The 144,179-nt window shown below is 43.5% G+C and overlaps 1 protein-coding gene across 1 annotated transcript; it reads left to right on the plus strand.

Moving 5' to 3' along the window:
* Positions 1 to 45,974: 45,974 nt before the first annotated feature.
* On the plus strand, positions 45,975 to 98,547 carry LOC126282333 (serine/arginine repetitive matrix protein 1-like; the record flags this gene model as incomplete). The annotated part of the gene is made up of 6 exons (XM_049981990.1): positions 45,975 to 46,286; positions 58,522 to 58,841; positions 75,971 to 76,094; positions 83,892 to 83,972; positions 84,045 to 84,215; positions 98,095 to 98,547. Coding segments are annotated over 6 exons (1,461 nt in total), but the record flags the coding sequence as incomplete, so codon positions are not given.
* Between the last annotated feature and the right edge of the window lie 45,632 nt (positions 98,548 to 144,179).

Here is a 144,179-nt window from a genome sequence, read left to right on the forward strand (position 1 = left end):
TTCCGTATCTCCAGTCGTTCAGTGGAACATTCTGTACTTTCTCTTACATGTTTGCACGGTCTTACGAAAACACCATGTATCTATTCTTCTTTGAAAATGGTCGTTACTTTTGCCTCAAAGTGGGGACAGCAATAAACCCCGTTGTCAGTAGGTAGGATATTTGCCCAGCGATCTCGTGTTACTGCAAAATCCTTAGAACTTTCGTGTAAGAAATCTTCGTCTCGCAAGGTGTCATCCGCAGTGAAAGAGACAGATCCAGCGGCCTGCATTTAATAACGCTCAAAACCATAAGCTCTCTTTGCGTCTGGAGAATTATTGTTGCCACAGAGACGCGAAGAGGAGAGAAAACTCGGCGGAAACTCTGAGATGGATCGTCTCCAGAGACGGCAGCGAGGAAAATTAAAAAGGACCGCACCGATTCGAGGCGCAGAACGGACGCGCTCCAGCGTCGGCTTTACGACCGCGGCAGCGGGCGCGCAGCCCTTAAGCGTCGGCCGAAAATAATAATTCCCGGCCCGTCTGCAATTAATAAGAGGAAGAGCCGCGGGGAGGCGACGCCGACGCACCTGGCGCGAGGCGCGCCTGCGGTCACCGGGCGGCGACGGCGGCGGCGTCGCGACGCTAATGGCAGAATAATCGCCCCGCACCGCGGCGCGGCGCCTAACGAGCGGCGCCGCGCTGCAGCCGCGGCGGATACCGTTTCGCTGTCGTCAGGGACACGCCGCGCCGCGCCGCGACGCCGCTGGCGGCTCTTTGATGCTCTGACGGGGAAGAGGCGTGGGCCCCAGGGCGCCGATACCCGGGCGCCGGCGTGTCGCCTCGCGAGGCACTGGCGCCTGCACCGGCTGGAGCTGCAGGGTCTCCTTCGAAAGCCGCAGACAGCGTTCCACCGCACACACACACACACACATAAGTGCACAGTCACATGTACATTGATCAACCAGAACAATATGAACACTCTCATCTTACACCCAGTTTAATCAAACTGTACCACAATAACATTCCATGAGAGCTACCGACAGCCTTGGGAGAGCCAGTCCTGACAAAACTCTACCATCTGGTGAACAAGATGTATGAGACAGGCGAAATACCCTCAGACTTGAAGAAGAATATAATAATTCTAATCCCAAAGAAAGCAGGTGTTAACAGAAGTGAAAATTACCGAACTTTCAGTTTAATAAGTCACGGCTGCAAAATACTAACGCGAATTCTTTACAGACGAATGGAAAAACTAGTACAAGCCGACCTCGGGGAAGATCAGTTTCGATTCCGTAGGCAATACTGACCCTACGACTTATCTTGGAAGCTAGATTAAGGAAAGGCAAACCTACGTTTCTAGCATTTGAAGACTTAGAGGAAGCTTTTGACAATGTTGACTGGAATCCTCTCTTTCAAATTCTGAAGGTGGCAGGGGTAAAATACAGGGAGAGAAATGCTACTTACAATGTCAGTGATAAGAGTCGAGGGACATGAAAGGTAAGCAATGGTTGGGAAGGAAGTGAGACAGGGTTGTAGCCTCTCCCCGATGTTATTCAATCTGTATATTGAGCAAGCAGTAAAGGAAACATAAGAAAAATTCGGAGTAGGTATTAAAATCCTTGGAGAAGAAATAAAAACCTTGAGGTTCGCCGATGACATTGTAATTCTGTCAGAGACAGCAAAGGACTTGGAAGAACAGTTGAACGGAATGGACAGTGTCTTGAAGGGAGGATATAAGATGAACATCAACAAAAGCAAAACGAGGAAAATCGAATATAATCGAATTAAGTCGGGAGATGCTGAGGGCATTAGATTAGGAATTGAGACAGTTAACGTAGTAAAGGAGTTTTGCTATTTGTGGAGCAAAATAACTGATGATGGTCGAAGTAGAGAGGATATAAAATGTAGACTGGCAATGGCAAGGAAAGCGTTTCTGAAGAAGAGAAATTTGTTAACATGGAGTATAGATTTAGGTGTCAGGAAGTCGTTTCTGAAAGTATTTGTGTGGAGGGTAACATTGTATGGAAGTGAAACATGGACAATAAATAGTTTGGAGAAGAAGAAAATAGAAGCTTTCGAAATGTGGTGCTACAGAAGAATGCTGAAGATTAGATGGGTAGATCACGTAACTAATGAGGAGGTGTTAAATAGGATTGGGGAGAAGAGAAGTATGTAGCACAACGTGACTAGAAGAAGGGATCGGTTGGTGGGACTTGTCCTGAGGCATCAAGGAATCACAAATTTAGTACTGGAGGGCAGCATGGAGAGTAAAAATCGTAGAGGGACACCAAGAGATGAATACACTAAGCAGATTCAGAAGGATGTAGGTTGCAGTAGGTGCTGGGAGATGAAAGAGCTTGCACAAGATAGATTAGCATGGAGAGGTGCATCAAACCAGCCTCAGGACTGAAAACCACCACAACAACAACAACAACAGTGTGTTGACATTGCTAAACCTTAGTTTCGAGGCGGTTTCTGTGAGCTGTGCAATGTTTTACACCTTTCGAGGTCCTGAAACATGTGTTTCGTGAACATTTGTCCAGACTGTATATATATAGCACTGAATAGTACGTCTTATCTGCAGTAAACTGCTGTGTCAGTAGCCAATGTTCACTAAATAGTGTTCATGTAGGCGTAACATAACCTGACAGAATGGTAGGGGGCAAGACGGGATAGGGCAAGATGGGGAGCTTCCCCGTCTCGCCCCTACTATTTGTCCAACCATTACGTTCTTATCGCCTCAGGTGTTTACCTCGCTGCGGGTTTTGAACACATACATTATACGTTGAATACAATTGTAAATAGTATGGTATTCGTTATTCCAACGTTTCCTAATTAATTACAAAGTATGCCTTAGGCCAAGGCTTCCCAATCTTTTCAGCTGGTGGATCCCTTCTTCAGTCGAAAATCCATGGCGGACCACCAGTCTGTTCCCAATGACCTCCCCCCCCCCCCCCCCCCCCTCCACCGAGTATCAATAGTCTTTGGTTTAGAGATGAATGAAAATAACTTGAAGGTCAAAAATCGACTTATGAAATAGGTAGTGCACTGACAAACCAAGTTTAACATTTAATGATGCCTGGGGCCGCATACGTGCCAGCAATTGGTGCCAGCGATTGGTGCCAGTGATTGGTCGACAAAGCTCGCGCCGCGCATGCGTAAAAGGTTTCAGCGCATCTAGCGTCGTGAGCCGTACTGTTGCGAAACAGTCGATCACAGAAGCCGCATTCTCCGGCACTAAATTGTGCATGCGATCTCACTAAGGAAACGCAAAGGCTGCTTGGGAATACGACCTAAAGTAAAAGTACACATTTTTCACACGAAAAAAATGATGAATTTGATTTTCACATTTTTATTCAATAATTTTTCTCACTATTTTACACGATTTGGCGGAAGTTGGCGGCGGACCCCCTAGAAAGAGCCGGTGGACTCCTAAGGGGTCCGTGGACCACACGTTGGGAAGCCCTGCCTTAGGCTATATGGTGAATAAAAATACACAAAACGTGCAGAGTCAGTATTCTTGCTATGCTTTAACGACTGACTATTGGAAATATTGTATTTACTGTAAAATATAGATTACCAGGAATGATCTGACTCAATAGTACGTTCCACATGTTTTATATCAGATGGTTCGCAAGTATAGGCGACAAACGTCTAGGGAAGATTGGCCATTGGAGTCAATGGAAGGAACTGTAAATGCTGTTATGGAAGGTCATGTGGGTTCTTTCAGGGCTGCTCGACAGCTCAACGTGCCACAGAAATTTGTGTTTCAGCGTCGGGGTGCCCATGACACCTGTGCAGGGACAGAAAGTGATGATGACGAGGCTGTACACACTTGTGTACTATGTGAAAGTAAGAGGCCTAAATAAAACGTAATACCTGATTCTACAGTTCGTAGAACCATGTTTCGAAACCTTACCGTCACATGATTTCGTTATTCCAGTCCTTATTTAAGCTTTAGAGATGAATTCATGCTAGTTCCCCATTTTACCCCGCATATGGGGCAAGACGGGGAATTGGTAGTTTATGTTTCAAATCGAGATATTTCTAACAAGATGTAACAAGTTTGCAGGTTTGTTTGCGTGCTATTGTAATTCAGTGGTTAAATAAACAAATGATAATCAAACCTACATGAATTTGTTTATTTTTGTCCCTTTTGTATGGGTTTGAAGTTAGCTTCCCCATCTTGTCCCGCCTTCCCCTACTTTGATCAACCAGAACATTATGAACACTTTCATCTTGCACCCAATTTAATCAAACTATATCGCAATAGTATTTTAACATCGATAGTAAGATACGGATCAGGGGTCTGGACACACAGACTCACGAGGGTCATACCTGCTAGGACCCTAAGAAGAGTGCAGCGTAGCTTGCTCCTACGTCCAGCAGGGCCATACAGGACAACACCTGGAAGGGCGCTTCTTGTGCTAATGGGGATCTGTCCACTGGACATTAAAATCCGTGAGCAAGCCGCCTGGTACTGGGCGAAGAAGGAGAATAGGGATAAGATTAGGGAGATACTTTGAGTTTACGCTGGAACTATGGCAGGAACAGTGGAACGAGGATACGGGACGCAGAACCTATGAGCTGTTACCGGATATACAGGAAAGAGCAAAACTTACGTAGTTCGTGCCTACGAGAGGAATGCTGCACTTTCTTACTGGACGTGGACCCTACCCGACATATCTATGTCGGTTTCGGAAGCAGGCTACACCCGCGTGTGACTGTGGTGCAGTGCAAGGCACCCCAGGACATGTGGTGTGTGAGTGCCACCTCTTCGATGACGTAGCCAACGACCTACGACAACAACTTCCGAATAACGACACGTACCACCTACTAAGGCATGACAACACCTTCAATGTCTTGAACAAGCTGGCAAACGAAATCTCGAAAAAAGTCCTCAATAACTTTCTAAGGGACAACAATTAATAAAAAAAAATTACACCAACTCAGACTCGGTGCACCTTTCCTGTTCCGCCGGGCCGGGACTTGGCCAGAGCACGCACCAATTATGACACTAGATGTAAATTTAGGTTAGACGTAGAAGATAGGATAGGCTTTTAGGATAGACTGCAGTGAAACCAAGTTACTGGCCAGCCCAGTGCCAGAGTCATGCCCACTGGGCTTAGCTCAGTGGGTCAGGCCAACATCTATCAGGTTTATAGAGCACTGGCACCTGTAACGCTGAAGGTGGCATAAGTCTCTTCCTAGATTAAGTAGAATAAGAAACCACATAGCGGTAAGAACACAATTAAGATTACCTGTGGTGTAGAATAGAGAGCTGCATTTTTCTGTATGATAATAGGTCCCACCAATGTAGTTAGGTAGTGGGTTAATATGTATAATGTAATCTACTGAATAAAGATTTTTTAATTAAAAAAATGAACAACGACCTACTATGGATATAAACATATTCAGGCGATAGCAACGTCACCAGCAAGTATCCGTAAGCATGCTGTCCGTGTGTAGAATGGGGAGGGCGCGCAATCCACTTCTGTTAAATTTTTCTCAATCTCGTAAATATCTACACGGATTTTTCAAATTCGTTGCATGAAAAGAATAGGGATGACAGTTCACTTTATGGGGAATATGTTTTGTTAGAGACTCAGTTCCGCTTAGGTTTAACGCCGATGCTAGGCGTCTTTTGTTATCATTACGCCCTGAAAGGTGCCTGTACACAGGTACTCACAGCTGTGTGCATGCAGTTTATGTTGCCTTTAGTCCAGTCATCCGGCCCACGTAAAAGCAGGGTGGGCCGAGTTACTGATTCGCTTCAGAAATATCTTTCTTCGCTCGAAGACACTCATTAAGATTTTCTTATGGAAAAATATTCAGTCGGTAACGCAGTAAGATGATGCAGCACACTTGGTAAGTTCAAATAGTTCAAATGGCTCTGAGCACTATGGGACTTAACATCTGAGGTCACCAGTCTCCTAGAACTTAGAACTACTTAAACCTAACGAACCTAAGGACATCACACACATCCAAGCCCGAGGCAGGATTCGAACCTGCGACCGTAGCAGTCGCGCGGTTCCGGACTGAAGCGCCTAGTACCGCTCGGCCAGAGCTCTTGGTAAGTACGCCCTGCTAGTTATGTGAAATAAAATCGTCCCAGGGCTAGCAAAAAGTTAAAAAAAGTTGCTGAGAAACGTCAGCGAACATTTTGTTTCTAACAAAATTTGTTTCCCATGACGTAATCTGTCATCTTCTAGATGTCTGATGTAGTGACTATAAAATATCCCGCATATTTAGGATCTGAAAACGAAGCTGTCCCGCAAAATATGTATAGTAAGACTCGAGCATAGTTCTCTGATGTTCGAACTCTTTACAGCTTGTTACGGTTTTTGCCGGCAAGAGTGCCCGTGCGGTTCTAGGCGCTACAGTCTGGAAACGCTAGACCGCTACGGTCTCAGGTTCGAATCCTGCCTCAGGCATGGGTGCGTGTGATGTCCTTAGGTTAGTTAGGTTTAAGTAGTTCTAAGTTCTAGGGGACTGATGACCTCTGAAGTTGAGTCCCATAGTGCTCAAAGCCATTTGAACCTTTTTTTTTGTTACGGTTTTTATTCACTATTGCCAAAATACTTCGTATTTGACTCTTGCGTAATCAGCTCGGCATATGTTTTCCACTAATTCTGTTTGGCATGTCACTCGATGATGAACAGTCGCTGTCTAGTTTACTTACTCTTGCAGTGACATAATCACTAAACTTGTGTGCTCCTCTCACTCAGTCAGTCGCAGTGCCATAGCGGAGTACTCGCGACACTTCACCTGGGGGATACGTATGGGAAGACATGTGACAACTAGCAATTGGAACAACGAAATCACGACTTCCAGTATTTTCTGTTGCGGGCTGTTCTACTGTTCACATATAAGGGTTAATTCGGCGTCAGTTTAATAAATATTTTATGAGCCAGTTCTATTTTGTCCGCCCTGAGTGTGTATGTAGATTAAATGTCACTCTTCTCTTGCCGATCTTTTTCTGGCTGAAAGGAATAAGGACTATTCAGTAGCGACGTTCGGTGCTTAGTTTCAGACTCATGGCCACAGACATGTCGAAATTTTCGGTGAGGAAGGTGGGATGAGGGTTAGGCAGCTGGTTGCCCACGTTTCTGTGAGAATCTTTTAAAGAAGAACATATTCATCTTTCCTGTGCTCCGATAGGAGACTTTTTCCGCTGGGTGTTAAATGGCTAAAACGATCACCGCGCACCCAGGCCAGCTGAAGGTTGCCTATCTGTTGGTTTTAAGAGGCTACAAAAAAACAAAAATGTCGCTGATGCCTCTCAGTAACTTTTATTTTATTTTTGCTAGACCTGGGACGACGGTATTTCACATAACAGGGTGTACTTACCAAGCTTGCTGCATCCACATACTGCGTTACCAGTAATCTGACTGAATGTTTTTCCGTAAGAATATGTTAAGAATGAGTGTATCTGAGCGAAGAAAGATATCTTAGATTTTCAGTTTTTGTGTGACTCTTGACCGTATTTAAAAATTAAACGTCTATTCATTAAGAGATACAATCTTATGTTAAAGGTTTAACACAATAATACCGGTATTACAGTTAGAAACCTCCTGACTCATCGACCGGAAAATGCTCACACTTCATTCATTCCTTATTTGGGTATAAGAGCACTTGGCGACTTCCAACAGGCTTCACACGTAATTTCAAACGCCTAAGAAACTTTTTCTCGCTGACACTTCCACAAAATTGTTAAATGAAAAAGCTATAGCGCTCATCACATTTTCGCTTTTCATGCAATAAAACTTCAAGCATGATATTTTAATTTATTACTTCTTTTTTACTAACTCTATTCGCAACATAATTTGCAGGCAGTGTCCACATAACAGTGAATGTACGTGTAAAATTGTATGACTGTACGACACATAGTTCAGGAGATATGACTTTATAAACTTTGAGGTACGTGGTAAACTAACATGTTTGTAAAACGGAGGGAAAATTCTCAAGACTATATTCGTCTAGTGTTTGGCACTGAGAGCAATTAGCAACTTCCAACAAATTTTAAACATAATGTCACTCCTTTTCCAAACTTCTTCTCGCTTACATCTCTAACATCTCTAACACCATAACTTATCTGCAAAGTAATTAGACCATTGTTGTTGTTTTATTCACGGTAGTTAGCTTCTTCAAAGACTTTCGAGTTTGCTGGTACTGTATAGAATCTCATAGGGTTTCCATTTGGTTCTGGAGCTTCGTTCAATTTTAGCGATTTCATCCATTTCTCAACGTCACTGACACATACCTGTCTCAGGCATTTTTGCAATGATGCTTTAATTCGACTGGGGAAATGTTATACTATTTTATTTTGTAAGAGAACCTTTCTAGTTTTGGTCTACTACTTTCAATTTCAGTTCCTCTGCCATCCATGAGTCTTGACTAATGGCCTTAATTGGATGTTATCAGAGGCTTTTCAGTAACATTCTGCTAACGTAGTCATTGAAATACCCAATAAAGTGAGGAACACTTCAAGCTGCACTTCAATAGCATTTATTTTCATGAATGATGTGCACGCATACAGCCCATAATGAGAGTCAACTGATACAGAGAATAAATAATGGCAGTAGCGTCTAGTACGACAAGCAATTGTGGCCGCTTAGCGTCTCACAGTAACAACATGTACGGAACAAAGTCTGTGAACTGCAGAGGTAAAACAGAGAGTGGGCCCTTTCGTGGTCATGTACCCATGGTTGTGTACGGGGTTGTAATCAGATTTTAAATGTGTTTTCTAGATCCACAGTATTAGGAACCAGAATAAAGGTACAACCCGGCAGACATATATACAGTGCGTAATGGGTGTAAGTGCAGATGTTTCTATTGGTTACTGAGAACGGTGTACTCAACAACATTAGTAAGTATTTACGTCATCTGCAGACTAATAATTATATCTGTCATGTTTATAGTTGACTGGTACTTCCATACATGTGAGGCAGGAGCGAGCCATTACTCCATCAATGCTTGTTTTTCTCTTTGCGTCAGGTCAGGTATGTAAGTATGGACGTTAGGTTAGGCTATACTGACAGGCGTAGTCCACTTACAAGGGAAACTTCCCAAAACATTCCCTCAGATTTAGTGGTAAAATGACCCAGTGGATAACCGCTCAAAAATGTACACCGATAAAGCATGAAAACTGGAAGAAGCTGTACTGAACTGTGAAAAAAGAAGCAGATTATAAACGCTGAACGTTCCAAGCCAAAGGTGCGCAACATCGAGCGAAATGCCATAACCACGCCATCGTGGTTGTGTGGTCATGATGTTGCATAAAAAAGCGCGAATCCATGTTCAGATCTTCCTCATGCTCATTTTTTTTCACAAAGTTATGAACATTCCATTCGGTCACTGGAGTGACTGTTCCACTTCTGTAGTCTTGGCATTTGTCGTACTGTAACTGGTTACAGAATGTGGGTCACGTGGTAAGAATATATTACCGTCGCAAGTAAATGTGATGAATAGTTATAGCAGGTGAAATACCGCATACACCATTCACACAAATGAAAACGACAAACAAAAGTGTGTGAACTATGTTACAACAAAGGAGTACAAGGATCAAAACTTTTACAACTTAACTCAAGAGTCATAATATGTGGTACTTGTGTAGAACAAATAGGAGTTGCATACGTCTGGAGGTCCCTCCATTTAGACATAGCTGTTGCAAACGGGCTGAGCAGTTCTAGGCGCTTCAGTCCGGGACCGCGCGACTGCTACGGTCGTAGGTTCGAATCCTGCCTCGGGCATGGATGTGTGTGATGTCCTGAGGTTAGTTAGTCTTACGTAGTTCGACGTTCTAGGGGACTGATGACCTTAGATGTTAAGTTCCATAGTTCTGAGAGCCATTTTTTGTTGCAAACGGTCGTTGCAACACGACACAGACACAAATTTGAATACAGCGAACAGACTCGTCGATGACAGGACGGAATCTCAATACTATGTGAAAAAAAAATTGGGCACAAGGGAAATCTCAGCACGGATCTCCAGCATCATGACCACATGATCACGACGGCATTGCTATTTCAGTTCGCTCGATGTTGCATGTCTTGTGTTTGAACCGTTCAGTGTTTCTATTTTGCTTCTTTTTTCACAGATTAGTACAGATTCTTCTTGTTTTTATCCTTGATCTGCCTTCAGTCTTTGACGGACTATCCACTGGACCATGTTACCACTAAGCTGAGGGGGTGCGATGGGGATCTTCCCTTGCTATTGGTGCAGTTACGACAGTGCAGAAATCATCAGCTCCTAAAGTTTGTGATTTGTTTGTGAGAAGGCAGTTCGCCGCAGAGAAAACTCAAATGGTTCAAATGTCTTTGAGCACTATGGGACTTAACATCTGAGGTCATCAGTCCCCTAGAACTTAGAACTACTTAAACCTAACTAACCTAAGGACGTCACATACATCCATGCCCGAGGCAGGAGTCGAACCTGCGACCGTAGCAGTCGCGCGGTTCCAGATTGAAGTGCCTAGAACCGCTCGGCAACTCTGGCCTGAGAAGTGTATCTCAAAGTCTGAGGCAGGGCCGACCACGTGTAACATCAGGAAGAGAAAGGAACGTCTAGAGAGGAACCGTCAAAATGCCACCTGTATGGTCGAACTTTTCACAGATGCGTCCCGGTTTGGTCTGCACAGTGATTCTCGACGGAATCGTGTATGGAGAGAACGTGGAACACGATTTCGAGACCCAACCGTTGTGGAAAGAGACTGATATCGAGGGTGACCTCTTACCGTGTGGGCGGGGATTATATTGACTACTCGAACACTTCTTCGTGAAATTGTACGGCTAAATAGGCGTGGTTTAACTGCTGTTAGGCAACGTGGCGAGATCTTTGGACCTCTTGTGCGATTGTTGCGAGTTTCTGCTCCTTCTCCCGGTTTGTATTCCATGGAGTATGTCTGGGATGCACTAGGGAGCTGGTTCGCAACACGTCACCGTCCACTAACCATTCTCCAAGAGTTGCGAGCAGCTCTGCAGGAAGAATGCCCGTTATTGCCTCGACATGAAATTGATGACACAGCATTCCCAGACGTGGTCAGGCCTATATTGCTGCCAGTGGTGATAAATTGCCATACTGAGCAGTTGTCGAAATGTGTGTGCAAATCTGTTAAGATTGAAAAAAAAGAATAACAATTTGGTCTACCGTTATGAATGTTGCAGTTGTTTATGTTCTGTATTTTTTACACTGTTTCTACGAGGGTCGGTCAAAAAGTAATGCCTCCCATTTTTTTTCTACTTAAAAAAATTAAGTTAAGTGAAAAATTTGAATTTGGCGCCATTCCTCAAACCTTCTTCTGCAATCCACTGCAGTAGTAACTTTCTGTGTCAACAGGTGGCAGCACAGCAGAAGTTTGTAAGATGGCCGACATCGATGTTCGTTTGAGACAGCGCTGTGTGATTGAATTCTTGAATGCAGAAGGTGAAACGCCCATACGCATTCATGAAAGACTGAAGAAGGTGTATGGTATTGTGACAGTGGATGTCAGCACTGTTAGACGATGGGTTCGTCGTTGTAAGGAAGCTGAAGGGCAAACACCCTTGACTGACGAAAAGCGGAGCGGCAGGCCGGTGAGTGCAGTGACTCCACACAACATTCAGCAAGTTGATGACATCATTCGTGGTGACCGTCGGGTGACTGCAGATGAAGTGTGTCGCATTATTTCTCTTAGTAAAGGCAGTGTGATCACGATTATTAAACAATTGGGGTACTCAAAAGTTTGTGCACGGTGGGTTCCAAGAATGTTAACCGATCAGAATAAAGAGGCAAGGAAAACAATAGCCTCCCAACACTTGCAGCGCTTCCGTTTGGAGGGAGATGAGTTTCTGAAAAAAATTGTGACCGGGGACGAAACATGGGTGCATTTTTTTGAACCCGAATCAAAGAGGCAGTCAATGGAGTGGCGTCACACAAGCTCGCCGAGGAAGAAAAAATTCAAAACTGTGCGATCGGCAGGGAAAGTTATGGCAACAGTTTTCTGGGATACAGAGAGTGTGATTCTGGTTGATTTTTTGGAGCAGGGATGCACAATAAATTCTGTTCAATACGTCACAACCCTCAAAAAACTTAAAGCACGTCTTCAGCGAGTTCGCCCAACAAAATCAATGGCAGATGTTCTTCTTTTGCATGACAATGCAAGACCACACACCAGTTGTCACACCTCTGACGAGATTGTCAAAATTGGATGGGAAGTTTTGCCTCATCCCCCATACAGCCCTGACCTGGCACCATCAGACTTCCATCTGTTCGGGCCACTAAAAGAAGCTCATCGTGGGATTCATTTTGAAGATGAGGAGGCCGTCAAAACATCCGTGCGTCAATGGCTTAGGGAGCAGAGCTGTGATTTTTACCGTGCTGGGATACATGCCCTTGTTCAAAGATGGACCAAAACTGTAGAGATGGGCGGAGATTACATTGAAAAATGACAAAATGATCCTCAATGTTGTGGTTTTCAACCTATGTAATTGCATTTAAATTTCCTGACAATTAAACGTAGAAAAAAAATAGGAGGCATTACTTTTTGACTGACCCTCGTACTTTCACCTGCATATACTGTCTCCTGGCAAAATAAGCGCAACATAGCAAAATTTTCGTTAATTCCTGACACCAGTGTAGCTGAGAACGTAGGGCGAAAGGTAAAGGGATTGGCACAAGAGAGAAATTCTTGTTGGGCCGGATCAAAGTATCCGCTGCATGCTACGCTCCACAACACGCTGGACTGTTGCCATCTCCTTCGAGTAGATTCACTGTAGAATGTCGATCGGAGTCGTTGCAGCCAAAGGGCTGCTCGGAGACAAGTCGCAGCGCGTGCGGCTGCCTCGGCGGAGCAGGGTCGTTATCTCGGCTGTCGGCCAATGAGGTCAGTGGCCTCCTGTCCCGTCGTGTCCTATAAAATAATGAACCCGCCCTCCCCAGTGCACTCGTCCGCGACTGCAGAACGCCACGCGCTGCCGCGCGCCACTACACCGCCTCTCGCGACTCGTCCCGTCCTCGCAAATAAATATTCGATCCGACCTGAATGGAAATTCTAGGGCTCCCCGGAGCCTCTCTCTCTCTGCTCAACGACACTCGTCAGACAATCGACTGCGCTGCGGTAATGTCCGTCGCCCCTTGCAGCGAAGCCAGCAGAATGTGAACGTGATACGACACGGTATGAACTAGCGTCGTATGACCCATTTAAAGCAAGCACGCTTCCAATCATACGGAGGCATTCTATAGGGACCAATTTTCATTGAACTAGACTGATGATATCATAGTACAAAACATGTCAAAAAAAGTGATGTTTTTGATTTAACTCACGTGTAACGAGAATTCACTATTGAGCACAATGATCGCACCATGAGAACAGGAAAGCGCTCAATCTACATCTACATCTACATTCATACTTCGCAAGCCACCTGACGGTGTGTGGCGGAGGGTACCTTGAGTACCTATATCGGTTCTCCGTTCTATTCCAGTCTCGTACTGTTAGTGGAAAGAAAGATTGTTGGTATGCCTCTGTGTGGGCTCTAATCTCTCTGATTTTATCCTCATGGTCTCTTCGCGAGATATATGTGGGAGGGAGCAATATACTGCTTGACTCCTCGGTGAAGGTATCTTCTCGAAACTTCAGCAAGAGCCCGTACCGAGCTACTGAGCGTCTTTTCTGCAGAGTCTTCCACTGGAGTTTATCTATCATCTCCGTAACGCTTTCGCCTTCACTAAATGATCCTGTAAAGAAGCAAGCTGCTCTCCGTTGGATCTTCTCTATCTCTTCTACAAACCCTATCTGGTACGGATCTCACACTGGTGAGTAATATTCAAGCAGTGGGCGAACAAGTGAACTGTAACCTACTTTCTTTGTTTTCGGATTGCAATTTCTTAGTATTCTTCCAGTGAATCTCAGTCTGGCATCTACTTTACCGACGATCAACTTTATATGATCGTTCCATTTTAAATCACTCCTAATGCCTACTCCTAGATAATTTATGGAATTAACTGCTTCCAGTTGCTGACGTGCTATGTTGTAGCTAAATACACTCCTGGAAATGGAAAAAAGAACACATTGACACTGGTGTGTCAGAACTACCATACTTGCTCCGGACACTGCGAGAGGGCTGTACCAGCAATGATCACACGCACGGCACAGCGGACACACCAGGAACCGCAGTGTTGGCCGTCGAATGGCGCTAGCTGCGCAACATTTGTGCACCGCCGCCGTCAGTGTCAGCCAGTTTGCCGTGGCATACGGAGCTCCATCGCAGTCTTTAACACTGGTAGCATGCCGCGACAGCGTGGACGTAACCCGTAAGTGCAGTTGACGGACTTTGAGCGAGGGCGTATAGTGGGCATGCGGGAGGCCGGGTGGACGTACCGCCGAATTGCTCAACACGTGGGGCGTGAGGTCTCCACAGTACATCGATATTGTCGCCAGTGGTCGGCGGAATGTGCACGTGCCCGTCGACCTGGGACCGGACCGTAGCGATGCACGGATGCACGCCAAGACCGTAGGATCCTACGCAGTGCCGTAGGGGACCGCACCGCCACTTCCCAGCAAATTAGGGACACTGTTGCTCCTGGGGTATCGGCGAGGACCATTCGCAACCGTCTCCTCTGAAGCTGGGCTACGGTCCCGCACACCGTTAGGCCGTCTTCCGCTCACGCCCCAACATCGTGCAGCCCGCCTCCAGTTGTGTCGCGACAGGCGTGAATGGAGGGACGAATGGAGACGTGTCGTCTTCAGCGATGAGAGTCGCTTCTGCCTTGGTGCCAATGATGGTCGTATGCGTGTTTGGCGCAATACAGGTGAGCGCCACAATCAGGACTGCATACGACCGAGGCACACAGAGCCAACACCCGACATTATGGTGTGGGGAGCGATCTCCTACACTGGCCGTACACCTCTGGTGATCGTCGAGGGGACACTGAATAGTGCACGGTACATCCAAACCGTCATCGAACCCATCTTTCTACCATTCCTAGACCGGCAATGGAACTTGCTGTTCCAACAGGACAATGCACGTCCGCATGTATCCCGTGCCACCCAACGTGCTCTAGAAGGTGTAAGTCAACTACCCTGGCCAGCAAGATCTCCGGATCTGTCCCCCATTGAGCATGTTTGGGACTGGATGAAACGTCGTCTCACGCGGTCTGCACGTCCAGCACGAACGCTGGTCCAACTGAGGCGGCAGGTGGAAATGGCATGGCAAGCCGTTCCACAGGACTACATCCAGCATCTCTACGATCGTCTCCATGGGAGAATAGCAGCCTGCATTGCTGCGAAAGTTGGATATACCCTGTACTAGTGCCGACATTGTGCATGCTCTGTTGCCTGTGTCTATGTGCCTGTGGTTCTGTCAGTGTGATCATGTGATGTATCTGACCCCAGGAATGTGTCAATAAGGTGTCCCCTTCCTGGGACAATGAATTCACGGTGTTCTTATTTCAATTTCCAGGAGTGTAATAAAGGATCTTTATTTCTATGTATTCGCAGCACATTACACTTGTCTACATTGAGATTCAATTGCTTCACCTCGTCGTACTCCCACGGATTTATGAACGTCCCTGCAGAATTCATGGTGTTAGTTCCCTCCAGCACTACTTCATAAATTAGTCCGCCATTCCACGTCGTGTTGCGGCACTTCTGCGTGCTGACAGGGGCCCGTACAAGATAACAGGCAGGTGTTCCAGTTTCTTTGGCTCCCCATTGTATGTCACTGGCTGTATGGTTTGTGGTTTAAAGAAGTGTGTGCTGAAAGTAGGTTCGTGCTAGTCAGATTCAGATGTTCTTTAAATGTTGTTTTTAAATTTCGTTCAGTTTTTTCTATATTAATTTTCTTACAGTTACTGTATTTTAACTTCTAAACACCTGGACGTGTCGCCGGCCGCGGTGGTCTCGCGGTTCTAGGCGCGCAGTCCGGAACCGTGTGACTGCTACGGTCGCAGGTTCGAATCCTGCCTCGGGCATGGATGTGTGTGATGTCCTTAGGTTAGTTAGGTTTAAGTAGTTCTAAGTTCTAGGGGACTGATAACCACAGCAGTTGAGTCCCATAGTGCTCAGAGCCATTTGAACCATTTTTTGAACCTGGACGTGTAAATATTTGCAGGATTACTGTGTGTTACCACAAATTTCTGATAGCAGTGCGTTGTGTGTTTTGAAACCAGTTTTTATATTGGTTTTCTTTAGAGCAACTGATATGTTTCTTTAGTATGGTATGGTGCTGGATTGTGTACTTTTGCTAAAATGTTTCCTTCTTAAAGTAATGGTGTCTTTTATTTTTGTTTCATTTATATGTATAAATTTTGTCACTATTCTTCTCAAAATTATACTTACACTTCAGAAAACCAACCAAAAAACTGCCTCCAGAACACGCAACACGGTGCGATCACACTTATCGTAACGTAGAACAACACTTTAAATGTACATATTCAGGAGTTTTGTAAGTAACTATGAGAAAATAGGACAAGCTGGACGAAATTTCAAAACAAAATTTAAAGTTATGACACTAACTGGCAGAAACCTATCTTCATTTAGTACACAGTTAGAAGAAGAAAATCGCATAGCCAATGACATAACACAACGCCCATCACTCCTCCATACCGCCAAAACAAGAAAGCTCTTAGTTGTAGTTCCTTCATTGTAAAAACATTGCCAATAAGTGGATAAAATTCTGTTTCGTTGCCGTTTCAGGTTTAAAGCAGTAACACCACCGTCACGCTACCAGCACCGATTCCTTAAAGAATCGAACTGCCACGTACAAACAGCTTTAAACGTCTGACTACTTTAATAACAAGTTAACGTGTTAAATATTTTACGTTTAGGATGTAAAACCTTTATGTTTGAAGAGCAAACCTTTTTTATTAATTTCGGTTTTTCACCTATTGGCTGCCTGAAATATCCTCCAATAACGTTTCATGGATTGTTTATGATGTAACACCTCCTGAGTCAGTCAGAGTCTTTCAGCAGTTATTTCTCAGTTCACGAACACGTTTTTTTCTGTATTTTAGCATCGAGATATCGCTCAATGCGGGTAAGTTTTGTATCATAGAAGCCCTTGAAAGTTTACCGTCTAACCTCCTTGCCCTAGGGACGCCAGATGAAATTTGATGTCGTCAAGCCCTGAATGAAAAATTGCGCAACGGATAACTGGGGAGGGGAGCTTGAGAGCGCTACCTAGAGAGCGTGCCCTTTCGGTACGATACTAGGCAAGGGGCTGGAGGGCTCACACGCTGATGTGTGGGTCCCTGCATTCTATATCTTTTATTTTAAATGAATTCCTTTAACTTGACTTCTTTGTGATTTTTAAAGTATATTAAAAATTGGTGGCAATAGATTACCTATTTATTTTAAACATTATCACTCGATTTTACAGCGATTGCAGCAATTGTTCCAGTTTACATATATTACAATTTTACAACTTATATCTCGGGTATATTATATACTAATCTGCACGCACATTTCTACGGGCAAGACGGAATTGCGTTGGCCAAATGTATACCACCAAAGTCTCCCAATATTTTACATAGGACATCCACTATGTGAGGAGGATAACGGGCAAACTGGGGACCAGATACATTAACACAGGGGGTCAAATTTCCTAAATTAATGAGATCATTCATTTCCTTACACAATCCGAAGCTGGAAATAAAAGAATTAGTACAAATATTCAAATACCTCTCTTCCATGCGTGAACATTGAGACAGACGCACTGAGGGCATGTCTGCTCACTTAACCGTCTTCTATAACACCTCTAGAATATGGCGGGCACCCGGAGGTCTTCCGGGGCCCCGGTGGAGGGGGTGGTCGAACCACTTGGCCGTGACCAACCTCTCCACCCCAAATCTTGTGACACTGGAAAGTCTTTGACTTTTACCTGCCTGTGCTGTCTCTCTGATCCCCTACCCAGGAGTAAGGCTGGCACTACTGTACTACAGTACTACTTCCCGACAAAGATTTGGCCACGCTTTACGGAAAGGTGTGAGGAGGATTAGGAAAGTTCATGTGCAGATTCACATTCACGTCCAAGAAATGCATAATACACGACACATATAAATACGAATTAGGAAGCCTGACGCATTTCTTTCCACCCGTCCACGTGGGTTCTGTTGCACCTGCGGCCGGCAGCGTCGTGTAATAAAATTGGCTGCGGAGCCACCTCTGTTTCTATTTCCCGGTGCGAGCGAGCATCGAAACCTGCTGCTTATAGAGCGGAAACTACTGTAACGTTTCACCCTTACTGTGGGAGTTTTGATATGCTGCTGAACATCAGCGTACTCAACTATTTATTTTTTCAGCTGAATCGGTGTGGCAATATTTCTAAATGATAATCTTCTTGAATTAAATCATTGAGACAGATCACTTATAACATGCAACAGTCTTTAGTTCCTCATCCAAAGAATTTCACATATCATTTGTTTTCCTTTCGTGTTAATGGAGAATGCAGCAAATTTCATCTGCTCGCGGTGGATAGCATAACTAAATGTACGGTCTCTGCACATATTGTCTTTTCAGTCTTTAGGATGTGGCAGATAGCCACTTGGCCGATCTACTTCGAGAAGTTATTTTTTCTATCTTTCCTCTGTTGCCCTCGTAATATAATTGAAGTGAGACGAGTTCGGAAAAAATTCCGAGACGTCGTGACCGTACTTTGCCGATTTTTAAGAACCAGGCTTTCTCTGTCTTAGTCGTAGCACTGAGAAGGCATCAGTCCAAGGATTTATCGTCTTGCAAAAGAGGAAGTTTTGTGAGTTAGCGGGAAAATCCGCAGAAAGAAGCCTCCAGTGGTTTCCGATTAGGGCAGTTATCAGGCATAAGCTTCACAGAGCATTTCTCCCTGTTAATTAGTGGTTCGTTCACTCATTTGGCAGCTTGACAAGCTAAAACTCGGGGATTCCGAATCTCAAAGGATCCCCGACTTTGATGTACTTTATCGGCCGAAGAAGTACGAGATTTATCGCTTTGTCTTCGCATTCACGCTCAAATCAGCGGTAATGGAGGGAGGCCGCCGAAACTTACAGGATTCGACTCGAGAGCTGATTAACGAAGTCCACAAATTAACAATAAATCTTCGACGGCTCAAGAGGCAGAGACAAGAGTACTTTCACAAATCGTACGAGTTTGCGGAAGAAGACCGCTTTTAAAATAACGTATTAACAGCTTTTAGGGCAATATACGAAATGTGCATTTCATTAAATGTGCATTTTAAGGTAACTGTTTTAGTGACAGCTACGAATATCTAGGGATGTTTCAGCGCTTTTGTTTTGACTGTTCTTTAGCTTTGCTAGCATTTGTGTATTCATCGCAGTTTTATTTTCGGATCCACTGCAACCAAACATGAGAGCAATTCATAAGAACCGCTCTTGAGAACATCAGATCTAAGGACTACACGATAAGGGAGAGCAAGTCGCTAATGAGAAGGTCAATGTCAGATACCGAAACGCAGTAAAGGTAGATATTAAGGAATGCAATCGAACATTGCCTCGACACCCTGGCCCCACATAGTTAAACAAGATATTTGTGAGCTTCATAAACTGCAAAGAATTCAATCAGGGTTTATTTCTTAGTCACTACCATCTAATTCAGGCTTTAAACGATTCTTATTGTAACACTTCTTTTCACATGCAGCCTGAATGTAAACTAGCAAACGGAATTCTTAATAACGTATTCAGGTATCAGCTTGATTCATCTTCTAATGTGGCAATATTCTTTCATAAATGTGATACATTTATTTTTTCAATTTCGAGCATACACCCCCCCCCCCCTCACCACCACCACACACACACATACACTGAATCAGTAAGAGATGGTTGTACGACCTAAAGATCAAAAGCCAGTTATGAAAAAAAAATCCCGAAATGGGTGTACATGCTGCACTTACTCGTACGTGTTTTTGTAATATGGGACCTTAATAACACTATATTTCCGTATTTCCGTCAGTGGATTTGTTCGATGGTCCGGTTGTTAAAGATAATAGTCAGCTTTTGCTACAACGAAAATGCACTTTTACAAAGGGCTCCATTTAGGTTCAGTGTTCGGGGAGTGATGGGACGAGTCGCGGTAGTCATGTCATGATAACAGGTTGCCACAATCAGGTGGTTACAGATAATCCTACAGAAACGAGAACACGATATCTTCCTTAGGTCCCATGATGCCCGGGTGTTGTGTGATGTCCTTAGGTTAGTTAGGTTTAAGTAGTTCTAAGTTCTAGGGGACTGATGACCATAGATGTTAAGTCCCATAGTGCTCAGAGCCATTTGAACGTCCGGTCCAGCTTCAAGCAAAAGTAGCGCTGACATGGCTAAGGCACTGTTTCGTCGAAGTGGCACCATGTCACTTCACGGTAGGCCAACATATGAATTGAATGGTTTGTCTCTTACAGCCTGCTGTGTTGGCAGACACAACCACACTTACCCACAAGATGGCTCCACAGAGTCTGAATTTCCTATCGCGCATCGGTCAGTAAAGTATTCCTTATTCCCTGCTTAGTTTTTTTCACGATTTTACCGACTCATTTCGCATAGGTTGGCCTGCAAGAATGATTAACCGTCAACTTTCCTTTTTAACGCTGAAGACGTTTGTAATCTCTTATCGTCACAGCGAAAAGTGGTGACGAGGAACTCATGACCAGCACTTTTCTTAATCTAATTAACTGTCGATATAAACATAATAATTATACCTGTTTTTCGAATAAAACTATACTCCTTATTTGGGTTGTTAACAGAAGTTGTCCTTAACACAGAACATTATGAAGTAAATTTGCATTCAAACTTGAGACTCTCTCTCTCTCTCTCTCTTTCTCTCTCTCTCTCTCTCTCTCTCTCTCTCTCTCTCTCTCTCTCTTTACGACTTGACGTGAGAGAAGCAAGAATGAAAACAGCTGTCGTTACCAGAAGCTGGAAAAGAACAGCAGTGTGTATGTATCGTTCGGAGCTCATGGAGAGGAGACCGTTTTGTTAGACAAAGTAAGTTCACTACTCTGGACAAGTTGCTTCAGCTCTGACTGATGCCGGCCGCGGTGATCTCGCGGTTCTAGGCGCACAGTCCGGAGCCGTGCGACTGCTACGGTCGCAGGTTCGAATCCTGCCTCGGGCATGGATGTGTGTGATGTTCTTAGGTTAGTTAGGTTAAAGTAGTTCTAAGTTCTAGGGGACTGATGACAACAGCAGTTGAGTCCCATAGTGCTCAGAGCCATTTGAACCATTTAAACCCTGACTGATGCTTCACGAGTGTTTCTGTGGTTCTTTCATTGTGTGAGCTCTAAAGGCTGATTGTCTTCATGCTTAGTACTGTTAATTTATTTTACTGTCTTTTCCTCGGGCGCCGTTATCGTTTTATGTAATTCGGGATTGTTATAAATTCGAGACCATAGATCCATAGATTGTTCACCTGGACGGTTAAAAGCTTCCTCACGCAATTTCAGACTGCTAAAATTAGAGTCCACTCACTGTTTCCTTTGACACTGAAATAAAAGGAAAATTTATAACTTTGTTAAAGTTAGAAATGGTTATTGTCATTCATTTTCAGTTCTGAGTTCGAAATGGAAGTATGTTCGTTTCAATATGAATGATGTTTTAAATTATCCGGAGTCGAGTCCTTCCGCTCAACAACATTAGCTGATACCGACTTAGGTGCAATTACCAGGCTCATTCACAATGCAACAAGCAGTTCAAGTGAGATCCAATAGAATGTCCAATCACGTATGCACAGCGTCACGGAGGTACACTCTAGAGCACAACACGATTAGAAGCGAGTTTATGTTGGCATCGCGGCCGCTTTAATTTGCTGCACGACGTCAGAGATTGCTCGCGAGCGACTCATATCTGTCTCTTTGTTCAAATGGCTCTGAGCACTATGGGACTCAACTGCTGAGGTCATCAGTCCTCTAGAACTTAGAATTACTTAAACCTAACTAACCTAAGGACATCACACATATCCATGCCCGAGGCAGATGCAAGAGATAGCCCAAAAGAAAGCGGAAAATCACGATAGTAGTGGTAAAATACGAGCTTCATGCTTATCATTTAAACACATCTCGCGTCTGCCGGTGCCTTGACTGGTGTGATGGGTGTTTACAGGGTCAGCAACACTGTTCGAAGAGAATACCTGTGTCTATAAAAAGTATCATAAATATGCCGGCCGCGTTGGCCGAGCGGTTCTAGGCGCTGCAGTCCGGAACCGCGCGACTGTTACGGTCGCAGGTTCGAATCCTCCCTCGGGCATGGATGTGTGTGACGTAGCATCATCATTTGACTCAGGGAATTTCGAGAGACTTGATCAAAATTTCTCCTTGGTGTAATGAATGTCAGCTGCATTTAAGTGCAAGTAATTGCACAGATGCAAGAGAAAGCCCAAAACAAAGCGGAAAATCACGATAGTAGTGGTAAAATACGAGCTTCCTGCTTATCATTTAAACACATCTCGCGTCCGTCGGACGTCGTAATTTAATATACTATTATTATTATTATTATTATTATTATTAGATTGTTGCCGACTTCAGTGGGGGGCCTTAAAAATGATATTTCATTCAATTTTGATTTACGATTAAATGCTTTCCTGAAGTTCTCCTGTTTAACAATATTAATCTTAAATTATTTGTTAAGTTAATGAATGTTAGACTCCTTGAATCTTAAAACCTGAGCATATAAGTTGACCACGTTAATTTCCTTGGCTAGTCAGTTCACTTTAAAGCAAAAAATCTTTAGTTATTAATTACAATTGCGGCCCACACACGCGCGAGAGTATTTTTTCTTACCCCCGTTAACCATTGTATTGTAGTCAGAGGCCTGGCTCGGGCCATCGGCTAAGGTACTGAAATTAAGAATCTTAAGGCTACGTATTTCTGTAACTTCGTGCGGCTGTGGAGAAAAATGAATATTATCTTAATAGCGGGCGAGTTTTTCGCTTCCGCTAATTTTTTATAAGTTAATATCGCCACGTAATGGCGTCGTTGGCTGCATCGGCCGCTGCGATTGTTGAACTGTAAATTACTTGAATGCGTGTTAATTCACGGAAGGCGGACATGAAATCGGGGATCACCTCTTACAAATGAAAAGTGCACAATATCAAATGAATATATTATCTGCTTAATTCATACAAATATGCTTACATTTGTCAGCACTTGCAAGATGTCCGTCTACAGGCATCCAAGACAAGAGAAGTGAATATGAGTAAAAAATTAACAAATGAGCGTATCTTGTCGTCTCTTTAGATCATTTTGTTATATTTCTTTGCGCTCGAAACTTACAAAGAGAAATTATTATTTTATGGGTACATATATGTTATTCAATTTTTTTGTGTCTCTTATTTATAAATACTGTTTTTTTAAGTGTTTTCTTATTACCTCACTGCGGATGCTATACACACAAAACAGTGAAGCACCCAGAAGACATGGTCGAAGGCCAACGTAGCTTCGAACATGCACACACAATCGGCGGATACTTAAACGACTAGTGTTGTAGCTCTCTTTGATAGGTAAAGCGGCAACCAGACAGCGTTTGTGTTGTTCGTGTTTACCGTTGTTATCGTCCGCCCCGATAGCTGAGTGGTCAGCGTGACGGATTGCCGTCCTACGGGCCCGGGTTCGATTCCCGGCTGGGTCGGGGATTTACTCCGCTCAGGGACTGGGTGTTGTCTTCATCATCTTTTCATTCCTATCGGGCGCGCAGGTCGCCCAATGTGGCGTCGAATGTAATAAGACCTGCAGCAAGGCGGCCCGACCTGCGCCGTAAAAGCCGTCGGCACACGGATCGTGCTGTCGGGCGTTAACGTTGAGCGTGCCAAGTTCAACGTGCTGCTGAACGCTCAGGAACGATGCGTCTTGTGCATACGGTACGTGGACCCGAACGTGGTATACGCGATCGAAACGCACTCCAGCGGCAGTTTGAGGGATGTTTCTAGTTCGTAAATCACACTGTTTACGCAACGGGCGCGCGTAAATTTCTCGTCAGCTATTAAAACGCACATTTCTTCCATCTTCCACGAAAAGGGAAGTACCATGTCCAATCAATAAGGACACAGGCTTATAAAAGTTCCATTACAAACAGTGCGTTACAAATTTGGAATACTTCTTCGCATATGATAAACATTATTTCATTATTTCCACATTTTAGTAAAACCCCAAGGCCAGTCTTACTTGATCACTGTTCCTATCCAGTAGCAGAATCTTTACAACATGTGAATTACGAAGCGTAAAAGAAAAAGGAGCAAAATATCTTTATACAAGTAGCGCAAGCTGTCCTGTAGATTAAGTCAATCGAACAAAGTCACCCCTCAATAAAGGGTCAACTTATACTTACATAAAATCAAATATTATTGCATATAATTATATTAAACTAATAATAAAGTATCAGAACCTAATAAAAACGTGAATGTAAGAAAAAAATTTGGAAGTGTTAAGACGCGAAGCACCGCCCCAACAAAAACTCATAGCCGCACCAGGACGCCAACCATTACACTAAACCAACACCACACGCCACGTACTTATTGGGATTATCTTATCCCTTGCCAAAAACGCTAATCGTAGATAGTTATGTTACTAATTGAAATTTAATTATAACAAATTGTACCAAGAACAATGCGTTTTGGGTGGATCTTCAGTGTGCCGCTGCCTTCAAATACGCAAGTTACAATAATTCTTTTGCCACGAATATGATGTTTCTCATTATTTTATTGGAACGAATCACACAACTCAATTTGATGGTACTCAGTCAGAAATGGCATATCTAAAAATTGGTCTTAAAATGAGTGCCAATAGAGCGCCTCACAAGCCTGTACTGAAGGGAGACGGCGTGCGTGTGACGTAGGTGGCGTTGTGCCATGTCATTGGTCAACGCTGAGACACGCGCTCAGCATATCTGACATGCGAGATATCGCTCTGCACGTTCGGAAAGACTCCCGAACGTGCTGTTCCACGCTATGACGGCAGAAACTCGGCACGCTCAACGCTCAACGTTCGGATGCACGGTCCGTGTGTCGACGGCTTAAGGCGCCTCCCGGTCAATGACGCCAAACGCCCATTTCCATGACCGTTGTTACCAAGCTAGGTAGGGCGTATATACGGGGGCAAGAACAGCGTCAGATGTTGAGTGATCACTGTGGAGGACTCGGGGATACCGCGTACTCTCGAGAGACGGTCAGCACGTGGTAGTGTGTGAAAGGGGCTTCGATGTGGGTCTCCATTTGGCTGACTGCTCGAATCGTGCGGTATCCAGATTTGAGAGGCATTTTACATTTGGCAGTTGCTCGTCGTCAAGACTCCGATCGATGACAAGGCAGGATCTAAGGCAGGATCCAAGGAAGGATCCAAGGCAGGATCCAAGGCAGGATCACTGTACTGTGACACCATCTGCGCCTGCCATCCGAGAGCAAGTAATGGGCTCACCGCAACTTCTTTGTTACATCTCACCATTGGTCGGAGACTGGCAGCAGCCATAATAGGGAATTGTTTGATTTATTTATTGCTTATTAAGCCTGGAGAGATTTACCTACCGAGTGAGGTGGCGCAGTGGTTAGCACACTGTACGCGCAGTCGGGAGGACGACGGTTCAAACCAAAGACCGGCCATCCTGGTGTAGCTTTTCCGTGATTTTCCTATATCGCTTCAGGCAAATGGCGGGATGGTTCCTTTGAAAGGGCACGGCCCCTTCCCCAAATCAATCAACCAACCAGAGATATACAGTCCCAAGCGAAAGCTGCCGTTAACACCACAACGGACACGGCTGCTTTTGGGATGGTACCGTGACCGGAAACCGTGGACTGCCAGTGGATGGCTTCGCACTGTGTTCAGTGATGAATGGTAGTTCTGAACCGTCCCAGATGACCACACTCAGCGGGTTTTTGGATGATTTGGTGTAATGCTTTATAAGTTTTCGAGAGCCACAGAGGTGTTACTCCTGGCGCCTTGGTATGGGGAGTCACGGCATTCTGACGGCACAACGTATGTTACGGACATGCTGCATCCTCATGCGACAGTATCGTGGTGCCACTTTTCAACAGAAAAATGGTGGCCCACACACGACGGATGTCTCTATGAATTGTCTGCGTGATGTTGAGGTACTCCCATGGCCATTAACGTTCCCATACCTCTCCCCAGTAGAACATGTCTGGGGTCAAAATGGTTCAAATGGCTCTGAGCACTATGGGCCTTAACTTCATTGGTCATCAGTCCCCTAGAACTTAGAACTACTGAAACCTAACTAACCTAATGACATCACACACATCCATGCCCGAGGCAGGATTCGAACCTGCGACCGTAGCTTTCTAGGATCAGCTCGAACGTCAGCTCCGTCAGAAAACCAAGGACCTGTTACAACAGTTGCTCGCCATCTTCTGTTAGGGAAGGATACAGCTGCTGTATGACACCCTCACTACCGAACCAACGTATGGAGTCACACGAGAGGTTGGTACGTCATACTGACGAGTAGGCTCATCCTGCAAGTTCTTTCTAAAGATTACTCGATTTTTTAATCACTGTAAGACCATCACATGCTCTCTCAACCCGCGAAGATTCGTTTCGTTTGCTCCTCCACTTCACTTTGTTTTGTCAGGTAGGATATCTACGGGTAATACGGGGAGGTGTTATGAAAAATGATGAAAGTGTAAAATATGCAATAATGTGAATGGAATGTTAAATTTGTTGGTAGAATTTGGCACTGTACCTATGAAGGGTTCTCTACCTCGGTCGGTAGAAACGGAACGCTTGTAGGATCGCTTTCTTATATGTCTTACTGTTAACAACCCTTTTTGTCAGGAACGGCTAGAAGTGTCATGTTGAAATATAAGTCACATACTAAGCTCTACAGTCGCTTCGTGCTGTCGTGTGTCGAAAACTACGGCCATTCATCTAATATATTTTGGTACTTGCAAAGCCACTCGTCGAAACCTTTAGGGTATTGTATTGTATTGTATGGAACTGGGGACCCAGACACGACGGAGAGACTTCGTACTCGACGTAGCAATGAGTGGTTCACAACCCCACAACAGGCTACAGCAGTCCACTCACCTTACCGCCGCCCCACACCGGAACCAAGATTATTGTGCGGTTTGACCCCTAGTGGACCCCCTCCCAGGAACGTCTCACACCAGACAAGTGTAACCCCAATGTTTGCGTGTTAGAGTAGCTTTGGTGTACGCGGACGTGGAGAAAGTGTTTGCGCGGCAATCGCTGACATAGCGTAACTAAGGCGGAATAAGGGAAACCAGCCCGCATTCGCCGAGGCAGATAGAAAACCGCCTTAAAAACCATCCACAGACTGGCCGACACCGGGCCTTATCCACAGGGCGGATTCGTGCTGCGGACCGGCACGCCTTCTCGTCCGGAAAATAGTACGCTAGACCGCGCGGCTAACCGGGTGAGCCACCAATAGGGTACTTTCCCTTCACCTAGAATCATTAAATTTGGTAAGAAGCAAGGATTGATAGCACAAGTAAAAGCAAAAATCGAAAAAGAGTTAACTTTTAATTATATCACCCACAAAAAAAATGTTTATGTTGTGATTTATTGTACGACTGTCTATCAGTCCGTGTGTTGATACCACTTTTTCTCAGGTACGGGTTGAGGCATCGCGATTAAGTTTATGTGACATACTAAGATCTATGATTCCTTGGCATTGCAAACGATTTAAGCTTCTAAGTCAGCGGAATCAAAAGATACCACCGATTACGTTCCATATTTTGGTACTGGCAAAAGCACTCTTCAAAATCTATAGGATACTTCCATATAATCTAGAATCATGAAATTTGGCAAGAGCAAGGTTTCACTGTACAAGTGAAGGAAAAATTTCTAAAATTATTATTTTGTAATTATATCTCGAAAATATTGGAATTCCCGTGCTCGGTATCTTTCCTGTAAGAGGCAAAAGTGGTCGATAGAGTCGATTCCAAGGGTGCGTGAAGAAATATCTATGTCCACAATTATGTTTTTACGGAACACTCGGTGCGTGAGTCCTACTCGTATTTATCCGAATTTTTCGTTTACCATCAATCTTGTGAGTGATTTGATGGGACTCATCAGAAGTCCCTCCCTTGTTTTAATTTCATTCAGACTAGCGCGCACAGCCAAAGTTCTCAATTATTTGTTCTGTATATTCTAGTTGCCCACCTCTACGATATCCACATTCGTTTTTAGACCACTTGATTTTCATCATCGTTCTGTAACACCATGACTCAAACGTTTCATCTTTTCCGGTTTTAAACGCCATAGAAGACGCTATTCTCATTAATTGCACAGAACTCTACAATTGTTTGCACCTCTTGGGAAGTGGATATGACATTAGAGATTAAACGCTTTCAGGGACGCGCTGCTCTGACAGATATAGCCCAGATGAAAGTCTAACAATGGTTTACGGAGAACTTAAATGTGAACACCTGGGATAGCGGCGACGTTATATTAGAAAAGCAGCATTGAAATAAGACTGTTGCGATTCTTCTGACGTCAACATCATCCTGTCTTAGTGGTGATAGGAATAGGCAAGAGAGATTACGTAACGTGCAGGGGTTTATAGACTAACTGTTTCGTTGGTCAGTGCGGGACTGAAATGGAACATGAAATCGTTAATACTGCTATGAACTGGCTTGCAGAAAATGTAGGTATTTGTTCAAGATACTGAAACGAAGTTTCCTTAATTTTGTTCCACTTTTAATTCCCTTGCTCTTGTATGAACTGAAATATTGAAACAGGTGTGCTTTCTTTTAAATTGGACTGCATATCTTTTTCATGGTGTTTGGAAGCTGTTGAAAATAAAACAAATTTGATTTAAGCGGCGTTGAAACTTCTTGTTAAAATATCTGAGAAACAAGAAGATAGTACAAGCTCCACGCAAGTGGGTTACCCCGAGCGGTTCTAGGCGCTTCAGTCTGGAACCGCGCTGCAGCTACAGTCGCACGTTTGAATGCTGCCTCGGGCATCGATGTGTGTGATGCCCTTAGGTTAGTTAGGTTTAAGTAGTTCTAAGTCTACGGGACTGATGACCTCAGATGTTAAGTCCCATAGTGCTTAGAGCTATTTGAACCAATTGGCCTACCAAAATGGTGTAAGCCAAAGCAAGAGTGCGGCAGTCCTTGATGCCACGTGTGAACGCGTGCATTGCACCCTATGGAGACCACTTTCAACACCTGTTGTGACGTGAACGCTATGCGGCTCTGTACTATGTTCCAGGACGATTTGTTGTCATTGCACGCACACCTTCCATTTCCGGACATAGTTCACGAGGTCTTGTTTCCTCAGGTTTTTGTCAATTACAACTGCAAGTAACACACGTGTTAGCTAGACGACTTGCGCCATTGCTGCAGCCTGATGTTGGTAGGACGGACAGTCATATTAAAAATTCAGCTCATTTCATTAACAAGTTAAAGGAAACGAGCGTGGGCCCGGATGATATCCTCGTCAGTTTTGACATTGTGTCGTTATTTACCATGACTCCGGTAAACGAAGCTATCTTATGCATAGCGGATATTTTTCCTACCGATGTTGTGGCATTATTCCGACACTACCTTACCACAGTCCACAACCTACTTTCAATACAATAATGACTTTCATGAACAGATTGAAGGGGTGGGTATGGGCAGTCCACTCAGTTCTGCTGTGGCTAATTTATTTATGGAGACTTTTGAACAACGGGGACTGCCAGTAAGAGACCAGCCAGATCGTATCGCTATGTCGATGACACGTTCGCAGTATGGACACACGGAGCAGAGGAGTTGGATGCCTTTCTGTCACATTTAAACAGCATTAATCCGGAAATCCAATTCACTATGGAGACGGAAAGGAATGGGCAATTGAATTTCCTGGATGTGTCTGTGATGAAACGACGGGACGGAACGTTGGGCCAGACGGTGTATAGAAAGCCCACACTTACTGATCGATATCTACATAAAGACTCAAACCACCACCCTAGAAAAAAAAGAGGTGTAATGAAAACTTTGGTAGACAGTGCTTACAAACTTTGTGAACCTGTTTACTTAACAGATGAGATTCAACATCTACGGTCAACTTTCGTGAAGAATGGCTATTGTAGCAAGGATATAGATCGAGCACTTCGCTCTAGGCAGAGAATCAGGAGTAACGACGAACAACAGTGGCCCAAGGGCAAAGTTTTTCTTCTGTTCATTAGTAAGGTCACAGATCGCATTGGGAATGTTTTAGGCAAGTATGGGGTGGAAACTATTTTCAGTCCCACTAGGAAAATAAAAATTTCTTAAGCTCGGCAAAAGACGCACGACACCCTTTGGCTACACCGGGGGTATATAAAATTCCTTGTAGTTGTAGGCAGGTTTACATCGGTACCACAAAGAGAAGTGTGAACACCCGTCTTGTTGAACATAAGAGGAATTGCCGCCTGGGTCACACGGATAAATCGGCCGTAGCGGAACATGTTTACCAGGAAGGTGATCATGAAATAAAATTGAACGAGACAAGTGTCATATCAAAAATCTCACATTATTATGCACGCTTGTATAGAGAGGCTATCGAGATTGATGAACATCGTAATAATTTTGACAGGAAAGACGAAGGTGTTAAACTGGATAAAATTTGAATGTCAGCGTTGCACCGTAAATGTGACGATCGATTACTTTCAATCCAGAATGTTGGCATTACCAGAGACAATGTCATAGCCGACGCCACGTGATCGACTGTGGCGCCCTCTGTACCGCCTATATAATCAGCGCTTCCTCGAATTCTCTTCGCAGTTCGCCGCGTTATCTCCGAGGATTTTTCACGCAGTCGGAGACAAAACGTCAGGAGAGAGTTTTGTACTTCGACCACGGCCTATCAGCCCGGAAGTTTTAAGTGAAGACAATACCGGCCTTGAACGGTTACATTGTATGATGCAAGTAACACAGTTTTCCATTGTAGACGGATATTCAGAACTGATGAGAGCGAGATCTATTCGTGAAGGATTGCGAGTTAAGGGCGCGGTTCGCAGCGGTGGAGAAAACGGGGGTATCGGAGTCCCGCGGGAGGCGAGCGAGAAGGGTGTCTGGCTTAGAGTAGAGAAGAGCAGGGCCCCAGCCCAGTCGAGACCAGAGCAGCCCAGCCCCCGGAGGCCGGCCGCGCCAGCGACGAGACCAATTCACGCATTTTAAAGACAAGTATTCAAACTGGAAAATCAATACGCACCTTTTACCGAAGCGCAGCGGGGACGCGGCTCGGCAGAGCACCAATTGAGCGCTCCGGGGAGGTGTGACTGCCGCCCGCAGGGGCAGCAGGGGGTTGCGGGTGGGGGTGGGAGAGGGGCCGCTGTTTTCAGGCTGAGTGGGCGGAAACCTCTCGAGGCGCGGCCGCCGTGACTCATCTCGGTGATAGCTCGGCCGCGGCACTCAGCCGGCAGCGTGAATGCGAGAGAGCTGGGCGAAGGGGTGGCCACCGCTGGGACAGCGGGGTGGGAGGGGGGGAGCAGGAGGAGGAGGAGAGCGACCACTGGCAGCCACTGGCGTCTCCCCAGTGATCCAGGACTGCTCTCTCAATCCACCAATAAACAATGGCTCGAACCACGCGTTTTGACTTTAGAGAGGATGAACATCTCCAACAGAACCAAGTACTGGTAACACAATATACAGGGTGTTACAAAAAGGTACGGCCAAACTTTCAGGAAACATTCCTCACACACAAAGAAAGAAAATATGTTATGTGGAAATGTGTCCGGCAACGCTTACTTTCCATTTTAGAGCTCATTTTATTACTTCTCTTCAAATCAAATTAATCACGGAATGGAAACGCACAGCAACAGAACGTACCAGCGTGACTTCAAACACTTTGTTACAGGAAATGTTCAAAATGTCCTCCGTTAGTGAGGATAAATGCATCCACCCTCCGTCGCATGGCATCCCTGATGCAGCCCTGGAGAATGGCGCATTGTATCACAGCCGTCCACAATACGAGCACGAAGAGTCTCTACATTTGGTACCGGGGTTGCGTAGACAAGAGCTTTCAAATGCCCCCATAAATGAAAGTCAAGATGGTTGAGATCAGGAGAGCGTGGAGGCCATGGAATTGGTCCGCTTCTACCAATCCATCGGTCACCGAATCTGTTGTTGAGAAGCGTACGAACGCTTCGACAGAAATGTGCAGGAGCTCCATCGTGCATGTACCACATGTTGTGTCGTACTTGTAAAGGCACATGTTCTAGCAGCACAGGTAGAGTATCCCGTATGAAATCTTGATAACGTGCTCCATTGAGCGTAGGTGGAAGAACATGAGGCTCAATCAAGACATTGCCAACAATTCCTGCCCAAACGTTCACAGAAAATCTGTGTTGATGACGTGATTGCACAACTGCGTGCGGATTCTCGTCAGCCCACACATGTTGATCGTGGAAATTTACAATTTGATCACGTTGGAATGAAGCCTCATCCGTAAAGAGAACATTTGCACTGAAATGAGGATTGACACATTGTTGGATGAACCATTCGCAGAAGTGTACCCGTGGAGGCCAATCAGCTGCTGTTAGTGCCTGCACACGCTGTATATGGTACGGAAACAACTGGTTCTCCCGTAGCACTCTCCATACAGTGACGTGGTCAACGTTACCTTGTCCAGCAGCAACTTCTCTGACGCTAACATTAGGGTTATCGTCAACTGCACGAAGAATTTCCTCGTCCATTGCAGGAGTCCTCGTCGTTCTAGGTCTTCCCCAGTCGCGAATCATAGGCTGGAATGTTCCATGCTCCCTAACACACCGATTGCTTGGAACGTCTTCCTGTCGGGACACCTTCGTTCTGGAAACCTGTCTCAATAAAAACGTGCCGCGCCACGGCTATTGCCCCGTGCTAATCCATTTGTAAACATTGCACTGACTGCAAAACCACGTTCGTGACGAACACTAACCTGTTGATGCTACGTACTGATGTGCTTGATGTTAGTACTGCACAGCAATGAGTCGCATGTCAACACAAGCACCAAAGTCAACATTACCTTCCTTCGATTGGGCCAACTGGCGGTGAATCGAGGAAGTACAGTACCTACTGACGAAACTAAAATAAGCTCTAACATGGAAATTAAGCGTTTCCGGACACATAATATCTTTTCTTTATTTGTGTGTGAGGAATGTTTCCTGAAAGGTTGGCCGTACCTTTTTGTAGCACCCTGTATACAGTTCCACACAGTAAATGGAATGACACCACTAATAAATATAGACATCGATCAGAAATCTGTAGCTAAGGTAGAATATTCAAAATTTCTAGGTATATGCGTTGATGAGGGGTTGAACTGGAAAAAACACACTGAAGATCTGCTGAAACGTTTGAGTCCAGTTACTTATGCTATTAGGGTCGTTGCAAATTTTGGCGATATACATATCGGTGAATTAGCTTACCACGCCTATTTTCATTCTCTGATTTCGTATGGCATCATATTCTGAGGTAATTCATCAGTGAGTAAAAGAGTGTTCATTGCACGAAAGTGTAATCAGGATAACTGCTGGAGCTCATCCAAGATCATCCTGCAGACGTATTAAGAGCTAGAGATCTTCACTGCAGCCTCACAATATATATATTCACATATGAAATTTATTATTAACAATCCTAACGAATTCAAAAGTAATAGCAGTGTACATGGCTACAACACCATGAGAAAGGATGATCTACACTATTCAAGGCGGCTGGTCACGGCGGAGGTTCGAGTCCTCCCTCGGGCATGGGTGTGGGTGTGCGTTTGTCCTTGGGATAATTTAGGTTAAGTAGTATGTAAGCTTAGGGACTGATGTCCTTAACAGTTAAGTCCCATAAGATTTCACACACATTTGAACATTTGAACTACTCAAGGTTAAATCTAACTTTGGCTCAGAAGGGGGTAAATTATGCTGCCACAAAAGTCTTTAGTCACTTACCTAATAGCATCAAAAGTCTGACAGATAGTCATATAGCATTTAAAACGAAATTAAAAGAATTTATTAATGCCAACTCCTACTCATTAGATGAATTTTTGGATACAGTAAGTAGATAATTTCCCCGACCCCCACAAAAAAGAAAAAAAAAATTAAAGATATTAAGTGTCATGTAATATTTTGTGTAATGTAATATCTTGTATAGACATCTTTTATTAACCTGACACGTTCCACATCATTACGAAGTGTCGTATTCATGATCTATGGAACAAGTACTAATCTAATCTGTTGGAACTTCAGCGATTGTATAGCGTGCCTCAAAGGAAAGTTTCTATTTGACGTGTCAAAAAAAAAAAAAAAAAAAAAAAAGAGGATTAAGGTCTATCGACAAATTCCTTATTTATTATTAAAATATACAATTTAGATATTTCTTCTTAAAAATAACATCACTTAAATGCAATCCAGCACGCCTATGGCACTTATTTAAACGATGAACAAACTTTTGCATGATGGCTGATATGGCTGCCACTTCGCTACGGATATTTTCTTCTAGTTGCTCCAAATAAGTCGCACATATCCCCGTAAGGAAAACAAATCCACGGGGGTCAAATCTGGACTGCGTGAGGGCCAATTTAAGTCACCCTTCCTGGATATCAATTAGTCATGAAAAATTACACGAGCTCGCAGTATAAATACATTGGATGTGTGTGCTATCTTACTGAAACCATGTTTTTCGGTTAGAACCACGAAAATTTCACAATTCAGGTGAGAGGCAGCCATCGTCTTCAGCAATGGCAACTCTCACTTATATTTCTAATAATGTAACAATATTTAATTCAATCTATCGTCTTCTGAGGACACGAGTTTGATCGTAATATCATTTAATTTACTTAGCACTGACTTATTGTCGGTGTCTGCAAACCAACAACAAGTTACAAAAGAATGAACAGAGGAATCGAACTGTTTTTATTGAGTGAATAATTTAAGAATGCCCACTGTTTCCTATATTTCCTTATCCTATTGAGGCCACAGCAGGAGGGAGAAAGAAACTGAATGGATGAAAATAAATGCAGGAAGAATGTTTGGGGAAAGAATAAGGATCGAACGACATTTAGCGATTGTGGGTGTACGATAGGTAACAACTAGTCGATAGGCAGCGATTATGGAAGCTCTGAAACTTCAGCCTTTGGCTGTAGCGAGATGTAGGAAGGTGGGATAGTCTGCAAAACTTACGTTTCAGTCTTTGGGAAGCAAAGCTCGGCATCGTTTCCATTGTGTAGAAGGGAACTTTAAACCGGAGAAATTCTCAGCTGATGATTGGTTGCGAGCCGCCCCCACCATGAGCTGTAGCGTGGGTCCGAGTCGTGGACTGCTGCTGAAGACTTGGACGAGAGAGGACGCTTTTCTGAGATGGGTCGAGCGATGGTCGATTGGAGTGTGGGAAATCTGCTATGTTTATGATTAATGGTTTCGCATTAGGTGAACTACCCTCTTTCTGCAGCTAGACGTAAAGCAATATTAATATTTTGGGGGAACGAAATTTATCTAGGTAGGTAGTGAGCAATAGTAGGTGATGTGGAAACGTTACTTTGCTTTGTGATAGTAATTGGCAATTTTGGGGTTTTATAACAATTTCGGGGTGAATAATTTAATCTTAATTTGTTGAGCAAGCAAGGTCATTAGGAAAAATGAAACATTTAAGTGCGTGTGGTAATTTACTTAGTTTTACACCTGGCACTCACCACGTGGGGCTGATCAAGAAACTTAAAACTAGTGGAGGCAGGAGTGCTAGGGGCCTATAGCAGGTAAACAGGAAGTGTGCTATCACATGAAATATGCGTGTAGAATTAAGTAGTGTTATAATTTTTCAATTTTCTTACATATCTGCAATCTTGAAAGATTTAGTAACGTGGATCCTTTGTTAAGAACACGTGGTATCTCGTGTGAAAGTGTGTGTCGAATACTAGCAAACCAATTGAAGATAATGCTTGCTTATTCATGTTTACTGGAATGTAGAGTCTCGTGGGGAAATTTTCTGAATAATTAATATTACGCCGGCTGCGGTGGTCTCGCGGTTCTAGGCGCGCAGTCCGGAACTGTGCGACTGCTACGGTCGCAGGTTCGAACCCTGCCTCGGGCATGGATGTGTGTGATGTCCTTATGTTAGTTAGGTTTAAGTAGTTCTAAGTTCTAGGGGACTGATGACCACAGCTGTTAAGTCCCATAGTGCTTAGAGCCATTTGAACCAATTAATATTGCAAAGCGGGGAAGAGATTAGTAAACTGATAACATAGCCATGAACTTTGGCTTCAATAGAGTAAGTAGTTCAACTTGAGTGTGTGTATTTTGAAAGGGTTTACATATTTCAATGGGTGTAGTTGTGTCGGGAGTAGGCAGCAGTACAATAGTGGCTATTAAAGTGAATGATCAAATAGGCGCCGAATTTATATGTGATAATTTTGGTTCTCGGCGGGATAATTTTTAGTAGAAATAGTTACTGAATGGTGAATATCGGAATTGCCAATGGCTCGATCCTTACGTTTCTCCTGTGCATATGTTGGTGTAGTAATTGTGTGTGCATGTTTATTAATGGATACAGTTGTGGAATATCCTTTTCTTCCGATCCAAAAGTGAGCATTTGTGGTAATAAGAGATACCATTCTGTAGGAGACCATAGTTGTAGTAAAAATGTCAGATGCGTTGACGGTAAATTTAAATACAAAGTCAGATGTGTTAAATTTTACATTCTTAATAAGAAAGTCAGATGCGTTTAATTTAGATTGTGGAATCTGATGCAAATTTCATGCTGTGGAAAGATTAGATGCATTAGGATTTGTTTAAAGAAGTGATTTTTTTTGTTCTTATGATTATCTGAAATGTTTAATGAATAAACCATTTCGTATATAAAATTCAAATTTGAGTCGGAACATGCTTTCTGTAAGAGTAGACAAACCTTCCTTTATTTTAATTTATTATCTGTTGAAAAAAGAAATCTTATTTAATAATTTTGCTATATGTCTGAATGTCAGTCATAGGGCCAAGCAGAACTGACATGGCTTTCAAGTTAGGGCATTTATGCAAAGGTCCTGCAAATAAATCCGTTGCCCATAGTGTTAAACTGAAGTTGTAGAGGGAACCTTTCACAGGCACCAAAATAGTCAATTAACATCGTCACATAACGTTCCAAATTCACTGTAGGTATATGACTGCTCTCGTCCTCGAAAAAGTACGGTGCAATTATTCCTTGAGCCCACTTCGCAACCCATATAGTAACCTTTAGCGAATGGGGGGTTTCTGATGCTTCTGTTTACGACTCGTTGCCTCCGGCAGCGGCAATTTTCCATTGACGTGACCGTCTGGTTGAAAATGAGCATCGCTAGGACACAAGATGTTGTTAAACGGAGGGCACTCAGTCACATCATTAACGAGAGAGAGGCTATGTCTGGCACCCTGAGGCTTTGATTCTCGCACCAATTGGGTTTTGAAAGGGTACAGTTTAAGGTCTTCGCCCGGATTTCAGTTTGGTCGCCCGGATTTCAGTTTAACCCGAGCTGAATCAGTCTACGGACGCCGTACTACGGACGCCGCGTCACCGGTTTATTAAAATTATCGCACACACAACGTGAGGTCCGCTCCCGAGAAGCGCTCCATACCGACTGAATTCCTAAAGGCCACGCAAACGATGAACGTGCTCCTACCTCTCTCCGATCTGTTGCGCTCTTCAAATATAAACCTTTTTTGAGGCACCCTGTACTTGATATTAAAACCTAAACAACAGTCTAAATCACCACTTACTTTGGTACTAACTGAGGAAACCTGTTTCGGCTGTAACGATCATCATGAGACCACATAAAGAGGCGGACCTGTGAACCGTTCTGTAGTGCTACAAGTTGGTGACAGGAACTTTATGATATTACACAGTGGCGCCGGCACAGGCTTTTCATGTGGTATGGTATCTTCGACATGTGCATCTACATATATGCTCCGTAGTGTACCGTACGGCTGCTGGCGGAGGGTACCGCGTATCACTTCTAGTCATCTCCTTTATGTCTCACTCACAAATAGAGGGAAAAGCGACAGTCTATATGGAAATACGAGTCCTAATTTCTCTTATCTTACGCGCAATATATGTTGGAGGGAACAGAATCTTTCTGCAGTCAGATGATTCTCCTCGAAAAAAAAAAAAATGTTGCGTACTCTCCAGGGACACCCGTTTGCCCGTCCGTAATATTTGCGTGTTGTTCGAACCAACTAGTAACAAATCTAGCAGCCTCGATATCTTCCTTTAATTAGGCCTAATGCGGATCCAAAACACTCCAGCAGTACTCAAGAACTGGTCGCACTAGCGTCCTGCATGAGGTCTCCTTTATAGGTGAAACACACTTTCCTCGAATTCTTCCAGTTAACCGAAATCGACCATTGGTCCTCCCTAGGAAAATCCTCACCTGCTCGTTCCATTTCCTATCGCTTTGCAATGTGATTTCCAGATATTTAAACGACGTGCCTGTGTCGAGCAGGACACCACTAATGATGTATCCGAACATTACTCGTTTGTTTTTGCTAATCATCGGCATAGAAATTTTGTGTAAGTCATCTTGTATCATTTTCGATACCTCCCCCTACACCTCAGCATCATCAGCAAACAACCGCAGACTGCTGCCCACCCCGTCCACCAGATCATTTATGTATACAGAGGGCAACAGCCGTCCTATCAAAATACCTGTGGCACTACTGATGATACACTCGTCTATGATGGACATTCGACGTCGAGAACAAAATGTTGTCTTCTATAACTTAAAAATATTCGAGCCACTCACACATGTGTGAATCTATCCCATACGCTCGTGCCTTCTTTACCAGTCTTCAATGGGCTCCCTGTCAAAGGCTTTCCGGAATCTTGGCCTGATGATTTTTAATATAACCAAAACCAGTTTCTTCTAGCAAATAGAAAACAAATTTCGATTTCTTCTCTAAGACGACAGGAAAAGATACATCAAAATGCACGTCGTACAAATTGTCGAAATACCTACACACAACATTTTAAGATATTATATTCATATCAGAAAGGAATGAAGTAAATAATAAAAATCGTGATGTATGGTACACAACTAACAATGAACTTTAACACGCTCATGAACATGTCACAGCCTACCACTATTTTCTCGGAAAGTCGTACCTGAGAGAAGTTTTGTCTTTAGAAAGTTTTTTGTATAATATGACTGATGAAAGTGTTTATCCATTAGAAGAATAAACTATGATACTTTCTTCACTATTATTTTGTTCGTTGTGTGTACGTGATAAAACCGATTCTCGATGAACGCTCCACTGCTAAATTCCTTGTATCAACCATCGGCCTCTCTTTCTGTTCAATAACAAAAAAAAAAAAAAAAAAAAATCATTATAAATGCGTTAGAATTTTATCGAGAAAGGAAACCTTAGTCCTCACTCTGCTTCATGTGTTTTCCTACCTTTATCTGCTTAAAAAATGTCACTCCCTTCACCATCATCAGTTAAAAATATACTGTGTTTTTCCTGACAGGTGCATTCGCGACCTCGGAAGTGAGGTAGATGTAGATGTAGAAATTGTTATTACAGCTGCTCGAATTTTGCCTGTTCCTGGGCAACTTTTACTCGAACAGTTCTGAGCCCACCTCTGACTACACGTCTTATGTATGTCCACCAACACGGACAGCTGTGTGCACTGGATTCGGTCATAAAAAACAGACAGATGTCCTTCACGGTTTAATACGGAACTGATTACCGGTTGCTGGAGTAATGCTCACTCAAGTAGCAGCAACCGGGCGAGTAGTAAAGTAATAGAAATGAAAGACAGCAGTTCGAAAAGTAGCAGCTGAACGTATATTTACACTGACGGAAATGGAAAGTGTTACACCAGCAACACTGTGACTGAATGCTGCCAAACTCATGTTAGAGTATTTACATGCCTGTGGGATATGTTGATGCTGATGCGTGCTTATTTTCAATATAGAAAATAGCCATTCCTACAAATGGATAATGGAGATCGCTGTACAGCATGTCCAGAGTACGTGCACGTCCAGTTTATTGGTATCTTTCGGACTTCGAGAGAGGTAGTAGGAGGGACATTGGAGCATCACACAGACAATTCGCACATACAGTGCAATCACAGCAGAACGAGTGCTGACGAAATGAGTTCAGGACAACTGTGTGACAAGGAAATTGGGGTCAGGTCCTTCCCAAAGGACTAATGTATAATAAGGACTATTTGACTGGTTGTGACGATTAGACCAGATGGCAACAGTAGGCTGGGATGAAGTGTGGAGTCGTTTAGCACTGATACGGCAGAGACTTGTACAGTGTAGAGTTAGAGTCAAAAGGGACACTGAGAGGCGTTCTGCTGTGTTTGGTGCTGAGTCTCACGTTTACTTGAGATGGGCTGATCGGCCTGAATATGTCCATACACGTTCCGGTCAAAGACCATAGGAAAAATGGTATCTCTCCAATCATGGTGTGTGGAGCTACTGGATACGACTGAAGTTGTAAAACAACCATAGGCTACCGTAGATCATCATAAGTAGTAGCCTTGGTCAGTCAAGATTGTAAACGCGTCACCTGTAGCCCTTAAGTGTGTTCCATACCTATTTATATTTCGACCGCTTTATTTGCGTACGCTATCAGTGTCTTACTAGATTTTCCGTAGAAACAGGAAGCAGTGAATCATCTAAAAAACTGAGTAAGTTTACATAAAGGTCTGCATAGGTTGTGAAACGCCTGGTTAAATCCGCAGGACAGAAGAGGTAGTTGGAATTGTGGAAAGGGGCCAAAAATGAGCGGCTGTCAATTATACTCGAACAGATATAACTTCATTTAGTTGCTTAACTATCAACTGAATAGGTCACACAATCTTACGGCTTAAGAGCACAACCTCTACAATTTTTAAAACGGCTGAAGGCCCATGATTTAAAACACAACTAGAATAAATTTTCAAAAGGCAGAAGGCACAAGATTTCATCCGTAGATAATATATCAAATGAGGCTGAAGGCCCAAACTATCTAAGACTTGACAAGTAAGGAACTTTCAATTTTAAAGCGGCTGAAGGCCCATTATTTAAAAACCAACTAAAAGCATACAAATTCAGACCATCGGCTATGAGTCATTAAAATACACAATCAAACACCAATAAGAAAAGGCAGTGCAGCCAGCGGCGCTCAGAAGTTTCTGAGGGTCGGTCTGCACTTGAAATACTAACGCTCGCTTAGGGGAGATAGGTAGTCGGCCCTGCTATATCCGTTCCGCCAGCAACCCAACCAAGAGACAGTCAACGGACCCACCGACAAGACGAATTGCTTTCCGCCCAACCAGTACACAAGGAACTCCAAAGCTAAAACGTAAAAGGCGTAGCCGCCCACACCAAGTATGCATAAGCTGTCAAAACTAGACATACGTGTTGGACAGCGACAACACGGTGACGAAAGGACACTGCCTGAATTTTACGTCAGCGGCCAGGGCAGGTAACCGAAACGCTAACGGCCACAAGGCAGAAAATTCCGCTGCTGCACTTGCACTTCAAATAACCAAAATACACTTAAATTCCACTGGATGGTGGCCAAACTTTCGCCAACTCGATCACTCACTGTTGCTTACGGGAATACCCCTAACAGCCAACCATGAAAACCAACGGCACAATGTGAACAGACTCTCTTCGGTAATTTAATCGCTACTCAACTTTGATGTTCTGGGTCGGTAAGCCACGAACCTCGTAGCAACCAGAAGAGCTCCCACAGACTCTGACAGTGAGTAGAGACCCCCATCGGGCCTGGCCCACTGCACCACGCGGAGATTTCCTGGCTGATGCACACCAACCGACCGACTGCCACACACCGGCTAACCGGAAACTATAAGCACCAGACCAGAGATAGTACAAGGTGTGAATATTGATACACACCTTTGCTGCCACATTTAGAAAGAGGAAGAAACACGGCATAACCGCAATAACCGTGGGAAACCAAACGCAGAGCAACAGTCAAGGTTTAAACCAACGCATAAGCCGGGGCCAGCACGGCTCAGGGTGGTCTACATAGTTATTAACCGCTTTCTTACTTAAAAATGAGCAGTATTTATAGCAAAACTGAAACTGCATGCACTAAATTCAGATCTTATTCAAAAACTGTTGATTTGTAACGTGCAGCAGAGGGATGTTGTGGTAAAAAACGAAGTAACATTACAGATTCATAGTTCCAGAAAGCACAATTTCCTTCAAAATATTAAATTAGAAAGTAAACAAAAATATAACAAACATTCCTCCAATACTTCGTTGAACTTATGACTTTCTGTTATTCATGAAGAACTTTAGCGCTTGCCAATAATAACAGGAAACTCTTGCTTTTGATCAGATGAAGAATGTTCTATTGAATATAATAACATTACTTATATAGATTTTTATTATATTTGTTCATATAAGTAATTCCTTTGATTACATAAAAGTGCAGAAGTTAAGCCATCTACTAATTTTCATTACTTATAAAATGTAGTTTACATTTTCTAAGGACATACAGCACAATGGAATAATAGTGAACGGTGTGCGGTTCTAATTACGTGCAAAGCAAATAAACAAATAGAAAAAAGAGAAGTCGTGGGCTCCCAGTATCTCTTTCACACATTCATGCCAGCAGTACTACCGGTAATCCTATCTTTTACTACGTCATTTATGTATTATACCAACCTACCGTACTGTAGTACTGGTAGAACAGAGTTCTAGATATGACGATTACTTGGGTACTTGTCAAGCTAAATGCTCGTCAGAAAGTGGAAACAATAGTAAATCCTGTAGTCATATCCTTCATGACTCGGATACAAAATGGCGTATTCCAGCAGGATAACCCAAGGCCCACTCTGGAGTTAACGGCATGAAAGACTTGAGTTCTTTAGCCGTATGAATTGGCGTGACACAGTTGTAGCATTTCCACTGCTGTTCAAAACGAATTGCACAACTACAGAAGTCACCTCGATTTAAATGTCACAGCTGCAACATTTCCGCCGTTGTGGGAAAACCCCACGATGCTCCAATTTATCAGTGGTCAGTGCCTTTTGTTTTGGTTACTCTGGCGGCGTGCTGCTGTTCTGTGACGCGGGGATTTCGTTATGAACAAACACTGGAGACACATATATGCAAATAAATAAAAATTATGTAACTTTATTTTCTTCAGTTGATAGTTAAAGCTTTATGACAACTCTTCGTATTTTCTCACAAGTGTCGCTTATACCTGTCCTACTGTCGTGGCCGCTGTGTTGTACGAAAAAGTGAACAAATTGTAAGTTTATAGTTTTCGGTTGAAAGAAAAATTCTGAAAAACAATGACTGTAATTCACGAAATACGTTGTGATTTACTCGCTTATTAGCGGTTCATTCGTGTGGGAAATTTAATAATGTGTGTAAAAAAGAATCTTTTTTAGTGTAGCTTCAGCGTTTTGAGTCGTCTCAAAACGGTTAAAACTGGCGAGGCATCTTCACATAAAGTTTTCGATACATTACGTAGGAATCTTGCTATTACTTGTACCCCTATCAACAACGCGAAACGTAGAGCTCCAAGGCCTAACAATAACCTAAGTACTTTAAAAAGTTATCAGAAAATTTTGGTAATCTGGAAAAGTTGCCTGACGTTTGTGCACTTGCCTTGTGCTGTGCTCGTAGCAGCTGAGAAGAAAACTGTATTGTTATTGAATATAAGGGCAGCCTGTTATCCAAAACAGTTTCATACACACTCAAATGTGTTCCTCAGTAAGTCTTTCTAGTGGAATGCGTGAAATGGGAACACGTTTTAAGCGATAACTGATCTACGGAATTATCTTTTCAAGATTTTGATCGTGCCTGCGCTTCACCCCCTGTGCATGCAAGAGCTTCAATGCATTGGGAATAACAGCCAACCAGCTACAACATACAGGTTTATTGAACCTTCACAATGGTTTCGACGGTTTTGGAACCGTCTTCTTCAGAAGGTGCTGTATCTGTTAACAAAATTACGACATTGAGTGTGGAACAAAGATAGAAACATTACAACAAGTAAAATTACAGGAAATGTTTACAAAAAATTTTTGTAGCATAATCACGTAGAATCACATACCAGTAGCCGATGTGGGAGTCGTTGACTATGTCTAGTACATGTCATCGATTTCAAAAATGGTTCAAATGTCTCTGAGCACTATGGGACTTAACTTCTAAGGTCACCAATCCCCTAGAACTTAGAACTACTTAAACCTAACTAACCTAAGGACATCACACACATCCAAGCCCGAGGCAGGATTCGAACCTGCAACCGTAGGGGTCACGTGGTTCCACACTGTAGCGCCTAGCACCGCTCGGCCACCCCGGCTGGCTGTCATCGATTTAATCCCCATTTAAAATGCATTATATTAAAGTAGTAACGGTCAGTTGTAGGGCTTTGCCTTGAAACCTGTGAAAATGCCACATATTGGGATACAGCAATATATAATACGCCACTTGCATTATTTGTATAAAACTGGCTTTAAAATATAAAACGTGGCATCGGATCCTGTAGAACGGAAAAGTTTCCCGTAATTTTGTTTATTGTAATTTTACTATCTTGATGCCACGGTCAATGTCGTAATCTTGTTAAAAGCTACAATATCTGGTGAAGAAGATGGTTTTAAAACCGTCGAAACCACGGTCAAGTTTTAATAAACCTGTGTTTTGCAACTCTTTTGCAGTTATTTCTAATCCACTGCAGCTGTAATCTTTTGGCAGTTATTTCTAATCCATTGCAGCTGCAATCTGCGGAAATTAAGCCTAATGACAGTTTTTGCTTGCTGTTGTCATTACCTTATTTTTGCACTACAGGGCTGTGCAAAGCCATCTGTACATTGGCGAAGAGTTCTCGGGCTTCTGAAGATGACGAGTATGTCACTCGTCGAAACGTCGCATTTTGAAGGCACCGCCACCCGGCTGGAAGCCCGAGAATTCTTCGCCAGCTGTATACGCCGAGAAAGCATACATTCACACCTGTACACTGTTAAGTCACTGGTAGCTTGTCATCTGTAACTGAATGATGTTAAAGGGGGTAGGACGTCAAACGGGACGTCTTGGAGCATGAGAGACACCACAGGAATTTTTCATTTCCACAGTCTATAAGTTTAAAAATAAATCCATAAAACTGACCAGAAAGGATTCAGGATTTACACTTACAGTGGTGTAAGTTCAAAAATGTAAGAAAATAATTTATTTTTTTACATTTGTATTTCACATTTTTTACACTTACGATTGACTACATTTGTTGCTATAGGTACACCTTTCTTCACGATGAAGGGAAATTCTTCAATGAATTTTGCACAGCATACAAACCATACTTAAAGGTGTATGAAACTCTACAATTTTCCAGATCTATTAAAAACTGTGGCAAAAATTGAGATAATTAACTATAAAATTTGAGTTTTTTCTAAACGTGAAGTTTAAAATGGAACAGCACATTCATTTTTTCATAAATTAAATAATATTCTAGAGTTTCATACACCTGTAAGAATCGTTTGTATGCTGTGCAAAATTCATCGCAGAATCTTCCTTACTTATGAAGAAATGTGTACCTATGGCAACAAACGCAGCTAATAGAAGTGAAAAAATGATGAACTTTCACATGTATATATATATATATATATATATATATATATATATATATATATATATATATATATATACATGTGAAAGTTCATCATTTTTTCACTTCTATTAGCTGCGTTTGTTGCCATAGGTACACATTTCTTCATAAGTAAGTATTGAATTTCCACTGCCATGATTGTCAATCCTGAATCCTTTCTGGTCATGCTGACAAAGTTTTATGAATTTATTCGTAAAAATTTAGGGAGTGGAAATTAAAATGTCCGGTGGCGTCTCTCCTGCTCCAAGACGGCCCGTTTGACGTCCTACTCCCCTTAATGTGAATTTGGTTTGTGAGTAATTTTGTTGTGCGAAGATATTTCGCTCCCATATTTACGATTACTTACGTTTTTGCTTTGAAGAATTTTTTTTTTCTGCTTTACCTGATTTACTGAGGCCCACACCGTGGTGTTTGCAGCCCCCGGTCGGCGGCAGCGCAGCGCCGGTATGAGCTCGGGCGGGGACGTGGACCCGCCGCCCGCGGCGCACAAGACGGCGGTGCCGCCCCCGGCCATGCCGCCGGGCGCCGGCCTGGGGGCGGCGGGGGCGGGCCTGGGTGTGGGCGGCGCGGGCCGCCTGCCTCTCGACTTCCGCAACGGCGACCTGGTGTCGCGCCTGCTGGCCGCCACGCCGCCCTACCTCTACAACATGCCGCTCGTGCCGCACTCATTCTTCTTCAGCGAGATGCTGCGCAGTTTCGTGCAGGCCAAGGCGGCCGACGTGGGCGGCGGAGGGGGCGGCGGCGGCGGGGGCGGCGGCGGCGGTATGGGCGCCGGACCGGGAGCGGGCTCGCGGTCGGCCGCTGCTGCTGCCGCTGCTGCTGCCGCGGCTGCAGCGGCCATGTCGCCCCAGCACCAGCAGGTGAGCCGTTCTGTACACCATACTTACGCGATCCACCTGCGTAGTTGAATGATAACGTGCTTGCCTGCCATGCAGCGAGTCTGTGTTCGATTCCCGGCCGTGTTCGAGATTTTCTCTGTCCGTCGACTGGGTGGTCTGTTGTCCTCATCATCACCGACGCCTGAGTAGCCCAATGTGGCGTTACCTGAAGTAAGACTTGCACCCGACAGCCAAACTTCCCTGGGCGGGGCGTCCCGGAAAACAATGCCACATGGTCATTTCATTTCATTTCTGCTTACAGAGTAGACGCAATATGCTGTCCTATCGCTAAAATAACCTCAGTACAAGACCGAACACGAGTCAAGATCTCTGATTGCTCACTTGCCAGGAACAGAGTTTCGACTCTAGTATTCTCCCGTAAAGAAGCACTCACTGCGTGTCAGACTCCCCAGAAAGCTAAAGAATCATCACTCGAGTAAACAGCATCCCTCGTGTCGCAAACAAAACTTTTCGAAATATAACCGACAGATTCTTCACTGTGTGTCTCGCCAGCGAAGTTTCTATGTCGGTCTCCAGAGCGAAGTGTCTTCGATCGATCCCCGCAGAGAAGCGCCTCTCCATGCCATACGCCGCTGCCTCTTGGGCACACAGTTTCGAATACCAGCGATCGTCACAAAAATATACCCCCCACCCCCTCCCCCTCATGCATGGGTAATGAATCTGCCAGCCGATCACTGGCAGCACATAATCCACTGAGAAAATTTTCTGTATGTTTCCCTTTCTGGATGTTTCCCTTTCCCTTCCTAGGTCTTTAGCACGCAGCCAATCAAATAGTGTCTCTGCTTTTTGGTGGGAAGTGTTCCCCAGCACTACCCCTGAGAAGATATCTCGGAGGTCAATTCACGAGCATCATTTGTGCCCCTTATGTTTCTTCACACTAAATGGATGTTTTTTTTTTTTTTTTTTTTTTTTTTTTTTGGACAACAGGGTTCTGGAGATGAAGCAGCGATTACCATGATTAATTAATTATTCAAAAACAGTCTTAATCGCGTTTATTATACCGCCAACCGGTTTCAACACGACGTAGGGGTCATCTTGTGGGCGTTTACTCCATTGGTCGACTGCTGGTGGTGTCATTCCTGTCTACATAAAGGCAGTTTGGACGCCACTGTGGCGACTTGCGTCTCCTAAAGCTACCCCAGTTATCCGACCAGTGAAGAGGGACTTAGAGTTGAACGTCGAATTCGAACCATGTGTCCTTTCTCGTGACTCCTCATATCATTGAGAAGTAAGGGCTAGGTTAAAAGGAGGACTCTAAATATCCGTGCCTGAGTGGCATTCGATTCCGTGACTTCCCAGTTTGCAGGCACAAGCCTTAGCGCTAGTGCACCAGGCTCGACATGTGAATAGGTGGTTCATTATATGTTTTAATGAGTGAGTTTGCGAATATCGGATTATATGACATAAAGATCCATATCTGTTAACGGTACTGACTTAGAAGCTTCACTGTTTTACACCCTAAGGGATCGTGGACCTTAGTATCTGACACAACTTTCAACCTCACACCTCTACCTATTCCTGAGGAAAAAGGTACTTAACAGTCGGATAGACAGATAGGCAGACAGAGAGACAGACATACAAGAAAGTGATCCTGTAAGGCTTCCATTTTTACCAATAGAGGTAGGGAATGCTAAAAACACCGACAGCCCTCAACATACAGCATGAATCACGTAAAACTTACGCAATTTGAGAATTTTCAGCATATTGCAGCCCCGTCAGCAACTGTGACAGACTAATATATTGAAAAATCCTTCTCAGTTGAGAAACTTTTCTCGTCTTTACCCACTTTGGTCAGTGTCAATGTAGTTGCCGCTGCCAACCGACCGCTGCTGGACTTCAGTTAAATAGTTTTAATTCAACATGGTACCTCCGTACTATAGGTTTTAATTTTAATGTGACTGTGCCGTACTCTGGCATGTTATAGTAATTTTATGCTTCTGAAGAAGGCTAGATTATTCTAGTCGAAACCTGGGTAAAGACCGGAAATTTTTCGCAACTGAGGTGGATATTTTTCAATATATTACGCAATTTGTATTTCTTGAACTGGTCGATACTAGTGGACTTAGCCCACTGTTTCCCGCATAGAAACTAAGGCTATTGTGCGGTATCTCTCCTTGCCATAATAATAAAGCCAGCCAATTCCCTCGTAGAGTGTTCAGAAAACAGTGACCCATTTATTTTGTGTCTTTTAAAACCAAGTGCTTCGCACTGACAGATTAAATCTGGAATGGATTCAACACCATCACCACATAGTCTGTATTTTGGCATTTCCATCTCTATCCCCATCGTGTGCATATGTTTATTGAAGATCTCATGGCCAAACATTAAACGTACCATGAGTTTTATCTATCTTCTGCTCTAGGTCACGATTACAGAACTAAGACGTAATATGTAGAGTACTATAGAGAAATACAGTATGGTATTAAACAAGCAAGACAGTGGAGAGCAGGATAGCAGTGCAGTGCACATGGAGAGGTTTCGGCGTGATAAGCTCGCCATGTTTCAATTTTAGGCCTTAGTCCAAAGTCCTACGTGCTGCTTTCCGATTCACCTAAGCAGATCAGATTTAATCGTGACCTTAGTTATAGTTAGGAGATTTGCCGTTAGGAAATGGTGTTCAACTGTCCTGGCTAGCCTATCAGCTTCCCCTTTATTAGTAATACTTGAATAATCATGGACAAACTGCAGGTACATCCTGTCACTTTCCCCTAGCCTCACAAGGGGTTCTTGGCATTCTGTGACGATCTTTGATCTCGTTGCAGGAGCTGTTAGAGGTTTCAGAGCTGCTAGGCTGTCTGAATTAATAAATGAATGTAGATGCTACGATCCTCGCAGCACCTACGCAGATTCTCCTCCGCGGACACGTTGACATCAATTATACTGAAGCGCCAATGAAATTGGTATAGGCGTGCGTATTCAAATACAGAGATATGTAAACAGGCAGAATACGTCGCTGCGGAATTTCAACCTCGTGTTATAGTCGGCGCACGAGCTCAGGGACACAGTACCTTCGAGCTACCGATGATTTTCCTGTACGACCATTTCACGAGTGTACCGTGAATATCAAGACTCCGCCAACACATCAGATCTCCGACATCGGTGCGGCCGGTAAAAGATCATGTAAGAAGGCGACCGACGACGACTGAAGAAAATCGTCCCACGTGACAGAAGTGCAGCCTTTCCACAAATGGCTGCAGATTTCATTTCTGGGCCATCAACATGTGTCAGCGTGCGAACCATTCAACGAAATATCATCATATAGGCTACCGGAGCCGTAGGCCCACTCGTGTACCCTTGATGACTGCACGACGCAAAGGTTTACGCCTCACCTGGGAGCGTCATTGGACTGTTGATGACTGGAAACTTGTTTCCTGGTGGGACGACTCTCGTTTCAAATTTCATCGAGCGGATGGACGTGTACGGGGATGGAGACAATCTCATGAATCCATGGACCCAGGAGTGGACTGTTCAACCTGGTTGAGGCTCTGTAATGGTGTGAGGCATGTGCAGTTGGAGTGATATGAGACCCCTGTTACGTCTAGATACGACTGTAACAGGTCATCTACATCTACATGACTACTCTGCAATTCACATTTAAGTGCTTGGCAGAGGGTTCATCGAACCACAATCATACTATCTCTCTACTATTCCACTCCCGAACAGCGAGCGGGAAAAACGAACACCTAAACCTTTCTGTTCGAGCTCTGATTTCTCTTATTTTATTTTGATGATCATTCCTACCTATGTAGGTTGGGCTCAACAAAATTTTTCGCATTCGGAAGAGAAAGTTGGTGACTGAAATTTCGTAAAAAGGTCTCGCCGCGACGAAAAACGTCTATGCTGTAATGACTTCCATCCCAACTCGTGTATCATATCTGCCACACTCTCTCCCCTATAACGTGATAATACAAAACGAGCTGCCCTTTTTTGCACCCTTTCCATGTCCTCCGTCAATCCCACCTGGTAAGGATCCCACACCGCGCAGCAATATTCTAACAGAGGACGAACGAGTGTAGTGTAAGCTGTCTCTTTAGTGGACTTGTTGCATCTTCTAAGTGTCCTGTCAATGAAACGCAACCTTTGGCTCGCCTTCCCGACAATATTATCTATGTGGTCCTTCCAACTGAAGTTGTTCGTAATTTTAACACCCAGGTACTTAGTTGAATTGACAGCCTCGAGAATTGTACTATTTATCGAGTAATCGAATTCCAACGGATTTCTTTTGGAACTCATGTGGATCATCTCACACTTTTCGTTATTTAGCGTCAACTGCCACCTGACACACCATACAGCAATCTTTTCTAAATCGCTTTGCAACTGATACTGGTCTTCGGATGACCTTACTAGACGGTAAATTACAGCATCATCTGCGAACAGTCTAAGAGAACTGCTCAGATTGTCACCCAGGTCATTTATATAGATCAGGAACAGTAGAGGTCCCAGGACGCTTCCCTGGGGAACACCTGATATCACTTCAGTTTTACTCGATGATTTGCCGTCTATTACTACGAACTGCGACCTTCCTGATAGGAAATCACGAATCCAGTCGCACAACTGAGACGATACCCCATAGCTCCGCAGCTTGATTAGAAGTCGCTTATGAGGAACGGTGTCAAAAGCTTTCCGGAAATCTAGAAATACGGAATCAACTTGAGATCCCCTGTCGATAGCGGCCATTACTTCGTGCGAATAAAGAGCTAGCTGCGTTGCACAAGAGCGATGTTTTCTGAAGCCATGCTGATTACGTGTCAATAGATCGTTCCCTTCGAGGTGATTCATAATGTTTGAATACAGTATATGCTCCAAAACCCTACTGCAAACCGACGTCACACGTACGTCAGTATCTTGTCTGATCACCTGCATTTATTCATGTCCATTGTGCATTCCGACGGACTTGGGAAACTTAAGCAGGATAATGCGACATCCCACACGTCCGGAATTGCTAGAGTGTGGCTCCAGAAACACTTTTGTGTGTTTCAATGCTTCCGCTGTCCACCAAACTCCTCAGACATGAACATTATTGAACGTATCTGGAATGCCTTGCATCGTGCTGTTCCGAACAGACTTCCACTCCCTCGTATTTATGGACAGCCCTGTAGGATTCATGGTGTCAATTCCTTCCAGCACTCCTTCATACATCAGTCGACCCCATGACACGTCGTGGTGCGGAACTTCTGCGTGCTCGCGTGTGCCCTACACAATATTAGACAGGTGTACCAGTTTCTTTGGCTCTGCAGTGTGTATCCGGCTGGAGTACCGTAGACAGGTTTCCTGGAGAGATTGTGCTCTCTGTTTTAGACTACAACCTGCATACCGCGACCATAGCTCCTTCGTTTGGTTTTCGACCCGTCTGTAAACTAGACTACGTTACCTGAACGGGATCGTTGTTCATTCGGCCACTGCTCCCTACTTGCAATTGCTATTTTGAAAGGTTTTTTGAGGCAACTCGAAGCTGTTATCGATTATTCCTATATTTACCACATTCATTACATTTGCGTGGGGCTCTGTATATTCTATAGAATGTGCTTAGTTATAGTTGCAAATCACCAAAAACCGTTTATCATCTACTTGTTGTCACCTTATATTCCTATCAAGACAATTAAAATTTATAAGACATAAGGCTTTTTAATGCTGACATCGAAAATTTTTCGTACTAATATTCGATAAATGATTATAAAACAGAAGGTGAGCTCTTTACTTGTTGCCACGAAAACTGTACTTTTATAAGTGAGAACGAATGCATTTGAAATTGTCTTCCTAAGCCCCTTTCTATATCAAAGAAGTTACCACATAGTTATATTTACAGCAATCTTAGTTGACTTCGTATCTCTGTCGAATTTGAGAAAAGAGGAAATACGTTTTATATTAGAAGCGTTGGCCTATCTTCTTGTTGGATACAGCGGTGCCGATTCCGACCGCCATCACATTCAGCTTTAGCCCAAAGGCGAGTGAGTTTCAACGCCAACATTACGGACTACGGTGGCACTGCACTCGTCTCTTCAAGATCTTTAAATGTCGTTAAAAGTTCAGTATTGCATCTAATTTCTTCAATATATGGGTTGATGCCACAGTTACGGGGATTAAACATGCAACAAGATTATGTGCCCGTCTTAAAACTATCGCTTGCCTGGAAACTTTGCTCCAATATCTCTAATGGTTGACAAAATAAATGCTGTACAACTTGTGACTCAGTTTGTACCGCGTAAGACTGAAAACTCTTTCTCAGGGGACATCCCTCACCGAAAACGATGGTTTGGGCTTCGGGGATGTCAAAGTTTGAGTACGGTGGTGCCAAGGATTGTTCTTATTTTGTTTAGTAGGCAGCTCACCAGCCGTCAATATGAGACTGGTGCTCGGATTGCACGTAACAGCCTTCCTGCCATTGCGTTGCATCGATCTATAGCCCAATGGTATCGTCGCAGGTACGAAATACATCAGTCCACAAGTGGAGAAACGACTGATATGCTGTTTCCATACGACAACAGTGTGGCATGGAAGAGCTGTTGCACACTGCAGAACACTGTGACACAATTACCAAATTACTACTTACTCATGAATGCACATTTAGTTGAGCCGGCATTTTGAATTCGCATAACACTAATATTTGGGTATATGACATCGACTTCTACAAATGGCAAGAAATAACAAACAGAAATTCAATGTGGGCATGATCAATTTGATCAGATTAATGGGCCGTATCTAATGCTAAATAGCATAGCAGTGTGGACCTATCTCATTTTTCTCAGAGGTGTTCATGCTACATTGTCGGAGAGGTTTCTTTTTGTATTCATCTGGTAATGTGTCTCTGAAACGATGGAGGTGCAGCTCACTGATGCACATGAGCAGCTCTTGTTCCATTGCCATCAATCATCACACCTCTCGCATATTTTCTGTGGGTTACATTGTTGTTATTGTTGTTGTTGTTGTTGTTGTCGGTTCTCAGTCAGGAGACTGGTGTAATGCAGCTCCATACTCTACTTCATTTTATGCAAGCCTTGTCGTCTCGGAATAACTGCTGCAATCCACAGCAATCTGAATCTGTTTTCTGTATTCGTCGATCGTTATACCTCCACGTTTTTTACCCACGCCTCCTGACATTCCATCCATTACCAAATTGACGATTTATTGATGTCTCAGGATGTGTCCTATCAACCTACCCCCCCTTTAAATCACGTTGTGCCATTTCCTTTCTTCACAATTAGATTGAGTGCCTCATTATCTGCTCGGACATGCCCATATAATCTTCAGCATACTTTTGCAGCGCCACATTTCAAAAGCTTCTATTCTCTTCTTGTCTGAAATGTTTGTCGTCCATGCTTCATTTCCGTACAACTCTACACGCCCCGAAAATACCTTCAAAAAAGACTTTGTAACATTTTAATTTGTATTGCTTGTTAACTAATTCTTCTCTTCAAAAATGTTTTGTTCCTTTTTCCAGTCTACATTAGTAGGTAAACTCGTCTACTACTTTTAGTGCCTTATTTCCTAATTTAATTCCCTAACCTTGTCTGTTTTAATTGGATTATATTCCATTACCTTTGTTCTACTCCTGTTGATGTTCATCTTACAATCTCTTCTGAAGACTCTATCCATTCAAGTCAACTGCCTTTCGAAGCCCTTACCTGTCTCTGACAGAATGTTAGTGTAATCGGCAAACCTTAGATTTTTTTTCTTCTCCTTGAACTTTAATTTCCTTTACAAATTTCTCCTTGATTTCCTTCACTGCTTTCTCAAGAAAAAAATAGTGTGTTAGCGTTTAACGTCCCATCGATAACGAGGTCATTAGAGATGGGGCGTAAACTCGGAGTACGAAAGGACGTCGGAGGAAATCTGTCGTGCCCGTTTAGAGGACATATTCAGGCATTTGCCGCTGACCACTGCTTTACCTCAACCAGTGCTTGTTGACTGTAGAGACTGAATAACATCGAGGATAGTCTCTAATCCTGTCTCACTTCCTTATCAGCCACTGCTGGGTACTGCGAAGTTCATTATACATGCTCTTCCTACAACATCGTGTTCAACTAACCCGCACTACGACCGCAATACGGAGAGCAAAACTGCACTCAGTATATGATGCGCGTCAATGACTGCGGCGTCGATGTACACTGTACAGTCGCTTGCGAGGTGAAACTCGTGAACCTCCTTGGTAATTTACCGTACGATGTTATGCTCCCATGGCGTTCTTTAACGAAATACGAAGCGCACACCTTCAAGATCGAAACTGTTCTTCATCTTGGACGCCTGCAGCGAACAAATCACGATATGGATTTCCCGCAAGTAATGTCGCTTGCACTCAGTACTTCGTGCCTCTGTCAGGCGGCCCACGGAGTGTTTAAAATGATCGTCATGTTCCAGGATTTGCCTTTAACGTGAAGTAACTAGACTTCTTACGTCATGATAATACTGGCGCAACCCCAACATAATTTTTTACAAAGACTGCTGATATCGTGGTCTAATCACGTTCTTTTGAACGAAATTGGCAGTGATACAATACAAGTGTTTCTACACTCCTGGAAATTGAAATAAGAACACCGTGAATTCATTGTCCCAGGAAGGGGAAACCTTATTGACACATTCCTGGGGTCAGATACATCACATGATCACACTGACAGAACCACAGGCACATAGACACAGGCAACAGAGCATGTACAATGTCGGCACTAGTACAGTGTATATCCACCTTTCGCAGCAATGCAGGCTGCTATTCTCCCATGGAGACGATCGTAGAGATGCTGGATGTAGTCCTGTGGAACGGCTTGCCATGCCATTTCCACCTGGCGCCTCAGTTGGACCAGCGTTCGTGCTGGACACGCAGACCGCGTGAGACGACGCTTCATCCAGTCCCAAACATGCTCAATGGGGGACAGATCCGGAGATCTTGCTGGCCAGGGTAGTTGACTTACACCTTCTAGAGCACGTTGGGTGGCACGGGATACATGCGGACGTGCATTGTCCTGTTGGAACAGCAAGTTCCCTTGCCGGTCTAGGAATGGTAGAACGATGGGTTCGATGACGGTTTGGATGTGCCGTGCACTATTCAGTGTCCCCTCGACGATCACCAGAGGTGTACGGCCAGTGTAGGAGATAGCTCCCCACACCATGATGCCGGGTGTTGGCCCTGTGTGCCTCGGTCGTATGCAGTCCTGATTGTGGCGCTCAACTGCACGGCGCCAAACACGCATACGACCATCATTGGCACCAAGGCAGAAGCTACTCTCATCGCTGAAGACGACACGTCTCCATTCGTCCCTCCATTCACGCCTGTCGCGACACCACTGGAGGCGGGCTGCACGATGTTGGGGTGTGAGCGGAAGACGGCCTAACGGTGTGCGGGACCATAGGCCAGCTTCATGGAGACGGTTGCGAATGGTCCTCGTCGATACCCCAGGAGCAACAGTGTCTCTAATTTGCTGGGAAGTGGCGATGCCGTCCCCTACGGCACTGCGTAGGATCCTACGGTCTTGGCGTGCATCCGTGCGTCGCTGCGGTCCGGTCCCAGGTCGACGGGCACGTGCACCTTCCGCCGACCACTGGCGACAACATCGATGTACTGTGGAGACCTCACGCCCCACGTGTTGAGCAATTCGGCGGTACGTCCACCCGGCCTCCCGCATGCCCACTATACGCCCTCGCTACCAGTGTTAAAGACTGCGATGGAGCTCCGTATGCCACGGCAAACTGGCTGACACTGACGGCGACGGTGCACAAATGCCGCGCAGCTAGCGCCATTCGACGGCCAATACCGCGGTTACTGGTGTGTCCGCTGTACCGTGCGTGTGATCATTGCATGTACAGCCCTCTCGCAGTGTCGGGAGCAAGTATGGTGGGTCTGACACACCGGTGTCAATGTGTTCTTTTTTCCATTTCCAGGAGTGTAGTAACAAGAATCAGCCATGGAGCTCAAGATGAACAATATTATTTACTATATGAAATAGCTATGCAGTGTGGGGTCGCGTTAGCGTCGCACAGGGATTTGACAAAGATATGGAAACACAATGAGAAATGCAAGCTTGAACATAAAAGCTGATCGTGGCGAAGCCTGCAGGTTGCACTGTTGTATTTGACCGCAAAGAGCACCTGCGCAATCTACTTGAAGTATTTTTCTTGTTGGTTTAGGGTTTTATGTAGCTGCTGGCTCGCTGCGTTGTAGGTGAACTGATTCAGAACACTTCATGGTATCTGTCACCCGACATAACACATGACTTATTTACCTATCACTTTTCATCCGCAACCGTAGTTGATTCTCTTGTAGTAGAAGCACTGTTAATCAGTGCCTCCAACACACTTTGATAGCTGTTATTGGAGCAAAAGAAGACCTACTCATATCACGAAACGGCACGTCCACTACTTTCCTTTTAGAAACACAGGCTTTGTTGACTGGGTGCACAGATCATAGAGTGACTAGCGAAGTTGAGTAGAACACAACTTTACACACCTGTTATGCCTCGAAGGCTCAATATGACACCCAAAACTACACTATATTTTAATGATTACAAAACCATTTGTCTTTTATTTTCATTCATGGAGAATGTAGTTTCTCCTTGCCAGTCAAGCCACCGCCAAGCCGCGACGCCAAAATGTAGAAGACCCCGCCCACAGCAGGTGCAGTCGTTTATTCACCGTCACACCTTGCCGTTTCCTCGTATTCCACACCTCTCGCTTAAAGTGTGCACATACGCAATCAGCAATGCACAGTATATGTTCCGCGACTTTATACTGTCACGATCATCTTTCCTTGTACTACACAAGGTGTGTGAAATCTCATTTACTTAAAGGGTATGTGACACTTCATTCCCAGTCGTGGGCGGAAGAGTAGTCCGCGTAATTGTCAGTGCCTCATGTCGAAGCTAAATGAACTCGAAAGTGGTAAAATCGTTGGTGGTCATACGGTGGGTGTTTTAGTCGTTGGTGTTTCAAGGGCCATCATATCGAAAATTTACACCACACAGAGAGAAAGTGGAAACATATCATCCGCTGCATCACAACGCGAACGAAGCTGAGTGTTGAGAGACCGTGACGGACGTTCATTAAACAAGACTGCAATGAAAAGTAAAGGGCGACAGCTGCACAAGCCACTGTAGAAGTGAATGTCGCACTCGGGAACCCTGTCAGCACGGATCTTTCGCCATTCCCATTTTTTGAGACTGTTTCTAACTTCTGGCCGAGTTTACTTTCATATAACAAAACATGACAGGGATTCGGTTATCAAGGTTACTTTATTGCCAAGGATTATGCTACATTTTTTGTGAATGATTTTCTTTCAGTGGTACAATATTTGTTCTCTTGTCCACAAAGCGCCGAGTACTGGTTTTGTGAGCACGATGATGAATTTTAGCATCTCTGTATTATTGAGTCCTTGTGGTGTACGTCGCAAGAAAGGGTGCGTGATCGCTGTATACCTCTACATCTACATCTACATCCATACTCTGCAAGCCATCTGCCGGCGTGTGACGGAGAGTATCTTGAGTACCTCTATCGGTTCTCCCTTTTATTCCAGTCTCGTATTGTTCGTGGAAAGAAAGATTGTCGGTATGCCTCTGTGTGGGCTCTAATCTCTCTGATTTTATACCCATGGTCTTTTCGCGAGATATACGTAGGAGGGAGCAAAATACTGCTTGACTCCTCGAGAAGGTATGTTCTCCAAACTTCAACAAGAGCCAGTACCGAGCTACTGAGCGTCTCTTCTGCAGAGTCTTCCACTGGAGTTTATCTATCATCCCCGTAACGCTTTCGCCATTACTAAATGATCCTGTAAAGAAGTGCGCTGCTCTCCGTTGGATCTTCTCTATCTCTTCTATCAACCTTATCTGGTACGGATCCCACACTGGTGAGCAATATTCAAGCAGTGGGAGGACAAGTGTACTGTAACCTACTTCCTTTGTTTTCGGATTGCTTCAACCTGCCATCTTTTGTAGGGATAATGTTATAAGATTTCCTTCAAACGCATACAGGTTCTGTATTTAACCATTCCGAGACGACTGGAAGATGTTTTGAAAGCCAACGGTTTCTGAGCACCGTATTTGGCAGAGTAATGTGTAGTGTTTATGGTGTTCTCATATTTTTGTGCACTTGCTGTATATCAACACACACTCTCTTGTTGGCACTATTCATTTTGATTCATCGTGTATTTCGACTCGTCAGTGTGTGTGTCTGGTACGTGGAGAGCCCGGCCCAAACGCCTGCCACCTGTTGTCAGGCGCCCAGCAGGCGCAGCCGCAAGCGGTCGTGGCGAGAGAGCAAGATGCTGTCGGTGCCGCCCCCGCCGCCCCCGGCTCCGCCGCTGGACAAGCCGCTGGAGCTGACGACGACGTCGCGGCCGCCGCCCTCGCACGGCGCCTGCTCGCCGCGCGACGAGAAGCCGCCACCGCCGTCTCTGTCGCCCGCGCTGCCGCCCCCGCCGCCCCCGCAGCTGATGCTACCGCCGCCGCTGCTGCCGCCCCCACCGTCCTCGCACGACTCCTCGCCCACGCTGCCTCCGCCGCCCGACATGCTGCTGCCTCCGCCACCTCCTATCTGGTAATTCATTTGTGTCTCTACTGGGGGCTTTTGTAAACTACACTACTGGCCATTAAAATTGCTACACCACGAAGATGAACTGCTACAGACGCGAAATTTAACCGACAGGAAGAAGATGTTGTGATTTGCAAATGATTAGCTTTTCAGAGCATTCACACAAGGTTGGCGCCAGTGGCGACACCTACAACGTGCTGACATGACGCAAGTTTCCAACCGATTTCTCATACACAAACAGCAGTTGACCGGCGTTGCCTGGTGAAACGTTGTTGTGATACCTCGTTAAGGAGGAAAAATGCCTACCATCACGTTTCCGACTTTGATAAAGGTCGGATTGTAGCCTATCACGATTGCGGTTTACCGTATCGCGACATTGCTGTTCGCGTTGGTCGAGATTCAATGACAGTTAGCAGAATATGGAATCGGTGGGTTCAGGAGGGTAATACGGAACGCCGTGCTGGATCCCAGCGGCCTCGTATCACTGCGGTTACCCTTAACGCTGCATCACAGACAGGAGCGTCTGCGATGGTGTACTCAACGACGAACCTGGGTGCACGAATGGTAAAACGTCATTTTTTTCGGATGAATTCAGGTTCCGCTTACAGCATCATGATGGTCGCACCCGTGTTTGGCGACGTCGAGGTGAATGCACATTGGAAGCGTGTATTCCTCATCGCTATACTGGCGTATCACCCGGCGTCATGGTATGGGGTGCCATTCGTTACACGTCTCGGTCACCTCTTGTTCGCATTGACGGCACTTTGAACAGTGGACGTTACATTTCAGATGTGTTACCACCCGTGGTTCTACCCTTCATTCGATCCCTGCGAAACCCTACATTTCAGCAGGATAATGCACGACCGCATGTTGCAGGTCCTGTACGGGCCTTTCTGGGTACAGAAAATGTTCGACTACTGCCCTGACCAGCACATTCTCCAGATCTCTCACCAATTGAAAACGTCTGGTCAATGGTGGCCGAGGAACTGGCTCGTCACAATACGCCAGTCATTACTCTTCATGAACTGTGGTATCGTGTTGAAGTTGCTCTGTTTGACAATGCCCAGGCGTATCAAGGCCATTATTACGGCCAGAGGTGGTTGTTCTGGGTTCTGATTTCTCAGGATCTATGCACCCAAATTGCGTGAAAATGTAATCACATACCAGTTGTAGTATAATATATTTGTCCACTGAATACCCTTTTATCGTCTGCATTTCTTCTTGGTGTAGCAATTGTAATGGCCAGTAGTGTAGTTACAAACTAGCAGGGATGAGCTTTGTGAGACATGAGACATGATCGGAGGTAAAAGTAAGTTACCTCACGTACCATCGGTGGGTGCGATGATGATTGAACTTGCAGTTCTCTGTGAACGTCCACCAGAATGTATCATTGGTGTTCAGTGTGCTTACTAGGCCTAGTAGACTATACAAGGCGATTCAAAAGCAATTGCACAAAGTTCGAGGGTGTGATGTCTGAATAAAAATAAGGGTAATATATTAAATAAAGGTTTGTATGACCGTGGCTTATTTCCGAGTTATGGTGCATAATGTCATTTTTGGTAGGTATTACACCATAGTCTAATAAAGGCTTTTGGCACGTGTTCGCCTGCACATCGACTGTTGCTGCTTTGTCGACGATACCTGTGTACACTTCAGACGGGAGGAAAGAGGGTATCTCAGCGTTGTTTATCTCGATAAGTGATCAAATCGTGCAGGCCCACTTGCTTGACCCACCCGATCTCTGGATCTTAATCTCTGGACTTCTCCATTTTGGGCCGTCCCTAGGAGCTCGTGTATGGTATTGCAGTTGAGAACGTAGTGAAGTTACAACAGCGAATTGGAAATAACTCTAAGACTATGCAGAATGAGATGAACGCACCTTGCATCATTTCGAGTCGAGTACGTCACTGTCCTCGTGTAGATTGATATCATCTGAACAGGTCCTGTGGTAAACGTACACTACATATTGAGCTGAATGTAGGGCCCTTCGTGTCGTTTCTTTCTGAGAAAAATCAATTCTGTGTTCCACTGGTGATCCCTACTCCAATGCATAACTAGGCAATGAAGCAATTTCAGACAAAACTTTATTTAACGTTTTACTCTTACTTTGATGCATACATTGCGCTCACTAAGTTTGTACAGCTGCTTTGGAATTACTCTGTATAATGGGCGTGAACATGTTGAGTAATTGCCGTGAAGGACATGGAAATGCGGCGTAGCCATGTGAGACCGACTTTTCAGCTGCTGACAGAATTTGAAAGGGACCTCACCGTGGACCATTATTTGGCTGGCTGGTCGAATCGTACAGTATCCAGATCCGTGGGGCATTTGAATGTGACATTGGTCCGGTGAATGGGAATGTGAGAACAGGCATACTGTCTACTGTATTCGCTGACACATATCTTTGGATGTTGTATTTTGAATGTTTCTCCAGTCAGTTGGCAGCCGATGCTTGGACTACAGACATTAAAGTTTTCAGATAGTCTGCGTAAGCAGTTATGTTGGATACTGATGCGGTATATGTAGCGATCGTGTCAACCCCTTCAGAATCAACTACAGCCTGTAAGATAGCGCATTGAAGAGCCGAAACTGTTAGCTAAAAAATAGATCATGTGAACGGTTGTAGGCGTTTCATTTTTTCACAATATTTACTAACGTAGTGGGCCATATTGCCACAAGAGTGGATCCAATGGCTTTATGAAATCCTTTCCAGCCGAACCAATGCATGCATGCCGGCTACAAGAGGTGCAACGTCATAATACTAAGTGAGCTCATATTGCCAGGATATTTGTAAATGTGACTTTAATCACTAAAATAACATCACAACTCTTTTAACTTATGAATTCCAATTTGCTTCCCCCTCTCCTTCTGGGTGCCTCATTTTTTGATAATTCAGTGTAGATATTAACAACGTAGTTCCTAACAGTGTAAGATAAGCATTGTTGTTGTTGTCTTCAGTCCTGAGACTGGTTTGATGCAGCTCTCCATGCTACTCTATCCTGTGCAAGCTGCTTCATCTCCCAGTACCTACTGCAACCTACATCCTTCTGAATCTGCTTAGTGTACTCATCTCTCGGTCTCCCTCTACGATTTTTACCCTCCACGCTGCCCTCCAATGCTAAATTTGTGATCCCTTGATGCCTCAAAACATGTCCTACCAACCGATCCCTTCTTCTAGTCAAGTTGTGCCACAAACTTCTCTTCTCCCCAATCCTATTCAATACCTCCTCATTAGTTACGTGATCTATCCACCTTATCTTCAGTATTCTTCTGTAGCACCACATTTCGAAAGCTTCTATTCTCTTCTTGTCCAAACTAGTTATCGTCCATGTTTCACTTCCATACATGGCTACACTCCAAACAAATACTTTCAGAAACGACTTCCTGATACATAAATCTATATTCGATGTTAACAAATTTCTCTTCTTCAGAAACGCTTTCCTTGCCATTGCCAGTCTACATTTTATATCCTCTCTACTTCGACCATCATCAGTTATTTTACTTCCTAAATAGCAAAACTCCTTTACTACTTTAAGTGTCTCATTTCCTAATCTAATTCCCTCAGCATCACCCGATTTAATTTGACTACATTCCATTATCCTCGTTTTGCTTTTGTTAATGTTCATCTTATATCCTCCTTTCAAGACACTGTCCATTCCGTTCAACTGCTCTTCCAAGTCCTTTGCCGTCTCTGACAGAATTACAATGTCATCGGCGAACCTCAAAGTTTTTACTTCGTCTCCATGAATTTTAATACCTACTCCAAATTTTTCTTTTGTTTCCTTTACTGCTTGCTCAATATACAGATTGAATAACATCGGGGAGAGGCTACAACCCTGTCTCACTCCTTTCCCAACCACTGCTTCCCTTTCATGCCCCTCGACTCTTATTACTGCCATCTGGTTTCTGTACAAATTATAAATAGCCTTTCGCTCCCTGTACTTTACCCCTGCCACCTTTAGAATTTGAAAAAGAGTATTCCAGTCAACATTGTCAAAAGCTTTCTCTAAGTCTACAAATGCTAGAAACGTAGGTTTGCCTTTTCTTAATCTTTCTTCTAAGATAAGTCGTAAGGTCAGTATTGCCTCACGTGTTCCAACATTTCGACGGAATCCAAACTGATCCTCCCCGAGGTCTGCATCTACCAGTTTTTCCATTCGTCTGTAAAGAATTCGCGTTAGTATTTTGCAGCCGTGGCTTATTAAACTGATAGTTCGGTAATTTTCACATCTGTCAGCACCTGCTTTCTTTGGGATTGGAATTATTATATTCTTCTTGAAGTCTGAGGGTATTTCGCCTGTCTCATACATCTTGCTCACCAGCTGGTAGAGTTTTGTCATGACTGGCTCTCCCAAGGCCGTCAGTAGTTCTAATGGAATGTTGTCTACTCCGGGGGCCTTGTTTCGACTCAGGTCTTTCAGTGCTCTGTCAAACTCTTCACGCAGTATCGTATCTCCCATTTCATCTTCATCTACATCCTCTTCTATTTCCATAATATTGTCCTCAAGTACATCGCCCTTGTATAAGCCTTCTATATACTCCTTCCACCTTTCTGCCTTCCCTTCTTTGCTTAGAACTGGGCTGCCATCTGAGCTCTTGATATTCATACACGTGGTTCTCTTCTCTCCAAAGGTCTCTTTAATTTTCCTGTAGGCAGTATCTATCTTACCCCTAGTGAGATAAGCTTCTACATCCTTACATTTGTCCTCTAGCCATCCCTGTTTAGCCATTTTGCTCTTCCTGTCGATCTCATTTTTGAGACGTTTGTATTCCTTTTTGCCTGCTTCATTTACTGCATTTTTATATTTTCTCCTTTCATCAATTAAATTCAATATTTCTTCTGTTACCCAAGGATTTCTAGCAGCCCTCGTCTTTGTACCTACTTTATCCTCTGCTGCCTTCACTACTACATCCCTCAGAGCTACCCATTCTTCTTCTACTGTATTTCTTTCCCCTATTCCTGTCAATTGTTCCCTTATGCTCTCTCTGAAACTCTGTACAACCTCTGGTTCTTTCAGTTTATCCAGGTCCCATCTCCTTAATTTCTCACATTTTTGCAGTTTCTTCAGTTTTAATCTATAGGTCATAACCAAGAGATTGTGGTCAGAGTCCACATCTGCCCCTGGAAATGTCTTACAACTTAAAACCTGGTTCCTAAATCTCTGTCTTACCATTATATAATCTATCTGATACCTTTTAGTATCTCCAGGGTTCTTCCACGTATACAACCTTCTTTCATGATTCTTAAACCAAGTGTTAGCTATGATTAAGTTGTGCTCTGTGCAAAATTCTACTAGGCGGCTTCCTCTTTCATTTCTTAGCCCCAATCCATATTCACCTACGATGTTTCCTTCTCTCCCTTTTCCTACACTCGAATTCCAGTCACCCATTACTATTAAATTTTCGTCTCCCTTCACTATCTGAATAATTTCTTTTATTTCATCGTACATTTCTTCAATTTCATCATCATCTGCAGAGCTAGTTGGCATATAAACTTGTACTACTGTAGTAGGTGTGGGCTTCGTATCTATCTTGGCCACAATAATGCGTTCACTATGCTGTTTGTAGTAGCTTACCCGCATTCCTATTTTCCTATTCATTATTAAACCTACTCCTGCATTACCCCTATTTGATTTTGTGTTTATAACCCTGTAGTCACCTGACCAGAAGTCTTGTTCCTCCTGCCACCGAACCTCACTAATTCCCACTATATCTAACTTTAACCTATCCATTTCCCTTTTTAAATTTTCTAACCTACCTGCCCGATTAAGGGATCTGACATTCCACGCTCCGATCCGTAGAATGCCAGTTTTCTTTCTCCTGATAACGACATCCTCCTGAGTAGTCCCCGCCCGGAGATCCGAATGGGGGACTATTTTACCTCCGGAATATTTTACCCAAGAGGATGCCATCATCATTTAATCATACAGTAAAGCTGCATGTCCTCGGGAAAAATTAGGCTGTAGTTTCCCCTTGCTTTCAGCCGTTCGCAGTACCAGCACAGCAACGCCGTTTTGGTTAATGTTGCAAGGCCAGATCAGTCAATCATCCAGACTGTTGCTCCTGCAACTACTGAAAAGGCTGCTGCCCCTCTTCAGGAACCACACGTTTGTCTGGCCTCTCAACAGATACCCCTCCGTTGTGGTTGCACCTACGGTACGGCCATCTGTATCGCTGAGGCACGCAAGCCTCCCCACCAACAGCAAGGTCCATGGTTCATGGGGGGGAGATAAGCATTAGTAAGCGTTATTGTCAAGCCTGGATTAGAAGGATTATCAGAAAAGGCAGTAAATAAATTTTTTTATGAAAGTTACTGTCTGATTTTCCAAAAATGTGTTAGCGGAAACTTGAGGAAACACAGTCCATTCAGCTTTGCACTGTCAAAAATATATCACACCCTATTAACCATTGACAGCAGGAAGAAATAATAAACAAGGTGAGAAGTTCCAATTTCTTATGTGTACATAATGATGAAAACCTAAATTGGTGTGTGTGTATGTGTGTGTGTGTGTGTGTGTGTGTGTGTGTGTGAATTCCTAAGGGATCAAACTGCTAAGGTCATAGGTCCCAAGACTTACACACTACTTAAACTAACTTACGCTAAGGACAACACACACCCCTGCCCGAGAGAGACCTAAATTGGAAAAAACATCATAGTAGACTTGCTAAAACGTTTATTTTCGGCTACTTTTTCTATAAGAAATAGTTGTTATGATTGGGGATGTAGGAGTACAGGGTGACAATTGTTGACCTATATGAAAAAAACGTAAATTAATTACAGCCTATGGCGTGAACACATTTTATTCAACGTCTAATGGTCACTACAGGTCTTCAGTTTTAGGTTATGGCACGTTCGATATGCCTGCACCCTTGGCGGAGATCTGGCGCAGACGAATAGCGAAATTCTTATGACCCGCTGAAGTGTCGCAAAATCTATGCTGTCGATGAACTCCTCAGTGGCTGTTGTCAGGTCAGCAATTGTTTTGGGGGTACTGCTGCCGCGCGGGATTAGCCGAGCGGTCTCAGGCGCTGCAGTCATGGACTGTACGGCTGGTCCCGGCGGAGGTTCGAGTCCTCCCTCGGGCATGGGTGTGTGTGTTCGTCCTTAGGATGATTTAGATTAAGTAGTGTGTAACCTTAGGGACTGATAACCTTAGCAGTTAAGTCCCAGAAGATTTCACACACATTTGAATATTTTTTTGGGGTACTTCTGTACATCTTGTCTTCAATATAACCGCACAAAAAAGAGTCGCATGTGTTCAGATCAGGATAATATGGCGGCTAATCTATGTCCGCGGCAGTGGCCTCTGGGTACCCCAAGGTTGTATAACAGTGATGAAATTATCTTCCAAAACCTTCACGTACCTTTCGGTAGTGACCGTGCCATCAAGGAATATCGCACCGATTATTCCGTGGCTGCACATTGCACACCACACGGTCACCCGTTGAGGGTGAAGAGACTTTTCGATCGCGAAATGCGGATTCTCAGTCTCCCAAATGCGTCAGTTTTGCTCATTGACGAACCCATCCAAATAAAACTGGGCTTCGTCGCTAAACCAAACCGTGCATGCACATTCCCGTCTTGCTCCTCGGCCAACAGAGCAGTTTGAAGGTCCTAATGCAAACAGTTCAGAGTTATCATTTTATTTCATACAGTTCAATATTTGTCACACTGTGAGTAAGTAAATATAATTTGCATATTTTCATTGACAGATTCAGCAGATCTCTTCATTTAGGTAAATAGAATTCATGGTACAAAAGGAAATAACAAGAACTAACTTCGTCGTATGAAGAGCTACAGCCTGGGTTCAGTTCAGGGTGATGGTGTAGCCAGCTACGGCGTTTACTAACGTCTTCACATACAGATATGACGGCTTGCTGGAAACGCAGTGGACTTGTTTTGACAACAAGGATCAAAGAGTGGCAGTATTATTTATTTATTCATTAACAGTATAGAGTAGCCCTCCACCTGGAAATGTAAGGTGGGTCGGATGCTTCTGAATCTAACAGCAAAGACTTCTCATTGTTACAACCTTATTGGTATACAGTTGTTAATGATTTTTAATAATATAAAAAACATAATATATAAATTCTTCCAATCCCTGTGTAAATACAGCAAACCAGTGCGTAAATGTATTGGTTAAAAACATAATATATAAAAATTTCTCTGAAGTTACAGAAAAATGAATGCTTAACAATTGTTAAAATTGTTCCATGTAATTTGTTACTACCTAGTTGATGAGAATTAATTTATATAATGCAAATGTCAAAGAAAAAGAAAAAAAAGAAAATCTAAGTGAGCGTGGTGAAAATAATTTGTAGTATGTAGAGGGAAGTGATATGCTGTATTTGGATGCGTAATGCAGTCTAAGTAAGATGTTGGTTAATAATGACCTATTTCTACCCAGATGAGAAGGTCTCGGTACAACCTTGAGGTATTCTCATCTAAAATGGTTTGTGCTAATGTATGTTTACACAGGTTATACAGATTAAATGCTGATTGAGCACTTCATACATGGAATATATGAATTTTAACTTTACATGAGAAATACACTTATGTTTGTAACTTGTTAGTAGAAGTAGAAAATACTTCATTGCTACTTGAATGCATTATTTCTTAAATAACCTAATACATTCCTGCTATATAAAATTTATTGATTATAGCTTTGAATAGAGAAGAGAATATACTTCTGTCTGCACTCCATAAGACGAGCAATACATTACTTATTGTGTGCAGTGTACTTTAAACACCATGAAGGATATCATTGGGGAGGAGGTACCTCGGAATAAAAGTTCTTCGAGCCTTCTCCTCCCAAGCGACATTACCTTATTACTACAGTCTTAGTATGTGGCGCCGGTGTTTATTTGTGGTATGATTGTTGTGTTGTTTGTGACTGTGTTGTGGCATGCAGTGTCACGTAATTTTGGTTTTGGTCCCTTACATGTTGATCCCTTCTGAGTCATGTTCACTTAGTGTTCCTTCCTCGGTTTCGGAATCTGTGGTCGTGTTTATGTCCTTCGATGTGGTTTGTTGTGTTGTTTGTGCTTGTCTACACCTCCTTCCATATGGGTTTTGGTGCTTTTATTCTTCGTGAAGAGTGTTAGATACAATATCGGCTACGCTATTTATTGTGTTTCAGTCATCGGGATTACGTATTATTCTGGCGATGTCACTGTCGTTCTAGCCGGCCGCTGTGACAGAGCGGTTCTATGCCCTTCAGTCCGGAACCGCGCTGCTGCTACGGTCGCAAGTTCGAATCCTGCCTCGGGCATGGATGTGTGTGATGTCCTTAGGTCAGTTGGCTTTAAGTAGTTCTAAGTCTAGGGGACTAATTACCTCAGATGTTAAGTCCCATATTGCTTACAGCCATTTGAACCATTTGAACCATTGTCGTTCTGTATAGGTCTCACTTGTGCTAGCATCTTGCACAGCAGTGTGACATGTTCTGGTGTCCCAATTTCTCCGTGTACGCATACTTCATCGTTAGTTAGTCCCGTGCGTTTTAAATGTACTGGATACGGCCCGTGGCCTTAGGAAATGGACCATCCCTCGGCTTGGGTAGACATGTTTCAGCTGTAGTCTTTCGTGTACATCAGGAAAGAAAGAGTGTACTCGGCGACTCCAATCGGATGCATCCCACTCTCTCTGACATGTTTGAATCAACCATTGTTTCATTTCTGTTTTGTTTATAGTGTTCGTTCCCATAATTTCTGTGACTTTATCTAGCCTGTCCCTCATAAGCCAGTAAAGTGCAGCTCTATAACGTATTGTTATGTCTATAGGGCAGATCCCCGTCACAACGCAAAGTGCCTCTAGTGACGTGGTGCTGAAGGCTCCGCTCATTCTGAGTACACTACGTTGACGTTGTCTTGCAATTGTCTTGGTAGTCTGTATGTTCAGTCTGTGAGCCCAAGCACTTGCGGCAAAGCATGCGATGGATTCAAATATCGCAATGTGGTAGGTCTTTATCATCTTAATAGGTAATTTGTACTGAGTTGTGTTTAGTCTTGCTAGTTTGTGCATAATTTTGGAGGGTTTGTCAACTGTCAATTTTATATGATGGTTGAAAGTCTGTTTTTTGTCTATATGCAGTGCGAGATATCGTGTGGCTTGCTTCCTCTGCTTGCTTGTATTGTCTAATTTTAGAATCGGATTCCTCTGTAGTGTCCCTCTGAGCAGTAAACATACAGTTTTGTTGGGAGCTATTTTTAATTTATTTTCTTTGCACCAACAGTTAATTTTCTGTAGCAGTTGCGTGCCTTTGGTCTCTAGTGCTGCTCTCGAGTTGACTGACACAACTACGAGCAAGTCATCTGCGTACCCTATCGTCAGTGTCCAGGCTGTTCAGCAGGGGCTCGATTGCGATATCCCAGAATATTGGTCCACAGATCGAACCCTGCGGACGCCCCTTTGTTATTCTCTTGACAACCTTCCGTGCACCAGCCCTCCACACCTCTACTCTGTCTCTGCAGTAGTCGAGGAGGCTATTGTAGAGGGAAGCTGATAGCCTCATTTCCCTTAATCTGGCGAAGAGGGACGGCCACCAAAAGTTGTCAAAAGCCCCGGCTACGTCGATTAGAATGGCGGCGCCGTATTTGTCGGTGATGCGTTTTGTAGCTGTCAGTGCTTGATTGACAACGTCTTCTATTCCCCGAAGCCGAATTGATCGGGCATTAGGCCGTGGAGGCGACTGTGCGATTGTAAACGGTCACACAGGAGCCTTTCCTGTACTTTGCCCAGAGTGTTTAAGAGGCAGAAAGGTCGGTACGTTTTGGGGTCTGTTTGCCATTTGTCTTGTGATTTCGTGATTACTACTCCATTAGCCGTTCTACAGAGGTCTGGGATTCTTCCTGTTAGTAGTGTATCGTTGAACATGCTAGTAAGAAGAGGTGTGATTTTGTGTTTCTGTTTGTTTTAATGTTTCTGAAAGTATTTTGTCTGGGCCGGGTGCTTTTCGGTTTTTAAGCCTGTCGATTGCCGTCGCGACTTGTTCTTGCGCAAATGGCATGGTTACACTGTCGTTCTGTAGCTGGGGTGTTATAAAATTGGTCCGGTACTATTGCCTTGTTGTTTTGGTATTTCTTTTTCGAGTCACGATACATGTGAAGTCTTACCTGTCTTTGCTTGTTGGTAGTAATTCCTTACTTAGTCTTGCCATTCTGTCGACCACGGTTATTTCTGTCCCCACCCAGTTTTTTCACATGGTATAGCTGCTTCCTATGCTCTTTGTATGACCTCTGTCAGTACATTCGTTTGTAATCTATACTGACTTGAACAGTGTGTTGTGACGACGCCTCAAAAACATGTCGAACGTTTTGCCAGTCGGCTCTTCCTATGAGTAAATGCTGCTGTTCATGGTCCATGTTATGTTTATTGATATATCTGTCCGTGATTATGATGATTGTGTTGTGGTCACTGTGTGTGGCTCTGTCTAATACCACCCTTGTATTGACTAGTGGAAGAGATTTTGCTTTCCCTAGAGAAAGGTCTATGTTACTTACACCACCGGCGCCTCCGTGGTAGGTAGATGCCTGACGCTTCCTATTCAGTATGAAGAGGTTGCATTCATTTACCAAGTCAAGCACTAGTTTCCCTCTGTCGTCAGTTCTATCTGAGTTCCACAAGGGGGATTTTGCGTTGATATCGGTTAGAATGAGCAGACGTTTTCTTTCTTAGTGTCGTGCAACGTGTTTTATTTTGTCTAAGAAAGGTTCTATATCATACGAGTACCGAGCGTAAATAGACGACATGAGCCATACATTCTATTCATCTGCTATTTCTGCTGTGGCAATATGTTCAGAGCAAAACTGGGTGATCTGTGTTACTAAGACGTTTTTATTAACTACTTACGCGTTTGGTGTTCCTGCTATTGTGATGTAATGTGACGGGAGCCCTCAAATTTTCCCGCCTTGCAGAAAAGGTTCCTGAACGCAGGCGATGTTTACTTTTGTTTCTTCTGAGAGCCTACCTAGTTCCATGTTTACTAGGGTACTGCCCTGGCAATTTAGTTGTATTACCTTCAGAAGGGATATCTAGTGAAGGAAAACACTTGGGTGTGGTTTCTTTAAAATCCAGAAACACACGTCCGTGTGCTCTCACGAAGACTTTGTATACTTTCTCTAGGTTTAGGCCCTCCCCCTTTCGCGTACATGCCTCCCCTAAAAGCTTACATAGCTCTTTGGGCCGGCCGCTGTGGCCGAGCTGTTCTCGGCGCTTCAGTCCGGAACCGCGCGACTGCTGTGGTCGCAGGTTCGAATCCTGCCTCGGGCATGGATGTGTGTGATGTTCTTAGGTTAGTTAGCTGTAAGTAGTTCTAAGCTCTGTGGGACTGATGACCTCCGACGTTGTCCAATAGTGCTCAGATCCATTTGAGCTCTTTGGGTTCGTTGGCAGATTTTCAACTCTTAGGATCATCCTGTCAGTTTGTTCTGCAATTAGAAAGCAGATATCCCCGTTTTCACGCTTAGTTCCTATTATAACGAAGAACTGTTGGAAATATATCCTTGTTTTCAAGTCTGCTAAGCCGTAGGTTAACTTCTAAGTTTTCGTGGTTTACGTAATTAACGGTATTCAGCTTGGGGTCCTTGGTTGTGTCTCGTTGGTGTTCTTGACCGTTTGTTGCTCCGATTTCGAGTAATTTTTTAGTGCAGCATGTCTTTCCTGCTTTATGGTTTCTGGTAGTATGGAGTGTGATTTGTTTTCGCTGAGCATTTCCCCTGTTAGTGACTTGTTGTTTTTTTATTTTTACCGGGGACTTGTTCGTGAAATGCGACTGTTGTATGTCCGTTTATGGAGTGGTTGTGTCTGGTGCTGTCCCGTTGCAGGAGGTGCCTTTCTGTTCAACTACCTTACTGTTTTTTTTTTCGTAGTGTCTGTGTGCGCTAGCCCCGTAGACAAAACGAACTGATGTAATATAGGGTCTACATTTGGTTGTATCATATTCTACTTGTTGCGCGGGTAGTGTGCAAAAGTCTTGTTTGCCCTTGGTGTTGGATTTCTTGTTAACTCAGTGACATCTTCATTCTGAGGATGTTCAAGGACGTAGCTATATTTCTCTGTACTATCTCGCGGTATTTCGTGTTCCAGTTTGTCTACTCGTAAAAGGAGACCAGCTTGGAAGATGGCCCAATAAAACATGTGATGTTTCAGGTGCCTGACAACCTCGTATTTAATTGCACCCTGCATGCACATTTCGTCTATATAGTCGGTAATGCTGAAGGCCTACACTGTATTGTCTCCCGGAACTGAGGCATTATATTAGTGTCGGTATCTGCATTTGGTGGTTGTAATATCCCCATGTGTTGCCGCCAGGCAAAGGCTCTACGCCAGCCTCTCATCCTAGTCGGCGGCAATTTGTACCTTTGCCTGTTTGTGTTATTAGTTACGTCTGTTCCTGCGCGTTGGGGGGGGGGGGGGGTTGACCATTATGGTAGCACTCCTTATTAATGAACGTTGTACAGGAATCGTATTCTGTGCGCTCTATTTGTCTTTCGTAGAGCTGTTTATATATAGGACAGTCCGGCCTCCCTGCCTTATCGCATGTTCTGTTTCTGTGTTTGCATGGTATACAGCCTACAGGAGCCTCCTGCCTGCAGTCTGACTTTTTGTGTCCCGGTTTTGCACATCTTCCACATACTTGATCTTTGTCGCAACGCTTCCATGGCTGACCGAAGCCCCAACAGTTAAAACATTTTTGTACTGCAACAAAGTCGTTGATGTACAAAGATTCAAACTGAATAAAAATCCTTTCTTTTTGAAGCAGCAGTAATTTTACTCTTGGCGACAATATTGTTTTTACTGTCCTTTTGCCCTTTGGTCCTGTTTTAAATTTTATTTTAACCTCGTTACCGAAGGTGCAGTACTGAGGGACGACATGTTGAAACTCTCGCGTAATGTTAAAATTGGGTAAGTTGTAGTGAGCAAATAAAGGAAGTGGTCTAACGACGCCGACAGAAGTTAGATTCTGGTATTTACCTCAAAGCAGGAGAAGAAGAAGACGTGAGCTCTCTTTAAATATTGTACGATTCCATTATGTGCCTTGGAAAGGTGTCCGATCAAATGAACGCTATTTGTAGAAGGAATTCTTTTCATTGATTACATTGCTAAGAGTAAAGCACCAACTAGCGGATACTATGTAGTTCTTCAAAAGTGATTGGAAGATAGGATACTTGCGAAGGTGGTTGAATTGTAAGATAAAAATCATATTAGATCTGGTCAATATCTAGGACAGGTACTGAAACACCACATAGATTGTGTGATAACAGAACGCAGCATGTCATTCTCAATGGAGAGAAGTCTTCCGAAGTAAGAGTAATTTCAGGTGTGCCGCAGGGGAGTGTCGTAGGACCGTTGCTATTCACAATATATATAAACGACCTTGTGGATAACATGGGAAGTTCACTGAGGCTTTTTGCGGATGCTGCTGTAGTATATCGTGAGGTTGTAACAGTGGAAAATTGTACTGAAATGCAGGAGGATCTACAACGAATTGACGCATGGTGCAGGGAATGGCAATTGAATCTCAATGTAGGCATGTGTAATGTGCTGCGAATACATAAAAAGAAAGATACTTTATCATTTATCTACAATATAGCAGGTCAGCAACTGGAAGCAGTTAATTCCATAAATTATCTGGGAGTAGGCATTAGGAGTGATTTAAAATGGAATGACCATATAAAATTAATCGTCGGTAAAGCAGATACCAGACTGAGATTCATTGGAAGAATCCTAAGGACATGCAATCATAAAACAAAGGAAGTAGGTTACAGTACACTTGTTCGTCCTGCTTAAACACTGCTCACCAGTGTGGGATCCATACCAGATAAGGTTGATAGAGGAGATAGAGAAGATCCAACGGAGAGCAGCGCGCTTCGTTACAGGATCATTTAGTAATCGCGAAAGCGTTACGGAGATGATAGGTAAACTCCAGTGTAAGACTCTACAAGAGAGACGGTCAGTAGCTTGGTACGGGATTTTGTTGAAGTTTCAAGAAAATACCTTCACCGAGGAATCAAGCAGTATATTGATCCCTCCTACATATATCTCTCGAAGGGACCATGAAGATGAAATCAGAGAGATTAGAGCCCACACAGAGGCATACCGACAATCTTTCTTTCCACGAACAATACGAGACTGGAACAGAAAGGAGAACAGATAGAGGTACACAAAGTACCCTCCGCCACACACCGTCAGGTGGCTTGCGGAGTGTAGATGTAGATCTAGATGTAGATAGATGATACGGCCTGTATTACTATTCGAGAAAATTGCACCGAGGATTGAACCGTGTGGGCATTCTTGAGGTTTTTTTATAATATTTTGTGTCCCTGCTTGCCACTGAGCCACCCTTTCTTTGCAGTATTTGAGTAAGGTATTGTATAAGCCTTCCGAACAACGCTGCCCACTGGAGCTCGGCGAAGGCGCTGGCTGTCTATTACTATTACCACTGTTTATTTTTCTAGTGCGTCTTGTATTATTTTCAGCGTGCGGTTAACTGCACCATCTATTGGGCTTTTGGGTCTTAAGCCGTACTGATGCGAGCTAAGGCCGAAGAGTCTCCTATGTGACTAGTCGATCGCACAGGAGCCTGGCACTTCAGCCAAAGTGTTCAAGGGGCAGATGGGCCTGAAAGTGTTTGGGTGTGTTGGTTCCAGATCCTCCTATTTTTTTTAGTGATTACTACGTTTGCGGTTTTCCACTAGGCAGGGACCCTGCTTTGCAGCATTGCTTCATTCAGCAATTGTGTTAGAAAAGGGATGATGTCCGCAGCTCGTGGTCGTGCGGTAGCGTTCTCGCTTCCCACATCCGGGTTCCCGGGTTCGATTCCCGGCGGAGTCAGGGATTTTCTCTGCCTCGTGATGACTGGGTGTTGTGTGATGTCCTTAGGTTAGTTAGGTTTAAGTAGTTCTAAGTCCTAGAGGACTGTTGACCATAGATGTTGTCCCATACTGCTCAGAGCCATTTGAACCAAAAGGGATGATGTGTGCAACTGTATTTTTGAATGTTTCTAAATGTATGACATTTGGACCGGGAGTCTTATTTTTAATTGTTTAATTGTTAATGCTAACTCTGCTTGGGAAAATGGAACAGTAATGGGGCCATTTGTGTTAGACTGATCCATTTACCTTCGTAATCTGTATGATGTTACTGGTCATTAGTCTTTTCGTCATCAGAGAAAGGCTTGTTCAGCAAGTACTCTGCTGAACATCGCCAGACCCTTTTCACAGTGCCTTCCGTGCGCTTAGTAGTCGACTGTGCTGTTGAATGATCTCTCCCCCCTCCCCCATAGATATTATTTAGTAGCTCAGTTTTGACAAAATTGTCCCAGTGATTCCGTCTGATCTTGTGTAGTTCATTTTTATATTTTTGCGTTGCATCACGATATAGTTACAGTCTTGCTTCCCTCTCTTGTCCGGTTTTGGTTTTTGATATTGTTTCCTTTTAGTTGTAGCGTCTTCCCTTAATATTGTTAACTCAGTGTAACTGGAGATTTTTTGTTTGGATTTACGGTTGGTCTTTGCCGTAGGTAAGTGATGTGCTTTTTGAAGTAGATCCGTCAGATGTGTGCTTTATACTTGTCGGTTGTCAATGCACTCCGAACACGCCTGGGATTTTTAAGCTCCTGCGGGAATTAATGAGGACACTTGCTGAGGCCTCTCTTTCGCATGCGGTTGGGCATATTGTAGTGGTTTGTCCTGTAGAGCATATCTTCAGTTCGGATCCTCAAGGAGTCTGTTACAAGGTGTTCACGTACTCATTCGTAATAAGTAGTATCGGAGAAACCGTTGGTTTCTGTACCTATGTTTACTAGGATTATTTGCTCGTTTCATTGTCCTCTACTCACCCGTTTAGATGCTACATATAATAGTGTAACGCCCTGTATATCAGACGTAAGACCTCTCATAACATGCCGTTATATGTAAGAGTTAACAGGGTAAAAGAGTTACTAGATAAACAAATTTTTGAATTACTTTTTTAGTACATTACCCAATGAGTAAGCAGTGGTTTAGTGTTACTATAACTGTAGTCGTATAGTATACTTTGCGTGTTACACCCGTTCGCTGCAAAATGAGTATCTCTACTGGCAGAGCTACGTACCGCACGATTGCCTGATCGAGTTGGTGTGTTGTTGGTTCAGGTACCCGCCGTTGTACCCGCTGGCGCCACCGCAGCATCACCACGCTCCGCCGCCGCCATACGGAATCGATCCTCTGCACTTCTTCATCGACCTGCGCGTCTCCGGACACATATGGGACAGAAAGGTATGGTTCACTTTTGTCTTTTTTTTTATTCTGCCTCGTAAAGCGCGAAGGCTTCTTCCAAGTGCTCGTGGTGATTCGCAGTTGCGTATTGGTATCACTTCTACATACACATACAATTCGCTGCAAAAAAATAAATAACTAATAAGGAAATAACGGAATTCTTTAGCCTCTGACGGTCATCTCCACACCAGCAGACATCCTCAAAACTCTTTCTTCAGAATCGTCGGTGCGCCTGGTGAGCCAGGGGCATAAACTATCTATGGACCTGGCCAACAATGACTCTTCCCCAACCACATTTCAGTAGAAGAGGTTAAATTTTTACATGCACAAACTTTTAAATTTCGCAGGCAACTTTAAAGAAGCATTAACACGAAATATCTCAAAAATGGCAAGGAATTCTTTAAATAACAACACGAATTTATCACACTATACTTTCCAGTCACTTACTTGCGAGCCTGATCACCTGGACGGTCTTACGACCTGACCATTAACAAGAAGTGTACACTTTCGTCTTTTAACCTGCCCGTGCTTGCCAGTTAGCCAGCCAGCACGCTGGCTGCCGCTCGTCATCAGCAGAACGGGCGGCCCGCTTTACTTCCATCGAAGCCAAGCTGCGCCGAACCGAAGCAGACTAAAGGAATCGTGAAACTTTGAACATAGCTGCTAATATAAAGGAGTCGTACTTGCCCGCTGTCTTCCCGCTGTGCGACGCTACGTATAAGTTTATTCTGTGCAATTTCACTGTAACGTTTTTAACGGGGTTTAGAAATTGGTGAAAATAAACGTGTATCACAAGACGAGGCTCAATGAAATATATACTTCTTTTTCGTCATTCTAGGCCATGGGATTTCACTTGTTCTTTTTTCATTTTCTGCGTATTTCAGGCTTACTTATTGCGATATGCATGGCTTTCTCTGCAACTTCACCCTCTTTCGACTAGTGCCGGCTATTCTCACTTCGAACCATTATGTCACCTCTCATACATGTTCCTGTAGTAAGAGAACCTTTTTGCATCTAGAACCTGAAGATATCTACTATACTGCAACGCCAACTAAAGTAACGTTTTGGAAGTCTAGTTTATGTAATCGTAGTGTGTTCCAGCCAGACACGACCCCCGTTATACAAATTCTAATTACTTTTTCCAAAATGCGATTGCGGATTCATTGAATTCAAAATAATTCATACTAAATTCCGAAAATGCATTTAGAAAAACACTAAGTTAATGTGGAACTACATTTCTGAAAGAATAAATTTTTCTTTCACACTAAGCTTTTTCCCTACTACCTTTCATATCACTAGAACGCGGTTTTTAATGTACACTGAGCCATTTTTTTCCTATTTCCATCAATATTTGCGCTAAATTTGGAAAGCCGGTTTACTGATAAATGACCTGAAGTCCTTAGTATTCAATTGCACACACTTGTCAGCCAGTAAGTCCTTGCCGGCCGCGGTGGTCTAGCGGTTCTAGGCGCTTCAGTCCGGAGCCGCGCGACTGCTACGGTCGCAGGTTCGAATCCTGCCTCGGGCATGGATGTGTGTGATGTCCTTAGGTTAGTTAGGTTAAAGTAGTTCTAAGTTCTAGGGGACTGATGACCACAGATGTTAAGTCCCATAGTGCTCAGAGCCATTTCAACCACAAAGTCCTTGTCCTCTTTCAAAATATTTATGGAATGATGAAAATGCTTGTCCAATTCAGAAACATGTCCTAAATAATCGAGGTTCCCGAGTGAATGCTTAGTAACTTTTCATGCAGTTTGCGTTGTGAGACTTTACTTGAGCTGCCTCATAAACACACGAAATCTTTTCTCTTGTTGTGTTATGTGATTGGTATACAGAGTGATTTTTTTACACAGTGTACAAATTCTAGGGATCTACCGGTGAGAGGATACGAATAAAAAAGGCCTAATGAACTTATGTCCAAAAATACATAGCTTCCATGCTAGAGATCATTTATTCAATCATACATTGTTACAGAGACTAATAAGCGCTGCACCATGCACTCACAGTTACAGTATGCAACAGTTTGCATGGTTTCCTCCTAGAGGGTGGTACCGTTCCTCATGCACTTAGCGCCCTCTCTTGCCATAGTAATTGGTAATATTATGTCCGATTCACTTCTCTCGCTGACTCAGTTTTTAGTGAATGTGGTACAGCGCTGTACACAAAGGTTCCGTATTCGAATCGAGAGCTTCACGTACGGAAAGGCAAATGGCAAATGGCAACGGGCGGCGTGCATCAATGTTTGAGACGTATCCCTGCCGACAACAACCACGGCATTCAATGTTTGCAACAATTCGCCGCCGTGTGTCTCGGACAGTGTCGTATGAGGAAGCAGGAAATCATGAACGACGTACCCGAAATCTTTGGAGACCAATTTGGAGGAAAATGTGATTAACACTGTGGAAGGCGATCGCGGTGTCAGTACCACGCCGTTGGCCCGTCAGTACAGGATAAGCCAGACGACCGTGTGGAACATTATCATCCTTACAGCGTGTGCAGGGCCTACTAACGACATACTTTCCACATCGGAAGCAATTTTGTCAATGGCTTCTTCACCAGGCAAACACGATTCCGGGATTTGTGTCAACCATCCTATTCACATATGAGGCCACCTTTACGCGAAGTGGTATCTTTGTCTTTCATAGCAGTCATCTGAGGAGTAGTACGCAGAACCCCCATGGTACAGTGACAGCGAATCATGAGCGTCGGTGCAGCTAGAATATGTGGGTCGATAATTGACGGCCGTATTTTGGCACCAGTCTTCTTTCCACGTCGCCTAACAGCCCGGAACTATCGGCGTTTCTTGCGGGAGACTTTACATCCCCTGCAGAGTGCCATTGACGATTCGAAGGGTTTTGTGGCTGCTACATGATGATGCTCCAGCCCGCTTCGTCGTTAACGTCAGGACGCATTCCAATCGTCTCTTCCCTGGTAGATGGATCGGACGAGGGGGTCCAGCTGCATAGCCTGCTCATTCACTGGATCTCAAAACCGTGCAATTTCTGGTTTTGGGGTCATCGCAAGAGTATCATGTATGCCGAGTCCCTTCCATATATGGAGACACTGGAGCAGCGTATTTATGCTGCCTTTGTCACTGTCTGGATGCAGCCTGGCCAATTTTAACCTGTGAGACTACGGCGCGTACACCCTTGCATTGAGGTGCATGGAAACCATTTTCATCACATACTGTAACTATGGCTGCATGGTACAGCGCGTATTAGACCACAGTCTCTGTAACACTGTATGATTGAATAGATGCTCACTACCATGGAAACAATTTATTTCCGGAGATAAGTTCATTAGACTATTGTTCGCTATTCTCTCGTCGATCAGTCCCTATATACACGGTGGAAAAAATCATCCTGCATATTTTAAATTCTCTTCAATATCCTTTGAGTTTGGTTCGTTCATTTTGCTGCTCCAACCGTTATGATGAATGATCTGCAGTGAAACTACCTAAGAGAACATATATCTGGCTAATAACGTGAACTGATAGGGCAACCTGCTGTCAGGTGCAGCAGGCTGGACGGGTCCCGAGAAGGTTGCGGAAACCCAAGCAGGCCTGCCTGTGCTTCAGTACACATGTACTCTGGTGTCTGCGTTGTGGCAATTTGAGCAGCTTTAATGGCTGCGCCGGTGATGGGGGCATGCAGGCTGAAGGATAATTTATACATCTCTGCTATTGACAAGCTAGCCACGCCAAGCCGACAGAGTCTGAGGCTGGCCGTATCTTATATCAACAACAAATCCGACGTGGTTCGTAAGTCCTCAGTAGAACGAACAACACCTGAACACAGGTGATAAGGTGGTCACGTTTAAAGGAAACAATCTCACTCTCGTTTACACGCACACAAGCCATAATGTTCAGACCTGTGTTCACGTTCTTACTGCTAAGCGAAATAGTGATAACGGTGAATGCACTCTTCGACTTTGTGCTCTGCAAATTCAGATGTTGTTAAAGTTGTGAGACTTTGTTATTATTATAGTTCTTTCATTAATTATTTGACGCTTCACGTTCTCAAATCTTCGGATGAACGAAATTTCTTGGATTTTATACGAAAGTGATGTAGTGAGTAGTAATGTAAACAAATTACTATGATAATATTAAAACATTAAAACAATTATTATTATTAATATTGTAGATATTATTAGCAAGAACAGAACGGGAGAACGCAAGTATATTAGTCGTGGCTGGGGGGGGGGGGGGGGGGGAGGGAGCGGGGAATAGACAGTGACAAACTGAAACCCTTATCAGCAGGGTTCCATACCCCATCACGTCGTCTTGACCCGATTTTAGTTGTCAAGAAAACGCTTTGCAAGATGGTGGTGGCTCCATAATGGCGAGGGTTGTTTATACGTGGAATGGACTGTTTCCTCTGAATTTTCGGCTACTTTGGAGACCATTTGCAGCCATTCACGGACGCCATGTTTCAAACCTAAGACCGGGCCGCTATTGTACGCGATTGGTTTAAAGAAGTTTCTGGACAGTTCGAACAAATTATTCGGCCACCCAGACCGCCCAACTTGAATCCCATGCAATATTTGTGGAACATTCTCGAGAGGTCAGTTAGTACACAACATCCTGCACCGGTAATACTTGCGCTGTTATGTACAGCTATACACGTAGCGTGGCTCAGTATTTCTGCAGGGGACTTTCAGTGACTTGTCGAGGCTATACCATCTTGAGTTGCTGCTCTACGCCTAGCAAAAGGAGATCAGACACGGTATTAGAAGGTATCCCGTGACGTTTTTACCTCAGTGTGGTATAGAGCCTCACATAGTTTTTTTAAGTGCACAATTTTACATTTCTGTATGCTCAAAGCAAGTTGCCAGTATTCCCAAGAGTTTGAACTCTTATCAAAATCTAGAGATTATTTGTCCATCTTTTTTCGAGAGTACTTCATTCTCTGTATCACTAAACGGATAAAACGGTCACACAGTCCCAGTAACAGGTTGTCTCTCTAATGTTTTCCAGGGGCAAGGAAACTGAGTTTTAGTAATTCACGTAAAATTAAGCGAGTTTAAAAATGTAATATGCTGCAATAATCTACTCAGTAAGAGCTATTATCTTACGTTGAATGTTTAACATAATAAGTGAAGTATTAAATTAAAAACTGTGTATATGTCTTGAGGCAGCGCATTATCCTAGCTATATTCATCCAATACATTAGAATGACATCAAGTAGCTAATTCCAACACACCACAGAATTTCAAACCTTTTCGAGACTTTCTCTCGCCGATAGACCCTACAGAAAAAAATGGTTCAAATGGCTCTGAGCACAATGGGACTCAACTTCTGAGGTCATTAGTCCCCTAGAACTTAGAACTAGTTAAACCTAACTAACCTAAGGACATCACACACATCCATGCCCGACGCAGGATTCGAACCTGCGACCGTAGCAGTCGCGCGGTTCCGGACTGAGCGCCTAGAACCGCTAGACCACCGCGGCCGGCAGACCCTACAGCACCATAACAGAAAAGTTTATCTCTTACTACATTTTCATTGTTCATGCAGCAGGTAAGGCGTTTTAATTCTTTACTTTTTCACTACCGTCTGTATTCGCAACACATTTTGCAGACAGTACCTCTACATTCTAAATATTAACTCATTTGTAAAGTAAGACGTTCACTTATGAATAGGAGTCCAATTTCTTAAAGAGTCAGGGGTGGGTGGCGATGATATACATATCGCTCGGTCTCAGGTCGATACACAAACAGAGCATAGGTTGCATGATTCGCAGACGACGTACACCGCTTATTTCCCTTATGTTAACTGACGACTGCAACGAAAGAAGGATAGCCTAGCCATAACGTTAATATTAAAAATGCCAGATCAAGTAAACAGCACAGCCTGTATGGCGGGGAAATGTCTTTTAACAGCTGAAGAAAGAAAGTTAGTTTAGTTAAGCTCACAGGACAAAAACCAGCTTCTCGAAGACCTCTGTCCCTGAATAAAGACATTTTGATACATACCGTGGTCTCCAACTGAAAAGTATTAAATTGCTAGACCGATATTCAGGCATATATCCCATCATCAGTTGTATCAGGTCCAGAGGACATAGAGGTAAATGTATACATAAGAAATTTTTTATTCATTATACTTGAAATGTAAGATTCTTTACACAACGTGTTTTTGGTTGACATGTGTGTCAAGTATGAAATCTTTATAATTGATGTGGAACCAGAAGACGTAGAACCCTGTGGATATTTAAAATGCATTTATAACCAAGTCTATGTAATCACCATAAGGTCCATTAAATTAAAAACCAGCTCTGTGTCTCGATCACAGTTTAATACCACAGGATACAGAGACTGTTTTTTTCTGCACAAAGTAGGAGTGGAAATTTGACCCATTATAGAGTTGTGGTCCTTTTCAGTGAATTAACAGACGAGATCGTAATAGGGAATGAATGGGAGTCGATCATGTTTGAGCGAAAGAGAGAAACAAAGAGAGAGCGAGAGAGAATGAGAGAGGGAGAGAGAGACAGAGAGACAGAGAGAGAGAGAGAGAGAGAGAGAGAGAGAGAGAGAGAGAATTTAGTACAGAACATGAATGACATAGTAAATGGTAGCATAACCATTAGTATTTGAAGCTTTGGCAGGGAAAGAAACAAATATGAATGTATGAAAGAGAAACTGGGAGCCGAAGATATTTCTTTGTTTGTTTGTTTTGCACATAATTAGATTCGCACATCGTTCAGTAATAGTTCATTGTGCATTTTATATCATTATAAAACATAAATTGCATTTTATAAATAATAAAAATTTGTCACTCGCGTAATTTCTGCACTTTTGTGTAATCAAATCAATTACTCGTGATGCGAGCGCAGTTTACATGCGCAAACATAAATAAATCTATATTTTGTACTCAATAGAACACTCTCCATTTTGAGCAAAGGTAAGTGTTTCCTGTTTCTCATTACTGATAGTGCAAAATTTGTTTATGACTAACAGTAACATGTTTTATATAAACTCGAAGAAGAATTGTAGTGGTGTTTGATATGTTTCTATGACAATGAAGTCTGCTTGGGTTATCAGCCGAGTCAAGGCATCGTTGTGCGACCACGTTTCAACAAGTTTCCTACATGTCGCCTTCAGTCGAAGATGTCCTCTTCGCCTGAAGATGACAAGTAGGAAACTTGTTGAAACGTTGTAGCAGAAAGATGCCTTGACTTGGCTTATAACCCAAGAAGACTTCATCATCAAGCTCGGCCGAGAAAGTCTAAATTCTATGTTTCTATTTTGCATTTTTTTATTTTATCTTTTTCTCGAGGAAATTGCGTCATATAGCGCCACATGTTAAAATCTATACCGTTTTTTATGTTTACTACAACGTCCCTCCTTTTCACATTACAAATTAACAGTTTTCCTAAAAGAATATGAATGAAATTTTGACAATTTCAATTTTGCCATAAATAACTTTTAAATGAGAGACAGGAGGATAAGCACGTAGAATAAAAATGTTCTGTACGTTGACCCTTGACATTTTCTTACTTTCTGGGAGGTTCACTGATTCCGATATTTACAGGGATTTCGTTAAGACACTGATTACCCATACGAAAAGAGCGATGTAAATAACGTAACGCCTAGTAGGTATGCAACACACCTTACGTACCAGTAACGCTCTTCACTGACCGAGCTGCTAGGAAATGTACCGTAGTGTACGTTTACTTACGATGGTCTACGGTAGTTTTACAGCTGTAAGAGAGAACGCTGTGTTGGTGCCGGTTGTATGTTCAGCTGCGAGACGGCGTGAGGTGAGCGGGCGCTGACGGTGGTGGTGGTGGTGGTGCGCAGGCAGGCGGCCAGGGCTCTGCCGGCGCCAAGGAGGAAGCGCTGTGCGGCGGCGGCGACGACAAGGCGGCGGGCGTGGCGTCGGCCGCGGCGGGGGCGGGCGCGGGGGCGGCGGCGGGGGCGGTGCCGGGCGCCGGCGCGCTGGGGGCGGCGCAGCAGCGGCCCGCCTCCGTGGGGCTGGTCAAGCACACAAAGCACTGCTCGGCCTTCAGCGTGCCGCAGCCGCAGCCGCAGGCCCAGCTGCAGAGGGCGTCGCCGCCCTGCCCCGCCAGGCACTCGCGGCGAGGGCCCCACTACCTGCTGCACAACCTGGCGCGCATCTACAAGGTGTGTGCCGCCCCGCTCTCACTTGCTGCAATAACGCACCAAACTAGGTCACAAACCACTGCCTGCTGTATTTACGCACGATATCTTCCGGGAGATGTGGCTGAATAGGCGGATTTCGTCTTCCCAGGTTTGCGAAAGGCTTTTGACACTACACTACCCTGTCGACCAATAACCAAACTGACAACGTGTGAAGCATCGTCACAGGTATGCGACTGGCTCCACAAATGGTTTATATATTTCCGGATTTGCAGCCGAATCATCGCTTTTCTTACCCCATATTTGGCCAAATGCCCTAGTTGTCTTCTATACAGCGACTACCCTCGAGTATGCCCGCCCAGTTGGCCGTGCGGTCCAACCCACGGCTTTCCTGGCGGGAGGGAGCGCCTGGTCCCCGGCACGAATCCGCCGGGCGGATTAGTGTCGAGGTCCGGTTAACCGTTCAGTCTGTGGATGGTTTTTAGGCGGTTTTCCATCTTCCTCGCCGAATGCGGGCTGGTTCCCCTTATTCCGCCTCAGTTACCCTATGTCGGCGATTGCTGCGAAAACAAGTTCTCCACGTACGCGTACACCACCATTACTTTACCACGCAAACATAGGGGTTACACTCGTCTGGTGTGAGGCGTTCCCTGCGGGGTCCACTGGGGGCCGAACCGCACAATAACCCTGGGTACGGTGTGGGGCGGCGAAGCGGTGAAGTGGACCGCGGTAGTCGTCGTGGGGTTGTGGACCACAGCGGCTGCAGCGGGGACGGAGCCTCTCCGTCGTTTCTAGGTTGCCTGTTAACACACAATACTATACAATACCCTAGATTTTACTAAGAGAGCCTTAGGGGCTACATAAATCTTCTTCTTCATTACATGCATTAGTTAGCTGCTGCGGTACTCCATCTCACCTACGGCCTTACGTTCTTCTTCCAGTGTATTTAACAGGGACATATAATTACAGAGACACACTGGTGTAGAAAATAAAATGAGACTTTGACTACACTGAAGCGCCAAAGAAACTGGTATAGGCATAGGTTTCCAGATACAGATATACATAAACAGACATAATACGGCGCCTATATAAGACAACAAGTGCCTGGCACAGTTATTAGATCGGTCGCTGCTGCTACAAGATTTAAGTGAATCTGAACGTGGTGCGATGGAACACAGCATCTCCGAGGTAGCGATGAAGTGGGGATTTTCCCGTACGACCATTTCACGAGTCTACCGCGAGTATCTGGAATCTGGTAAATCATCAAAATTCTGATATCACTGTGGCTGGAAAAAGATCCTGCAAGAACGGGACCAGCGACGACTGAGGAGAATCGTTCAACGTCACGAAATGCAACTCTTCCGCACATTGCTTCAGATTTCAATGCTGGGCCATCAGCAAGTGTCAGCGTGCGAAGCATTGATACTAGCTTTCGGAGTCGAAGGCCCAATCGTGTACCTTTGATGACTGCACGACAGGAAGTTTTACACCTCGCCTGGACCCGTCAACACCGGCATTGGATTGTTGATGACTGGAAACATGTTGCCTGGTCGGAAGAGTCTCGTTTCAAATTGTATCGAGCGGATGGACGTTTACGGGTATGGAGACAACCTCATGAATCCGTGGATCCTGCAAGACTGTTGAAGCTGGTGGAGGCCTCTGTAATGGTGTGAGGTGTGTGCAGTTGGTGCGATATGGGACCCCTGATACTATATACGACACTGACGGGTGACACGTACGTAAGCATCCTGTCTGACCACGTGCATCCATTCATCCATTGTACATTACTACGTACTTGAGCAATTCCAGACGGACAATTCGACGCCCCACACGTCGAGTCTTGCTGCAGAGTGGCTCCAGGAACACTCTTCTGAGTTTAAACACTTCCGCTGGTCACCAAATTCCCAGACAGAGCATTGTTGAGCACATCTGGCATGCCATGCAACTTGCTGTTCAGAAGAGATCTCCACCGCCTCGTGCTCGTACTGATTTCCAGCACTTCTTCAGACATTATACAAGTCCATACCACGTCGTGTTGCAGCAATTCTGCGTGATCGCGGGGAGCCTACACGACATTAGGCAGGGGTACCAGTTTCTTTGGCTCCAGTGTAGTTCTCAAAACAGTCCCCACCAACATTAATGCACTTGAGCTATCGATGAACTACTTTTTTTTTATACCTGATGCAGAGACGTCATCTCTTATTGTTCGAGCCATTTTCCACAACTTTTAAGACTTTCTCTCTGTTGCCGAACTTTATTTTGCTGAATGCCGCCTTAAGTGGACCACACAAATGAAAATTCAAATGAGCCTAGTCTGGACTGAAGGGAAGATAAGGCGGTATCTTCGTATCTTCCAACCCATTTTTGAATGGTTTCTTTGGCCAGCTGGGCAATGGAGAGCGAAACTGTCGTGTAGCAATATCACGCTTTTTTCTTTGAGATCCGGGACGTTTTTCTCTCACTGCTGGCTGTACGTTTCTATATGTTGAACTATAATACGTCGGTATCCACGAATAATGTCGCCAGTGCGGATTTGAAATTGAGTTGACACTATAGCCGACCGGCTAGGAAGTTGCTCATCAGTCATTGAGATTCGACAGATTTTGAACTGGTTTACCAACTTTTAAAAATTTAGCAGTTCGTAATACTTTCACCGTACTGCAAAATATTTCGACAAAAGATTTAAGCAGGTTTTTCACCTTCTTAAATCAAATGTGGAAACATCAGGTGGACACAACAAGGTTAAATGCAGTATTGAGGTTATAAGGGAAATCAGTTTTGTTCGTCAACTGTTCACCGCTCATCCCAGTAATCCCAACCCAATTTCATAAAAGTACAAACTGCTCTTACTAAGTGTTTCATCTCTACATATATTTGCGTCCTCAATTATTCAATGGTCCTCGTCTAAATGGACACCTTCACCAGAAATCTTTCGCCACCCATAAAGTCTACATGTTCCTTCCATTTTCTTATGTTTTCTTTTATATATCTTTTATATATTCATATATCTGTTATATATTCATATATCTTTTATATATTCATAAATCCTCCCTTTGATCACAATTTATTTTACGATTTTCTCTTGTACTTATTTCCACTTTTGGCAGAAACCTCAACCTCATTTATTGAATTTGCATTATATTTTCTTAGTGTCTTGTTGTCACACATGCTTCACTTCAGTAAGTAAGCGATTTTACTGCCATGCTTATGTAAAAGTTCAGCTGGATTCCTTTCCTGATTTTATTCTACAATTTTTTTCAGTGTTCCATATATGGAAGTACATACAGTACGACATTAAAGAATTTGAAGAGATGGAAGTTTTTCCAGCAGTAACACAGTGTATCATTCAGGGACTCAGGAAATGTACTAGCAGTACTCAGTCTTACTTCGAAAACAAGACAGATTACCGGGATACGACATGAGCAGGAAATCGATGTCTTTAACAGCCTCAAAAATGTAAAGTCGTCAGCTCGTTCCAGGCTGAATCTATAAATTCAACCAGTTTCCTTACCAGTATGTCAGCTTCATATTATTTCAAACTGTTTTTAATGGCCTTTCAAGACTACTTACAACCTTTAGCACCTAAATTCCTCCAAGCCTTGTTGTAGTTGAGGGGCAGTAGAGGCATTGCTTCAATGCCGTCAGTGAAACAAAGGTAGATCAGATACAATCCATTAACGCATACACCATATTCATTTTCCAGTTCAAGGATCTGAAAACATTCACCACGACCTCGAGAATAGGTTGTTTTTTAACGTGGAGCGCCACTGACTAGTTAGTCTTTAAATTCTAAATTCTTCGCTCTCCACATACGTCGAATCAATACCTTCTCTCTCTCTCTAGGACTTTAGGACTTTTAGCACAAATTTTTTGAAACAGAGTGAAATGTACTTTTTTTCAATATGTACGAATCCCCGACAAAGTGCTAATTGATAGTCATTGCTCCATTGTCAAATTCCGATCACCAGTGTGTCCACTGTGCTATATACACTTCTAAATCCAGCTTGTTCCCCTGTCTCACTTACATCCAATGATATGCGATTGCTAATAATTTTGGTGAATGTCTTGTAAGTTGCAGAGAGAAGATTGATGGTTCTGTAGTTTTTCGTTTATCTGTCTCCTTTCGTGTGAAAAGAGAAATTACAGCATTTTTCCAAATTTTTCCGCCCAGCACGGATGTTCTGTAGACAGCTTCCCAAGTTCTTGTTGTATTAGTTATTCCCCCTTTTCACAGTTTTAAATATTTCTGTTGAAGCACCATAATCTCTAGGTGACTTTCCTTTCATTTTCTGCCCGGTAACTTTATACACCCCATCGGCCTGCACATCCGGAATTTCGTTGTTTTCAGCATCAACGATTTGTGTTTCTGGTTCTCTTCTTAAACTACACAAAATTTAACGAAGGCCTCGCTTTTGTTAATTTTTCTGCCGTCTGTCGTTATAATCTATTATCTGTTGCCTCCCGAGTACAAGTTTGCGTTACGTCGTCTTTATGCAGTTATTGTTTTCGGTTATTTCCCATATCCAAGTTTCTACCTTCTCACATCTCCTACAAGCTGTTACGGATGAACGTTTAAAATCTCGCCGTACCCTTGTCGAGGAATGTTACACAAGTGTTTCTACAATGGAGACTTTGGCTCGCAAAAGTGGGGTAAAATCTGAAATGAGACACGTTAAAAATATTCTTGTTATTAGTGTTCTATTGCGAAACCGTCGAATGGTATTTACATATCAATGGCATGTTAGATGTATAGCCGTGTTCGGAGAATATTTATTATTTACACGATATACGACATAGAATTGCCAGAGCATGTGCTTTGATAAGTGCCGATATGATAAGGAATACCACTCAATCCACGATTAAAAGATTGCAGCGCTGCAGTGACACCAATGGTCATCACTTGGAACACCTTCTATAAATGGACGTTCATGCCACCTTTGTGACCTTCGGTGACCTTCAAAGACCTTACTGTTACACATGATTGGATTCGTCTCGATATCCGCTATCAGAAAATAAGTACTAAACTATAGCACCCCATTAAAAAAAATAAAAGCAAAGTTTACCTTCATATCTCAGAAGCGACCCCACCTAGCAACAAAAAACCAACGTCATATTATGGCCCTCGTTCTCCCATACAACTTTTGTCCCACAAACGTTTCAGCTCCTACCATACTTCCGGAGTTATTCTTGGTTGCAATAGTTAGTGACTCACCCGATTTCTTTAAAACTTCTCACTGTGCCTGTCAGCTGAGATGGCGATTAGTGCTGTGTGGGTGACGTACCGGTAGAAGTCGTTACCATCAGTTTCGACACTCTCTAGTTTCGAGATTTCAGTATATGGATTCCTATCTTCAGTTCCTCCCCTAATACTCTGCATCTGTATCTGCATGACTACTCTGCAGGTCACACCTAAATGCTTGTCAGAGAGTTCATAAGACCTTTTTCGTATTATTTCTCGACTGTTCCTCTCTTGAACGGCATGTAAGAAAAACAGTTAAATCTATCCGTGCGAGCTCTGATTTATATTATGACGATACTCTTCTCTGCTTATGTAGTGGGAGCCAGTAAAATAATTTCGCATTCAGAGGAGACACCTGGTGATTAAAATTTCGTGAAAAGATTTTAGCGCAACGATAAACGGCATTGTTTTAAAGATTATCGCAATAAATCGCGTATCGTATCCGTCACAGTCCCTCCGTATTTCGCCGTAATAGAAAACGAGCTCTCCTTCCATAAAGATGTCCTCCGCCGCGTCCCCTTCCACCGGAGGTTCGAGTCCTCCCTCGGGCGTGGGTGTGTGTGTGTGTTGCTCTTAGCATAAGTTAGTTTAAGTAGTGTGTAAGTCTAGGGACAGATGACCTCAGAAGTTTGGTCCGTTAGAAATTCACAAATATTTGAACATGTCCTCCGCCAGTCCTGTCTGGGAGGATCCCAAATTGTGCACTAATAGCCCAGAAGAGGTCGAACAAACGTAGTGTAGATGGTCTATTTACTAGATCCGTAGCATCTTCTAAGTGTTCAACTCAAACACTTTCTATACGATGGTTCCAATTTAATTCATTCATAATTGCAGCTCTTTTAGTACTCATGTGGAGGAGTTCTCAGTTTTTATTGCTTAGGGTCAATTGTCTCTTTCAGCACTAAACAGACATCGTGGCTAAATCATTTTGTAATTCATTGTGATCTTTTGACTTCTTTACTAGGCACTAAACGACAACATTATCTGGAAACAGTCAAACAGTACTGCTCATATTGTCTTCTAATTTGTCTCTTCAGTATCTCGGAGCCTTTCGGTAACATTTTGAAACACCATGTGTATACATCAGTTCTTCATGTTTTGACAATTGTGTTTACGGTATCCAAACGCCTGACATTCATTTACGAAAATAATCCTTTCGATATCAGCGAGTGCATTTAGGCTTGTTCCTCGCCGCTGTTCACACTTCTTGTTGAAGTTACTTCTGTGCGATCTTGACTTAAATTTATATTAGGAAGTTGCAGTGGGTTAGTGTGGATGCCCGTGAACGTCACTGAATGAGAAAACAGTCATGATAAGAAGCATGTGAAATTCAGTGCTGCAAATGTTCTATATTAAGATAGACGTCTAATTGAAAGTGTGTGGGGTATCACAAGTTCTTTCGGGAAAGAAAATGGTGTCTAGACTTTGCAAGAAGACTGAACCGAACAAATGCTCTTGTAGGACTTCAAAAATCTTTTCTATTATCGCCTGATTCTGTTCGAACTCTCCGCTTGATCTATGTACCACGGTTTCGAAGGCACAACAAGCACGATTCTATGTCCATTGTATTCGCCAGGTTCAGTAACTGCTATTATCTAGGTTACGCCATGAGGTACGTTACATGAGTGAACACGAAATTTATTGTAAATGTAAACATTACATTCTGAGATTTGCATTTACAAAATTCGAGCTTCATTCCGTCACGAATATTTCAACACGCAAAAGACCATTCGAATAATCACGTTCCATAACAAATTGTGGAACTATATGCAATACTATGCAAAACACCTAATTAGCCATCATTACTTTTCAGACATAGTCACATTCCTTCATACTAAGATTCTGAAAACAACTGCACAGGACATAATACTGTAAAGAGCTGCATCAAAAATTTATTTTGACTGAAGACTATTGTAGCTACATTGTTGTTTACTTAATAAATACTATACCTTGTTATCAGCGCTCTTTTGAACGGAAAGAATGGAAGCTAATAAATTTTAAGCTCACTCTTCTAACGATAATTTTGTAAGGTCTCTGAATACCATGCTCAATAAACAAAAGAAATTGTCATGAGTGTCAATAATAAAATGTTTCCTGTACAAAACCTACTATTATACCTGGCGTGAGTGGCCATGTATATGGAGTAAATCTTGCCACGTACATGAGCTTCTACCAGTACACACTTGAGCGAGTGGTCTGCTTGTTGTTCACATTAAATTCTGTGCTCTCCTGACGTTAAATAACAAAATCGTTGCGATCAGGTCATCTACAGAATCTTTTCATGTTTTTCACCATATCTGTCGTTTCCTTGCTGTGTGAGACAATTCTCAACATTGGTACACTTCTTCAGATCGTTCTCAAACTGTATGCAGGACACTCCACATAGAAAAATGTTCCTTGCAGGCATTTTTTTAATGTAGGAAATGATTTATTTGTAGACATTGCGTTGGGACTGGACGATTCATTCCGTGCTGAACGTAACAGAAAATGCAATATTGAAACTGGTTGCTAATGAAGTCTTCCGTGCTTATTAGAAAACGACCATGAAAATGTTATGCGATATTCTACTGAAGTAAGATAATAGAAAGTCGTCGTCACTACTTGCGCGTCATAATAAACTGTTTTCAGCATAACCTGGACACAATGTTTTGCTAACGCTACGGTTTAATAACCTTACAATTAGCAGTGGATGGCTATCGAAAAAAGCGCAGGTCACATTCCTCAAAGGAAAAATATTAAACTAAATAAAACCATTTTAAAAATAATCTCCAACCACCTCGAAAACACAGTGATACTAAGAGACACTGATAGTTTACACTAATCAGTGTACCGTTCCGAACAGCCAAGCGCGTTAAACCCACCGCGTCTGGGAGTGGGAGCTGTGTCAGCCGCGGTTTCACACTAGGCATAGCCAAACTGGATGTGGGTTTTTGGGGAGTTTCCCACATCCCACTAGCTGAATACCGTGTTGGTACCCTCGTTCCGTCCCAGACACGCGCTAAGCAAATATTAAGGAAAAATTTTATCACACTTATACATACAATTTACTGAACATGGAGACAGATGGGATGCACTGATTCCTTTCTGGGAAGCGAATAAGTGACTGATGATCTTGCTCGTTTAGTGCCCTTAAATCCCTGATCAGCAACAGCTAACCATCGTTTGGTTTCGAAACTCTAACAGCAGCAATATGAATTGTTGTTCACAAATGCCCAAACATGTTTCAGAACCTTTGTGTCATCCTTATTGATACCTTTATTCATTTCTGTGAAAGGTAAATTAAGTAATAACTACTATGGAATGGATATAAAAGCAGATTTGATATATGTTTTCATTATTATCTTTTTTAAATATGTTCTGTAGGGCTTTCTTTACGTTATTATGAAGCACGCTATCTATAGATACACTACTCGCCATTAAAATTGCTAAACCACGAAGATGACGTGCTACAGACGCAAACTTTAACTGACAAGAAGAAGATGCTGTGATATGCAAATGATTAGCTTTTCAGAGCATTCACACAAGGTTGGCGCCGGTGGTGACACCTACAACGTGCTGTCATGAGGAAACTTTCCAACCGATTTCTCATACACAGACATCAGTTGACCGGCGTTGCCTGGTGAAACGTTGTTGTGATACCTTGTGTCAGGATGGTCGGATTGTAGTCTATCGCGATGGCGGTTATTGTATCGCGACATCGCTCCTCGCGTTGGTCGAGATCCAATGACTGTTAGCAGAATATGGAACCGGTGGGTTCAGGAGGGTAATACAGAACGCCGTGCTGGATCCCAGCATCTCGATCCCTGAGTCAACAGATGGGTACGTTTGTAAGACAACAACCATCTGAACGAATAATTCGACGACGTTTGCAGCAGCATGGACTATCAGCTCGGAGACCATGGCTGCGGTTACCCTTGACGCTGCATCACAGACAGCAGTGCCTGCGATGGTGGACTCAACAACGAACCTGGTTGCACGAATGACAAAACGATATTTTTTCGGAGGAATCCAGGTTCTGTTTACAGCATCATGACTGTCGCATCTGTGTTTGGCGACATCGCGGTGAACGCACATTGGAGGCGTGTATTCGTCATCGCCATACTGGCGTATCACCCGGCGTGATGGTATGGGGTGCGATTGCATACACGTCTCGGTCTCCTCTCTTGTTAACCATTGACGGCACTTTTAACAGTGGACGTTACATTTCAGATGTGTTACGACCCTTGGATCTACCCTTCATTCGAACCCTCGAAGCCCTACATTTCAGCAGGATAATGCACGACCGCATGTTGCAGGTCCTATACAGGCCTTTGTGGATACAGAAAATGTTCGATTGCTGCCCTTGCCAGCACGTTTTCCAGATCTCTCACCAACTGAAAACGTCTGGTCAATGGTGGCCGAGCAACTGGCTCGTCACAATACGCCAGTCACTACTCTTGATGAATTGTGGCATCGTGTTGAACCTGCATGGACAGCTGTACCTGTACACGCCATCCAAGCTCTATTTGACTCAATGTCCAGGCGTATCACGCCCGTTATTACAAACAGAGGTTGTTGGTCTGGGTACTGATTTCTCAGGATTTATGCACCCAAATTGCGTGAAAATATAATCACATGTCATGCATTCTTGGTGTAGCAATTTATAGGCCAGTAGTGTAGATAGATAGATAGGAAGATATCCAGCGATCACATACCCTGCAGATCACGCGCTGCTTCCATAAACTGCCTCCATTAGGCTATCTATAACGAAATAATATTATTCTGAATTTCATTGGCAACTTGTAATCACATAAACATCCGCGGTTCGTGGTCTTACGGTAGCGTTCTCGCTTACCGCGCCCGGAGTCCCGGGTTCGATTCCCTGCGGGGTCAGGGATTTTCTCTGCCTAGAAATGAGTGGGTATTTTGTTTGTCTGTTATCCTCATTCACTCACAAATCGCCTTAGTGGCGTTAAAGAGCTTGTGGAGCGGCGGCCGAACCGCCCCGCGAAGGGTCTTCCGGCCACCAATGTCATACGCTCATTATTATTATCACATAAACTATAAAAAGTAATGTTTCACAATTATACTAGAATTGCTTCACTAACTGTATATGACAATAGAAAGGAATTACTGTTCGTACTCAAAAGGACGTACTATTCAAATTCCAGCTAGCTTGTAGACATACACAATTTTATATCATCTTTTTATCAATTTCTTAATTTCTAATTTCTCTTTCGATGTTCAGAACGATATAATATTTGCCAATCACGTTACAATATAAAGCAACAACTATTTTTCTGATCGAATGGAATGAATACAGAAGGGAGTGCGTAATAATCGGCTTATCATATGACAACAGCGTGTGAATGCAATGTTTACAGGGGGTGAAATGACTATTTCGACAATTAGCGAGTTTAGGGGTGTATGTAAATAATATTCGTCGCTTACTTCCTCAGTCTCTGGGCATGTTACTTCCTGCCAGTTGCTTCACGTTTCGGTGCAGAAGTTATATTTTAACACTGGAAACTTTATAAGCTAATTCTAACATTTAGCGGGTGGCGATTCAACTTGGAGCTTACAAGGAACTGAATACATATTCAATCGCCTTTAAATACACACAAAAGAAACTGTTCCTTGTGACTCTGAAATTAAAAATTTTAGCTGCGCAACGGTAAATCTCCTCTACTCTTGCTACAGTACCTGATATACCCTGAAGAGCCAAAGAAACTGGTACACCTGCGTGAAGGACCCACTCGAGGACGCAGAAGTGTCGCAGCACGACGTGGCGTGGACTCGACTAATGTCTGAAGTAGTGCTGGAGGGAACTGACAGCGTGAATGCTGCAGGTCTGCCCATAAATCCGTAAAGTACGAGAAGGTGGAGATTTCTTCTGAACAGCACTTCGCAAGGCATCCCTGATATGCTTAATAATTTTCATGCCTGTACTGTTTGGTGGGCAGCGGAAGTGTTTAACTCAGAAGAGTATTCCTGGAGCCACTCTGTAGTTATTTTGTGCGTATGGGTTGTCGAATTGTCCTACTGGAATTGCTCAACTCCGTCGGATTATACAATGGACTTGAATGGACGCAGGTGATCCGACAGGATGCTTACGTACGAGTCACCTGTCAGAGATTTATCTAGAAGTATTAGGGGTCCCATATCACTCCGACTACATACGCCCCACACCATTAAAGGGCTTCCACCAGCTTGAACAGTCTCCTACTGACTTGCAGCGTCCATGGATTCATGAGGTTGTCTCTATACCGGTACATATCCATCCGCTCAATGGAACTGGAAACGAGAGTAGTCCGACCAAGCAACATGTTTCCATTCATCAACAGTCCAATGTCTGTGTTGTGGCGCCCAGGCGAGGCGTAAAGCTTTGTGTCGTGCAGTCATCAAGGGTACGAGTGTTGGCCTTCGGCTTCGGAAGCCAATATCGATGATATTTCGCAGAATGGTCCTCACGTTGACACTTGCTCGTGGCCCAGCATTGAAATCTGCAGAAATTTACCGAAGGGTTGCATTCTGTGACGCTGAACGATTCTCTTCAGCCGTCGTTGGTCCTGTTCTTGTAGGATCTTTTTCCAGACGCAGCTATGTCGGAAATTTGATGTTTTACCTGATTCCTGATATTCACGGTACACTCGTGAAATGGTCTTACGGGAAAATCTCCACTTCATCCCTACCTCGGAGACACCGCGAGCCATCGCTCGTGCGCCGACTATAAGACCACGTTCAAACTCACTTAAATCTTGCTAACCTGCCATTACAGCAGTACTAACCAGACACTTGTCTTATAGAGGGTGATTCACGAAGACATGCACATATTTTAAAATGTTATTCTACAAGTAAAACTAAAGATAAAAGTTCATTTAAACATAGGTCCGCAAAAGTTTATTTACGGAGCCACGCCTAATAAAAGGTTTTACCTGAAATTTAACAACTTCTCTAATATGAAGCCATCGCAAAAGTGGACCAGGTTAAAGTAAAGGAGGATTTCCATTTGTTTCGTTGTTATTGATCTGGTGAAACTAATGAAACACATCCCAGACGGGTATTTGCAGTAGTTTTTCAGAACACCCAGACGAGCAAAGATTATTGTAGAAGTAAATTTGTTTAATTTCCATTAAAAATGTAGAAACATTTGTGTCATAGTTGGCAACCGTTAGTGAGTTGTTTCAGTCGTTTCCTAAGCTTGAAACGAGTTAATTTTCTTTATTGTTCAGTGAAAGAGCATAGTAACAACAGTGTACTTAAGTTCAAATGGCTCTGAACACTATGGGACTTAACATCTGAGGTCATCAGGCCCCTAGAACGTAGAACTACTAAAACCTAACTAACCTAAGGACATCACACACATCCATGCCCGTGGTAGGATTCGAACCTGCGACCGTAGCGGTCGCTCGGTTCCAGACACTAGCGCCTAGAACCGCTCGGCCACTCCGTGTACTTAATTGAAACCACGTAGTAACGTAGTTTGTAGATTATTTATGAAATAGGGATGCCTTTCAAATTTACGACAGAGGAATATGCCGATGTGGTATTTATTTATGACAAGTATGATGGTATTGCCACGGCTGTAGTTAACGAGTATCACGTACATTATCCAACTCGGAGGATTCCGCGTGCACGATCAATTAGCGATTATTTCAGATGTTACGGGAGACAGGTTCTCTACCTAGCGTTCACTGTTTCGTTTTTGCATCTTTTTTCATATTTCAGTAAAATTTCTTCTTGTTTTCTTGTTTGATCAGTGTTCCGTTTTTGACAGACTGTCACCTGCGTTATCTTACCTCGATATCTGAGAGAGGGCGCGAAGTTGAGTTTCCCTTGTAAGTCCTCTCTACAACCTCTAGAAATGTGCAGCACGAATTGTTAAACACCCTGTAGGTGACATGTGCGCATGCGGGCGAAGCCGCGGACAAAACGCTTGTCTCCAATACAGTGTCAAATAACGTCTGCAGTTGTTGGGTAGTTCTAGTAAAATACCGGGTGATGAAAAAGTCAGTATAAATTTGAAAACTGAATAAATCATGGAATAATGTAGATAGAGACGAACAAATTGATACACATGCTTGGAATGACATGGGGTTTTATTAGAACCAAAAAAATACAAAAATTCAAAAAATGTCCGACAGATGGCGCTTCATCTGATCAGAATAGCAATAATTAGCGTAACAAAGTAAGACAAAGCAAAGATGATGTTCTGTACAGGAAATACTCAATATGTCCACCATTATTCCTCAACAATAGCTGTAGTCGAGGAATAAAATTGTGAACAGCACTGTAAAGCATGTCCGGAGTTATGGTGAGGCATTGGTGACGGACGTCGACTTTCAGCATCCCTAGAGATGTCGGTCGATCACGATACACTTGCGACTTCAGGTAACCCCAAAGCACGGACTGAGGTCTGGGGACGTGGGAGGCCAAGCATGACTAAAGTGGCGGCTGAGCACACGATCATCACCAAACGAATCGCGCAAGAGATCTTTCACGCGTCTAACAATATGGGGTGGTTCTAATAAAACCCCATGTCATTCCAAGCATGTGTGTCAATTTTTACCTCTCTGTCTGCATTATTCCGTGGTTTATTAAGTTTTCAAATTTATACTGACTTTTTGATCACCCGGTACGTCGTAGTGTGGGAGCGTGATTCACAGAGGACCCGCGCTGTTGCAGGACGTGCGCGGCCAGGCGGCGGCGTGCTCGTCGCCGATGCGGGAGGCCGCTTCCCCGCTGTCGTCTTCGACGTCGGCGTCGGCGTCGGCCTCCGCGTGCACCGCCTCCGGCGCGGGGGTGGGCTGTGACGGCGGCGGCGGCGACACCGGCAGCACCGGCGGCGACTCGGAGGAGTCCAGCTCCGGGGGCGGCAGCGGGGGCGGCAAGGCCTCCTGCAAGGACCTGCGCGCGCTCATCGGACTCGAGCTGGTGGTGGACTACGTGAAGCACGAGCACGGCGGGCGGCGCCGCGGGGGCGACGACGGCCCCGCCCCCGCGCCCGCCGGGGCCGGAGGCGGCGGGTCGCGCACCTCCTCCCCCGCGGCCACCGCCGCCGCCCCCGCCGATAGTAACGGCAGCGTCGTCGCCACCGCCACTCCCAAACTGGAGCCGCAGCAGACGGACTCCCTGTGAGCGTCGGCCGGCGTCGGTGACGCCTTCAGACCGTGGCTGCTCTAGCTGGCCGGCCGGCCTCTGCGGTGAAAGCTCACTGCCCGCCGGCACCTGTCAACCACAGCCGTCCGTGACGCGGAGGTCTCGCCGCCTCCTGCCGGGAAGCTCTCGTTCCACCTGGCTGCCACTTGGACTCATTTTCCTCGAGTCCCACGCAGTAAATGCTTTCTTCGTCAATTTTATCACAGACCACAAGGGTGCATAAAGTTGCCTTCCGAGTGAAACCCGATCTGAAATGCTAGTCAAACGTTCGGAAAATTGTCGTATTCCAAACATACCTGTTACAGAGAATCGTCTTTTCTCATTATCGTGAAAGCGTGCTATCGATAACAAAAATGTTGTGCTTCTCTTGTGTAGCTCGATAGTTGATGACTGACACTTTCGAATAGAACAGACAAGTTAAGACGCTTTACCGGACCAGGAATCGAACCTGGCACCTGCTGCAGAAAAGTCTCTCAGGAGTTTCAATGAATAGTGTAGCCACGTAACTGACTTCAACGTGAAGAAATCGTGTTCGATATTGCATATTGCCAAGAATTTTCCTTGATTAGAACAAAACCAGCTCACCATTGTAGACACAGAAGAGCTACTATTCTAGGTTCGTAGGCTTCCACGATTACCATACTGTAATTTTGGGTGTTAGACCGTGTCACTGATTAGATCGCGGAACGATAAAAACGGTCATTCCCAGTTGTTGGTTGCATGTTACTCGTATCCAGAGGCAACAAAAATTAAGTTTTCTGTATTGAAGATAAATTGATCGAATTTAAAATCTGAAAATGCTGACATAATCTTTTAAATAAACGTTTCATACAATAACTCATGTGTAAAAGTTAGAGACTACATATATTTCTTTAGGCAGTGTAAATCATGGGGTGCAAATTGCTTGGACTATATTTGCTCCAGAGTTTGAGAGTGAGAGCACTTCACCCCGCAGTACTTCCAGCAAACTTCACACACCTAATTACAAACGTTTTCATGAAAGCAAAAATCTTTCTTGCTTACTATTTTTTCGCACATAAAGTAAAATTTCGTCATCAGGCATGACGTTTTAATTTATTATTTCCTTACTATTAATTCTTTTCTCAACGCATTATTCTGATAAAATCCTCATATACTACTGAAAAGTACTTGCAAAATTATGTCTTTGTACCACAGACAGTTCAAGCGGTATGATGCTCTGACTGTGACTTTTTCATTAGTTTTTGGGTGAATAATTAGAAACTAACATAACCATCATAATCAGGGTTTTGCGCCTTTAATCATAAAAGAATTTCATGCTCTACACCAAATATTTGATACATTAACTAATATGTATACTTTGCGCTAGAAGCTGTTTTATACGTGTCAGTTCGATTCTTTGAGAAATCGGGGGGAGGGGGGGGGGGGGGGGGGGGAGTGAGAGGGTTACTGCTGAAACGCGAAAGAACTACAAAACCGACATTTCGACCCTCCTTGAAGCGTTTCATCTCAGGGCGGCTACACTGATGTTTTATGATAACGCGGTCCTACACACAAAACGATTTTATTCAAAAGAGGAGCTGCCTGAAGGAGAATTTGTGAGTATAGCTTCCAAAATCGATTGTGTTGGAATGCGAAGAAAACAGCTAGTCACGTTCCCTCCACTTGCAACAGAACCGAACTGATGGTCAACTGAATTATATGACTTCCAGGGCTTTTTACGTAGATGAGGTACTTTTTTCTATTGGCGACCAATATTTCGTGCTCACAGGTGGAAGACCGCTTCGTAGATCTTGGGATTCGTTGTCTCATGAGATAAAGCTTTCACACGTCACAGGTGACTACTGCTTTGTATGCCATGCCAGACTGTATTGACATTGGTATTTTACAGTCCAGCTGTCTGCTCACTACGTTGCTCCAGTTTATACTGCTACCAGAAATGGCATCAGCATTTGGTTGTCTTAAGTCATATCTGCGTTCTTAAAGCAAGAGAAATTTCTACCACCACGTGAGATGTACTTGGTGTCATAAGAGACAACGCAACTAGCGATCGAGCTATCGACACAACACAAACTTATCTGAAGCTTGAGTTTCGAGCGGTCATTCGAACAATATCAACGATTTTATTTCGCTCCAGTGAGTTACGGATTTTTATGCAAGCTGTGAACTCAACCGCAAGTTCATTAACTCATTTAATGTTTGCGAAGCAAGTAATTGTCTTTTTTGGAGAACAGTGAAATACACGTAAAAAACAGACAACTGTAAGATGTAAGTGACTCATATACACGTGGAAATGAAAACAGTCATATCTATGGCCGTTGTTGCTTTACATGTGAACACAAAGACTCAAGTGGGCCGTTAGTGGCTGAAGTCTATTATGTGGGTGCAATAAATAATATACGTGGATGTTGGTGTTCAGTGTGAGAACAGGAATAGCTTCGGCACAGCCAGTTCATGCGACGTGCTGTGAACAATCTGTTGTTGACGCTGAAAGACAGGCCCAGAAAATGATGAAATAAGCAACGAATTTTATTTATGTACAACCCTAACCTTACTATTTGTCGAAATAGGAAATTTCATGTCACTTTGTAAACCATGCAATTCCTTGTTGTTGTCATATGTGAAACCGATTGTTACGCACTTCCTTCTGTATTCATTCCAGTCCATCAGAAAAATTGTTGTTGCTTTATATTGTAACGGGATTAGTAAGTACCAGAATGTTTTGAACATCGAAAGAGACATTTATAATAAGAAATTGATGAAAAGATGATATAAAATGAAGACTGCAAACCAGCTGGTATTTGAATATTATTTCTTTTTCAGTGCGAACCCCACTTGTTTTCTATTGTAATAGATAGTTATTGAAATATTTCAAGTTTATGATAATTGTTGTAGAGATCTAAATCGTATATACACCATTTCCTTGTAGAGCTTTTTGGTGTGAACTTGAGAAACATGTTTCGTCGAGAATGATAAAATTTCATCACGTTCCACACATATCCCAAATCTCATACCGTACTAGTAGTGAAGCATATTACGTTAACATAATTTCATACGTTTTCCCATCAACTAAATTTTGAAATATGTACTTAAACGCCTGTTCACGTGTTGTGATGAGGCGCTGCATACTCAGAATGCAATATTCGACTGATACTGTTATCCGAAGCTAGTCTGCACGTAACAGTGCAACGGAGAAACATAATTATTGATAAAAAACTGTTTGTTATTTTTCTCTTCTTGTTGTTGAGTTTTACTGGCTGCACTCATGTACTAAATATTACAATAAAGTGTAAGCAACAAGATGTGTGCCACGATTTGTTTTATTGAAAATACTTCTGCTTTTGAAGATTGTGAATACCTAGTTCTTCATTATTGTACCTATTCCTCAATTTACAATTTTAAATGTTCCTACATTGAACACTTAAACAATCGTTGATATGACTATTCAAATCAGGATTTAGTTCGTCTCTTATTTTTCCATTTTCAGACAAGAAACGAATTATTCATCTTGTGTGGTTTCAAAATTGAGAAAACATTCGTGAGTTCAACTGAAGCTTTAGAAGTTTGGCATCACTACATACATGTGCATTTCTACATCTCTGAAGAGGGCAGACCACGTTTTACAGCAACAGACCAAGTGGCAAAATATATTCTGACCAAATTCTCTGTCACCAGCAAAAGTCGAATTATACATTTAAGTTGAAAATAGTTACTATGTATTTACAGGCGGAGGGGAACCAAATACTTGCTGCGTTCTGCTAGGTGTGCTCCGTACTAATACCTGAAATCAAGTGCCTAATTTTCTATCTCGATATGATATTGTGAACCACTGTAACGCTCGGTGGTATGATATGTAAGTGACTGGCATAGAAACCCTGCCATCTGTCATATAGCATGTTTCTCGCAGCGATTAACGTAGTGTCGAAGAGAAGATGATGATGTTTGGTTGGTGGGGTGCCCAAATGTGCGGTCATCAGCACCCGTACGAAGTCCCAAACTTTACACTTGTCAAACCTAGCCACTTTCACGAATGATGAGGACAACACAAAAACCCAGTTCCCGTGCAGAGAAAATCCTCAACCCGGCAGGGAATCGAACCCACTGATCTAGAGACAGCAACGTTAGCCACTAGACCACAAGCTGCGAACTCAAACAGCACAGATCCAAGAACCAGTGACTACGTATCGCCTACTGCCGAGAGACCGTCGTATGAAGCTTCGAGGTGAGGGCCAATCAGAACTCTGAAAAGTGTTCGATACAGTTCCCCACAGTCGTTTAATGAACAAAGTAAGAGCATATGGACTATCAGACCAATTGTGTGATTGGGTTGAAGAGTTCCTAGATAACAGAATGCAGCATGTGATTCTCAATGGAAAGAAGTCTTCCGAAGTAAGAGTGATTTCAAGTGTGCCGCAAGGGGCGTGTCGTAGGACCGTTGCTATTCACAATGTACACAAATGACCTTGTGGATAACATCGGAAGTTCACTGAGGCTTTTTGCGGATGATGCTGTAAGTTATCGAGAGGTTGTAACAATGGAAAATTTTACTGAAATGCAGGAGGCTCTGCAACGAATTGACGCACGGTGCAGGGAATGGCGATTGAATCTCAATGTAGACAAGTGTAATGTGCTGCGAATACAAAGAAAGAAAGATCTTTTATCATTTAGCTACAATATAGCACGTCAGCAACTGGAAGCAGTTAATTCCACAAATTATCTGGGAGTAGGCATTAGGAGTGATTTAAAATGGAATGACCATATACAGTTGATAGCCGGTAAAGCAGATGCCAGACTGAGATTCATTGGAAGAATCCTAAGGAAATGCAATACGAAAACAAAGGAAGTAGGTTACAGTACACGTGTTCGCCCACTGCTTGAATATTGCTCACCAGTGTGGGATCCGTATCAGGTGGGGTTGATAGAGGAGATAGAGAAGATCCAACGGAGAGCAGCGCGCTTCGTTACAGGATCATTTAATATTCGCGAAAGCGTTACAGAGGTGATACATAAACTCCAGTGGAAGACTCTGCAGGAGAGACGCTCAGTAGCTCGGTGCGGGCTTCTGTTGAAGTTTAGAGAACATACCTTCACCGATGATTCAAGCAGTATATTGGTCCCTCCTACGTATATCTTGCGAAGAGACTATGAGGACAAAATCAGAGAGATTAGAGCCCACACAGAGGCATACCGACAATCTTTCTCTCCACGAACAATACGAGACTGGAATAGAAGGGAGAACCGATAGAGGTACTCAAAGTACATTCCGCCGCACACCGTATGTAGATGTAGATGTCACTTGAGTAACAAAACCATCAGGAACATTTCACCTCTCTCAAAGCTGCCCAAGGCGACTGATTCTGATATAGTTGTGAAATAGGAACGAGTAGGGACAGTCACGTCTAAACCGTGACCGATTTCAATTACTGTCAGATAGGAACGGTCGTGTTCTAAAAAATCGCATGTCATCAATTGACGGATTAACTCCTGGGTCCCAAAGTGCTACCAATAATCCAGCTAGGACAATGACATTTCGTAGAACGTTAAAAAGAATGGGTTGCAGTGATGGAACAGCTCCTCATAAGACCCACATTTCGGTAGTCAGTGCTAAGCGCCGCTTACATTGAAGTAAAGAGAAACGACTCTGTACAGTGGATGATTGGAAAAGAGTGATTTTCACTGACGAATCACGCTATAGCCTGTGGCAGTTCAGTGTAAGGGCTTGGGTTTAGCAGACGCCTGGAGAACGTTAACTGTCTTCTTGTATAATGCCAGCAGTTAACTACAAAGGATCTAGTAAAACAGTGTGGAGGTGGTTTTCATGGTGAGGTTGTGGTTCCTTTATTGTGCGTAAGAAAACGCTAAATAATTAAGTACATCAACACATCTGCGATAATGATGGAGACAGAAGAAATGAATCAAAAATTGTGCTGCAGCCGGAACTCGTACCCGTATCTTCTTGCTTACTTCCTTTTTAAAAAAAAAATATCATTTTGTTCCTAATTGAGTGTTGTATTTTTTCTGGAGTGACGTCTTAGGACATTTGTTAAAGTTCATCGTTGATATATTAACTGAGTTTTTTTAATTTTTTTATGGCAGAATGCAGCTAACCCTCTGACCGAACACGATGAGCTACCGTGCCGGTACTTACTAAGCAGAAATGCTACCATTATACCATCGCAGCACCATGGTCAACATTGCTGCACAAACTATTCAAGTCGAGTGCCCTCCCAAACACAAACTTCAATTCATATCTTCAGCTTATTTTACCGCTACATTGTCACTATTGCCACTATTCAGACATCAGAAATTTTGATTCATTTCTCCTGCTTCCATCACTACCGTAGATGTAGATGAGACTTAAATGCTTCCGGGAAAATTTAGTTATAAGATCTATAAGATCACCTATAGTACTGGACTTCCCCATTACGTCCAACGCCGGGGTGCAATTCCAATGCCAGAGAGCCCTGGCAGTTGTGACAATGTAGGGGGAAATAAGCTGAAGATATGAAGTTCGTGTTGGGGAGGACACTAGACTTGGGTACTTTGTGTAGCAGTGTTGACCATAGTGCGGCGATGGTGCAGTGGTTAGCGTTTCTGTCTATTCAGCAAGAACACACGGGTTCGAGCCCCAGCCATGTCACACTTTTCAATTCCTTTCTACTGCTTCCATCATTATCATACACTACTGGAAATGGAAAAAAGAACACATTGACACCGGTGTGTCAGACCCACCATACTTGCTCCGGACACTGCGAGAGGGCTGTACAAGCAATGACCACACGCACGGCACAGCGGACACACCAGGAACTGCGGTGTTGGCCGTCGAATGGCGCTAGCTGCGCAGCATTTGTGCACCGCCGCCGTCAGTGTCAGCCAGTTTGCCGTGGCATACGGAGCTCCATCGCAGTCTTTAACACTGGTAGCATGCCGCGACAGCGTGGACGTGAACCGTATGTGCAGTTGACGGACTTTGAGCGAGGGCGTATAGTGGGCATGCGGGAGGCCGGGTGGGCGTACCGCCGAATTGCTCAACACGAGGGGCGTGAGGTCTCCACTGTACATCGATGTTGTCGCCAGTGGTCGGCGGAAGGTGCACGTGCCCGTCGACCTGGGACCGGACCGCAGCGACGCACGGATGCACGCCAAGACCGTAGGATCCTACGCAGTGCCGTAGGGGACCGCACCGCCACTTCCCAGCAAATTGAAATAAGAACACCGTGAATTCATTGTCCCAGGAAGGGGAAACTTTATTGACACATTCCTGGGGTCAGATACATCACATGATCACACTGACAGAACTACAGGCACATAGACACAGGCAAGAGTGCATGCACAATGTCGGCACTAGTACAGTGTATATCCACCTTTCGCAGCAATGCAGGCTGCTATTCTCCCATGTAGACGATAGTAGAGATGCTGGATGTAGTCCTGTGGAACGGCTTGCCATGCCATTTCCACCTGGCGCCTCAGTTGGACCAGCGTTCGTGCTGCACGTGCAGACCGCGTGAGACGACGCTTCATCCAGTCCCAAACATGCTCATTGGGGGACAGATCCGGAGATCTTGCTGGCCAGGGTAGTTGACTTACACCTTCTAGAGCACGTTGGGTGGCACGGGATACATGCGGACGTGCATTGTCCTGTTGGAACAGCAAGTTCCCTTGCCGGTCTAGGAATGGTAGAACGATGGGTTCGATGACGGTTTGGATGTACCGTGCAATATTCAGTGTCCCCTCGACGATCACCAGAGGTGTACGGCCAGTGTAGGAGATCGCTCCCCACACCATGATGCCGGGTTTTGGCCCTGTGTGCCTCGGTCGTATGCAGTCCTGATTGTGGCGCTCACCTGCACGGCGCCAAACACGCATACGACCATCATTGGCACCAAGGCAGAAGCGACTCTCATCGCTGAAGACGACACGTCTCCATTCGTCCCTCCATTCACGCCTGTCGCGACACCACTGGAGGCAGGCTGCACGATGTTGGGGCGTGAGCGGAAGACGGCCTAACGGTGTGCGGGACCGTAGCCCAGCTTCATGGAGACGGTTGCGAATGGTCCTCGCCGATACCCCAGGAGTAACGGTGTCCCTAATTTGCTGGGAAGAGGCGGTGCGGTCCCATACGACACTGTGTAGGATCCTACGGTCTTGGCGTGCATCCGTGGGTCGCTGCGGTCCGGTCCCAGGTCGACGGGCACGTGCACCTTCCGCCGACCACTGGCGACAACATGGATATACTGTGGAGACCACACGCCCCACGTGTTGAGCAATTCGGCGGTACGTCCACCCGGCCTCCCGCATGCCCACAATACGCCCTCGCTCAAAGTCCGTCAACTGCACATACGGTTCACGTCCACGCTGTCGCGGCATGCTACCAGTGTTAAAGACTGCGATGGAGCTCCGTATGCCACGGCAAACTGGCTGACACTGACGGCGGCGGTGCACAAATGCTGCGCAGCTAGCGCCATTCGACGGCCAACACCGCGGTTCCTGGTGTGTCCGCTGTGCCGTGCGTGTGATCATTGCTTGTACAGCCCTCTCGCAGTGTCCGGAGCAAGTATGGTGGGTCTGACACACCGGTGTCAATGTGTTCTTTTTTCCATTTCCAGGAGTGTATATCCTGTTACTACATGGTACGCACGTTTAGTTTTAGGTTCGTCGCTAATATAATTTTTGTTGTCTCTGTTTCGTCTTTGGTATGTGATTTCCTTAATCGAATCACATTTACAAACCATATGTTAAATAGCATAAAAGAGGAAGTGCGGTGGAGTCATAGTTGATAGTCAAAATTTATAATTCAGACAATTTATTGACATTACGTCTTTTAAGGAATATGACAATTACAAATTGTGGACAAGCCACTAGATAAAGCTTTGCAAATACAGTTGGAAACCCAACGTACTCGGTACCCAATTAAACAGTCCCTTATTAAGGAAACAGAGTACCTGACAAACTTCAGAAATTCCAACTCCCGTTTAGAATTTCGCTCAAAATAAATATAATAAAAGGAATTACCGGTAAAGGGTGACTTAATGACACTTGAATACTGGTGCCAAGCTAAGATCCATTTTCCTAACATGATAGAACCACTTAAATAAAAAAACTACAGCAGAAACACTGATCTTTAAAAATAAATGTTCACGTGCTCAGACGTGTTAATAACAATTTAAAAAAATTACTAGGAAGAGCTGCACAAGGAACTCAGCGGATGCTATGCAACTTAAGGTTGAGCCAATTGCCAGTCCGTAATATTTAAGGTAACAGGTTCATATACGAACAGGTTACATACAATATATATTTATATACGTACCAGCTTAACCCGCCTTGGAGGAAGGAAGATAAATACTAAACTTTGGAAGGCGATATGTGAACAACACCCGGTAGTGCCCAGGCTCTTAAACACTGCCAGGCCTAGGCCTTTGACGACATTTCACTCCACACCAAGGCCCTGGCACAGTCATAAGTTTCCGCCCGAATCACAAAGACATTCCCATAACTCTGACACATAGAAACACTCGGCAGAGCCTTTGACTCGATATACGAGTAAGTGTGTAAAGGAACACGTTTCACTACTGACAAAGTGGTAACTCTGACCTTAAGTATTTTACACATGGGCATCTGTATTAATAGAGTGCAGGCTTTGAAAACGCAAACATAAAATCATTTACAAGAGATACAAAGCACTAATAAAACATCTGAGAAAACTTTCAAATGACGGCCACCATTTAACTAGGCCAACTCAACTCTTCCAAACCATCTTAAAGTTCGACTGTGAAAGTCTCACCACAATGATAAAGTTTAAATGACTCCGAGTGCGTCGGTCAACAAAACACAATTATGACCACTTACCTCATATGTTGTTGTTGTTGTGGTCTTCAGTCCTGAGACTGGTTTGATGCAGCTCTCCATGCTACTCTATCCTGTGCAAGCTTCTTCATCTCCCAGTACCTACTGCAACCTACATCCTTCTGAATCTGCTTAGTGTACTGATCTCTCGGTCTCCCTCTACGATTTTTACCCTCCACACTGCCCTCCAATGCTAAATTTGTGATCCCTTGATGCCTCAAAACATGTCCTACCAACCGATCCCTTCTTCTAGTCAAGTTGTGCCACAAACTTCTCTTCTCCCCAATCCTATTCAATACCTCCTCATTAGTTACGTGATCTATCCACCTTATCTTCAGTATTCTTCTGTAGCACCACATTTCGAAAGCTTCTATTCTCTTCTTGTCCAAACTAGTTATCGTCCATGTTTCACTTCCATACATGGCTACACTCCAAACAAATATTTTCAGAAATGACTTCCTGACACTTAAATCTATATTCGATGTTAACAAATTTCTCTTCTTCGGAAACGCTTTCCTTGCCATTGCCAGTCTACATTTTATATCCTCTCTACTTCGACCATCATCAGTTATTTTACTTCCTAAATAGCAAAACTCCTTTACTACTTTAAGTGTCTCATTTCCTAATCTAATTCCCTCAGCATCACCCGATTTAATTTGACTACATTCCATTATCCTCGTTTTGCTTTTGTTGATGTTCATCTTATATCCTCCTTTCAAGACACTGTCCATTCCGTTCAACTGCTCTTCCAAGTCCTTTGCCGTCTCTGACAGAATTACAATGTCATCGGCGAACCTCAAAGTTTTTACTTCGTCTCCATGAATTTTAATACCTACTCCAAATTTTTCTTTTGTTTCCTTTACTGCTTGCTCAATATACAGATTGAATAACATCGGGGAGAGGCTACAACCCTGTCTCACTCCTTTCCCAACCACTGCTTCCCTTTCATGCCCCTCGACTCTTATGACTGCCATCTGGTTTCTGTACAAATTGTAAATAGCCTTTCGCTCCCTGTATTTTACCCCTGCCACCTTTAGAATTTAAAAAAGGGTATTCCAGTCAACATTGTCAAAAGCTTTCTCTAAGTCTACAAATGCTAGAAACGTAGGTTTGCCTTTTCTTAATCTTTCTTCTAAGATAAGTCGTAAGGTCAGTAGTGCCTCACGTGTTCCAACATTTCGACGGAATCCAAACTGATCCTCCCCGAGGTCCGCATCTACCAGTTTTTCCATTCGTCTGTAAAGAATTCGCGTTAGTATTTTGCAGCTGTGACTTATTAAACTGATAGTTCGGTAATTTTCACATCTGTCAGCACCTGCTTTCTTTGGGATTGGAATTATTATATTCTTCTTGAAGTCTGAGGGTATTTGGCCTGTCTCATACATCTTGCTCACCAGCTGGTAGAGTTTTGTCATGACTGGCTCTCCCAAGGCCGTCAGTAGTTCTAATGGAATGTTGTCTACTCCGGGGGCCTTGTTCCGACTCAGGTCTTTCAGTGCTCTGTCAAACTCTTCACGCAGTATCGTATCACCCATTTCGTCTTCATCTACATCCTCTTCCATTTCCATAATATTGTCCTCAAGTACATCACCCTTGTATAAACCTTCTATATACTCCTTCCACCTTTCTGCCTTCCCTTCTTTGCTTAGAACTGGGTTGCCATCTGAGCTCTTGATATTCATACACTTGGTTCTCTTCTCTCCAAAGGTCTCTTTAATTTTCCTGTAGGCAGTATCTATCTTACCCCTAGTGAGATAAGCCTCTACATCCTTACATTTGTCCTCTAGCCATCCCTGTTTAGCCATTTTGCACTTCCTGTCGATCTCATTTTTGAGACGTTTGTATTCCTTTTTGCCTGCTTCATTTACTGCATTTTTATATTTTCTCCTTTCATCAATTAAATTCAATATTTCTTCTGTTACCCAAGTATTTCTAGCAGCCCTCGTCTTTTTACCTACTTTATCCTCTGCTGCCTTCATTACTTCATCCCTCAGAGCTACCCATTCTTCTTCTACTGTATTTCTTTCCCCTATTCTTGTCAATTGTTCCCTTATGCTCTCCCTGAAACTCTGTACAACCTCTGGTTCTTTCAGTTTATCCAGGTCCCATCTCCTTAATTTCCCACATTTTTGCAGTTTCTTCAGTTTTAATCTACAGGTCATAACCAATAGATTGTGGTCAGAGTCCACATCCACCTACTATGTTTCCTTCTCTCCCTTTTCCTACACTCGAATTCCAGTCACCCATTACTATTAAATTTTCGTCTCCCTTCACTATCTGAATAATTTCTTTTATTTCATCGTACATTTCTTCAATTTCTTCGTCATCTGCAGAGCTAGTTGGCATATAAACTTGTACTACTGTAGTAGGTGTGGGCTTCGTATCTATCTTGGCCACAATAATGCGTTCACTATGCTGTTTGTAGTAGCTTACCCGCATTCCTATTTTCCTATTCATTATTAAACCTACTCCTGCATTACCCCTATTTGATTTTGTGTTTATAACCCTGTAATCACCTGACCAGAAGTCTTGTTCCTCCTGCCACCGAACTTCACTAATTCCCACTATATCTAACTTTAACCTATCCATTTCCCTTTTTAAATTTTCTAACCTACCTGCCCGATTAAGGGATCTGACATTCCACGCTCCGATCCGTAGAACGCCAGTTTTCTTTCTCCTGATAACGACATCCTCCTGAGTAGTCCCCGCCCGGAGATCCGAATGGGGGACTATTTTACCTCCGGAATATTTTACCCAAGAGGATGCCATCATCATTTAATCATACAGTAAAGCTGCATGTCCTCGGGAAAAATTAGGCTGTAGTTTCCCCTTGCTTTCAGCCGTTCGCAGTACCAGCACAGCAACGCCGTTTTGGTTAATGTTGCAAGGCCAGATCAGTCAATCATCCAGACTGTTGCCCCTGCAACTACTGAAAAGGCTGCTGCCCCTCTTCAGGAACCACACGTTTGTCTGGCCTCTCAACAGATACCCCTCCGTTGTGGTTGCACCTACGGTACGGCCATCTGTATCGCTGAGGCACGCAAGCCTCCCCACCAACGGCAAGGTCCATGGTTCATGACTTACACAATACGTGGGAGCTGGTTCCACAGCTACACCACTTCACTTCAAATTTTGTTCTCAGCGAAGTCACAGAACTTGTATCTCCAAGCTGTCCATGTCGCCAAAACGCCCAACCAACTTCACATCGCAACGTGTAACGGTCATCACGCCCGTTCGGCAACCGTTGACACTCGTTTCCCAGCGAATGTCACGAGATCTAGAGGGTTACCTGTCGAAGGCTAACAACCAACTCGCTTCGCCCGCCAACTCTGAAGATATGACACGCGAAAAGCAAAGATAGCTTAGCTCAACCACAATCGATCTCAACCACACATGGAAAAAAATGGCGCCAGCTAGCCACGGGCCAGTCTTCCTTTAGTTTCCTCCAAAATAATGGACAGCTCATTTCATTCAGCAGTAGATAGTAACGTCATTATCGAATCTCGCACCCTCAGTTTCAATCCTACTTCTGAACTTCTCTTTTCTTTCTTTGATTCCTTCTTCGATATACAGGCAGGCTAAATGAGAAGCACTGTGACCTATCTGATTTCTTTCTGGCCACAGTGTCTCCATATGGGTTCCACATATCTAGCCTTCTTACGTGATACTTGAATCAAATGTTAGAAACGATTAAATAATGCTCTCTGGAAACTTATACGAGGCGATTTTCTCCTTCATTTCATTCCCCCAATCTATGTTCTTGTAGTGCGTTTCCTTCGCTTTATTTTACTGCTACAGTCTTCAGTCTCCCAGCACATATGAAATTGACTGCGTGTAACTATCTCAATAATTTTTTTAAATTATTTCGTACATTCTTTCAATCTCATCATCATCATCTGCAGATTGAGCTGCCATATAGCCTATGCTATGTGACGGCTGTTGGTTTCGCGTCTATCCTAGCTACGATAATGTGTTCAATATGCTGTTCACAGTATTTTACCTCCATCCCATTTTTCTCACTCATTGCTAAAACTAGTGCTATGTTACCATAGCCGAGTAAGTGGATCAAGGACGGAAAAGATCCGGCGTCGTTCAGTAACAAAAACCGTAAACGTTGAGGAAGTAAGGGTTGCCACACTCCTCATTAAAAAGAAAAATATAGAGAGAGAAAAAGAGAGGGAGACAACATTTGTCAGGCAAAATTTGCAAAAGTTAATAGATATTTGTGCATTACTAAAAAAATCGATTTCCGTAGCTCAACAACTTCCATCGTCATACCTAATCTAAAATTTTGCCGAGAACACAAGAAAATTCTGGCCTACATGAAATTGCTAACTGGGTTGAAAATTTCTGTACACTTACTTGTCGATCAATCTGATGTGGCAACAGAAAGAAGCAAAAGAAAAATCGAAGTTTTGAATTTTCTGTTTGAAAAAATAATTCACGCAGAAGGATCGTACAGATACACAGGGGAGCACAAAAATATGAAACATTACAAACACAACACTTTACCACGCCTAATACGGTGTAGCAAAACCTCTGGTATTTAAAACAGCTTCCAGTCGTCTCGGAATGGAATTCTTGCTTTCCCTGTATGCGGTATAAAACACCAAATCTTCGGCTATCTTGGCTACGGGAGCACCCGCCATTCGAGCATCACCAATTTGCCCACATTCGCATTCACTTATGTCCCACGTACTCACAACAACAGAGAACACTGTTCTGACCTCCGACTGACATCTGCGACATAATGAGGACTCTGTATTGTTGCCGTTCATGGTAAATACAACAGCGCAACTTGCAAGTTTGGTTAGTATTATATATTTATGTTTCAGGATGCGTTTCTTGACGTTTTTCCGTATTTGTGCCCAGCCCCTGTACCATCATGTGAACGTCGCACAGAAACACTGACGGAGGATGCAGAAAAAGCATCCTCGACGTTGAGAAGCAACTGAAAGCTTTAAATACAAATATATCGCCAGGTCAGGATGGAATCCTAACTCTGTTTTACAGAGCGTGCTCTTCGGCATACAACTTGCATTTATCGCCAATCGCTCGACCAGCGCAAAGTCCCAAGTGTTTGGGAAAAGGGCAGATGCGTCCTGTATGGGTAAAGCAGGAGGTCAGCAAAATTACAGGCCAATATCCTTAACGTCGGTTTGCTGCAGAAATATTGAGCATGTTCGAATATAATAAATTTACTTGAGGCCGAAAAGTTCCTGTAAACATAGCAGCACGGATTTCGAAAGCATTGATCGTGCGAAACAATATCCTGCGAACAATGGATCAAGAGATACCAATCAGATACCACGTTCTTAAATTTCTGGGATGTATCTGATGCAGTGCGCCACTGCAGACTTTTAGCAAAGGAATGAGCATACGGAATAGTTTCTCGGACACATGAGTGGTTTAAAGACCTGTTATCTAATAGAACCCATAAAGTTGTCCTGGGTGGCGATTGGTCATCAGCAGCAAGGGTATAGTCAGGGGTGCCCCAGGGAAATTTGATAGGACCACTTCTATTCTCTATACACATAAATGATTTTACGGACAAGCTGAGCAGCAGTCTGCAATTGTTTGCTGATGGCACTGTAATGAACGGGAAGTATCGTCGTTGAGCGACTGTACGTGGATAAGGGATGACTTAGAGAGAATTTATATTTCGTATGATGAAGAGCCGCTTGCTCTAAATGTAGGAAAATGTAACTTAATACAGATGAGTGGGAAAAGCAATCTTGCAAATTCGAATACAGTATTAGTGGTGTCCTGCTTGACACAGTTACTTCGATTAAATATCTGGACGTAGCGTTTCAAAGCCATACGAAATGGAACGAGTACATACAGGGGATAGGCAAAATAATGTGAACACCTGTATTTACATGGGAATGGTTTATTAATAAGGGGTTGGACCCCATTTGCCCGTAATACAGCTGCGATTCTTCTTGGAACACAGACATATAATGATTGTGTAGTCTACAATGGCATGTGAAACATGATACTTACTGGAATTAAGGAAAACGTGGAAGGGAGGACCCACCAATATAACTTTCTTTTCTGACAACCTGTTTATTTAACAATATATAAAAATATATTTTTTTTCTATTACAAAATGAACAAATCTGAGGAATGAATAAGCTTTGCAAGAGAAATCAAAAGAACAAACAACATGACAATAATTACAAGACGACCGGACCTGCAACGCGCCCGTTGTCAGGCCAGACAGTGGTTTTACTACCACGCTGGACACATTTTCTCTTATTAAATGCCCTCATGCAACACATTAAAACTATATAAGCACCATTGAAGACGAGAGTGTTTCAGTTATTCAAACAGATGACGCAATTTTTAATTTGAAAGCTGTACGTCAAAAGGTTCGGGGTAAAGATGCGCACCTGTGCTTAAAGGTTAAACAGATTTGTAAACAATTATTACAATGATAAGGCTTACTTCAAAGCAACCAACTTCTTAATTTCAATCGGCCAGTAAGGTGCGACTGGATCACAACCCGTTCCTTTTGACAATCTTATTCTGACTAAAGGCCTGGTGACAGTGGGCTGTTAATATTTAAAAAGTTACACTGATTGTCAGTTACGAAGACTGCTTTGAAAGCACGTTTCAAAACATTACTTATTACAAGAGAACTCACTCGGCGGAACCACAAGGCCTGGTTAAACATACACCAATAATGGCCCAGTCATTCAAAACCAGCAATGCACAGCATAGTACAACAGGTTGTCCAGATTATAACTAATGCAATTACATTCAAAGAATTGAACCGGTTAGATCTAAATGTAACCACAAGACCCCGACCTGTGCCTTAATACAATTGTTCCGGCTGTATTTAGGACCAAGAGCTGATTAATTAGAACATTAATGGTCGGGTACACACCAGAAATGAAAGGCAGTGTAATAGCGGGACACATTTTCAAAATGCAACTAGTGTCTTAGTACCATACTATGGCCTATATTTGCGAACAAAGAGCCGGCCGAGTAACTCTGCAAAACACGAAATAAAAAGGAAAGGCAATGTAGGAGCGGGACAAACTTTGAAACGACAACTAGTGTCTTATTAAAATACTACGGCTTATATTTACGACCAAAGAGACAACCGACTAAAACGCCGAGGGTCGGGTTTTTATTTTACTTTATTTTATTTATTTATTTATTTCAATCAGTCTTCTGATTGGTGTAATGCGGCCCGCCATGAATCCCTCTTCTGTGTTAACCTCTTCATCTCAGAGTAGCACGTACTCAATTATTTGCTGAATGTATTCCGATCTGCCGTGCGGTTTTAGGCGCTACAGAGACGAGCGACCGCTCCGGTCGCAGGTTCGAATCCTGCCTCGGGCATGGATGTGTGTGATGTCCTTAGGTTAGTTAGGTTTAATTAGTTCTAAGTTCTAGGCGACTGATAACCTCAGAAGTTAAGTCGCATAGTGCTCAGAGCCATTTGTATTCCGAAATCTGTCTTCCTCTACAGTTTTTGCCCTCTACAGCTCCCTCTAGTACCATGGAAGTCATTCCCTTATGTGTTAACAGATGTCCTATCACCCTTCCCCTTATCGGTGTTTTCCACATGATCCTTTCCTCTCCGATTCTGCGCAGAACCTCCTTATTCCTTAACTTATCAGTCCACCTAATTTTCAACATTCGTCTGCAGCACCACATCTCAAATGCTTCGATTTTCTTCTGTTCCTGTTTTCCCACAGCCCATATTTCACTACCACACAATTCTCAGAAATTTCTTCCTCAAATTAAGGACGATATTTGCTATTAGTACATTTCTCTTGGTTCTTTTTGCCGTTGCTAGTCTGGTTTTGATGTCCTCCTTGCTCCGTCCGTCATTGGTTATTTTACTGCCTAGATAGCAGAATTCGTTAACTTCATATACTTCGTGGTCATCAATCCTGATGTTAAGTTTCTCGCTGTTCTCATTCCTACCACTTCCCATTACTTTCGTCTTTCTTCGATTTACTCTCAATCCATACTCTGTACTCATTAGACTGTTCATTATGTTCAGCAGATCATTTAATTCTTCTTCACTTGCACTCAGGATAGCAATATCATCAGCCAATCGTATCATTGATATCGTTTCACCTTGAATTTTAATTCCACTCCTGAACCTTTCTTTTATTTCCATCACTGCTTCCTCGAGGTACAGATTGAACAGTAGTGGTGAAAGGCTACATCCTTGCCTTACACCCTTTTTAATGCAAGCACTTTGTTCTTGGTCGTCCACTCTTATTATTCCCTCTTGGCTGTTGTACATATTGTATATGACATGTCTCTTCCTATAGCCTACCCCTACTTTTTCTAAATTTCGAACATTTTGCACCATTTTACATTGTCAAACGCTTTTCCCAGGTCGACGAATCCTATGAACATATCTTGCTTTTTCTTTAGTCTTGCTTCCAGTATTAAGCGCAACGTCAGAATCGCCTCTCTGGTGCCTTTACCTTTCCTAAAACCGAACTGATCGCCGTCTAGCGCATTCTCAGTTCTGTTTCCCATTATTTTCTATACTATTCTTGTAAGCAACTAACTCTCGCACTTGTCAGCTCTTGCCATCTTCGTAATTTTGTGGATGATGCTTTTCCGAAAGTCAGATGGTATGTCGCCAGACTCATATATTCTACACACCAACGTGAATAGTCGTTTTGTTGCCACTTCCCCTAATGATTTTAGAAATTCTGATGGAATGTTATCTATCCCTTCTGCCTTATTTGACCGTAACTCCTCCAAAGCTCTTTTAAATTCTGATTCTAATACTGGATCCCTTCTAAATCGACTCCTGTGTCTTCTTCTTTAACATCAGACAAATCTTCCCCCTCATAGAGACTTTCAATGTATTCTTTCCACGTAACTGCTCTCTCATCTGCACTTAACAGTGGAATTGCGTTACACCCTTAATGTTATCACCTTTGCTTTTAATGACACCGATGGCTGTTTTGGCTTTCCTGTATGCTGAGTCTGTCCTTCCGACAATGATTCCTTTTTCGATGCCTTCACATTTTTCCTGCAGCCATTCCGTCTTAGCTTCCCTGCACTTCCTATTTCATTCCTAAGCGACTTGTATTTCTGTATTCCAGATTTTCTCGGAACATTTTTGTACTTCCTCCTTTCATCGATCAGTTGAAGCATTTCTCCTGTTATCCATGGTATCTTCGCAGTTATCTTCTTTGTATCTATATTTTTCTTCCCAACTTCTGTGATGGCCCTTTTTAGAGATGTCCATTCCTCTTCTACTGTAGTGCCTACTGAGGCATTCTTTGTTGCTGTATCTATAGCCTTAGAGAACTTCAACCTACAGTCAAGCGTGACAGGTGCCTTATCTGCGTTGCTGTCCATCAAACAAAACCATCTCATTTCTACCACTGTTTACATTATTATGCCCATCCCCTGTAAGGTCGGTAGCAGGGAAAGCGAGCTGTTGATTTCAGTTTATTGGGATAATTCTAGGAACGTGTACCTTACCTATACAGAAGATCACATTGTGCGATCCATTCTTGAGTTTGCTTGATTGTTTAGGAAACTCTCCAGGTCGGACTAAAGGAAGACATCAGTGCAGTGCTGATAAATTTTTTAATGTTAGAATCGATTAGCACACGAATATTACGGAAATGCTACGTGAACTAAAAAAGGAATCCCTGAAGGGAAGACGACGTTTTTTCCGCGAAACACTGCTGAGAAAATATAGAGAACTGGTATTTGCGGTTGACTGTCGGACAACTTGATTGCAGCCAACTTATATTTCGCTACTCTGACCTGTGCAAGCCCCTTGATCTCCCAGTACCTACTGCAGCCTACATCCTTCTGAATCTGCTTAGCGTATTCTTGGCCTCCCTACGATTTTTATCCTCCACGCTGCCCTCCAGTACTAAATTGGTGATCCCTTGATGCCTCAGAACATGTCCTACCAACCGACCCCTTCTTCTAGTCAAGTTGTGCCACAAACTCCTCTTCTCCCCAACTCTATTCAATACCTCCTCATAAGTTATGTGATCTATCCATCTAATCTTCAGCATTCTTCTGTAGCATCGTATTTCGAAATCTTAAATTCTTTTCTTGTCTAAACTATTTATTGCCCGTGTTTAACTTCCATACATGGCTACACTCCATACAAATACTTTCAGAAACGACTGACACTTAAATCTGTACTCGATGTTAACAAATTTCTCTACTTCAGAAACGCTTTCCTAGCCATTGCCAGTCTACATTTTATATCTTCTCTACTTCCACCATCATCAGTTATTTTGCTCCCCAAATAGCAAAACTCCTTTACTACTTTAAGTGTCTCATTTCCTAATCTAATTCTCGCAGCATCACCCGACGTAATTCGACTACATTCCATTATCCTCGTTTAGCTTTTGTCGATGTTCATCTTATACCCTCCTTTCAAGACACTGTACATTCCGTTCAACTGCTCTTCCAAGTCCTTTGCTGTCTCTGACAGAATTGCAATGTCATCGGCGAACCTCAAAGTTTTTATTTCTTCTCCATGGATTTTAATACCTACTCCGAACTTTTCTTTCGTTTCCTTTACTACTTGCTCAATATACAGATTGAATAACATCGGGGAGAGGCTACAACCCTGTCTCACACCCTTCCCAACTACTGCTTCCCTTTCATACCCTTCGACTCTTATAACTGCCATCTGATTTATATACAAATTGTAAATAGCCTTTCGCTCCCTGTATTTTACCCCTGACACCTTTAGAATTTGAAAGAGAGTATTCCAGTCAACATTGTCAAAAGCTTTCTCTAAGTCTACAAATGCTAGAAACGTAGCTTTGCCTTTCCTTAATCTTTCTTCTAAGATAAGTCGTAGGGTCAGTATTGCCTGACGTGTTCCAATATTTCTACGGAATCCAAACTGATCTTCCCCGAGGTCGGCTTCTACCAGTTTTTCCATCCGTCTGCAAAGAATTCGCGTTAGTATTTTGCAGCTGTGACTTATTAAACTGATAGTTCAGTAATTTTCACATCTGTCAACACCTGCTTTCTTTGGGATTGGAATTATTATATTCTTCTTGAAGTCTGAGGGAATTTCGTCTGTCTCATACATGTTATTCACCAGATGGGCTGTCGGTAGTTCTAATGGAACGTTATCTACTCCCGGGGCCTTGTTTCGACTCAGGTCTTTCAGTGCTCTGTCAAACTCTTCACGCAGTATCATATCTCCCATTTCATCTTCATCTAACTCCTCTTCCATTTCCATAATATTGTCCTCAAGAACATCGCCCGTGTATAGACCCTCTATATACTCCTTCCACCTTCCTGCTTTCCCTTCTTTGCTTAGAACTGGGTTTCCATCTGAACTCTTAATATTCATGCAAGTGGTTCTCTTTTCTCCAAAGGTCTCTTTAATTTTCCTGTAGGCAATATCTGTCTTACCCTATCAGAAATAAAGAGGTAGAATCGTTATTAGATTTACAACTGATCAGTCGGTTGCATTGTGTACCGGTTAATTGAAGGTCATTATTTAGCACAGAAATGCAAGCAAATGTGCAGACAATTTTGTATGTGAAATATATTGTGGTACGAATCTACACTTACACGAAACACAAAACTGGTCTGACACGGGATGGTCAGTGTAAAGAATATAGAGAATGACAAGCACGCAACTCGGGATTTCTGTGGGTCTTGGTATTGAAAAGAGAGACGAATCTAGCTAGCATCGAGAGTAGTGACATCAGAAGGGTGTTTAGTGAGGCCAAAACGCAAGGACCGTCGGTGACTAACAACGTGGAGCAGTGACCTTGGAGACTGTTTCTTACCTCTAATACGTGCACGATCTCAATTGAAACTTTACATTATTCCTGACCACATAATGGCTTCAGACGATGGGCATCGAGGCAAACCATCGTGAAACTCAGTAGCAACTGCGCTACTAAACGTTCAATTACGATTGAAATACGTATGATAATAACAAACCGCAGGTGGGCGCTTGAAAATGCGGGTTCCTTTCGCCTCGCAGAAGTTGCACCAAAATTATGGCACCAACCTTCTGGGAGGTACTGTAAACCCCACTCTCTAGACTAACGGTGGAGCAACAGGCTAGAATTTTTTTCTTGTAACTTGCTGGAGTCTGCCATGGACTGCCTGACAGAAATCCTGCGAGAGGTTTCCTTCCGTGAAAAACGAATGAAAAGACCTTTCGAATAGAAGAACAGTCTCAATAAAACGGCGATTAACTTAAGGAGACTGATTCGTGAACACAACGGGAAATATTCAAAAAATTTGTCAGTTTTCAAAATAGTGTAGTTCAAAGGGTATGAGTTATAAGCATTATAGTGTTTACCCTCTTTTAACAGATCTTTTGGGAATATTTTGGTTTTTTGAACCACAGCTTTTGGGCTCACACTATTTTATGAATTGTACTCTTCGTCGCAAGGGGAATAAAGCATTTTAATTATTTATGTACAGCCTAGGTACACGTATGCCGAAGTAAATGAAGTAGAAGCTTGATTTTTTCTGGCAGTTCTTCATGGTATTATCGTTACAGCAGACTTTTAGAAAGATGTTACTGTCATGTATTATGATCCAACATTTTTAAAATAATTATTATCAAAAAATTCAATATATAACTCATAGTATTTCCTTACAAAGTTCTTAATTGTCAGATGTCAATCATAAGAATAATCTATTTTTTAGTTAATATACAGGGTGACTCACTAACTATTGCCACCAAGAATAACTCCAAAAGTACGATAAGAGCTGAAAGGTTTGTGAGACAATAGTTGCATGTGACAACCGGGGGCCGTAATATGATGGTTCAAATGGTTCAAATGGCTCTGAGCACTATGCGACTTAACTTCTGAGGTCATCAGTAGCCTTGAACGTTGAACTAATTAAACATAACTAACCTAAGGACATCACACACATCCATGCCCGAGGCAGGATTCGAACCTGCGACGTAGCGGTCGCTCGGTTCCGGACTGTAGCACCTAGAACCGCTCGACCACTACGGTCGGCCGTAATATGACATTGGATTTTTATTGAAAGGTTGGATCGCTTTTTTTATGGGATTATTTTCTGATAGCGGCTATCGAGATGAATCCAATAATGTGTAACAGTAAGGTCTTTGTAGGTCAACGAAGATCACAAAAGTGGCATGAACGCCCATTTACAGTGGGTGTTCGAAATGATGACCATTGGTATCAATGCAGTGCTGCAGTCTTCTTATCATGGACTGAGTGGTATTCCTTATCAGAACGGCACTTATCAAATCACATGCTCTGACAACTCGCTCTCGCATATCTTCAGGTGTAATTGGAGCATCTTTATGAACGTCTTTTACAAATCCAAACAAGAAAAATACAGAGGCGTCAAGCCTACCAACAAATCGGCCACTATCAGAAAATACACTATGTGATCAAAACTATCCGGAAATCCCCAAAAACACACGTTTTTCATATTAGGTGCATTGTGCTGCCACCTATCACCAGGTACTCCATATCAGGGACCTCAGTAGTCATTAGACATCGTGAGAGAGCAGAACTGGGCGCTCCGTAGAACTCACTGACTTCAAACTTGGTCAAATGATGGGCTGTCTCTTGTTTCATACGTCTGCACGCGAGATTCCCACACTCCTAAACATCCCTAGGTCCACTATTTCTGTTGTAATAGTGAAGTGAAACGTGAAGGGACACGTACAGCACAAAAGTGCAAGGCCAACCTCGTCTGTTGACTGACCGAGAACGCCGATAGTTGAAGAGGGTCATAATGTGTAATAGGCAGACATCTATCCAGACCATCACACAGGAACCCAAAAGTGCATCAGGATCCACTGCAAGAACTGTGAAAGTTAGGCGGGAGGTGATAAAGCTTGTATGTCAATATCGAGCGTCTGCTCATAAGCCACACATCATAACAGTAAATACCAAACCACGCCTCGCTTGGTGTAAGGAGCGTAAACATTGGACAATTGAATAGTGGAAAAACGTTATGTGGAGTGACGAATCACGGTACACAATGTAGCGGATCCAATGTCAGGGTGTGGGTATGGCAAATGCCTGGTGAACAACTGCCAGTGTGTGCAGTGCCAGCAGCAAAATTCGGAGGCGGTGGTGTTATGGTGTGGTCGTGTTTTCCATGGAGGGGGCTTGCACTCCTTGTTGTTTTGTGTGCAATATCACAACACAGGTCTACATTCCCATTGTTGAAGAGCAATTCGGGGATGGCCACTGCATCTTTCAGCACCTGTTCATAATGCACTGCCTGTGGCGGAGTGGTTACACGACAATAATATCCCTATATTGGACTAGCCTGCACAGAGTCCTGACCTGAATCCTACAGAACACCTTTGGGATGTTTTGGAACGCCGACTTCGTGCCAGGCCTCACCAACTGACAACGATACCTCTCCTCAGGACAACACTCCATGAAGAATGGGCTGCCATTCCCCAAGAAACCTTCCATCACCTGATTGAACGTATACCTGCGAGAGTGGAAGCTGTCATCAATGTATGAGGTAATAGGCGAGTTGTGGCGCCCTGGAAATGTTCTAAGTTCGGAGTTTGCGAGGTCGCGCTGGGGCCTCTCAGTGAGCCATGGCTCGTCGCTGGCCACGTGGTGCCGAACGTTAGCTGGGGTCCAGAGACCGCGTGGCTGGGAAATCCATGGTGACGCTGTGTCGATGAAAGAGAGTTGTATGCCGACTGCCAAAAATGGCGGACTTTGTGAACCCATCATGGTGGACATTTCACACTTCATATAGAAATTAATAGTAGTCAGATGAATCATGATACCTCAAAAAGAAACTTGTGCATTACTATTCTGGTGGTGTAATCAGATTTTCAATATCTTTATCAATTTAAAGTTTAGTATGTGATGGTAAATTATACAAGTAACACCCAGCAACGAATTTCCAAAATCTAAGCGCTTCATCGGATTTCGTCGATCTACGTGTCTTTAGAATGCCATTAGTGTAAGTCTAAATTGGTATACATTGCAGGCATGTAACTTGAATAGTACATGAGTTATTGTACTTCAAAGTGGCCGATTACTATCGATCGCATTAGGCCGTAAGTACTCGACAGTTACACGAAAAAACGGTAGCCGCATGTTTATAAATATATTTACTCATGTACGTCTTTGTTTATATCCGATATATACTACTCATGAAGAAATTGGTTCATCTATGTCTTTGTTTATATCCGATATATACTACTCAAGAAGACATTGGTTAAATATTTACTGTGTTTTAGAAATCACAGAGACATTAGGCTGCTGGCCTACCTGTTGCCATTCCTTTGATGTATGTTTATTTAATTTGTTTACGTGTTTAATATGTGTGTTAGTGCGTGCTTATGGTCCATCCGTAGGAACATATATTTAATTTCAAGTTATTTAAATGTAAATCGAAAATTTCGAAAGTGTTTCATTATGTTTGTGAATGTTCGTTGGTTTGAAGCCACAGCGCTCGTGAATGGGGAGACTGGATGGAAGTGGGAGAAGAGCATACGTTTCGAGAGAGGACAGTTCGGAAGGGTGTCGCGAGAGGGAGAGTGGCACATGACACGGGGAGGCTGGACGCGACGGCGTGACGGACGCGCGGTCGCGGGAAAGACTTGGAGAGTGGAGCGGTTTGCGCGTGGTCGCGAGAGATAGAAATCGTTCGGAGTGCCGACTTGTGGAGGAGGAGGAGATTAGTGTTTAACGTCCCGTCGACAACGAGGTCATTAGAGACGGAGCGGAAGCTCGGGTGAGGGAAGGATGGGGAAGGAAATCGGCCGTGCCCTTTCAAGGGAACCATCCCGGCATTCGCCTGCAGCGATTTGCCGACTTGTGAGATTTCCTTGGTTTCTACAGTGAAGACGTAGTATGCGTTTAGAAGTGAATATCTCGCGAGCTATGTTGTTGCTCATAACTAATTACGTGAAGTAGGAATCTACTGTTTCCCGGTTATTCAACTTGTATTTTATTTAATTTCTGGAACATAGACACCAATAAGTGTTTCTTCTGAAATATACGGCATTCTCAAAACTACTTCTGCTATTGTAGTCATCATTTAATAGGACCTGCAGATTTTATATAATTGCAATCTTTTATTTATAAATGTGTGTATCAAGTTCAAAATTCGCAGTTTCTGAGTGATGGGAACCTTCGACCATTCGATTCATGTGCATGTTCATATTGTATACTGTAGAATTAGCAGTATTTGGCTTGTAATGCGGCAACTACGTATCCGTGACCCTAGACAACGAAACCAGCCAAAACTTTTAATATTTCAACTCTGTGTCGGAGTGTACATAGTTGAGGACCACCATCACACCATTTCATTTTAATGTTTTGCAAAGCCCGCAAAAGGTAAGGGTGGACCAAAACCATATTTAATTACAGTATTACCTATGGAGGCCGTCACGGACTTGTAAGTCGTTTTCAGTCAGATGTACATATACTTGTGACCACGAAGTGTAAGTACCAAACTCTAGCGCGCAATATAGAAAAACAAAATTGGCCTACATATCTCTGATGCGACCCCATCTAGCAACAAAAAACCAACGTCATATTATGGATCCCATTGTCCCATGCAAAATTAGTCCCACAAACTTTTCAGCTACTATTATACTTTCGGAGTTATTCCAGGTGGCAATGGTTAGTGACTCAACCTGTCTTTTAAGATAGTATACAAAATTTCAGCCCTCTACCTTTAATAGTTTTTAACGACTGTGTACCAAAAGATCAAAAATGTATACTTCCGGGAAATTCAAGTTGGAGTTAAAACTTGTTTCTCTACCTACCTTACATAACACTAATGCATCACCCTGTTTCTGTTGTTGTTCTCCCTCCATTTTCTTTTTCAGACTTCTTATCCTTCCTTCTTTGGCAGCTTCCAACATTGATTTCTTCTGCGGTGAATGGAAGTTAAATGTATTTGTTTATTTATTTCACCAGTACTCCCAGAATTCCATATCTTTAATCCCTGTCCCCGCTCCATCACGGAAACATGGCAGAGTATCCAGTACATCTATTTTGAACGTATTTAGGCCAACCAGAACAGTTATTGGTATCCGCTCCCATATACAGTTGTTGAAACTCTCATGTGTTTTGAGTCCTACCATATGATTACTTCTCTAATAATCTTTCGTCAATAACACATTAGAGACTACAAAGTCTGTCTTTTTAACAGAGCTATCTGCCCGATGATGTTTGGTTTATGGTCAACTGCGCGGTCATCAGCGTTCATACAAAGTTCCAATTTTTACACAGTACAAGTTTTACACATTCCATTGCAGTCACTGTCACGAATGATGATGATATGATGAGAAGCCGGGACCCCGTGATCACGAAGCAGCAACGCTAGCCACTCAACCAAGAACAGCGAACGAGCTATCGCCCTGTCAAGAGGACATGGTCAAGCCTGCAGAGAGGTTTAAATTCCTCTAATTTTGGGGCTTTCTTCGGCACAATTTCCTCAAGGTAAACTTTACTCTTCTTCAGAAAACTGTAGAAACAGTTTGACACTTATTCACGTGTTAGCCCCTTAACAAGGATATTCATCAGCCTGAAAAGCTGTACCCAGTTCTTAGAATTGGTAACACTCACTGCCTTCTGATAATGTGGGGTGGTACCCTTATACATTACAAATTAAAAAATTAATCTGAACCTTCAATAATATTAAAAATGCACGATAGAGATACATTAAATGAATGTGACTATGTTCAGAAAATAATTTTCTCTCCAGGAGTCAAAAAAATATGTTGTCAAATCATGAACTCATCGCTCTGAAACATTTTTACATCGATGGTCCACATCTGACATCAGCTGAACTGTTAGAAAGTTCTTCGTAAAAGTATTCATCTGGAGTGCAGCCTTGTAGGGATGTAAAATGTGCACGACAAACAGTTCAGACAGAAGAATGCTGTAGATAAGCGGAATAGATAGAATAGCTAATGAAGTGGTTCGGAATCGAGGTTTGTCGCATAACTTGGCTAAAGGGGATGATCAGTTGAAAGGACACATTGCGAGGTATCAAGGAATCATCGGTCTGGTGTAAGATAAAAATACGGAAAGCAGGAGCGTATTATATCGCTGCAGGAGCTGTGCAAAGATGAAGAGGCTTGCGCAGGATAGAATAGCATGGAGAGCTGGGCCACAATTACTGCTCGATCTTTAGACAGTAACAGCAAAAACAACAGTTACAACAACAAAAACAGGTCTACATAAGAATGGGCATTCGGTTGACGGCGAAAAATAAAGAAAAAATATATAATAGTGAAATTAATGTCCTATTGAAGACGAGTCCATTAGAGACGGAAAACGTACTGGGAGAGCGAAAAGGGGTGCGGAAGAAAATCAGCCGTATCCGTTTCAAAGAAAGCACGCCGGCATTAGCCTCAAGTGATTTAGGGAAAGCAAGAAATAGCCACGTTTTGTGAGTGGGAATTCGATACCTGCCCTCTCAGAAGCAAAACCAATGCCTTCAGCAGTGTATCGACTCTCTTTCCTAAGACTTAAAGCCGTTAGCCATTGTTGCGTGCTCAGTGCTGCAGTTAACTGCGGCTTCGTGGCTCAACCATCTGCCTTTGCTGCCGCATACATTTCAAAAAATCTTGTTTACTGTTAGGGAGTGCATCATACGACACACAGCTCTACATTTTATTATTTTATTGTAACTATCGACTTTGGTAATATTCAAGTCATCTTCTGGGCGTAAAAACCTATTAAACTGTATATTCCGCAATTTCCACAACTAATCATTCTTGAAATACTCTGTTTAAGGTTGCTGATGATGATGAAGTCCTATACTCCTTAACAGAGCGTAGGCGAAAGATGCGGGAAACCCGCACCGCCATACTAGGCAAGGTCCTAGTGGAGGTGGTTTGCCGTTGTCTTTCTCCGACCGTAATGGGGATGAATGATGATGAGGACACAACAACACCCAGTCATCTCGAGGCAGGTGAAAATCACTGACCCGCGGGGAATCGAACCAGGGACCCCGTGCTCGGACAGCGAGACCGCTACCGCGAGACCACTAACTGCGGACATTTAAGTGTAACATGTATTAAAAGAAAAATGTACTTCGTCATTAACATTCAAGTGCAGGATTACAATTCAGGGTGAAACGATAACTATGATAAGATTCGTTGATGACATTGTTACTCTGAGTGAAAGTGAAGAACAATTACAGGATCGGTTGAATGGAATGAACATAATGGGGACTGACTTCAAATCGAAGGAACGGGAAAGCAATGAGAAGCAGCAGAAATAAAAAAAAGCGTCAAAAAATGTTCAAATGTGTGAGAAATCTTATGGGACTTAACTGCTAAGGTTATCAGTCCATAAGCTTACATACTATTTAACCTAAATTATCCTAAGGACAAACACACATACCCATGCCCGAGGGAGGACTCGAAGCTCCGCTGGGATCAAAAAGCGTCAAACTTAGCATAAGAATTGGGAATGTATTAGACGAAGTTAAGGTATAACACTGACGGACTGAGCAAGGAGGACATAAAAAGAAGACTAGCCCTGGGAGAAAGGGAAGTGCTAGCCAAGAGAAGTCTGTTGGTATCAAAGACGGGATTTAATTTGAGGAAGAAATTTCTTGGATGTACCTTTGGACAACAGCATTGCATGGTACTGAGACATGGATTGTGGGACGACCGAAACATAGGCGAATCGAAGCCTTTGAGATTTGATGCTACAGAAGTGTCTTGAAAATTGGAGGAACTTACAGAGCAAGGAATGAGGAGGTTCTCCATAGAACTTTCAAGGAATGGAATATATGGAAAACAATAAGAAGAAGTGACATGCTGATAGGACATCTGTTAAGACATCAGGGAATAACTTTCACGATACTAGAGGGAGCCGTAGAAGGTAAAAACTGTAGAGGAAGACAGAGATTGGAATACATTCAGCAAATAATTGATGACGCAGGTGTACATTGACAGTCTTAGTATCTAGAAACTAGGTACTAATGTTGTTTCAGGCACCTTAATTTTACGTCGGACACTCTCAGATGACTTTGTTTCGGCCATAGTGCCGTGTCGTCCGAACAAGGCACAGCCAAGGCAAAAGCACCACAGGCTCAAAGATGCGATCTGGTGCCAGTGCCATAGAGATTCGCTGAGGATGAAGATGTCGACTTCGTCTCGGGCGACTGCCGGCCGAGTACAATTCGCCAATGACCGGCCGTCAGTGAAGCCTGCTCCGAAGATAGAAAAGCAGGTTTCGCCCTCTTGGTTACAGATCATCGTTCAGGGCTGTCTCAGACAGGGAACGTCGTTTAGCGAACTCTTAGAACAGGCAGTTGTTGTAAATTGCATTTGCTCTGTAGAGGCAAGTTTACCTGCAATTATTTGCACATAGCAAACGAGGGCCTTTATTTTGTGTTATATCACAAGCAGTGTTGCAGAGTTCATTATTCCACTACTCACAAAATAGGGCAAACCTGATAACTAGTTTGCGTGACTTTGTTACTAATTTGCTGTAGTGTTGTAGAACTTTCGCTCTCCTCCCCTGTTACCTGAGTAATAGTAGCAGTTGGAAATTGGCTTAGCGGTGTACTTCACCAGAAGCCGTTTCACGAACTCACAAACTCGGCCTAACGTAACAACTATGGCAAATCGGCCTCAACAGCATTAGCGACGAGGCCTTTACAAAATTGGCGACGAGGGTTTACAAAACATAAATTTTGCAAAAGTTAAAGTGTGATGCTTTGTAGTAATGCCATAATTGCTACGAATGGCTGATAAAGTTGCTCTACCATTTTCAATACAAAAGGAAGGTTATTGTTATTCATATCTGTAAGTAAGGTACTACCGATTGACACAAATTCTCCGGGTGATCCCTGATATATGTGTCAACGTGCAAGATATCACGTAGCGAGTCACTCCTATAAATGCAGACCTGCCATAAACACCACACTGTATGGCAGCATATGAGCTGCAGAAGCACTCTCCACCCATGACAACAGCGTTCCTCAACGTTTCTATAACTCTGCAAATTACTGCTCGAAAAAGTATTGTTATGTCTGAGTTTTAGTAATAACATGTTTAGTAATAGCATGTTTGATGACAGGTGGATTGGTCGTCGAAGCACCGGATCTGAAGTCCTCGGATTTCTTTCTGTGGTGAAAGTTGAAGGATATTTGCTATCGTGACAACACCTGACAACATGCGTCAGCACATTGTCAATGCATGTGGGAACATACGGAAGGCGAACTACTCGTTGTTGAGAGGAATGTCGTTACACGTATTGCCAAATGCATTGAGGTTGATGGACATAATTTTGGGCATTTATTGCATTAATGTGGTATTTACAGGTAATCACGCTGTAACAGCATGCGTCCTCAGAAATGATAAGTTCAGAAAGGTACATGTATCACATTGGAACAACCGAAATAAAATGTTCAAACTTATCTACGTTGTGCATTTTAATTTAAAAAACTCACATGTTACCAACAGTTCGTCTAAAATTGTGACTACTACAGCGCCATCTATCACAAAGTGAAAAAGTGGTCCAACTAAAACACTCAAATTTCTTTACATACTACACGAAAGTGTAATAAAACATGGGGGCTCCTATTTAAAAAAAACGCAGTTAATATCCATTTGACCTATGGCTGCGCCATCTAGCGGGCCAACCATATCGACATCTGGGTTCCCCCTTCAAGCTAGACAAGTTTCGTTCTTTGTAGTTTTTTTCGTTTGACGCTTATTTCGCTAGATATTTGGCCCGGTCATGATCAATGGACCACCCTGTATACAGCCAGGCCCTCAGTGCAATACGAGGTCGGCCAGGTTTTAACATATGTCCCATCATTCTGAGACCCAGGTTTCAGGGAAGTCACTGAAGTATGTTTGACGAATAATTTAATCACACGTGATGATACTTTGAACCCTGACAAAAATGTTGAATCCGGCACTGTCAACAGTTAACGCTCATAGAAAACGGTAACGTTCATCTGTCTACCACAAGTCGTGCAACAGTATCCTTCAGAGACGGATATCTCTGCGGCTCTCGTGGTATTTCTTGAATCATAATTATCCGTGTAGGAAGAGCAGACGGCTCGCCCTACCGGTATGTAAGTTGGAGGAAGATCTCCGTATGTGACTGAATGGTTTATAGCCAAAATATTAACAGATGTGTAGTTTGGTTATTGCTGAATTCACCAAATTTTGTGGACCACGTGAAGCTTTGTTTGCTTCCGTGACCAATGGCCTTTTGCAAGGTACCCAGCTTTACATGTCGTTTGCAAGCGTTTTCCTTTGCAATGTTCACTCGGAAATTCGTTCCCTTTGCAATGATCACTCAGAAATTGGTTTTGATGGACCTCAATTCACTTACAGTAACAATTCCTGTCGGGTTTTAAATCGTTTGTGATTGAGCAGGCGTCACAATCACGTATGGTTCTTCTCGGTTAGGCTCTTCTAACAGACTACTGTTATTACGTCGAGTTAAATGTCTGCAAGTGGTACACCATATCTTGGGGCGCCGCTGCACAATTTGCGTTGACACTCCAACAAATCGACGAATTTCATTCTCGGTATGGTCTTGGGCACGATAGGGCGTTTCGGCTATTAATGCTGAATGATTTGGTTTATCTCGGAGAATTTCGACCATCAGTTCCCGAGCTCTGAAACTCAGTAATAATTTTGTTTCTGTTAATTGGGCTCGGGTTGAACCACCCGTATTAGAAGCCTAATATAAAAATCCCCGATTATTGTAACTGATGGGACTCTGACGATGGCGATCTGACTGCGTTTACAGTCCAACTTTCTACGTCAACCTTGATTCTCCACTCCGGACGCAAAAGAGCGGGAAGTACTCAGCGTTAATTCCTCACCTCTCTCAGCTTCAAGCATCAGTCATTAAATAAAAAGAAAAACTACACTGCCTTGTGATTAACTGAAAGTAAGCCACTGCACTGTACTCATTTAAAGAAAAACAGGGAATTCCTGAATACAAATATTCTGTCCATATCCCTCCAGCAGCAATGCATTTACTACGCTTCCTTGTCTCAGTACCTAACAATATGTTGCAGAAAATAAATGAGTATCAAGTTAAATTTTTTCCCCTGGTGCAAATGAAAGGATTACTTCAGCCAGTAACGAACACAAGGCATAGGCTGGACTGTAGAAAGTTAAAACCGAGTGTTCTTTTGCTGCGGCAACACTAGTTGCTCCGTGCTGTCTGATTTATTGTTTTCTTGTCTCCACCGCTGAAGCATCTTCTGTCTAGGTTCCGCGTTACGTAGAGGGTGCACCTGGCTGGCGGTTCAGACGTTCTTACAATTAGCAGATTTTCCAAAAACAGTTAATAAAAGGATTTTCTCTCCATACCCGTATTCCATCAGCCAGCAAATATATTCAGTGCATCATTTCATTACCACGTTTTGCGTTAACACTTTGCCGAGGAATAAAAATGCTGAGCTCACGGCACACTGCTCTGAGTTCCAGAATAATCCGCATCGGGTATATTGGTCGATAGCCAGGTCGATCGTCACACTCATATTCATTTAATGAAAAAAGGTATCATGCAACAGATAACTAATAGGAACGATGCAGCCAAAAAAGCATGAGACTTGGATGTTATACCTCACAAAATCTAACTGTGAAATGAAACAATACTCTAAATCATTCCCTGTTAGCAGACATCAATAACAAATTATTATACGGCCTGTTCCATTACAAGAAATCAGAGAACAAGATTATCAATTGTCATCATGCGTCAGTGCTAATATCATACACGAAAATTTTGGCGAAGTTGGAATGGTCCGAGATAAAAGGACAAGACATAATGTACACATGAATTACCGGAAGATAAAAGTGATCCCGCAGTGATTGTCTGAATCTGTCAGATGACTGAAAAACAATATGTACAGCTAATATTTCCGATTGAGTCGCGCTGAGCCTTTAATGACTTGGTAAAGCGTTAGATTTCAAAATGTGGCTAATCCATACATCACACCTACAAACGCATTTTTATTCTCTTAGCCAATGTGATAATCTAATAATCCACACATATGGATGTCACAGAATTTTATGTTCTCACTTTCCACACTCCGCTATTTGTTTGATTGAGCCAATGAGGATCCTTCTTACAACTAAGTGAAAGGTTATTTATCTCACATGAAGTGGTGACAGAAAGTTGGCTCTGTGCGTTACATGGAGCAAAGCGTTAGCTTTGTCAAAGCAGCCCAGCTATTTCCCACTGACCCCCAGCATCTGTATTTATTACTTATTGTCCTTCACAGAGCATTACCGGTAGGAGATTTTCGGCAATAAAAAATTCCTTTAAGTTTCTTTTGCTTATACGTACCTGCATGTAAAAAATGAGACTGTTCATGAGTTCACATTATTCTTATGACACGTGAACTATTACCGCAAATGTATCTCTGAACCCACCAGCTACACGCAGCAGCAGATGGGGCGCCAGCCTTCCAGTCCATGGCAGGTCACTGGTTCGACCCTCTGAGGCAGACGCGGGTCCGTAGCCAGCCAGCGGCGGGCCACTCCACGGCTCGCTACCACGGGCGGTCTTCCTGGCTCCCAACACACGCCGGAGGCATCCTGAGGCGAGGGCCGCAGATTTGGACTCCGGATCGTGGGAGCTTGTTGTCGCTGCGACCTTAGCCACGCTGGCGAGAAGCATGCACACTAAGCGGTGCTGAATTGGCAGGGATGCAGGCCGCTGATTCAACTGCCGGCATCCTGACGATGACTCAACTCCGCTGTCATACAAGGCCGACACACAGCAATGTGTGCATTGGTCGTTGAGGCAGCCATTCCGCGCCAAGCTGTTTCACAGACAGCGAAGTGGTGTCCTGAGCATTGCGGAACCCAGTGATCCAGGTCGAGAGGAACAGGGGCACTGTAGTTGGAAACAATAAATCACCTGGAAAGGTTGGACGAGTCTTAGTATGGTGCCTTCTACCTCTTCCCACTACATTTGGTGTTGCTGTTACAACCGGTCGCAGAAATTTCCACTACACAAAGAGTAAAGCGTTAGCATTCACAAAGCAGCCCTGTTGTTTCCCACTGACCTACAGCATCTGTATTTATTACTTATTGTCCCTCACACAGCATTGCCGGTAGGCGATTTTGGCAAGAAAAAATTCCTGTAATTTGGTTTTGCCTGTATGCCCCTACATGTAAGAAATGAGACTCTTCGTGAGTTCAGATAGTTCTTATGCCACGTGAACTCTTACTGTGAATGTAGCCCTGAACGCATGGAAAGGAAAGCATTATGAAAAGACTGCATGAAGGCGATAACTGGCATCATCCAGGGAAAAACCAGAATAGAGGCTGATACGAGCTCTGAGAAAGCGGGGTGTAACTGTGCAAACGTAATGTTACTGCCCTGGCCTACTGCATCCGGTATGTCTCATTACATAGCCAACTGAACTGCAGAGAAAATTACATGTGAAACTGCCACCAGGAAGAAGAAGGAATTAATACAGAATCAGACGTGCCAGCCGAAGTGGCCGAGCGGTTTTAGGCGCTACAGTATGGTCGCAGGTTCGAATCCTGCCTCAGGCATGGATGTGTGTGATGTCCGTAGGTTAGTTAGGTTTAAGTAGTTCTAAGTTCTAGGGGACTGATGACCTCAGAAGTTAAGTCCCATAGTGCTCAGAACCATTTGAACCATTTTAGAATCAGACGTGCTACTCCTGGGGATCACTGATGTTAGTCATTAGCTATATTATTAAGTGACTGGAATAAAATTCAGATAGTAATGATTTTAAAACAAATTACGAATAGTACATGAGATTCGCGAGTCGAACAACGCAATTTCGTATATTAGGTCGATGAATTGGTAATGAAGAGTCAATCGCACGGCGACCTCGTTCGCCAGACTTTACACCACTGGATATCTTTCTCTGAGGTTTCATTAAAGACTGTTTGTATGTTCCTCCCTTACCAAACAATTTAGCCGACCAGTAAATCGGGTCTATGCTGCCGTTGCATAAGTTACACCAGATCTGCTTCAACGAGTGTGGGAATAAATTGACTACCTCATCACAAATAGTAGTCACATCGAACCAAAATGGAACTTGACACTTTTGTGTGGTCTCGCTGTTCTAGGCGCTCAGTCCGGAACCGCGCGACTGCTACGGTCGCAGGTTCGAATCCTGCCTCGGGCATGGATGTGTGTGATGTCCTTAGGTTAGTTAGGTTGAATTAGTTCTAAGTTCTAGGCGACTGATGACCACAGATGTTAAGTCGCATATTGCTCAGAGCCATTTGAACCATTTTGACACTTTTGTGTGAAACTTCAGGTTAAATGCTTCAAAAGGACACATGAACCTATTTTGTGAATTGCCTCAATAAATTAATATATTATTCCATGCGGTGTCGTGGCGTGATGAGAACGGTGCAAGAAGCATCCGTCACCGTAAATATACTGTCCAGCAAAGCGGTATCACGAGGCACCAATGAAATTCTAGGAAGAAGTGCCTCTCGTAGTTCCGAGGCGCCATTGCCGCTCCTCTGCCCTGAAATAGCGTCACCAGAAGCCAGGACGGCAGTTCTGCCCGAAGTCGGATTCTTCCAGGAAATTCCTACTGCAGTAACGACGTTGTGCTGCTACTCGCTGTGACACAGCTCTTGTGAATCGTCGGGGAGTAAAGAGACTTTACTTTCCTGTGAATTCTGCCGACGCACCAGTGCTATCAGAACAGTGATAATAAGTGTCCACGAATTTGTGTTTTCAAAATGGTTCAAATGGCTCTGAGTAGTATAGGACTTAACTTCTGAGGTCATCAGTCTCCTAGAACTTAGAACTACTTAAACTTAGCTAAGGACATCACACACATCCATGTATGAGGCAGGATTCGAACCTGCGACCGTAGCGGTCGCACGGTTTCATACTGTAGCGCCTAGAACCACTCGGTCACTCCGGCCGGCGAATTTGTGTTTTCTAGTGACTGTAGTAAAGTAACAATACGCCACTCTGAACTTGTATCAGTTCGTCACTCAGCATTGTGGCTGAACCACAGGGCCACGTGTGCACTTTCATAACTAAAGCTGAGCCTGGCGAGCAAACATAAGTTTTGTTGTAACTAATAGAGTACTACTTATTCAGAGGGATCTAATTCGCTGTATTATTACTAGCCACTTCTGTCCAAGAAGTCGGACACAACATTCCGAAGTTGTGAAGTTCTTATTGACTCTCTAAAGTGTGACAGACACGCACAGACATGATCTATCCGTATGTGGGATCAACCATTATTTGCGGATTATCATCAGTGTAGTAGTTGTTAGCTAGTCCAGTCTGACGGTGTTCTATCACGTAAGAGAGATCTAATGACAAGTAAGTACAGAGTGCTTCAAAAAGGACTTTAGAAATTTAAAAATTCATATAAATTTATTGAAAGAAGATATAGAGCTGGGTTTAATGTTATTTTGTAGGAAAACACATCAAGGTTTTTTTACCTTAAACCAAAAATGTTTTATGTGGCTTCCGTTGGTTATCCTGCACACATTCCATCGGAAGTCAATTTCTTCCCAAACTTGCTGTAGCATTGTAGGTGTAACTTTCTCAGTGGCAGTGTAAATTCTTGATCTAAGTTTAGGTAGAAAAGACGGCAGAGGAGGTAAAACACGATATACTTGGTGAATCCCCCCTACCAAAAAAAAGAAAAAAAACCGAGTGGTGTCAGGTCTGGGGCAAGTGGGGGCCAAGCAATTGTCACATCGCGCCTAATCCACCGACATGTAAAGGAGTCACTGAGAAAATCCCGGACATCAGCCATGTAGTGAGGTGGTACACCATCTTGCATGAAGTAAACATTTGGTTCTTGGTCATACTCATCAATCTGTGGTATCAAAAATTGTTGTGACATATCCAGGTACACTATCCCGTTGATGGCTCTCTCACGGAAAAAAAGGGTCCGTGCACTTTGTTCTTGTTCAGTGCACAAAAAACGTTCAGTTTAGGGTTATCACGAACATGTTGCAATGTTTGATGTGGATTTTCAGTGCCCCAAATCCTACAGTAATGTGTGTTAACCTTGCCACTTAAGTGAAAAGCCGACTCGTCAGAAAAGACGATTGTGACCAAGAAATGTTCATTCACATGTAATCGATGTAACATATCCGTACAGAACTTCTTGCGAGCAATTTTATCGGCGTCTTTTATTGCTTGTACTATAGTCAATCTGTACGGTTTCAAATGCAAATATTTTCTCAATTCATACCAAACAGTCGTATGTGGGACTTGCAGTTCGCGAGATGCACGACGGGTCGATTTCGTAGGGCTGTTGACAAAACGTTGTCTCACGCCCTCAATGATGTCACATGTGCTTGGACGACCTGATGATTTCCCATGTCTTACCGGGCACCCTGTTTCTGCAAAAAATTTACGCCACTCATAAATAGTAGGCCTTCTAGGAGGATCTTTAGCGTATTTGGTACGGAAATTACGCTGAATTGCTGTCGCGAACTTAGACTCTTCAAACCAAAACATACTCTCGGGTCCAGTGAGCGCAACTGCCGCTAATGCTCCTTACGGTGCGATTCGACACTAGCGAACTACGCGAGACAAAACGTGATGTACGGGGTGACTATAATAACAAACTTTCAAACCGCTGTAGAAATAACACCAATGGTCAGAATGACGTCTAATTGCAACGGAATGTTATCGGAGAAGGGGGAAAACGTGTGGCAGAAGAAAAATAAATAGTTACAAAATGTAGCAATAGATGGCGCTGTAAGAATCGTAATTTAATAGTGGTCGACTACAAATGACAAATGAATCATACAACAATGTCTAAGGTGTACGTTTGACACTAAACAAACTGTAGGGGGGCGAGGGGCTTGTTGTAACAGATTTCATGAAACTGATATACCTTGAGATCCATTGAAGAAATTGCTACTAAATAAAGATGGATGGATGCTGTAACTCTTCCTCTACCAAATCAAGTAAAAATAATACCACAACTATTGGTCGTTATTTTACAAGCAATTATTTGCTAGAAGAAGTGCGGAGTTACAACTTACCTCGTGCTTGGGGCAAGTTGTAACGTCTATCAGGGCAAGTAGTAACGACAAAAAAAAAAAAAAAAAAAAAAAAAAAAAAAAAAAAAAAACCAATAACAATCATACCTCTAATCATTTATTCTTTGTTTATTGTTAACAAAATTGATATCTTTCTAAAGTAGGTATTATATAATTCTTATCTAAAAACAAATCAAATACACTTTTTAAGTAGTCAACACCTAAAAATTAAGTAATTAACAGTTCTATTTAGTTAAATACTACTTATAATCAAAAATGATTCAAACGGCTCTGAGCGCTATGCGACTTAACTTCTGAGGTCATCAGTCGCCTAGAACTTAGAACCAATTAAACCTAACTAACCTAAGGACATCACACACATCTACGCCCGAGGCAGGATTCGAACCTGCGACCGTGGCGGTCGCTCGGCTCCAGACTGTAGCGCCTAGAACCGCACGGCCACTCCGGCCGGCACTTATAATCATCATAGCACGTTTCAAACACAGTAAGTAATTAAATTATTTATATATAAGTTATGCTTCGTAATTATCTCTTTTTAATATCTATCTAACAAAGTACTGCACTTACATACGAATCAACATTTGGTGGGTTTCAATATAATTAAGTTCAGTCTTTATAGAATTTTCACTCTACAGCAGAGTGTGCGCTGATATGAAACGTCCTGGCAGATAAAAACTGTGTGGCTTTCTCGGGAAAGTGCTCTACCAACTGAGCTACCCAAGGACGACTCACGCCCCGTCCTCACAGCTTCAATTCCGCCAGTACCTCGTCTCCTACCTATCAAACTTCACAGAAGCTCTCCTGCGAACTTCGCAGAAGTAGCACTCCTGGAAGAAAGGATATTGCGGAGACATGGGTTAGCCACAGCCTGGGGGTTGTTACTAGAATGAAATTTTCACTCCCCCTGGCTATGGCAACATGATGCGGTTTATAGGTCAAATCGAGTCAAAGAAATACGCTAATAAAGTCTAAGATCCTAGTGAAAAGAGCCTGTTACTACTTACCCCTGTTACAACAAGCCCCTCGCTCCCCTACTACTCAGTGTGCATGGGTGTACACGTGTGATAATGTTAGTTACGTAAACGCATCCTCCTCGGCAATATCATGTCACATCGGATGGGAAAAATCGGTTTTTAAATGCCCTCACCCCAAAATCCGCACAAAAAGCATTAATCACATCGGTTTTTAATAGTCCTTGAGGCCAAAAACCGCATAAAAAGCATCAATCAAAATCAAATCGGATTATTAATTTCCGCGTGACTGGCGCAAGACATGTTCAATATGCTGTGCACCGTTTTCTGCAACAAGTTGAAATCGACAAGCAGCATATTCCACAACTGATCGAACTGTTTCCGGGGTCACGTTTAGAGTATGTGAGGTCAAGGTAGGTGATGGTGCGGGAGAGACGGATAGGACGGGTGCCGATGGTAAGGGAGAAGTCCAGGTGCCGGAAGGAGCGAGTGGTACGACCTATGATGATTGCCTGGAAAAGCCATGTACCCAGCGTGTTTATATCAATTTGTTCAAATGTGTGTAAAATCTTATGGAACTTAACTGCTAAGGTCATCAGTCCCTAAGTTTACACACAATTTAACCTAAATTATCCTATGGACAAACACACACACCCATGCCCGAGGGAGGACTCGAACCTCCACCGGGATCAGCCACACAGTCCATGACTGCAGCGACTTAGACCCCTCGGTATATCAATTTCGACGGGTCGTTCGCATGAAAGGTGTTTTCAAATATGGTTCAAATGGGTCCGGGCACTATGGGACTTAACTTCTGAAGTCATCAGTCCCCTAGAACTTAGAACTACTTAAACCTAACTAACCTAAGGACAGCACACACATCCATGCCCGAGGCAGGATTCGAACCTGCGACAGCAGCGGTCGCGCGGTTCCAGACTGTTGCGCCTAGAACCGCTCGGCCACCCCGGCCGGCAGGTGTTTTCACTTACATATTCTGACACGTACAGCGCCAGCTATTTATCAATTTTCACACTATTTTTTTCTTCTGCCATATGTTTCCCCCTTCTCCAATAATATTCCGTCGCAATTTGGCGTCATACTGACAGTGGTGCTGTTTCTACAGCGTTTTGATAATTTAATTATAATCATCCTGTATTTCCCTACAAATTGACACTACAGTCATCTCTGTGGGTACTATGAATTAATTTAAATGAATTTTCAAAGTTGTTAAGTGATTTTTGAAACAGCAAGTATACGTTTCCACGTGCAGGGGATGTGAGGATGTCTGGCGGCTACGTGCGACCTTCGTGTTGGATACAAGAGTGCAGATGGACCTGCCCGCTGACAGCTGAGCCGGCCACGGCGAGGCTGCGGCCCCAGCGCAGAACACGGCCGCTGTCGCCTCTGCGGTCGGCGGCTCGCTGGCGGCTGTTGACGCGGCGCGGGCTTAGCAGCGGACCCGCGTGGCCCTGCGAGGCCGTGTCCGCCCGCATTATGCATGGCTGCCGGAGGCTTAGGAGGCGCCCTCAATAATTCCCGCCGCTCCGCGCGCCGCCCGCACAAAGGGAGCCCGGCGATTAAGTCCGCTTGTTGCGCCGGCGCCGGCGACAGGAAAGAGTAACGCGATCCCCGCAGGCCTAGTCACGTGCTTAGGGGTGGGGGGCGGAGCTACTGTGGAGAGCAGAGCGTGCGTACACTGAGGTGACAAAAGTCATGGGATACCGCCCAATATCGAGTCCGGCGTACTGGAGCAACCCGAAATATTATGGGTGGAGGTTACACTCAACGACCAAGCTAGGTTAATAATTGGCTCTTTTTACCGACCTCCCGACTCAGCAGCAATAGTGGCAGAAAATTGAGAGAAAATTTGGAATACATTGCACATAAATTTTCTTAGCATATTATAGTCTTAGGTGGAGATTTCAATTTACCAGATATAGACTGGGACACTCAGATGTTTAGGACGGGTGGTAGGGACAGGGCATCGAGTGACATTATACTGAGTGCACTATCCGGAAATTACCTCGAGCAATTAAACAGAGAACCGACTCGTGGAGATAACATCTTGGACCTACTGCTAACAAGCAGACCCGAACTTTTCAACTCTGTAAGTACGGGACAGGGAATCAGTGATCATAAGGCCGTTGCAGCATTCCTGAATATTGAAGTTAATAGGAATATAAAAAAAAGGGAGGAAGGTTTATCTGTTTAGCAAGAGTAATAGAAGGCAGATTTCAGACTACACAGATCAAAACGAAAATTTCTGTTCCGACACTGACAATGTTGAGTGTTTATGGAAAAAGTTTAAAGCAATTGTAAAATGCGTTTTAGACACGTACGTGCCGAGTAAAACTGTGAGGGACGGGGAAAACCCACCATGGTTCAACAACAAAGTTAGGAAACTACTGAGAAAGCAAAGAGAGCTTACCTCCAAGTTTAAAAGCAGCCAAAACCTCTCAGACAAACAGAAGCTAAACGATGTCAAAGTTTGCGTAAGGAGGGCTATGCGTGAAGCGTTCAGTGAATTCGAAAGTAAAATTCTATGTACCGACTTGACAGAAAATCCTAGGAAGTTCTGGTCTTACGTTAAATTAGTGAGTGGCTCGAAACAGCATATCCAGACACTCCGGGATGATGATGGCATTGAAACAGAGGATGACATGCGTAAAGCTGAAATACTAAACACCTTTTTCCAAAGCTCTTTCACAGAGGAAGACCGCACTGCATTTCCTTCTCTAAATCCTCGCACGAACTAAAAAATAGCTGACATCGAAATAAGTGTCCAAGGAATAGAAAAGTAACTGGAATCAGTCAACGAGGAAAGTCCACTGGACCTGTCGGGATACCAATTCTTTTCTACACAGAGTACGCGAAAGAACTTACACCCCTTATAACAGCCGTGTACTGCAAGTCTCTAGAGGAACGGAAGGTTCCAAATGATTGGAAAAGAGCACAGGTAGTCTCAGTCTGCAAAGAAGGGTTTTCGAGCAGATGCGCAAAACTATAGACCTATATCTCTGACGTTGATCTGTTGTAGAATTTTAGAACATGTTTTTTGCTCGAGTATCATGTCGTTTTTGGAAACCCAGAATCTACTCTGTAGGAATCAACATGGATTCCGGAAACAGTGATCGTGTGAGACCCAACTCGCTATATTTGTTCATGAGACCCAGAAAATATTAGATACAGGCTCCCAGGTAGATGCTATTTTCCTTGACTTCCGGAAGGCGTTCGATACATTTCCGCACTTTCGCCTGATATACAAAGTACGAGCCTACGAAATATCAACTAGCTGTGTGGCTGGATTGAAGAGTTTTTAGCAAACAGAACGCAGCATGTTGTTATCAATGGAGAGACGTCTACAGACGTTAAAGTAATCTCTGGCGTGCCACGGGAGAGTGTTATGGGACCACTGCTTTTTACAATATATATGAATGACTTAGTAGATAGTGTCGGAAATTCCATGCGGCTTTTCATGGATGATGCTGTAGTATACAGAGAAGTTGCAGCATTAGAAAATTGAAGCGAAATGCAGGAAGATCAGCAGCGGATAGGCACTTGGTGCAGGGAGTGGCAACTGACCCTTAACATAGACAAACCTAATGTATTACGAATACATAGAAAGAAGGATCCTTTATTGTATGATTATATGATAGCGGAACAAACACTGGTAGCAGTTACTTCTGTAAAATATCTGGGAGTATGTGTGCGGAACGATTTGAAGTGGAATGATCATATAAAATTAATTGATGGTAAGGCGGGTACCAGGTTGTGATTCATTGGGAGAGTCCTTAGAAAACGTAGTCCATCAACAAAGGAGGTGGCTTACAAAACACTCGTTCGACCTATACTTGAGTATTGCTCATCAGCGTGGGATCCGTACCAGATCGGGTTGACGGAGGAGATAGAGAAGATCCAAAGAAGAGGGGTGCGTTTCGTCACAGGGTTATCTGGTAACCATGATAGCGTTAAGGAGATGTTTAGCAAACTCAAGTGGCAGACTCTGCAAGAGAGGCGCTCTGCATCGCGGTGAAGCTTGCTCGCCAGGTTTCGAGAGGGTGCGTTTCTGGATGAGGTATCGAATATATTGGTTCCCCCTATTTATACCTCCCGAGGAGATCACGAATGTAAAATTAGAGAGATTCGAGCGCGCACGGAGGCTTTCAGAGAGTCGTTCTTCCCACGAACCATACGCGACTGGAACAGAAAAGGGAGGTAATGACAGTGGCACGTAAAGTGCCCTCCGCCACACACCGTTGGGTGGCTTGCGGAGTATAAATGTAGATGTAGATGTAGACCTGGCATGCACTAAACAAGTTGTTGGAAGACCATTGCAAAAATACTGAGTCATCAAATTACGTCCTTACGGAATATCCTCTCAGTTATGCGACTGGGTTCACGATTCTCCATCAGAGAGATCACAGTTCGTAGTAACAGAAAGTCATCGAGTAAAACAGAAGTGGTTTCTGGCGTTCCCCGAGGTACTGTTATAGGCCCTCTGCTGTTCTTTATCCATACAAACTATTTAGAAGGCAATCTGAGTAGCCGTCTTGATTGCAGATCATGCTGCCGTTCATCGTCTACTAAAGCCATCCCTTGCACTGGTATACTCTGCAGCAGAATACTGTGCACCAGTTTGGCTCCGAAGTGCCCACGTAGTGAAAGTAGACGTCCAACTGAACTCAGTTGTGAGAGTAATTAGTTGTATAGTCCGGTCTACACCTAGCTGCTGGCTACCAGGTCTTTCAAACATCTGTCCACCAGACCTCCGTCGAAAGGCTGTTCTTTACAAACCCTGTCAGCAAGTTTCTGAAAACAGCTCGATCCCTCTTCATGACGATTTGCCATCACTGCCCAGAAGCGCCTCAAATCTAGAAGACCAGCATATGAAATGGGAGTCCAAATGCTATCCACAGGATTCGACCAGGACGCAGAGTGGAAACGTGAGTGTCAAGCTACAAGAACCCGAAACCACGAACTTGAAGACAATCCAACAGTTCCATTTCCAGGCTTATACCAACCAAGGGAGGTGTGGGTGCAGTTAAACAGATATCGGACTGAAGAAGGTAGGTGCAAATACAACATGCACAAGTGGGGCTTTTCAAGTGACAGTGTGTGTGACTGTGGTGACACCCAAACAATGATACATATTGTGAATGACTGTCCAATTAAGACGCTTCCCTGGTGGATTGAGAAGCTCCATCAAGCATCCCACGAGGCACTCCGCTGGATCGAGTCCATCAACACTCGAGTGTAGTCTGAGCCTTTTTAAAACTTGTGTACTGTATATAATTTCTCATGTTCATTTTTATACATATTCCTTTGTGTTTTGCTAAATGAGTATTAGGGTAATTGATGCATATGATAATAACAATCAGAAGCTCAAAACAAATTGTAAAACGATTTAGAAAAGATATCTGTAGAGTTTGAAAATCAGAAGCCAAAAGTGGTTTTGTTACAGACAAAGTACATATAAACCTTAATTGGAATGTGACATAAAATGTGAAATCAGAAAGTGTCCATCACGTCAGAATTAAAAGATATCACTTGCAAGTTATATAGTATAGTTGAATTACTGTATAATTTCCAAGTGCTTTGTGTTTCAAAGGAGCGTGATAAAAGTTAGTACAGTGACCTTTTTTCTTCTTAACTTTAATGTGAAATACTTTTTAAATATAATATGTTACATTAGTGTATTTTACATTACGTATTTAAACCCTCCAGTCACATACATTTGCTTACTCTTCCTTCTATATTATCTGAAGGCTTTGAATTTTATTCTTATTTTCAGGAATTCATCTAGCTAAGTTACTCGACTGAGAAGCGTTTCGTAGGCATTGAAAACACAA

The sequence above is a fragment of the Schistocerca gregaria genome, chromosome 7, assembly GCF_023897955.1.
Source record: "Schistocerca gregaria isolate iqSchGreg1 chromosome 7, iqSchGreg1.2, whole genome shotgun sequence".
In the NCBI taxonomy this organism is placed as follows: Eukaryota; Metazoa; Arthropoda; class Insecta; order Orthoptera; family Acrididae; genus Schistocerca; species Schistocerca gregaria.